We start from the raw sequence: 135,837 nt of genomic DNA, 5'->3' as shown, positions 1-135,837 counted from the left end.
GTGAAACAATGAAAGGGCTTCCTATCAGTTCCAAATAGGACGTGAAAAGCTCTCAGCGTTAAGAGTAGAGGATGCTGGAATAGGGCAATGGGAAACGCCTGAGTCACTGAAATGCCTCTTTGATTCCATGAGGCTGATACGTTCAAAAGGGAAGAAGAAAAAAATAAAAAGAGAGAGAGGAGAGCTAGTTAATGATCTGTGGGACAGAGAACAGGAAGGGGCAGCAATTGCAGCATGGGCTCTGCAGAGGGGAGTCACAGGGGATGTCTGGCAAAGGCTTTGGAAAGTACAGAGTGCAGCAGGGAACTGAGCACACTGAGCTGCCTAGTTTGTTTTCAGAATGCGGGGAGGCATGATGGAGAAATCCTTTCCCAGCCTAACCCTGTAGCCCTTATCCTGCTGCCACTTGGCCAGTGTGTGCCAGCTCAGTGTGGGATCAATGAACTGCAAACAACTTTCAAACCACTGTGATTTAATGGTGCCCAAAGCACTGCAGATCTGGAGTAGGGGAAGGAAAATTCTGCTTTGCAAAGCAACCAAGGCCACAAGCCCACTGCTCAGAGGATCTGACATCCTCCATCATCTCTTGTCCCAGCTGGGGACGTCCACAACCACTTGTGCCAGAGCTGTGCCTGCTACCCTGGGGCAGAAGGAGCAGGATATCCCGAGCCCACAGAAATCCCTGGCCTGGAGTAGGGCAGGCAGCCAGGCCAACACACTTTCTGCTCTTTTCTGGAACTGAAGGTCTCCCTGCCTGTCCCCATGGCCAGGTGTAAGTCTCAAGGCCACCAAACAAACACAGGGGCTGTGATCTGTGCCAGGTCAGAAGCCGTGGGCAGCGTTTTTGTTGTTACAGGAAGAGCTGCAAATATTTCAAACATACTCTGTTTTCTCTGTTTTGCAAACCAACCCCAGTTGCCTGCAGGCAAACAGCCCACTGGGCATAATGGAAACTGCCTCATGTTCTCTGAGGGGAAATTCCTCAGTGAAATGAGTTGGAAACTGTGAAGTAGAGGTCAGACTTGCTTCTTCATAATGGTAAGAAGCCTTGGCCATCAAAGCTCAGTAAAGAGCAAACCACACAGAATCAGGTTTCTCCCCACCCTGAGAAGCACCACGGTGGGCTGTATCCAAGGCTGCTCCCTTTGGGTGGTGGAGCAGTGCAAACCCTAAATCATTGCTCTCCTGGCTGCATGGCCACAGGTGGGATGTGTAGAGGTGTGCAGGGGTCCCTCAGAGCCCACCTTTCAGGGCTGTGTCCCACCCTCATCGTGCCTTGCCCAGGAGATTCCCTGTGTCCCTCCCTCCATGGGGCACCCAGTCCCAGGGAGACCCATCTGTGGGTGAAGTGCAGCACAGAGCACAGCTGCCATTGCACACAGGACAGGGCTGCCCTTTGTGGAGAGCAAGAGGGAGTGATGAAAAGCCAGGGGGATGTGCAGAGGCTGGAGGGAGCCCAGCAGCAGGGCAGGAGCAGCTGAGGAGGGCTCACACACAAAGGGCTGTCCTGTCTTCACACCTGCAGGGCGGCAGGGCGCTGACAGGGACAATGACAGCACTGACAGGGACAATGACACCCCTGACAGGGCTGGCCGCTGGCAGGCAGGGCTGAGTGCCTCAGGTAAAGGCAAGCAGCACGGTGACAGGAGAACAGGAGTGACTGCAGAGGGGAAGGCAGCTGGTGTGGGCATGGTGGGGACAGGGACGGGTGCAGGTTGGGCACTTGTCTCTCCTCCTCTGTGTCTGTCTGTTCAGTAATTTGGTGTGAATCCACAGCCATGCTGTGCCCTTTCTGTGCCGTTTACACCCAGGCGTGCAAGTGGGGCTGGGCTTCTCTCAGAGTGCAGAGTCCAGGTGGGTGCTCAGCAATGTTTTGTCCCCACCACACGTGGGTGAGTTCCAGTATGGAGTTGTGGTGAGCACCCATCACAGCTGGGGACATAAGCCCCAGCTACCAGCCCTTTCCTTGCAGCATGCACCAAACCTCACCACTTCTAACCCCAAAATACCAACGTGGCCCAGCTCTTGCTGCCCAGGAACTGGGGGTCTGGTGCTGTGGGATTGCTTCCTCTCACTGGGGCCAACAGCTCTTGGGTGTTGCTCCCCTCTGCCTGTTGTCGCAGGTGTGGGGACACCTGTGATCACTTCTCACACATTCCCCGTGCGTGGGGTTGAGCAGAGATGAGGGGTGCTGGAGGAGGAGGGTCCTTGCCTTAGAGAGCAGGCTGTAGATGTGAGCATCCTTCCTGTGCCTTTGAACAGCTTGGCTTTGGGGACAGGCGGGCCGATCCTCGGGAGCTCCAGGCAGAGGGCACAGCGGGAGGATGGTGCGAGGGCCAGGCAGGGGAAACAGCGGGAGGATGGTGCGAGCTCCAGCAGCGGGAACAGCGGGAGGATGGTGCCCTCCGGCGGCCCCGGGGCCGCTGCGGCTGCCAGGGACCCCTCAGGCTCCGGGACAGAGAATTGAGATGCCTCTCCTGTTCTTTCAGTCTGTAGGGATGCTTTCCCTCTCCCTGATGCTGAGCTCCATTCCCTGTCCCTGGGCCCGGGGAGATGCTGTATGAGCATCAATCTGCTGCTGAGCTGTGGGGCCAGACCCCTCCCTGGACAGGAGCCTTGGGGTCCCTGCAGCCCCAGGCTCTGAATCGCCCCCAGGATGCTGAGCCTGACAGCTCCCACTCAACAGGTGGTAACAAACCCCAGTTTTAGGCTCAGGAAATTTGGGAATTATCTGCTCCTGGGTGGGCAGTGAAGGGGCTGTAAAGGGATGGGGTGACCCTGAGAACAGCCTGGTGGGATGGACACCCCGAGCATGGGCTCTGTTTGGTGCTTGGGTGTCCCCAGTGTGGCTGCTAGCACAGCCAGCTTGGGCCCTGAGTGGACCCAGAGTGTCTCTTTCCTGTCCCAGCTGGAAAGGGCTGGTCCCTGACAGTTTTCCTGTTTGGGTTACACCCCACAGTTCCCTAGCAGCCTGTCCCTCACAGGCTGGGTGGGGAGGGCAGCTCCCCTCCTGCTGCACCAGTGCCATGAAACAAACCTCCTACAGAAGGAATGGAGGAATATTTGGGCTGGGCAAATTAGCCCCTTTCAAGGTCTGAGCAGCCCAAGAGCCCATTATGAGGCTTTCTGAGAAAATGGACCTTGGGTCCCTGCAGGAGGCAGATGTACCCCCGACCCTAGGCAGAGGAGGAAAAGAAGATGAGGGCTAAGGCTGGATCAATGGAGGAAGGCATGGAGGCAGCCATCTTTTGGCAGTTTTGGGTTTCCCTTGGGATGCCTTTCACAGCTGCAGTGTGCCTGGAGCTCTGGGCTTTGTGGTTGAAAAACTCTAACCCTAGGCTTAACCCTAACCATAGGTGAGGCAGTGCAAGGTGCATGGGGGTGTGGCTGGTGCCCAGGAGAATGGTGTGGAGGAAGCCATCTTTTGGCTCTTCTGTATTCCCCTTGGCATTCCTTTTGTAGCTGCAGTGTGCCTGGAGCTCTGGGCTTTGTGGTTTTCCGTACCCTTACCCTTGGTGTAACCCTAATCCTAGGCCGGGCTTTGGGTGACGTCTCCTTCCAAGCAGAAATATGGGGACAGAGCTGTGGTTTTGCAGTTCTATGTTCCCCTTGGCATTCCTTTTTGCTGCTGCAGTGTGTCTGGAGCTCTGGGCTTTGTGGTTTTCAGAACCCTAACCCTTGGTGTAACCTGGAGTCCAAGTGGTGGCTTAGATTCCAGCTGGGTTTGCTGCAGCAGGGATTGGTGTGGGGGTGATGGGTGCCCAGATCCCCCCCAACAGCCTTTGCTGGCTCGGCTACACGCTCACACCAGGCCAGCGGTGACAGATGTCTGCTGGAGCTGTCACAGGATGACAACAGAGCACAGAGCTCCCTGCCCTGCCCCACAGATGGGCTGAGGCAGAGCTGCCTTCAAAGCAAAGCGTGCACGTTCCCCAGCCTGCTGGGATTACAAAGTTAAGGGCTGGCATTGTTTTCCCAGCTTCAGAGGGGGAGGATACCAGGCAGGATTAGTCTGGCAAAGCTTACCAATGTGCTCAAAGGGGCACAATAGGACCTTGAAGAGAAGAAGCTGCACTGATGACAGACAGAGGAGCATCTCTCAGCAGCCTGTGCCTCCTGACGCAGGCAGGATGTGCTTGGAGCAGGTGCTGCTGCTCTGTGGCTCTGTCTCTGCCAGGACACCCCTCCCGTGTGCCCTAGGACCCCCCAGCACCACTGGGGCTGTGGGCAGGCCAACAGGGCACAGAGGAGAGGAGATGGTGATGGTAATCTGATACCTCTGTGCTGCTGACTATCCGGGTCACCCCTGCAGCCCCTGAGGTCTGTGCTGCCCACCACTCACTGCAGACAGGGGTGAGCCCTTTGCCCTGGCAAAGTCTGTTCACAGAGGATGAAGCTGCCTGTATTGTGGGCCAGATGTTTGCTTTTCTATTTCTTGGTTTTATAAATTAGATTTGGCTCAAGAGGAACAAAATTCCCTGTTGGACCTGGAAACTTTGACAATATCTTGGAGCAGGGGGAGCCCACTGTGGCAACCAGCTTTTTCCCAGAGCATTGGTGTCACACAAGGCCATCACTGCCATCTAGGAGTTCTGGAGACCCCTGGGATGATGGGACACGTGTGGAGACACCAGGAGAACCTGGGGAAAAGGGGGACATGCAGGTAAACAGGTAAACAGCTAATGTGTACCTTGGGGTTCTTTCTATTTTTTTTTTCTTTTTTTTTTTTTTTTTTAATCATTTGCAATCAGGAGCAATTAGAAATAAAACTGGAGGGCCACAAAACCCCTGTATTCCTGAGCTGCTGCTCCCCAGCGCTTTCCTGCCCAGAGAGCCACATCAGCTCTGCCAGCACTGCTCTGTGTTTGGTGTGGAAAGCATGGTCACAAGGGAATTGGCAGCCTGTGCAGGCAGCCAGCACTGAGGTAGCACCTTCTGCCTGAAAATAGGTGTCCTGTGGGCATGGGTAGGGGGCTAGGTCTCCTCAGGGGGCTGGGGACAGGGGTCAGGCAGACTGGATGCAGCTCCAGGAGTGGGGCTGTAGGGAGGGTGTTACATGCAGGGTGTCGTTTCCCTGAGGTGACTGGTGATAGCCTGAGCAGGCACTGAGCAGAGGGGAACCCGTGTCCCCTGCTCTGTGCAGGTTCTTTTATGCTTGCCCCATGATGTTCCTTCTTATGGGATTTTTGCTGACGTCTCAGTAACCAGCAGCCAGATCTAACTGAGTAGAAACATGTACCTGAACAGAGCTGCAGAGGTCAGCAGAGCAGTGCCAGGGACATTTACTGCAGCACGAGGAGCTGCTCTCTCAGTCAGCTGCAGTGATTGCCTGGGCTCCTTGCTGAAACCACAGCCTGGCAGCACCAGCTTTTGTTTGTCTGTGATAACTTATTAGCTCTGATAACTCCTTGAGTGGCAGGGTGTGCCATCACTTGCCTGGCCCAGCTGTGCCAGCATGGGCTTGGCACCAACCTGCTCTGCAGCAGCCTGTGCCAGCTGAAGGCAGGTGCCACAGGTGCACCCAAACTGCACCCACAGAGCCTCCGCCATGCTCAGGGCCTGCCACTTGCTGGGGCACTGCAAACCAGGCTGAGAACCAAAGCAGCTCAGCACAACTCAGGTTTCCTACCTACCCAGCCTCAGGATGACTGTCCCAGAGCAGAGACACCAGACTCAGGCTGGGCTCTCTTTGGGGTGTCTGCAGGGGATTTTGCTGTCAGCATGGTCCCTGGAGCAGCTGGAGCATCCGTTGGGCTGCCATGGCGTGTTTGTGAAACCCGGCACGCCTGCGGTTGACCAGAGCGCTGAAATAAGCCCGTCCGGAATTGGTGCACTGCTCTGTATCCTGATGTGGTGAGCAGCTCCGACTGGGGAGGGTGGGGGCAGCCCCACTGGGGTGCCTGGTGGCAGAGGGACTGCAGGAGCTTGGGGACCACGCGCAGGGCCCCGCCGGCACCCGGAAAGCTGAGCCAGGCACCAACGGAACTGTGATAAAAATGAATGTGACCAGGACAGCAGTGTGGGGGAGATTAATGTCAGATTGTCAGAGGGGAGGAAACTCAGGCAGACAGCACTGAAAACAGATACTGGAGCACGTTTGGGGGGGGCAAAGGGGGTAGATGCTGCTTTTCTCAGCATTGCTGCATCTGCAGATCTGCATCCCCCCCTATAGCCTTTGAGGAGAGAGGAAGGGACAAAAGGTTTACCTGAGGTGTGTCTACCACCCTTGTCAGCCCTGTGCTGCAAATCCTCCCACCTCTGTGGGCAGGGGACCTGCCCCTCTGTACCAGCCTGAACAGGAACATCAGCACTGCTTGCTGCCTGAGACCTTGATGTGCATCTCTTGTGGGTCCTGCCCAGGCCAAGTTTGCTCTGCTGCCTATCAGCAAAGCTTTGACTGTGATGGGAGCACTCCCTGCTGCCAGAAGGTGCTTCTCTGTGCCTGTGTAAGGAGCAAAGCTCCCCTCATCACTGGTATCAGCTGCTCCGGCCTTGCCCAGAGAAAGGCTGGTTGTTCAGTGTCTCCCCCACTGCCTGGTCCCGGTATCACCACAGCTTCTTCAGGACCCCACAGCTTCCACCCATGCAGCTGCAGCAGCCTCCAGAGGCCTCCTTTGCTCCATCACCTTTGGTGCTCTGGTTTTCCCTCTGCCTCCTTGCTGCTCTGTCTGATGGTATGCTCTCTTTCCCACCTGAATGAGGCACTCCATGTCCTTACCCAGCCTCCATTGTCTCACCCTCCTCCCAGTTCCCATCTGTGCCCTGGGTATGTGTCTCCCAAAAAAGTATCCAAGCCCCTTAACACCTTCCCGTGGCATCACACCAAACAAAAGCCTCACTGGGATAAATCAGAGAAGAACAGCCCCAAAGTAAGCCTTAAATAAGTAGTTACAGGAGTTCACTGGGGCTATGCCACCCTGTTCACAGCTCTGCCCTGTCTCCCTCCCTCATCCTTCTCATTTCTGCCCTGCATCCCTCTCTGCATGCCGAGTGAGCCAGCAAAACCCCTGGAAACACCAGCCCAGGGTGGGCCGAGGCAGGAGAGCCAGGTTGTCCCTTTGTCCCCGCGGCGGGCAGGGACAACCTGCGGGCCTGCAGGGACCCCTGGTGGCAGCGGGGAGCCGGGGGACCCGCGGGGTCAGCCCCGCATCCCGCGGGGATGGGGAAGGGGCTCCTACCCTATAGCATCCCCAGAGCAGCCGCAGCTCCTGCTCTTCTGTCGGAGGAAGGAGAAGGGGCTGGATGAAGACTCAGGGAGAGGCATTTCCATCTCAATATCATCCCTCCTCGCAGGTCTGCAGGGCAGTGGGGGAGAGGCTGGCTGCAAGCACATGCTCCTGTGCTGGCCGAGCTGTTGACAAGGTGATGTGTGCTCCCGGCTGTGAGGCTGGAGGTAGGCAGTGCCAGAGTGGCAGCTGACAGTCCTGGGCACAGACAGCAGGGCTGGGTGACAGAATCTTCTTCCGTGACCACTCGAGGGTAAATCATGTAGGAGCAAGGTGTGCAGTGCCTGTCTGGGCTGTCTTGTTCCCTCACTACCTGCATTGGGTAACCACGGATGCTGAATGCAGGTGATAAAATTTGAAATCCACTCGCACGTCATCAGTGAAGTGTAAGGATAACAGATTTTGGCACTGTCCTCCAATAGGATTGTTGCCAGTTCATAAAGCTGCCATGTGAAGGCGCCCCTTGGCACAGTAACTGGTGTCCCAAAGGTGGCGAAAGCTGCTGCCTGTTCACATTCTCTGGCATGGGAATGTCCCACGATGGAGGTTATCCCCAATCCTGTGGGCAGAGCTGACCTAGGAGCTCCAATCTTGTGGGCAGAGCTGTTCTAGGACCCCCAATCCTGTGGGCAGAGCTGACCTAGGACCCCGCATGGGCCATACAAACAAAGGCAGGGGGCACTGCGGGCACGGGAACCAGCAGGGCTGGGGTGAGCAGGGAGGGCAGGCAGGGTGCAAGCCCAGCTCGCTGCCCCAGGGATGGGCATCCTCCCGTGTTCCTGGCTCATGCAGCTGCTGCCCATGCTCTGCACCCATCACTCACAGAGCTGGTGCTGTTCACAGGGTACTCTCGGACCGCTGGATGGGATAAAGCCAGGAGGATTTTGGATCCATCCACCTGCTGGAGAGCTGCAGCCTCATTCAGAAGTGAGTGTCATTCATTTATCTGGATGATGAGGAATCCTTCAACCCCTGTAGTTTGTCTCACAAGCTCCTTTTCAAACAAGCCAGGTGTTATGTATCCCAAACAGCACCCCCTGATAGGAAGGACCAATCTATCAAGGACACTCAGGTAGGATTCTCACTCTGATGCTCTGGTTGTATTGTTTCTTTTTAGCCTTAGCACCTCAGTAATTCACCTGCCCAGAACTGATACTCACTTGATCCTCCATTCCTCAGCTCACACCTTGTCCCACATCATGTGCATGTGCTCTTTTACCACCAGCTTCTCTAAATCCTCATCATCATCCCTCTCTGAACGCCTTGAGCTGGTATAATCTCCCTGCGTGCCAAAGAGGCACACTAGACAGTGCACGAGAAGTGTGTTGGTGTGCACACTGAGCAGCACAGAAGTGTGTTGGTGAGCACACTGAGCAGCACAGAAGTGAAGTGTGGTTTTGGCTGCCTGAGACCCTGAGCAGCTGGATCAGGCTGAGGACACCTGTGGCAGCAGCCCCAGGGGCCGGCCCTGAGCTCCTCACTGTCATTTCCTTCACCAGTCCCTATTTCTCTTTGCACAGCAGGTTTACCAGAGAGGTGCCAAGCATCACCACCACCTTCCCCATGCCTCTGCGGATCCATTGCCACTGTGATGCTGCTCTGCGGGCAGCGAGCATGAACATTTCACCATGGGAGGATATTTGGTAAGTCAGCATCTCCAGACCTTGGTCCAAGCCCAGCAAGCTCTGGACCATTCCAATCAGGACCAGTTCAAGAGTCAGAGGGCAAGTAGTACCCATGATCTTTTTGCTTGTGTAGCTGGCTGAGAGCAAAATGTTGTCCTAATGACAAGCTCAGGCAGAGCCTTGCACAGCCACCCAGTATCCTTGTACAGTCAGGAGCTGTGAAGGACAGGGTTGTGTCTCCAGCAGCGGGATGTGGCAGGGTGTGGTGGTGAGAGGCACAATGACATGGAGAGAATCTCACAGCTTGAGCCAACATCTCCCCTCGCTGGGGAGGGACCAACACAGTGTGCAGGGTGGCTCCTGCTTCAGCTGTGAGCTCACAGCTCCTCTGCCCTCACCTCTCAGCTCCTCTCTTTGGGTGTCCCATGACATGCTGAGTTCGGAGCTGCTGCTCTTTACCGGGCTCGGCTCCCTCCATGCTGCGCTGCCGGGCTGAGGCAGCCGCCTCCCTCCCTGCTGGCCAGGCGCTGCTCTGCACCTCAGGGCTGTGCCTCGAGAGCCACTGCCATGCTCAGCCCTCGTGTCCCCATGGCACAAGGATGCTCCCTCCCCAGCATCTTCGGAGCCCCCGGCACAGCAGAGGCTTCAGGCTGGGCACTACAGAGAGCCACACAAATGGAGGACATCCCCAGACACCAGAGCCATCAAAGCTGGCTCTGCCATGGCAGGCAAGGCCCACACTGACCCTGTGGTGCTCCTCCAGCTTCGGTGTGCATGGCTGCTGTCCTTGGGAGGAGGACAAGACTCAACAGTGCAGGTTGGAGCCCTGCACAAGATGGCAGCGGGGCTGGGCAGGGAGGGAGGGCGTCCCAGCCAGCCTACCATGGCCCCAGTGGGGTGGGCTGCCTTGGCTGTGCCTCAGGAGCCTGGAGCAGCCCCAGAGGAGCTCCGTGTGCCCTGAGGACGTTTCCTGTTTGCTGAAGCATCGGCCCTTCAACCGCCGCCAGTCCTGTGCTTCCGGCAGGGGCTCCCGCCCGGAGCCCCCCTGCATTATCAGCTCACCAGATGCCTTTTTCAGGATACTGTGGTAAAACTGTGCCGGCCAGGCGCTGTCATTTGGGGTTTTCTCTCATGTCAGCTTTGAAGACAAATTGGATGAGGAGGAGCAAGAAGGGGGGAAAGAAAAAATAATAAATTTAGGCCAAAAAAAAAAAAAAAAAAGAAAGAAAGAATGATGCTTGCCACCATCCCAGGCCAGAGCTGGCCTGTGTGCCAGCGTGGCAATGGGTCCCCCAAGCGGTGTGGGCAGCAGTGGCCAGGGACAGGGCAGTGTCCCCATACTGGGGGTGTCCAGTATGGCAGTGCCACTGCCCTGGCACTGTCGGCCTCTAGTGGCAGTGGAGGCAGTGAGGTGTCACTGCAGAGCCCTGGGCCTCATGGGCCCCACCAGCACCACGGGGATCTTCTCCCATCCCTCTGTGCCCTGCTGCCCACTGGGACATGTCCTCATTCCCATGCTGCTGCCTGGTAAGACATGGTCCCCCTCTAGGACACAGGCCACCTTGCAATGGCGAGGGAGCGGGTGCTGTCAAAGAGGGTGTGAGATATCCCTTACCCTTTGGCCAAAAACAGCTCAAACCGGCCAAACCAGTCTCTGGGCCTCTGGTTCAAAGCCACCAGATGGTGCTGAGCAGCTGACAAACTGGGTAGACTGGGAACCAGGCAGCATTACTGGGAATAGAGGGAGGGAAATGGTGGAACAGGAGATGGGAAGTCTGTCTTTCCATTTGTGGAGCCTGGCAGGGAATGCTGACCAGGTCTGCCATGGGGATGGGGTACCCAAGGTTGTGGGCCCCACTGCAGGAATGGTCCAGGACAGATGGAGGGGACAGACCATGGATGCTGCTGACCCTGAGGACTTGCCAAAATTCCCTGTGCTGGTGCAGGGTGTGCCCAGCTGTGATGAGGGTGAGCTCCCTGGGGCTGTAATGCAGCAGGCAGCATTAAAGCATGACTGCTTGCATGGCACTTGCTTGTGCTCCAGCTCTGCTTCCTGCTGAGGTGGCAGGGTCAGCTCAGCTGGAGGAGATAAAACAGGTGTGTGTTTGTATGTGCTCCCCAAGGTGTATGGGGACCTGGCAGCCCCAGAGCCAACCACAGACCTGCAGGATTTGCTCTGAGTTAAGTCCAGTGATTTTCTTTTCCTGGATGAAAAATAAATAAAATGTGGTTGGTCCTTACAGAGCAGAGGGGAGGTGTCATCGTGGGAGGGGAGAAAGGGTCCACGGTATGGAAATGGCACTGGGCTATCCCCACCCACAGAGGATGGATGAGGGGCTGGCTGGGGTCACAAACTGTGGGTGGGAGTTACCAGGCACTTAATATAAAACCTGATTTTTTTTCCAGCCCTTGAGTTTGAGCATTCACTGGAGGATGGGTTGGACCTCCCGGGCTGGTCTTCAGGGCTAGATTTTCCTTTGGAGGTCTCTAAACAAGAAGTCAAAGAGGGAGAAGCTGTTCTCTGGCTGCCTAGGACCACAGGAGAAGCTGTGGGTATCACCCTGGTGAGCAGGGGAGGTGAGGGGAGGTGGTGGGAGCAGTGAGATGTCTGTGCAAGGCAGGTGGCTGTGCTGGGATCTGAAATCATGGCTGCTCGCTTTCACCAGCAAATCTTGCATTTGTGTGGTTTCCTTTTCCTTCTGCTCCGTACACTTTTTTTTCTTCTCTCTTCATTTTTTTTTGCTGCAGAGGCAAATTTCAGCCCTTCCAACCTTTTGGCTCCAATTCTGAACAAGAATAAAACTAAACACGAACTCTCAGAAAGGCTCAGCTTTAATTACATGTGAGATAATGTTAATCTGCTGGAGGGTCTCAAGTGCTCCTATATCTGAGCCTTTCCTTCTGCTGTTCTGCAATCCCCTTGGCAGATGCCTCCCAACTCCTAACAACCTCCCCAGGCTATTTTCTCTGAGCAAGATCACAAGTGAACTTTCTGTCTCAGAAAAGCTTCTGTGAAGAGCAACAGAGACAGTCCTTCAGCAGCTCCCACCTCTCTCTTGAAGGCCTGGCTGGTTTTGAAGGCAGCAGGAAAGTGGAGATGGTTCTCTCCACCAGGCTGGGATTCCCCCTGCCCACAGGTCTCAGGTTAAATGGCACGAGTGTGGCTGAAAGGAAGAGGAGCCCTTGTGCCTGGATTCCCTGGTGGCAGTGCCTGCATCCCTGCCCAGTGTTGGCTGTGATGCTTTGGGAACCTGCTGGCTCCAGTTCTCACACCTGCCAAGCCTGGAAGAAATAAAGGATATCCTTGCAAAGCAGCAGCTGGAGTTCAGGGAGACCCCAAAACCAGCCAAAAGTGGTGCCAGCAAGGCCAGCACTGGCCAGGGACCTGCTGGAGCGGCCCAGGTGGCAGAAGCCAGCATGGTGACAGTGGCTGGAGGACCAAAGCAAGCCCCACCTGAGCCACATGGATGAGAGACTGAGCTCCCTGACAGCTCCATTTGGGCTGCCCTGCAGTGGCTCCTTCCTGTCCTCAGTGTGCACCTTGGATCACACATCTGGCAAGGAGCATTACCTGGGCACATCATAGAGTCTGGGCAGGGAGATAATTTGAAAACTTTCTTGGATGTATTTACAGTTTGTAAACCCCAGCCATGGGAGGGAGATTTTGAAGCAAGATCCCTCAGAGCTGATGAGGAGACAGCAGATAAACAGGTGCTAACCTTCCTGACCCAATAATCCTCATTCTTTGCCCCACCCCGTGGACTGGAATCTTTAAATTTGGCAGAGACAAACAGCCAGAGCCCTAATTGGCCCATTTGCTACATCAGGTGTTGCTGCTCTGCCTCTCCCCTGGCTCCTGCAGATCCTAAGTTCCTGGTAGGTGCTGTGCTTTTTCCTTTTTTTCTCATTTATTCACAGTAGTAAATTTGCAGGAATCTAGCAATGGCTCAGGTTTCTAGGTCACTCTGGTGCTGTGTGTTTGTTTAAAGGTTCCCTGGTGTATGTGCTGCTGCAGGAGGCAGCACTGGGGCAGAAAGGGCTCAAGGGAGCACAGTGTGGGAGGCACATCCCCCCAGGGAGGGCAACAGAAAGGAGCTGTGTGGAGAGCACTGAGGCATCACTGCTGCACAGGCTGCTTTATTCTCAGCCTCAGGAACTGGGGCAGCTCTCTTTGGGGACCTTTCCAGCTCTCCTTTCTAGCTGGGGCTGCCTGCATCCATCCTATTTTTAGCTGCTGCCTTTGCAGATGTGGTTTCCATCAACAAGCAGTATCTGAAGCTGCCCAGTAGCTTTGTGGGCTGAGGTGTATGCTGATTGATCAGATTCCCTTGAGGTAGAAAGGCACAGGCACTGTCAACCCCACAGAGCTTTCTAACAGGCACCACGAGCTCCAGTGAGGGGTCTGAGTGTGGCTCCAGCCAGGCAGAAGTGGTATCTTCTGAAATGTGGCACTGCTTTTCCTCTACTGGGGGAATGGAGAGTTGAGGGTATCTTTGGGATCACCAGTTTGATCCCTCTTCTCATCCTCTAGACCTGCCTGCTTTGGCTGGGTGCAACAGTCTGGCTTTGGATGCCCTTTGTACTCCCTGAGTATGGTGTGTGCTCTGTCTCGATGGATTAATGACAATTTATTTGATTTTAGCTATTTGCAGCTGGTCAGGCAGGAATCACTGTCTCAGGGTGCTCCACAGCACCTGCACAGGGAACAGATAGGCAGGGATTTAGGCTTGCTCACTCTGCTGCCAGGTGAGGTTTATGGGCAAGGGACAGAGCTGGCACCTGGTGACAATGTGGTGGGTGCCTGGGCTCAGGCCTGCTGCAAAACACTCCTGACTAACAAACCACTTTGGAAGCTGTGGGGTCTAGGGTAGAGGTCTGCATCCTCTGCATGAGAAAAGTATCCCAGGAGAGGATAGAGACAACTTTTATCTCAGATAAAAGGGGCCAGTATGGAGCAGAGTCAAGTCTGTCTGTGACAGAGCTGGGCTGTGTAGGTCCAGGACAGAGGGACTGCAGAGCAGGTGGCCTGGCAAAGGGCTGGAAAGTGTCCTGCTGCATGTGCAGATCCAAGCACAGGCTTGCAGGCAGCACTGAGCCATGGGGGCTGTATTTGCCTCAAGCCAGTGTGCCACACAGGGTGCCAGTGCAGTACTGTGGCAAACCTTCACTCACTGGCAGGGTCTCCTCATGAGCCGCTGCTCCGTGGGGCAGCCACGTGCTTTGCCTGGTCTGCAGGCAGCCTCCAGAGTCTGTACAGAGCCTGCAGGTGCCCAGTGGAGAAGGCTGCACACCCCTTACCACCTCTGCCCTGCACAGACACCCACCCAGGGGCAGCTGCCACCACCTGCAGTTCAGGGCAAACAGAGGGACACACAGCCCCTTCTGCCCTTCTGTTTTTTCTGTATAAGGATCTCTAACCACTTTGATGTAAACAACTATGCCAGTAAAAGGCAGTAGGGAGAACGATACTGCTGTCCCTGCAGCCATGTCTGGAGTATTCAACAGTGAACTGGGGCAAAGGTGTACAGGAAAAAATCTTAAGAGACTGATATTAGCAGGGGATTGCATTCACCTCCCAAGGTATCAAAGTGTGAGTAAGGACCTACATGGGCAGCACAGGTGAGGCAGGGACTTGTGTCACGTGCAGCACACAGGAAGATGATGGCAGGACAGGTTCTGTTGTTTTCTCACGGTGAAGGTGCATGCACATCCCTGGGGAACAAGAGCTTGGCCCTCTCCCCTGTCTGGGTCAGGGCTGTGTGAGGTGGCAGAGCTCTGACTTCAAGGTACACAGGAGGCAGGAGTGGTCAGGGCTGAACTCTGTTCCACAGGGAACTGCACTCCTGGCCATGGGCAGGATGGGGCCACCCAGCCCCTCCACCTCCCCCCAGCCCAACACAACACAGACACAAGGCAGTGACTGTTTTATTTCAAAGGAGAACAAAGGTATCTTTTATTATTCTTTCCAGAGCTGAGAGATTCAGCTTTGCCATAAGTGTGTCTGTGCTCAGACTGGCTCCTTGTGTGCATTTACTCAGAGCACATCTATACAGGGCAAACCAAAAGCAGATGTTTCATAACTTGGCTGAGTCTCACCTCTGGTAAAGAAATCCCATTACCCAGCCAAACACGCTGGCTTGGTTCCTTGCACAGCACGTGCTGCCAAGCAGACACCTCTATAGAAAAATCTAAAATCAAAATGCACTTTCAGACATTCCACATCAACTTTCCCCCTCATTTTGCTGGGAGTGAGTTTTGGCTCCAAGTGTATCACCCTCACTTCCCTTCACACCTCTGCAGCTGCTGAAGCAGAGTTAGAGTGCATCGAGGATGTTGTCGATTTTGGAGACCAGGTCCTGGCGCTTGTTGGAGTGCATCTTCTCGTTCTCGATGTACGTGTCCTTCTTCAGCTTGCCTGCCACCAGCCGCTCCGCCTCCACCGACGACTTCAGCACCAGCTCCTTCACCTGCCCATCCAGCTTCTGAATCTCACTCACCTGGCAGGGGGACAAACCCAGGCAGTGTTAGAGGAGACAGAACAGAACAAAAAAATCCCTACAGTGAAGCTGGAATAGAAGAGATGGCAGATGATAGCACTGACTTCATCTTCTGCTAAGTAGAAACATCTCCAATCCCTGAATGCTGCTTCCCTAGCCAGCACATTAAGAGGAATATCCCAGAATGGGTAACTAAGGAGTGCAGATAAAAGGGCCTCCAAGGACCCAGGAGCCATAGTGGCAAGAGACTGTGAGAGTATTTAATGATGGATTTTAAAGGCTTCAAGCTAAATCACAGCTCTGACAGCTGAAAGCTGTGTCCCTACAGTTAATGTTCATGGTGTGTGATGGGAAATCTGCAATGACAGAGCTACTCTTTGAGTTAAATAACAGATTAACCAAGGTGGCTATTAGCTAAATGAATCTTAGAGACCAAAGTGTCCCTCACTTGGGGTTAAGTGGCTGTTTCAGGTAAGTGTTAAAATACATTGAAGGGAAGGACAGTGGGTGTGTGTTCATTGTGCTGTGGCTTTCAACATGGTAGAGCAAAACACCCCCAGAGGAGCCTCACATTACCAAAATTCTGTCAGCATCAAATGTAAATGTGCAAGAAAATAAGAGATGAGAGAGATTTTGGGTTGACTGGTGTGAGTAGTAGAGTCAGAACTGTTAATTTGTTGATAGTTTCCATTTTTTGCTTATGTGTCACTGCCAGGACCTCAATGAGAAGTATCAGGATTGTGTTACAAAAGCATTAACCTGTACAAATGCAGCTGGTTCAAGGACTGCTTAAGAAACAGCACAAGCAGCTGTTTACTAGCAACGCTTACATGGCTGCATAACTGAGATTACTGCAAAAATAACAGTTTTCATACACCCTTGCAGAGATCAAGCCATTTTCAGATGGAAAAACCCAGCCTAGACTGGCTGCAGAAACCCACAATTAAAACTCCTGCAGAATACTTGACAGAGCCAAGCACAGGAGAGCTTATAAAATAAATTTTCATGTCTTACTTTATCACATAAGTCAGAGCCTTCTGTCTTCAGTTTAGACTGCAGAGAGGCTATTTCACTTGTCAGGGCCTTGTGCTCCATCTCCAAAGACTTTTTGCCACTGTTGAGGGTGGAGATGTCCCGTGACTGCTTGTATTTATTCACTGCTTCATCGAAGTGGCGGTACAGCCCCAGCCTCTTGTTCACCAGAGTGAGCACCTGCTCTGTGATGCAGGCAACCTTCATCCTGGCCTCAGCAGCTGGATCCTGCAAGAGGACAGGGGGAAGATCAAAGCAGTCATATCTCTGACCTGCATCAAGCCATGCCGGCAATCTGCCACAGGACTGTTATAAAAACTGTTCCCTCTACAATTAAGTCAACTGACAGTAATTAAGTGAATGGTGCAAGTGCTGATTAGGGGAAGCACCTTTCAGCACTCAGTCCAGCCCAACAAATAGTTTAACTGTGAAAACACTGCAGAGATCCCTTCTTCTCTGGGGGATTCCTTTTTATGCAGCAAGCAAAACTCTAGTTAGCTTTATGACACCAGATCATCCCTACAGGATGCTCAGGTTGAACAAAAACTATCGGTAAAACATTGGAATGGCAGGAACATTCAGTGAGAATTACTGGTATGAAAAATCATCATTCAACAGCTGAGAAATCTGCTTATATTCTCACAGGGCTCTTCATCATACAGACCTTGGTGATGGAGAAATCCAGCCTGACATAGACAATCACAGTGAAGAACAAGATGTAAAAGGCTCCAACTACCAAGAGAGGCTCTTGCAGCATCAGGATTTTGTTGAAGGTGTAATGAACCTACAAGAGAAGTTCCAAACACTGAGCAGTGCCCCATGTTAATGCAGGGTTTACTCCTCTCCTCAGGCAGCAGCAGAACCACCCAAGCAGTCCAGTCAGTGTTTATTTCTTAGGTGTTTTGACCGAGCTGCTGGATTCAGAGGAGGCACAACTGCTCAGGGCCACACTCACCACGATGTCCTGGATGTGCTGCTCCACCAGGTTGCTCTTGTGTGCCACAATAACAGGACGTCCAAAAGTGTCCAGATATGTGTAGTGAAGTTCATCTGAGGCACGATTGATTTCATAGGGGCTATCCACATGGATATTCCTGTGGGTAAAAGCAGACAGTCCCATATGACTCTATGGTGTTTGACAGTATGTAACCCAAGACTCATCTGGGCAGTTGTGGCCTCTAGCACAAGGTAGTTTATGCAGTTTAAACAATGCTCTACGATGAAGCAAAGCTGTGTTCCAAGATCTCCTCCATATGCAAAGTCATGGTTTTGATTCACTGTCCCCAGGCCATTAAAGCAGACTGGAGAAGTGCCACCAACACAGCACTGTCTGCAGTAACAAGCCAGGAGGAATCACACTTACTTGGCTCCTTCTGGCAAGACAATCTTGACAGTCAGAGAGTCTGTAACTTGCTCATCAAACACATGGTCAACAAACCTCATCTTCAGGGCATACTGATCACCTAAAAGTGCAGAGCAGAGAGTGGTTACAGTTCCTCAGAGAACAAGGGACAGCCTTGAAACTCAGCTCCCACCCAGAGCAGGAGCAGAATTTGCATGGATAATTGTGCAGCAGGGGGCACTAGCTCACTAAGATATATTTTAACCAGATGTCTACAAAAACCTGAAGGAATTTGCATATTCTAGAAAAAATAGCTGGCAACTGCTGTTGCTAAGGTCCTGTGTACCACGGCTTTCAATTCTTTTCTGTACAGCAACTACCTTCAAACACACAGGAGGATGATTTTTATTCCCTTCTGAGCCACCCACCAAGATTGTAGAGGTATTCGTAGCTTGGCAGGTTGTAGCCAATGATGTAATGGGTTTTCCAGCCCCCAAAGAGCGGGAATCGGGGACGGATCTCCATCTCCACAGAGTCATCCAGGACAAGAAGGTGGCTGGTGGAGATGTTCCCAATCTCATCTCTGTAATAGACGTCCTGAGCAGCAGCTGGGAGAATGGTCTGTAGGGAGAGAAGCAGCAGTGAGTGCATCAGAGGGGAGTGACTTCCAGTGAAACTAGCAAAACCAATAAAGGCTGGTAAGCATTGAGAAACTGTGCTCCCACATGAGACATGACAAAATGGCCATTCAGCTGAGTGGTAAAATTGTGCCATTATAAGCAATCCCACAGGTGGCTGCCAGCACTAAAATCACTTGGCGTCCAAATGAATGTGCTTTCTCCAGCTGGGTTTCAAACTCCCCAGGCAGCAAGGGATCATCATGCCCACCAAGACAGCAATTCCCTTTTCACTCCAACTTGCTGCCCTAGCTGACTGGGCTTGCTAGCTTTACACTCAACAAAATGAGATTTCTGTTTGGCTGCACCACCCTAGAGAATTACAACAATCAATCCTGAAGGCTACAAGCAGTGAGAAAGGTTTTGGTTCAGATGAGAATACATAACACTTTTTACACCTGGCTAGCAGAACCACAGCTTTAATTCTTGTTGTGTGCTTTGTGAGCAAGGAATGAATGGGTGAGTTTCCAATTAATACTGCTCAACATGAGGAGGATATGAAGAGAGGCAACTCTGAAAGTAAGGGGGTAGGGACAGAATGAATGGTCCTTGCACGGTGGAAAACCCAAAACAGAGATCTCAATATTAGGAGTAAGGGATTTAGAGGGTCCCTGAGATTGGAGGGGTGGGAGTGTGGAAAAAACACCACATGCTCCTGTATGTGCAGTCTATTGGACCAGCAAATGCAATAGAATGTATGACCTCCTAATGCTGCTTCCAAAAGCTATTCCTATCCAGCACAAACTTTCTCTGAAAATAGTCCAGAGTTTTAATATTCCCTTATTACTCAGGTATAGTTACCAAACAAAAGGCAAAGGACAACTGCAATTTTTTTTGTCCCTCTGAGGACCTAAGAAAAGGGGAAGTCACAGTTATAGAAACACATGACATGTGCAAAATGTCAACCTTAAAAGACTTGACAGAAGAGATCCCACTGTCTGGCTGTCTCTGGTAGTCATATCTGGAGAAAGGCCCTTTCAGCACTGCTCCTGTGTGCTTCAAATCAACCGTCTCTTCAACAGCAATGTTACCCCAGTGAGACACCTCAATGACTCGTGTCATGCTGGTGATGGTCAGGAAGGGACTGTTATTTTCATAGTGCACCTTCAGAGTGTCCTAATGAGGGAAAAAAGATAAACTGTCAGATCTAAAGGAAGTAGCAAGCTCCCCTCACAATGATCCATTCCATGTGCCACAGAGAACCCTCCTTGGCAGATGCACGTTCCTGGCACACAGTTTAACTCACAGCTGACCTGTGATTTCTACACGAAAGCCTCTGCTTCCCACTCTCCAGCCTCTGAGACATATCTTCCACATCTATAAAGTGCTCTCTGCAGAGCCACAACCCTTTTGCAAAGGAATTTACCTGGCTGTATGGAGGGATGTCCTTGAAGGGGCCATATTCAATCGTGTCCTCAGTGCGGGAAGGGTTGCCCAGCTTGGTGTAACTCTCCACGTTCCTGGAGGCCAGCTTGACACGGGTTGTTTGAGATTTGGTGACGTACGGTGAGTAAAAATAGTGATTTCCTTCAAAGACCACAAACTGCTTCTCACTTTGAGTGATGTGGGTGGGATAGGGCTGCAAGACGTGCGTGAAAACCATTTCAACAGAGACACGGACCTTGGCTCCTGGGGCCAAAGGAGAGGGCAGCTTCACCGAGAAGAACTTCCCACTGCAAGGGAGAAGAACAGGTAAGCCATGTGGGATCTCCCTGGAGAGGGCATCAGCTCCACCCACTGCAACATCCCCTGGGAACAGGTGACCACGTATCACGTGTGTAATGTGTGATTTGGGCAGGTATTTCACTTGCTCCTCCAAGACATAGAGATGTCCTGTCCCAGCAGGTGTGATTACTCTACTGGGGAAGCAGCACAGGCTGAACTGTGTCCAGGCACAGCTACAGTCTTTGATTCACAAAAAACCACATAGATCCCTTTTGGGAAGAGGAATGGTGACATACCCCTCCCTAATCCTGAATTTATAAAGCTTCAGTATGAGTTTTTTTCTATTCTTCTCCAGATGACAGGAATGATCTGCATCAAAGGAAGCATGGGCACAAGTACAGAAGACAAATCACAAACATCTTAAGCACCTGCTCCCACAAAGTCTATTCATTCTCAGATTTTTGCCCACAGGATCTGAAATTAAGGAATGGCCAAAATGGGAGCAAGGTTTTGGACTAGGGTTCTACAGAATGGATTGAGACTCCACCAAATCCAAATGTAAGGATTTGGACTGGACAGACCAAGGTGATGGCAGAAGAAAACACGCTTCATGTCATGCCTGGTGGCCCAGGGCAGGATCACATGAGACATCCAGCCATGTCAGAAGCCAAGGTCTACCCTGGCATCTTAACTCCACAGGCACTGTATTCTTCAAACCCAGCTGCACTGTGCTTTTGAGTCACTTTACAGGCACCTCTCAGCTCCCATGGCTCAGAAGACACCTGCCTGCAGCATCTACATAATATTCTGAGCTTGGCAGTACAGAGCCTGATGCAGACAGCAGCATCCTCTCTCCTGGCAGCAGGAAGAGCCTGCACTGGGCCATGATACCCAGCACTCTGTGGTGCTCTACACACTGCCTCAGGGCACTAAACTCTCTGTAGTCAGCACTGCCAACTGAGAGCTCAGAATGGAGGAATGGGTAAGAGCATGACGAAATACTTCTCTCACCTGGTGTCCCAGGGGGCCAGGGCATTACTCAAGGCACTGAGTACAAGAGACTGAGTACAAGAGACTTCTTTCTGAGGAAGAAAACAATCCTGATCTCTGGGTGCTGGAACTGGGGGAGTATCTCTGCTTCACTGTGAGGACAGTTATGAACCCCCCATGCACAACTCTAGGTATTCACCTTAGAGGGTGATACTCACCTTTTGCCCTTAACTTTGGTCTCTTTCACTTCCAAGGCATTCTCCTCCTCTTCCTCACCTTTTACCTGTTCCCAAACAACATATGGGATCAGTGTGCTTTGTGTTCCCATGTTCTCAAGCCATAAGTTGCACAGATGAGAATATTGATCAAATACTTTTGTGATTTCCCTTGTGACTGGGGAGTGAGCAGGCCAGGTGGAACATGGCTTCACCCATCAACGTACACTACAGAACTCTGCACACAGACATGCTATAGAGCACTGCATGTACCACTCTCTGCTGTATGTAGAGTTTATCTAAAGTGACAGTACCTCTGGGGCTAGGACAGAAATATTGTCCTACTGCTGCTCCGACCCTCCTGTGGGTAAGGGCCGTGCCCCCCGTCCCCTGAGGCTGCCAGCCCTGCTCCGTCGGTGCTGGCGGCGACCCCAGCCCAGCCTGTCGGTGTGAATCGCTCCCTCATGGCCTCCAGGCCTGCCACCCCCGCCCTCACCCCCCCGGCACACACCCCCATTCCCGGCCGGCGGCGGGATCCGGGAGCGGCGCTGAGGACGCGGCAGTGCCGACGTGTCCCTCCGGGCGCGGGGCCGGGCAGCGCCCGCGGGCCCCCGGGCGCGGCGCTCGGTGCCCGCTGCCTTCGCTCACCTGCACGCCCAGGTGGGCTAGCCGGGGCTCCAGCCCGGGTTCCAGCGCCAGCAAGAAGGTGGAGGCGGCCGCGCCGCCCGGCGCATTGGCGAGGCTGAGCTCGGCCGAGATCTTGGCCAGGTGCGTGCTGAGGTCCAGCGAGCGCCGCACCTCCTCCAGCACCAGATCGGCGCTGGTGGCGGCGGCCGCCAGGCAGAGGAGCAGCAGGCGGCACGGCAGCCCCGCCATGGCCGGCACACCGCGCGGGGAGGGCACAAGATGGCGACGCCCGCTCTGTACGGGCACGGCACAAGATGGCGGCGCCCGGTGGGGGAGGAGGCGCGCGATGGCGGCGCCCACCGGCGCTGGAGGCCCGGCCCCGTCCTCCCCGCCTTCCGCGGCGCTGCGGTGAAAAGCTGGGCGGACTCTGCTGGACTCCTGGGGGTGGGTTCGGCTTCGCGCAGTTCCGGCGCTTCCCGGCGGCCCGGCCCTATCGGCGAGCTCGGCTGTTCCCGCTGGGCGCTGGGTCCCTGCCCGTGCTGAGCTCCCGGGTCTGGGCAGGCTGCGGGACCGGTCAGGCGGTGCTTGTTTGGCCATGCTGAGATTTCCCATTTCTTTTTCTGCCCGAAAAAGAGCGGAAAAACAACTATAACAAATATTATGGGTTGCTCAGGGTTTTCAGGTGCTCCTCAGCCTCGTCTCCTGCCACGGCACAGAGCAGCTCTGTTTCTCCATGTTTTTAGCAGTGGCTGGTTCCTGCCGGGGCTTCCAGGGGCCAGAGATGTCAGTCCTGCTGGAGGGATGGGAAGGCATTGGGAAGTGCTGGGCACAGGAGTGGGAAGGCATTGGAAAGTGTTGGGCACAGAGATGGCTCAGAGGAGCTGTCGGTGTGGATGGCACTGGGATGTAGCACCAGGCACTGCAAAGGGATGGACTTTGGTGCTTTTTATGCTGTTAATTAATGAGCTTCACATTGGCACAGTTCATCTCACTGGTCTGGCACACATTGTTGCTCTGGAAGGTGAGGTTTAACACAAATAGAGTTAAGACGAACCCAAATTTTCTGCTAAAAAAAATACAAATAATTAACAGCTAGGTGATGCCAGAGTAGAAGTGCTGCAGGTAGCCAAGGCATGGTAAGCAGCCCTGCACTGACTTAAGGCAGCTGGGGAAAGGAAAATGTTAGTGGTTTAACACATGACTGGGGAAGAGGTGATTGACACTTTATTCTCAAATATCTAAGGCAGATAAAAGCAAGGAACGGATGTTGTCTGCTGTGATTGCCAGAGCAGGGCTTTTGCCTGTGAGCCCTGTGGGACAGCAGACCTTTCATGTTTGCATAATGTGATCCAGGACTCAATCTTTCTTTGAGATCCTAATAGAGTCACAGACATAATTCTTTGATTTGGCCTGAGATTGCCAAGTATCGGAAGAGGATTTCCTAAATTACGTGTTTGGATATGGAGTCAAACAGCCCCTTGGCAAAGGCTAAATAGAATGGGATGTCTCCTGGTGTGCTCTGTTCAAAACAGCATAATTTCTCAGCTAGCCTTCCTTTTCTTCCCTTACCATGCCCCCACCCCCAAATTCCTGTCATGGAAATTTTCTTGGCAAATGACTTCCATTTCCCTTTGATTTATGTACGTAAATACATAAATGCCTGTGAATTTGGCAACTCGCTCTGTAAGCATATCCTAGCACAAGCAGGTAGTTTTGTCACCGTGTTTCGGTGACAGTGGTGTTCTCTTCCAGCAGCACAGCGGGAGATGCCTGCAGGGGTGGGTTCCACCTCCTCAGCCTCATGTTTCCAGCCAGGGAAACATTCCAAGTCCCTCTGCTCTCCAGGAAAAGCCTGTTTATCTTGGCCTTATCCACAGAGCTGGGCTTTGGGGCCTGCAGCTGGGTAGGCATGTTCAGGGGGAAGCAACTGTGAAACATGAGAGGCTGAGCAGAACAGCCACCTCTAATTAAAGGCTGGCCAGCAGTGCTGCATCTGGGGACTCCCTGGTTCCTCTGCTGGGAATGGCTGTCACTGTCCTTCCAAGTGTCACACAGAATAAATGAACTCCAGTCAGCCTCCTTAATAACACATGCAGCTCTTATTTCCCTCTCTCCCTCAGGGCAATTTCTCCTGGTAAAGGGAGGGAAAGAAACAAATGCATATGTCCCTTATGTCTGGAAATAATTGGGCTTCAAGTTGTTCCAGGCCAAAAATTTCTCTCCAATGGGTTCATCTCAGAGGCTGGGTTTGACCTGGCTGGTGAATGCCAGTTTCAATATGTGACCCGTCCCAGACCCTGGTGAGCTCTGAACCAGAGTGTTGCACACTAACCCCGTGTTTGATTCCATTTCTAATTGTGATAATTGAGTCATGCTGAGCCTGTGCATCATCTGCTTCAAGACTTCAGCCCTACCACATAGACTAAATTTGTCTTTGGGCTGAAAAGGTGCTGCCTTTGGGCTTGTTCAAGGCTGAGTTTGGCTCTGCAGGCCCTTCTTGCCACTGCCCTGTGAGCAGTGCCAGGCTGTCCTTCATGCATGGGGTCAGTCACAGCTGCTGGTGGCCCCTGGCTGGCTGTGGTGGTGGCTGGGACACCTCTGGGGACAGCCTGGGGACAGCTTGCAGGCTGTGCAGTGCCTGTGTGTGTATCTAGGTACCCAGACCTGGTGCCAAATAACAGAGAGAGGCAGGAGTTCAGAACTGCTTTTTTTTGTCTCTTTATATGTTTTTTTGTTCTCTCATTGCAAGGAATGTCCCCCTCCAGCAGAGAGCTGCAGGTCAGGAAGCAGCATGAGAGGTGAGCAGCCCCTGGTGCCATGCAGGCACTGGCACAGTGCCCCAGCTCCCCTGTGCTGAGGAGAGGGTGTGTCAGCCCCTGGGCTGGAGCAGTGGGAGGGAACAGCCCGATGGAGCCATCTGCCAGGGCTCAGGGACCATCGTGGGCCAAGAAATGCCTCTGGCAGGAAAGGCCATGGCCAGAACCGCACCCCAGGAAAGGCCCTGTGCTCCTCTGTTTACACAGGGCTGATGCCAAACTCAGCCCTGTGTCATCTGTCAGAGCAATTTGCTCTCAAGGAGGGAAGGAGAAGTTGTTTTCTGGAAGGAGTGACTGGCTGTGACCACAGAAGCACACTGCAGCCTGTAGCAGCAGGGAACAGGATTTATTCTGCTGTGATCCTCGTGCCAGAGGGGAGCTTGCAGCAGGAATATGCAGGGACCACGGTACAATGTGTTGCTCTCTGAGGAGCCCAGGTCAGGGACAAAAGAGAATAAACAGGGCTGGGTATGTGTAGGTATGTGTAGCAGAAGTCATCCTGGCAATGCCTTGAAGATTTTAACACAAATCTATCAGTGATCCTGAAAAAACTTCCCTGCTTCAGATTTTTTTTTCAGATTTTATTGTGTTTCACTGTTTAACCCTGTGTAGGTAAAATCAGCCTTTTGGCTGCCAGTGGGAGGCAGAGGGCATTTCTCTCTCTCTTTATTCAGTCCTGAGCAAGGTGTTGGTAGTTGCCAGCCATGTGCCATGAGAGCACAGGTATGAGGTGGCTGAGTGATGGCAGAGCTTGCTTAGCCTTGCTAAGGCCCTCAAAAAGCAGCTGGAGAAAAAGAACAACAACATTCTTCCAGTTTCATTATTTTTACAACCTCATTTTTTAACTTGTCAGCACAACTCACACTGAGCCTCTGCCAAGCCAATCACGCCATTATTCTTATTTGGGGTTTGACTGTGATTTCCATGGAATGGTGGACATAGGGGGGCTGGTTGGAGCTTGGTTCCTACTCTTTGTTCAGCTACTCTGGAAACACATTGCGCCTTCACAGAGAAAGTGGTGATGGGGCACTGTCTGTCCAGGGGCTGCTCCTCTGGATTTTTTCAAGTTAATTTAGTTATCTGCAGTAGCCTCTCCCACTCCACTCCTTATAGTGCTCAACTTTCTTTAAAATAATTTTTTCCTGGTTTTAAAAAAAATGTGGTTTATTCTCCTTGTCAGACCACAATACTCAGGAAAAAATAATGAAAGAAACCTGCTTGTGCACAGCAATTGTATGAAGCATTGGGAAACACACAGGGAAAACCTCCTGGAAGAATGTGGGAGAGCATCTGTGAGTCCTGCAAGGGGTGAGACTACTGTGTGATGAGTGTTGTTGAAATAAGGAGAAAAAATTGTGGAAAAGAGGGCATTTCATAATTTAAAAAGTACTTTAAACTCTTCTTGGAGCTTACTAAAAATGTAACTGAAATAGCCATAGGCAGGCACCGGCAGGCTGTAAATGAAAAAAATCTGCTAGACGTGTACAGTTAAAATGGAAAAGCTGAGCAAGGTATGTGGTCCACACAAGGAGAGCTGCCTTGGGCTGGGTGGCTCTGGATTTTGTCACAGGATCAGAGCATGTTTTGGATAGAGGGAACAGTGCTGTTTTAACTATATTTAAAAAATGAGAGTGTGATCAAGGTTGCCACTCAAGTACTTCACAGTTCACACAGGACCTGGCTACACCCACAGCCTGAAAATGCCTTTGGTGGACTGGCATCTGCAAAGCCACAGGAGGAGAGAGGAGGGCAAAAGTGCCTATCTTGGAAAGACAGATGCTGAAAACCAAGGAGGCAGAGAACCTGCTGTCCTTCCAGGCTCCAGAGGAGGAGGCTGAGAGTCCTAGCTATGGGCAGACCTGCTGTCTCCTGGGGCAGCAGCTTCATCTCACCCTTGTGCTGCAGATCAGCAAATCCTTGCATGGCCTGAAAGAGAATTATACTTCCCCATCTGCTTGTTTGCCTCAGGGCTGCAACCTCCCAGGGCCAGTGATGGAGGCAGCAGCAGCCGCGTTTGGCTGAAATCACAGCGATAAATCCACTGAAAGAGCCTGCAACAGAATCAAGGTGGGAGCACCTGAGAGGTTGTGCTGAGATCCCTGACCTGGGCTGGCCGGCAGCTGCAGGCAGCGCAGACACCTGTGCCCCGTCCAGACCGGGCGATGGAGCCGGTTCGCAGCTGTGAGGGATGACAAAAGCCTCACCTGTGCCCTGGCCCTGTCCCTGTCCCCTCGGCCATGTCCCCTCGGCCGCACCCCCGCCATGGCCGCGCGTCGCCGCCAGGGGGCGCCCGTGGCGCGCCGGAGGGGCGGTGCCGGCGGGGGCGAGGTGGGGAGGCCCCGCCCCCAGCCCCGCCCCGATCGCCGCAGCCTCACCTTGGCAACGACAACAAACAATGGCGGGCAGGAGCCAGCTCCCTCCCCAGCATCCCCGCAGCAGCCCCCGGTGAGGCTGTTTGTGATGGGCTGTTTGTGAGAACCGCCCGGACCTGCGGGGCAGCGGGCACCTCGCGCTGCAGCGATCTGCAGGTTTCATTGTGCCCGGGCTGAAGGATCTGCGGGTTTCATTGTGCCTTCCCGCCGCCTGCCAGGCTCTGGGCATGCAGTGCCTCTGCTGGGGTCACTTCAGGAGGTGGTTTGTCCCCGGGGTGAAGGACGGAATGTAAGGGAAAGGCTGTGCTGTGATGCAGTGCCCGGGTGCCACGGGACTGCTGTGGGATTTAGTGCCCATCTCTCTGATAAGTGCTGTTGCATTTTTCCTTCTGTCCCTTTAAGGTCTGCCAAATGTGGTGCCAGGACCCAGCTGAGAACAGTACAGTTCTGTGGTCCATCCATCCTCAGTGGCAATGAAGTCTGGCAAGGAATTGTCACTAGCCACTCTGCACAATAAGGGAGTTGCTGTCTTCACACGGAGCAACTCCTCTTTCTCAGCTTGTTTTTGGAAAGGGAAGCACATGCTGGTGTCTCTACGTAGGAGCCTGTTGTTCACAGAGAGTTTAAACCTGCATTTTAGAGCTTCAGTTTTGCAGGATCTGCCACACACAGCAGGAATTGAGGATCCCACTGACAGCAAACAAGAGGGGTCATTTACAGATTGTCTTGCTCCCTCCAAGAGCCCTGAGTTCAAGCAGTGCGATAATGCAGATTTCTCATCATGTTACTAAATTTTTTAATCCACTGGCAGAGACCTTCCTGGATTCTGTTCTGTGAAGTGTCAGCTGGGATTTCCATTTCTCCAGCAAAGGCACCCCTGAGCCCCTGCCTGGCTGGACCAAAACCTCTGACCCAAGCCCAGCTGTTCATGGGCCCTGGCATGTGTGGATGTGGTGGTCAGCAGTGGCCCCTTCCCAAGAGACAGCCTCATCATGCCCTGCCAGATGGATGGTGGTGATTCCTTCCCATCAGTGGTCTCCAAAGAGAGGGAGCATTAACCCCTTGTGAACAGCATTGGTCTGCAGCACTGTATGCAGTCACTTTCCTGAGAAGAAAAACATTAATGAACAAGGAAAAAAGAAATGTGAGGATCTTTTGATCATTGGTTCTTATTTATTTCTCTGAAGGCCTTGGGCTACCCACACAAAGCTCTCCTGCCTGCCTGCTAAGAAATGTTTGATAAAACATTGTGTTGTTTGTCCCTGAGTCAGTGAACTGATCCACTCCAACAGAAAGGATGGCAGCCAGTGGCTCACTTAACCCCACACAGGCCACCCAGAAAGCAGCTGAAAGACAGCCTTAGCCCCCAGAAGGCCAGCCTCAGCTCTGATGTTGGTGTCTGAAGCAACTGGGCAGAGCAGATGTTCCTCAGGCTGGCATTGTGCTGGGATAGGTGGGATAATGCATCTTCTGTAGCTTCACTGCTCACGGGTTGGTTGAGAAGTTCACTGAAGAAGACAAACCCAGAGAGATCCTAAACAAAGTAAGAGGTGCTGATTTCTATTTGCCAGAAATTTAGGCAGTGACATGGAGCCAGCCCTGAGTGCTGGAACAGAATAACTGGAGAGCTGTAACACCCACTTACAAGCATTTCAGTTCAGGATCATGCTTTGCGAGGCATACCTTCAATTTGGTGGCTCAGAGATTTGCAAACACTGAGTCATAACTCCCTGGGGTCAGAAATGCAGCTGCTGAGATACCAGGCATTGAAAAGTGTTGTCCAAGATAAAAGCAAAGCAAACCTCACTGCCCACACACCCTTATCCTTCAAGGCTGAGTATCTTTGTCACAGTCTCTGAAAACATGTACTCAAAATTATTCCAGCTTCTTGTGGTTACCATTGATACAGGATTTGCTTCTCCTTTTAGAGCAGACAAGAGGGCATTGCAAAAATCTGTCACTTGAAAAGAGCTGAAGCAGATAGATCTGAAGCTAATATGCAGCACCCTTTGTCTTGCCTGGTGTTTGAGGTGGGAATCCTGCTGTGGGACATGTCTGTGTCCTTCCCATGGAGGGTCCCAGAGGAACTTCCCAGGCCTTTGCAGATAGCCCCTGTCTCTGGGGATGCAGGATGGACCTGCAGACCCAGAGAATGCTGCATTGCAGCCACAGAGAGCTTCTTTGGGACATCTTTGGGCACTGACTCACTGCTAAGGAAGAATCAACATGCAAGTCACCTGTCCCACTCACAGAGGTCATGTGGCTCCAGGCTCCTGTCCCATGACACATTCTGAGAGCAACAACTGCATGACATGGTCACCTTTGTCACAAAATGCTGGATGCAGAGCTCACGTGGCTGGTCCACCCCATCGCACAGCACCCGTGCAGTGGCACCTGCAAAGTGTTCCAGGCCCTGCCAGCCACTGGCCTGTCCTGCCTGCCCTCATGGCTTAAAAGCCACTAATGGCACGAGCTGAGAGCTCTCAGGGTCACCAGAACTTCACTGTGAAGGCTTCAGTGCTTGGTAAGTGAAGTTCATGGAACCTGCTGCTTTGGTTACACACTCCTCATTCAAAACCTTGATCCCTGAAGCAAGGCCAGCTCTGCAAAAGCCTGTGCAGTTCTGTGCTGGCTGTTCACCTCTCTCTGTACCTATTTTTATACCATTCCTATGGTTTGAAAAACCTTTCAGAATGTGTTTAGCCTTTCAGAATGTGTTTAGAGGGACAAAATAACTGACTCACTCTGGCCTTAAGGAAGTTACTTCAGTCTCTGGATCATCTTCTCCAATTGAGTATGAGAACAATCATATGAAATTACCTGGCATACCTCCCAATGCAGCTGTAAAAAAATAATTATCTGGTATTTATGACTGACTGTAAAAGTGGGAAGGTGGTGGTGGTGTTGGAGAACCTCTGTAGATGGGGAGGCAGGGCAGCTGGGAGATCTGCAGGAGACTCAGGTGATTGTCACCATTTGTGTGACAGCCTCATGGGTTTATGGTTATAGATATTATGTGGATGCCTCTCTGGCCCCAAGCACAAAGTGTGGGCCATGGAAACATCCCATCCCCTGTGACTTTTCCATGGGCTTTGGTTTCCACCAGTCTAGGCCCAGATAACTCCAGCAAGCACAAAGCCACGTGGTGCCCACCTTACACCATGACCAGCAGCACGGGCTTGTTTCTCCCTGCCTGTCTTGCCAGGGCCAACATGGATGCTTGTGTAAGGACATCCCCTGTGCTCAGCATGTTGTCCACAGCCTCTGCAGGAGGCTGACTCAAGGCAGAGCAGGTGTTTGGACCTTCTCATCTCAGGGAGTGAGCTGGCAGCCAAGGGAAGGTGCCAGCATTGCCACCTCCCAGTATCAGAGATGACAACCCTGCAGTGGTTTTGTGGCTGTTGCTATTGAACAGGGGGTAGCTGTCAAAAGAGTCCAGAGCCATTTCTTTTATGTGTCTCTTGTGTCTGGTGTGAGGGGACTTGGCACAATCAGGCTTTGCATCACTGCGGGTCAGCCCCACCCTCCCTGCAGGGCTCAGGTTTCACTGGCTGCATTTAGACCCTGTACCAGTGCTTTAAGATGTTCATCCTCCTGCAGATGCATTTGCTGGGTGTGCACAGACATAATCCCTGCACTGTGTTCAGTGTCCTCCGCACCACAGACTGGAGATCTGCCATGAGATAAAGTGACTGCAGTTGCTTCCTGTAGTTGGTATCTGGTGATCAAGGCTTGTCCAGAGCTACCTTTTTGTTTTCATATGATGCTGCTCTATGACTTGGCAACTATCAGAGGATTGCAAAGGTGAAAGCATTAGCAGATTACCAGAACAGTGTTTGTACTGCAGACAGGGATTAGGGGACAGGGCAGGCTGTACTCTGGCCTGGGTCTGTGCTCTTGCCAGTGGAAATACATAGATGGTCCTGCAATAGCAGATTTCTAATGAACAAAATGCCAGCAGAAGCAGGGGGAATCTGCTTTAGACAAGATAAATCAAAGCATGACAAAGCTTGAAGTATCAAGACAACATTTTGTGCATTTACTGCATTTTAGTTCCCTTTTTTAATTTCAGTATGTTAGAACATTATGATGATAATTTGAGGAAGCTGGTCTGGAAGGCCAAAAGTGACAAGGGACAGCATTGCACAGCCAGATGAGAGAAGACAGCTATGCACAGGAAACTCTGGGCAGCCAGTTTTCACTGAGGCACAGCCACCAGAGGCTGGTGCTACATCTTTCTGGGCACAGAGGGAAAGAAAGGCTATTCCTAGCCATGAGGAGGAGGGGCTGAAGAGCTGAATTATGCTGAACAAGTATCAGGGGAATAAGGGGACCCTCCCCAAGCTTTTAATGTCACAGATGGCCAGAGGTGGGGCAGCTGTGTGTCCACAGAAGAGGGTGAATACCTTGTGGGGAATCTCAGATGCTCTCAGCTCATGGCAGGGATCTGTAGTGCCACAGCTGAGGTGATGTCCTCCCTGGGCCTCTCTGCAGGTGTTTTTGTGCCACTGTTCACTCCATCATCTCAGAAATGAGAAGGGAAAAGGAGGGGCTCTTTTGGTCCAAGGACAAAAGCACAGAGCTGGTGTAAGACATATAATGTTTGATTGTCTCTAATTGGATCAGGAAGGTTAGCAAATAGAGATTAGGTGACACAAAAGGAAGAAAATCAAAGCAGGAGACATTCTCACTTCCTGGTTTAGAGGAATGAGTGCATGAAATACGTTGAGGTTTCTGCACCAGTAAATACCTAAAGATCTCTTACTGTAACCTCAGAGATCCACTCAGCTGTGTGAATGCCCCTCAAGGATAGAGAATGGATTTCTTCAGAGCAGTGTTAGTGATTGGGAACGATTGGCATTTGGGTTCAAACTGATGTTTTATGGGTTTTCATTGGGGTTTGACATTTTTTAGTTTCCTTCACAGGCTGCTAAACCTCAGTGTGGAGGGCTGCCCACTGCAGCACACTCTGCTGTCCCAGGGCAGGTGTTTATGGGGAGAGGGGGCATGTTGAGAGCCATAGCTCAATACTTCCATTTGCCACTCCATCCTCCTGCTTTCACTCTGCCACTCTGAATGGAGCTCCCATCCTGGATAGCAGGGACCTGTCTGCTGCCCCTGGTCCTCCCCAGGGCCAGGATCTGTATGTCCTTGGAGGCAAGCAGGATCCTGCCTCACCAGCTTAAGAAAATGCTGTGTTCCCACCGAGGATTGGAAAGCATCTGCTGGTCTTGTCAAGAGCAAGTGGCCCTGGAATTTTTTGTGAAGTTCTGCATTACAAAGGTCTGCAATAGATGGTGCCAGCAGGAGGAAATTTAACTCACAGTTTTTGTTTATTTTTCATATTGTGTAAAAAAAATTAAAAAGGAAACTTGTAGGAAGAGAGTTTTGCCATTAATGTCTGCCCATAGGAGCCCAGCACGTGGGTCTCCTGTTAAAGGCAATGCACTGGGACAAGCCAGTGCTCTGCTCCAGCAGCTGCTGATGTGCTGGAGGCTTTCCCTATTTTGTCCTGTCTCCATTTTGACTGATACCAGGTTTTTCTGCAGCTCTTTGCATCTAATGGGGCACCCTAAAAGCACTAATAAACTGTTGCTAAAATTTTCCTTCTCTGGAGTCTGGAGCATCACTCTTATGAGGAGAGACTGGGCTTGTGTAGTCTGGAGAAGACTGAGAGGGGATCTGTAATTCATACAAATATCTCAAAGATAGCTCCAAGAGGATGGTGCCAGACTCTTTTTGGTGGTGCTCAGCAACAGGATGAGGAGCAAAGGCCATAAATGAAAACTCAAGAAATTCCACCTCAACATGAGAAAGAATTTCTTTAGGTTGAGGGTGGCAGAGCCCTGGAACAGCTGCCCAGAGAGGGCGTGGAGTCTCAGTAGATATTCAGGTCCCACCTGGACGTGTTCCTGTGTCACCTGCTCTGGGTGACCCAGCCTTGGCAGGGGCTGGGCTGGGTCATCTCCAGAGGTCTCTTCCAACCCTAACAAGTCTGTCATTGTGTGATTTTCTTTTTAATATTGCTGGAATACTGCCTCTGTCCTTTAATATCTTTCATTAGCTTTAAAAATACTTTTTTTTTTTTTTTCCCCCATGGGGGCTTTCCTGCGTTCATAAGCTAACAAAACCCACAGCAGCAGTCACATGACTTGGATGAGTAATAATGTTCAAGTAATTGCTGAGTAACAAAATGAACCTGCTGCCAACAGAGAGTAGGAAATACAGATTTCACTTGTACCAGCAGGATAGTTGTTATCCCATGGATTTAGGTCCAGACACTTCAGAGGCTCCCATTTCACTCCCTGCACTAATGCTCTTGGTGCTGACAACTGCCTGGTTAATCAATCTGAATGTATGAATTAATTCAACCGGCATCTTTTATCTTCTTTCCTGACAAGTGCTGGTGCCACTATCCCACTTTAGATTACAGCTGCGAGTAAAAATTTATAAATATTAAACATACTTATTCTAAAATGTTGCCTCTTTATTTTTAATAGCAATAACTAAGGTTTTTTTTTTTCACATAGGAATTTAACTGTAGAGCTCCGTGCTATTTCTTCAGTGCTATTTAGAAGACACCAAAGAACAGATTTGTGCCTGTGTGTTCTCATCATTTATGAAGGTTTCTTTGGCCCTTTCCACCTCCCCTCAGCCCAGGGCGCGGTGTTCATTGGAAGCCCGCGGGAGAGGCGGGTTCCTTCCCATTCCTCCCCTGTGTGCGGGCTCTGGTGGTACCACATTTTATTTTCCACAAACATTTATTTATTTTATTTCCCACCCGCACGGGGCCGGGCCCGCTGGGCCTCGGCGCCCTGAGATGGCGGGCGGGTCACGTGTGCGGCGCGCGGTGACGCCGTGCCCCGTGAGCGGAAGGTGTCGGTGAGGCGGAAGCGAGCGCGGGAGGCGGCGGGGCCCATTAAAGCCGACGAGGCGGGCGGGGGGCGCAGCGATCGGGCTCGGGCCGCGGCGGCAGCACCAGGTGAGCCCGGCGGCACCGCGCGCTGCCTGCGGGGACGGGCGGGCGGCCGAGCTGCGGACCGGGGGAGCCGCTCGCGGCCCCTCCCCGGCACCGGGGGGCCCGCGGCGGAGGCGGCGCTGTCTCGGTGCTCCCGGCCGGCTTTGCACCGGGGCCCGGCTCGTTTGCCCGCCCCGAGGCGGGCTCTGGCGGCCGAGCTCCCTGGAGCCGGGTCCGGCGCTGGCTCGGGACAGTGCAGGGGGGTCTCCCCAGGCCCTGCTCCTCCCCGAGGGCCTTTCCCAGGATGCGCGTTGGGCCCGGCCTTTGTGGAGCCCGCTCTGCGGAGCGGCCCGAGCGGTGCCGCCGGGCAGGGAGCGCTTTGTCTGGGGCCTCTGGAGCCGCTGTGGCTCCTCCCGAACCCTGAAAAGGCTTCGGGGTGGCCGGTGCGGGGGCGCTGGGTCGGGACGGTGAAACGCTGCTCGGGGTCGGTGGGAGCGCCTGTAACGTGAAGCGGCAGCCCCGGGAGCGATCGAACTGACCGGAGAGGCTGGCGGTTATTGCGAAAGGGGCTGTCGGTGTGTGTAAGGCCTGAGTCAGTGCTAGGAACTATTAGAGTGGATGTTAGAAGTGCTTTTGTCTGTGAGTGTGTAATAAGGTAAATTAAGTGATAGATCATTATTAGTTTCCATATATGTAGAGACTAATAAATATGGAAATGCCTGGTGGTTGTACTTAAGACAATTGCACTCCCTGTAAATAGAGGGCTTATTTTGGTAGCAAAAATAGCAATCTTCATCTGAAGTTGGGTAGGTAACCTCAGCATCAAAATGTGTGTCTCACCTAGCACTTTAAGCCTTTTGTTCTCAAAGCTGGAAGTTTCAGCATTATCTCCTGGAAAACTCCAAATGTTTGCTGATAAGCAGAGCTGTTGTGGTCTGTATGAGGCTCTTATATGTAAACTGAGAACACATGACAGAATGCAGTCCCCTCCCAGCTGTAAGCAAGCTGTTCTTTGTTTGTCACTTGCCAGCATGGAGCCTTCAAAGCTTCCAGTACTTGTCACTGGCTGGCCAGCTCTGTCCTGTGCCTAACAGTCTGTGTATCCATGTGCGTGTTGGGTTTGGGGAAGTGGAGATTCTCTTTTTTTAGGGGAATGGTATATAAGTAGCTGTGCCAGTGTTTGGCTGGCTGTGACTTGAAGGCTGTGGTGGTACCATGGTGTGTGAGCAGTAGCTGCAGCCTGGCTATGGTTCCAGTAGAACCAGGCTGCTGGAGTCAGTGTACCCTGCTCTCTCAGGAGCTGAATTTGAGGTTAAAGTGGGTGGAGTAATTTGAATATTCCTTGTTAAATAATCAAGGCCTCGTTGCTGTACTTACTCAGGAAGAACAAGTATACTTTTCTTTCCCCCTCTCCCTTGTGACTCCCAACAGCTGACTGAACACATGACTTGCCCTCCATGCACTAATGAGTGGACCCACCATGCCTGCCTGGCCTGAGCCCTCAGAAGTAAAGCAGCTCTAATACTGATAACTTTCAAGCACTGCCTTGTTTGTTTGGGGTGTGTGTTTGTTTGTTTTGGATTTTTTCCTTACTCTTTGTGCTGTTATGTTAATACCCTGTGTCTGGTGTAGAAAAGCTGTTATGGGGCTAATCTGACCCCTCCATAAAGAAGACTTCTGAAATCTCATAGCAGTTTCCTGCTCTCCCAACCTGTAGTGTGAAGTATAACTGATAAGAAGGAAGGGAGTTGCTGTGTTTAATGTTCTTCTTCCCTGTGGTGTCCTGCAGTCGTCCCTGTCCTCAAACTCAAATACCCTGATAAGAGCTCAGCATGGAATCACAGAATATTCCGAGTTGGAAGGGGCACACAAGGATCACAGAAGTTCACACAAGAAGTTCAGTTCCTGGCCCTGTACAGGACACTCCCACATGTGCCTGAGAGTGCTCAAGTGCTCTTGAGCTCTGGCAGTCTTGGGGCCATGGCCACTTCCCTAGGGAGCCTGTTCCAGTGCTCAGCCACCTTTGGGTGAAGAACTTTTTCTTTGTATCCAGCTTAAACCTGCTTTGACAGAGCTTCACGCTGTTTCCTTGGTCCTGTTGCTGGTCACCAGAGTGAGGAGGTGGGGAACAGGACACCCTGAGTTGTACCTTCAGGGTGACAAGTTAAGAATTTAAATAACTGTGTTGCAGAGTCTGCAGTACAGGCATCCTGCCCCCCCTGTCAAAGCCAGGGAATCCAACTCTTTGAGTGGCACTGACATGTTAGAGCATTGATAAATCCTCTGCTGAAAGTGTAAAATGAACAAGCTCTGCTCTGAAGTGACCTGGGAAAAATATGACTTTGCTTAGTTTGCTGATCAAAATGAAAGCTTGTTGGCAGGAGGGTTAGCGGATTTATTTTCTGCAGCACCTTCTTAAAGCTCATGTTTTATGATACTTGTGTTGGAAGGTTGTGCGAATTACCTGTTGGAGCAAATCTCTGGCAAAGCTTGTCCTTGAGGAAACATTACAATTACCATCAAACCATCTGTGCAAAACTATAAATAGCTCTGTCTCTAACATGTATGGGATTTTGGTCTGACTTCTGTGTGAAAATGAGACTACTTTATGCAGAACTTAACATTTGGCTGTAAACAAAATTAGCTGTGCTTGGTTAGGGTGTGTTTTTAAATGCTGCATTGTGAGAGAAAGTTTGCAGGTACCTGGCTCGAGAATAAGGGCTGCAGTAGGGCACTGAAGCTGGTGGATGATGTGGGCTCACAGGAATTTATTGTTGCATGTCCCTGCCTTCAGAATACAGCAGTTTTGTTAGTAACTGAAGTAAATTGAGTCTTTGTGAAATGACTACAGGACCCTCACCTTGCATGGTGCCAGTGTTTCCTTATGTCATCTGGGCTTCTCCTTGGCTGTGACCTGACCTGCTCTGAAGTCCCTGTCACTGGGCCCTGGTGCACCTAAGATTCCCTTGCAGGGCTTTAGAATAATTTAAAGATTGTTGCCTCTACAGAAGAGAGTCCAGCTAAGACCTTACCTAAATGCTGAGCTTGGTTGGGCACTGGCATGTGCTGCTTGTCTGGCAGCAGTCTTGCACCCTTCAGATGCTGAACTACTTCATTCTGCACAGCATTGTCTTGATAATTGCAATTTAATTGCCTCATGAGTTAGGGTTGAGTTGGCTTCCCTCTGCAGCTTCCTAAAATGATCTTATGTAGTTGCTGTGTAACAGTCTGCCTTCAGATATAGCTGTGACCAGAGATGGTGAGGATAAAAGTGTCTGTCTCTGCAGCATCAATCCAAACACGAGCTGTGCATCTCAAAACTGAATTAGATATAGATAATTAATTGCATGACAGTAGTTAATACACCGTGCTTATTTGTGCAGTGAGGGGCTCGATTAAAGGTCCCATTTCTCTTTAAATGCACCTTGAATAAAGCTCACAAATGAGCGTCCAAGGTCAGGAGTGCCCACGTGCTGCCCAGAAATAGCAGGCGCTGAAGGGATCCCCGTGTGTCACTTGTTCCCCTCTGGCTCCCGGTGTGCTTGTTGCTCTTGCTCTGTGCTGCTGGGGATGGGAGGGATGCAGCTCTGAGCCCAGCGTGCTGCTTGCTGCATTTTGTGCTGGCAGATCTGCCCTGGTGATGTCATCGCTGCTGCGAGGCTGCTCCTGCTCCTCCTCCCCGTGCCAGCAACCAGCGCTGGCTGTGGGGGAAGCTTTGTCAACGCTGCTGCTGCTCCCTCATGGCAGTGACCCTGGGAAGGGAAGCAGGCTCGTCAAGGCCACTCCAGTGTGTTGATTTGCAGCTTATCGCCAGTAGCCTTGACTTCTCTTGCCAGGAAACATGTTATTGAGGCCACAGCTGTCTTCACAGGGCGGTGAAGCCTCAGGGCAGGGTGCACTGCCTTTGAGATGGGATTGAAGTGTAAACCTGTGGCACAGATTCCTCTCTGTATGATTTAAAGGCACTTGATACAGTGAGTGATTTGCTCTTTCTTCTGCATAACCACTTAAAATGAAAATGTGAGGTGACTAATTGTGTCTAACTGTACTTGCACGAGTTTTAAGCAGAAATTGTTAAATGAAATTAAATGTAAATTAAAAAGCCCTGTGTTCTTTTGAGTCTGTCCTATATGCTGTCATTTTGGTCATTTGAGAGACAAGGTGGACAAAAGTGGAGGCCAGTAACTGGAGCTGCCTTCAGAGCCAGCCTGCCTGGAGTACCTGGGCCTTGGTTACTGGGCTGCCAGTTTATCTAACATGTCTGTGCTGAGCCCTTGAACTCTTTCCAGCTGGAAGTAGAATCCTCTTCAAAGTAACCTGTCTGGTGCTTGTCTCCCTCAAGTGGGCTGAGTCACTCGGCTCCCAGACATGGATAATGATATCTGGAGTCCAAACTGGCACAGTGGTGGCATTGTCTCGAGCATGAGCAGTGAGAGGGTTTTAGCTGAGACATGCCCGGGCCTGAACCTTTCCCTTGCCTAACAAGATGCCTTTTGCCCACAGAGTTCTCTTAACCTCTCCATGCAAGTGAGGTTTTCATTGGACCTTTGTGGAGCTTCATCAAGAGAATAGCTGAAGTAGTCAAGTATTGAGGCAGGATCTATGCAAGAGGTATGACGGTGTGAAGTATGAGTGTGAAACTGAATATCCACAATACAAATTCCTTGTTAGTCACTGACTCAGCTGTCATGGCAAGCTACCTGTTGCACTCCCATCCTGGTACTGAAATACTCGTCCTTCCTGCTCTGCAAACCACATTAGCATAGTATTGAGTGTGTGGAGGATCAAGAGTTCTGCTCACAGATCAAGGTGTAGTTCTTAGATTACAACCTGTCCCTAGAGAAAGCTTCCTCTCTAGAAGACTCATTACTGACAACAGGACCTCCTGGAAGGAGGAGTAATGCTTTTGCCATTAGTGTTGGTCTGCTGCTTCCCTACATCTGCTCATAGCATCTCCCATCAGTATCTTCTCTATCAAACTTCTTCTCCTGTAGGAAACACAATATTTACTCTCAGATCTGAGTATCAGGTGTAACTTGCAGCCTCTGGCAGACCTCCTAAGGGCTGTCATTTGACTTGGTCAAAGTCTCCCTTCAGTCTCTTGTTTCCTGCCCAGCCTCTAGGAACTCTGGCAGCCAGGAGTGGATAAACAAGGCTTGTTTACCACTGACAAGGTCTAAGATCTATGTTTTGCTTACCACTGCAAAAGTTATCTGTGTTTCTGAAACTGAAAGCAGGAATCTGTGAAAACTTAAACTGTAGTCAAAACTAGAATTAATCTGAGCACTTTAAAAATACTGTTAGATACGGTAAAAATCTAACAACTCAACTGTTTGTCAGTGGCCTGGCTAACTTAGAATATTTGGAATTGGACAGCCTTATCTTCTGGACACACAGATTAAAAAAGCCCAGCTGCCTTTGCCTGTGTTTGTTTTCTAGAAAGCAGTAAGGGAGTTGTCACTCAGGGTAGGGCCTGATGTGAGAACTGTGCCGGGCTCTTGATATTTGTGTCAGGGCTACTGAAACTGTTGGCTGGCTCCACTAGCTGGGTGCTGTGTGCCCAAAGGCCAGCGAACACCACTGCATAAACTGGGCTGGGTGAGCACTGTGGCTGTGTTCCAGTTAGCCCAAGGTTTGTTTTGCTGCTTGGAAAGCTGTCCACCAAGGAGGGCTGGTGGTGGAGGCATCATGGAAGCTGTGCTGGTGTAGCTGCAGCGCTGTGCGTGGGCAAGGCCCTTAGTCAAGACACATGGCTTGTTGCCTGGTGTCTCCCAGCAGCCAGCTATGTGCTCAACTCTCCTCCCACATCCTGAGATTGTCTCCCCCAGGGCAGAATAGGGGAAGTTAAGCTTGCTCTGATAAAGGGGGAGGGGTGTTAAAGCAAGCATGCCTTTTCTTGTAACAGTTTTATCCTTGGGGGAGGTCTGCTGGGAACTACCTGAAATCCTGTAGGATTTAATAGGGGAACTGCCTCGTACTGGAAGGTAGGGGCACAGCAACACTGATTCTTGACGTGGTTTGAGCCTCCAAGAGAAGGTAGAAGATCTTGGGACACTTGCTATTGGTCTGTTAGGGTATGTGTGCCCAATCCTGAGAGGATATTTTGTGGTGTAAGGGCCATTTAGCTGCTGGAGGAATCAGTGGACCAAAACTTCATGACTGGAAACATCCAACTTTCAGTGAAGTTTCTGGGTTTGGCTTTCTTCCTAAGATGTCTTCCTATAAGCAGAAGACTTCTGCTTCAGCAGCCCTGGCTTGCTTTCTGGGAATCCTGGTCTTGTTAGTGTGTAGCATTAGCTTCAAAAGGATCTTTGTGGCCTCTTCTCCTGCCACAGCTGCAGTCTCCCATACTGCTACCCTCTGTGGAAATGATGGGAGTCATCCTCACGTTGTTGAGGAGCAGAGTGTTCCACCTAGGGTGACTGCCCAGCATAGCTGCATCCCTGGGGACATCTTTTTCAGTCTCTTCCTTCCATTGCTTTGGCTCAGTGTCATTGTCACCTGGAAGGTCCTACATGTGCTCCTGTGATCTTAGGCTCAGCAGCAGCCTGGGTGTTGTACTGTTCCCATAGACAGCAAGAAATGTCCTCCAGACCTTTCCCATTGCTCCTAAGCACACTGTTGGTCTGCTTGAACATGGACAAACATATGCTGTGGTACTGTAAGCAAATGTGTTTTCATGCTTGTTCTGCTCCCACTTGCAAACCATGTAGTCAGATCAGCATGATGCCTCCTCACGAGAAGGTGGCTGTTGTGATGTCTAAACCAGCAGAAATCAGAGATCAGTTTTTGGCATTAGGAATGGGACTTTGGACTTCCCTAGGGTAGAGTCACAATTAATTATGGCAGCTTTACAGTCAAGAACTTGTTCAGATCCACAGCTAGTATTTAAACATTGTGCAGTGTAGACCAACTCTCATCTGGAGAAATGCCAGGAGGTGTAACAGGCCTCAATCAGTGAGGCTTGGACTGAAGAGCTTGACTTTGAGAACTTGGGCTTTGAGCCTAACTGATCCTATGCATCAGTGCCTCTCAGGAATGCTGCACTCTCCAAATCTCAGCCCTGAGGGAGCCACAGCTGAGCTGAGACCTCAGGCAGGGCAGGCCCCTTGTCTTGTGCAAGTCCTGCAGTGTCAGTGCAGACATGGCTCCTACCATGGCATTGCTTCTGCCTTCCCTGTGCTGTCTGCACTCTGGCAGGCTGGATGTTGGCATGTCTCCTTCTGGTGAGCTCTGAGTCCTTGCCCACAAAGGGATGTGTGATAGAGCCTTCAGCTGAGGATTGAGGGGATGTCTGAGACAACTAAAACCTTAGTACCACTGACAGGAGTGTCTAACCCAGTCCTGGCTCTGGAGCATCCTTGATCACACCAGGAATCTGTTATGCTCAAAACTGTTCCAAAGTTTGTTTCCCAGCTGGGTTTTCTGCCTGTTTGTCCAGCTGCATGTTGCCCCACCATTCTCTTCCTTTAGCACTGAACTGTCTTCAGAGCATGTTACCCATGAGCAGGACCCAGCAGAGTATTTATGCAGGCCTGGTGTCAGCTCCCTCTGGGAGCTTCTTCAGACCATGTCATTTGGCTTTTAGCACTGTGTCACACTGGTTTGGTGCCTGTGCTGAAGCAGACAGTGAACACAGCTTGAAGCCATGTGGCTGAGCTGCTATTGCTGGTTCCTAAGCTTCACTCAGTTCTAGAGCAGCTGCTCCAGCACTGGAGGTTGCAACTCTGCCCTCAAAAGGAGGTGGAAACTTACTGCAGACAGATGTGGTCTAAAAAGCTAATTCCTCTGGGATACTGAACCGTGTTCTCAGATTCAGTTTTGATCTGAGCCATGTCAGTGTGCTAGCAGGCATCTAAAGCCCCAGGCTGTTCTTCAGGAAGGTGAAGCTTTTGGTATAGGACTCTCGGATGGGGGTGGGATGTACTGGACAGTGTGTTTACACCTGACAGCTTGCAATATAATGTTCTACACAAGGTATCAAAAATTAAGTTGTAGCTGAGGCTTTCAGCTCCACGAACAGAGGTAGTTTCTGCCTCACAGGGCTGTCTGGGAAAGGTACCAACTGGACAGAAGCCTGCTCTTGGTGGAGCAGCTCAGCTGCCTGCTGAGCTGCTCCTCTTGAGGAGGGAATGAGGAGCTGTGCTTGAGCTCTTGGCTGGGTACCAGCAGGAGGGAATATATTGGTTAGAGCAGCAACATAAACGTGTTGGGAAGAAGGAGGTGGAAATCAGTTTTTAGATGCTACTGTGGAACAGCAGCTAGAGTGTACCCTTCAGTGAAGCTGTCACAAGAATTTCTTGCCAGGTGCTTTTGGTGTGGGCTCTGCTTGAACTGACTGCTGCTCCATGGTGCATCTGAGGCCTGAAGGCACCTCTGGTTGTATGGACTGTAGAGCCCATTGCCTCAAAACCAGCCTATTTACAGGGAGCAGTTCTTGCAAGTTGTCAGCCCAAATTACAAGATGTTCCTGGTTTCCTTTTTAGACACAGCACGTGTCCCCATGAAATGTGAGGCTTTTCTCTATGGTATTTTCCAGTGAGCTGGGGAAGCTGAGCTCCTGATTGTCCTGTCATGGGGGTGGGAGAGTGCTGTCCTGCCTGTGCAGCCTTTGTCAGTGCAAGACTCAGCCTGCTGTCATAACTCCCTGTGCCTCTGTAGTAGTGCTCCCTGTGGGGATGCTGGATACATGTTCCACCTGTAGAGCACCTGGGTTTGGTAAGGAAAATATGCAGGCTCTGTAGCAGTCAAAAACATCAAAGGCAGCCATATTTCTAGTTTATTCCTTGGTGGCAGCTTGGCGTCCCTTAAGCCATGTTGATAGGAAGTTAATAGCCCCTGCTGATTGTCTCCTGACTACTGCTGTGCTTCTGCCCAGCTGAAAAGACAGGGCTTGTGTCACTCTTGGGAGAATGCAAGTGATGTGTTTAATGTTGGTATCTGTTGGTCTCCGTTTTGTGTTGAACTGTTCGGGCAGTCACTTGTAGCTTTGTATTGGTTGATGCCTTATTAGCAACATCTGTTTGACCAGCCAGTGGGGACCAAGCTGCTGTTAAATTGTAACTGGTAAAGCTTCTTCTGCCCCATCTGGGACTCTGCTGCAGGTGGGGTTTTAGGCTTCAATACAAAGGGTGTCCGAACTGCTTGGACACTCTGCAACCAGGAACTGTGACTCTGGTCAATGAGTGGCAATAATAGGCTATGGCCTTCCTCAGGATGAAGCCTTGCTCTTTCAGAGTAGCAGAAAATTTGGAGCAAATTCATGTATCTACTGAAAGGTTTAGCTAAAGCATGGCAAGGTGCAGTGTGACCATGGGGCAAGTGGTATGTGCTAGGCTGTTTGGTGTGCTTGGGCCTCTAAAAACAGGATAAACATTCAGTGACCATCTCATTTCAGTGGCTGAACATATAAGCAGACATAAGCCCTTGAGATGCCAAATGTGCTAGGGAACTTGATACTTTGGAGAGGGAACTGGTTCAGTCTGACTGAGCTGGTCCTGAATAATATTTCTAGCTTCAGTTTCCTTGAAGAAATGCTGAACCCAGTGAGGGAGGGAATAAAAATAGCTCTCTGTAGTACAGAGACATCCATGCAAGAGAACAGTGAGTAGAGGTGCTGTTTCTGTGTCAGAAGTGCACTTTGGCTGCATTTTGGGACACTCTTCAGGACAGAAGGTTCTTCCAGAGCACAAGGGTAGCTCTTGTCTGGTCACTGTGGTGAGCATGCTGCTGTGTGTGGTGGCCCCTAATGGACACCTGATCTGTCCACATCAGCTTGTTCATAGTTGGGTGTTTTTGCTAAAGGTCCTGTGGTATAGCAGGAAAGTGGAAGCTCTGCTTATCAGCCATGGCACCCAGAACAGAGCTGCAGTGCTTCATGTTCAAATACACCTTTTTGTGGGATACCTGCTGGGACAGGGAGCAAAACTAGGCATCCATAATTCTGAGTCTAGCTGTGCTCAATGCCTGCTGCCCTACCACTCTGTGCCTGGTTGGTGTGATGTTAAATATCCCTGGCAGAGGACACAAGGCAAGATGTGCTGTCCAGCATCCTCACCTCAGCACTGAGCTGGTTGCTGAGAAGCTGCAGGTGGCAGGCTGATAGCTGCAGTAACAGGGAACTCCTGGTCAAACATTCCAGCCTGTATAGACATGTTAGGATTGTATTCCAACTGTTCAATAGCAAAGCTGAAACAGTAAAGACTGCTCAAAACTGCTATGGGTATGCTGCTGCTTAGGGAGCCTTGTCTTCCAAGGAGGTGAGATTCCCCTAGGGCTGGATGTTCTCACACTGAAACTGTCCATGAGCCATTTAGATTATTCCTTTTGCAAGGCCTGCTTCTGTTAAAGCATAGCTGATCTGAGGTCTGGTGAGCCATCAATGCAAACTGCTTCTGTTCCTGCTTGTACCAACCCAATTAATATTAAAATGCCTACATTGTGACTTGACACGTGAACATCTCTAAGGAATTTGTAACCCTCCATTTCTGCTTTGAGTTAAAGCAGCTGTCTTAATATAGCAAGGGAAAGGACAGTTGTAATGTGCTCTGAAGCAACAAGGGAAACCTAATTAGACTTGGCATAGGCTTTATTTGCTCTTGCATCTGAGCTGTAGAGCTATGAAGCTTCATAGGATGGGTTTTGACTTTTCCTTTCAGATTAGCTGAACCAGTGATGCTTGCAGCAATTTTCCCTTGCTAGTGCTGCAGGTGTTAAAGATATAACAGTATTGTGGGCAGAGTGTGCTATACCAGCTTCATTTCTTGAGGGTCAGCATATCATTAATGGCTTGTTTGCTTAGAGGACAGGCATTAAAAATGGAGTGGAAGGTTTCCTCTCCTGTATTAGAGACAGCTGTGTCATTTCTTTGGCACTGTTAAGCCAGGAGGAGGAATGATTGTGGTGATCAGCCCTTGGCTGATGAGGAGTGTCTGGTGGCTCCTGGGTGTGCTGCTCCAGGCTGTATTCTGAGCAGTCATGCAGATGACCTCGCTCAAAAAGATTTCATGTAGTGTGAAACAGAGCTGAGTCTTGGATCAAATCTTAGCAAACAAGTTTTTCTTTGTGATACCTCTGAAAAAGGAAGTGTTTGTTCAGAAGTGCTGCTGGGACTGGACAGAAGCCCCATGTGAGCTCTCACACTGCCATCTGAAGGGTGTGTGCCTCAGCAGGCTGCTGCTCTGGAGTCATTGTGTCAAATACCATAAGGCAAGACAAGCTGCATTCTATGGTGCAAAATACTCTTAGTGCTGAGTCAGTGGGACCCCAGCCTATCTCAGCTCAATCATTTTCTACAGGACCTGAGGATGTTTCCTTGTTGTACTGGGCAAGGAGTAACTCTAAAGTGTAGGTCTGTTTCTACCTGCATTAGAAGATTGTTAAAGAGGGCTTGGCCCATCAGCTGACAAGGACTACTTCAAGGCAGCATCCCCCAAGGCTGGTAGAACAGGGGTGTGAGACTGGGCAGTGTCCATGCTGCTCCTGGCAGGGCTGCACTTCCTCACTGTCCCATGGCCCACACTAAGTACAAAGCTACAGCGGCTCTTCCTGTGCTGTGGCTCACATCCTTTGCATCACCTGGGATGGGAGCTGAGTGTCTCACCTGCCTGGTGTTGATGGGGCAGGGACAGCCCTTCACCCTGCTGGGTAACTTGTCAGCTCTGACAAGAAGGCAGTGGCAGCTCTGACTCAGCCTGACTTCCTATGTCTGCAGGTGGCTGCTCAGCTGAGTTACTGCTAAGGTAATGAATCCTGACAGAGCAGTTTTCCCTCCCCTCAGAGTGGAACTTCAGGCTATGTTGAACTTGGGAGATAAGCATGCAGTGTGATTTAGTGTTGCAATTTAGGGCTCTGCAAATCCCTCCTAAGCACGAGAACTAATGCCAGCTTGTCCAAAGCTGCTTCAAATACCAGGAGGCAGTGAGCTGCAGCAGCAAGTGATACTGGAAACACTCTGAGGAAAATAGAAGCAGTTCCCAGAAGCATGCAGGGTTCTGGCACAGCCACTTCTGGGTGAGTTATTTTCCTCTGTCCTCAGGAAATCAGGTGACTTGCACTGGGCCTGAACCTATGCAGATGTTTTTCATGACAGTTCAGTATACACAACTGTCTTAAGGCTGTTTTAAAGCTCTCTTCACTTGCTTCTTGCTCCATCTGGGCTGTTTGTGCTGTACAAGTCTCTGGCTTGACTGGCAGACGTGTCACTTGTTATGTGTTTGTGAGCACAGGAGGTGCAGGCTTGAAGGGGCTTCTGTGCTCTGTTCTGCCCATGGCTGTAGGGGAGACAGGCAGTGGTGTGAGCATCTGGGCAGGAGCAGAAGCAGAGCTCAGTGTTGATGCTGGTGACAACTTTCAGCTGGCTCTGTCTGGGTGAGCATAGCTGGGCTGTCAGCTGGATCAGGGGACAATGCAGCCCACTGGAAAAGAGGTGCTGACACTTGGAGAAACTGTCCTCCTCCACTTGCTCTCTGGCATCTGCTAGCACCCATCTAAGGGTGGCATCAGCCCTGTGGGTGACCTGTCACTGCTGCTCACTGCACAGCCCCTGGTGTTATCTCCTCAGCACTGAGTCCTCTTTAGGTGTATCTCAAGGATCTCATGAGGTTATACAGGAAAAAAACCCAGAAGGGCCAAAGCCCAACTAGAACCTAATCTGTCTACTGCTGTAAAAGATAATAAAATGTGTAAAGAGTGGTTTTGTACATCAGTAAAAAATGAGAGCTAAGAGACATCCCCATCCTTTATCAGATGTGGAGGGAAACATAGTGATAAAGGCTGAGGAAGAGGCCTGCTACATGACTTAGACACTCAAGACTCAGTGCCTTTGTGGGTGGGTACTGAGGGAGCTGCTGGAAGTGCTCCCTGAGCCCCTTTCAATCCAGCAGTTGTGGCTCCCTGGGGAGGTCCCAGTGCACTGGAAGTTAGCAAGTGAAATGTCCATCTACAAGAAGGGTCAGAATCAGAAGGAGGATCTGTGGAAGGCCTGTTAGTCTGACCCTGGTGCCAGAGAAGGTTATGGAGCAGATATCTTGAATGCCACCATGCAACATGTACAGGGCATGGGTGATCCTAGAGGCCTTTCCCAACCTGAACAACCCTGTGACTGTGAGGTGGGTGCAGTCCAAAGAGGTGTAGCTGTAGGTGCATCACTGCAGTGGTGCAGGGATGCTCCTTCAGCTTCTGCAGCATCCATTGACAGCAAAGCCTAAAGCTCTTCATGTCTTCTAACCCTCAAAGCTTGAGATTATTAAGATCTTTTGCAACTGGACTGCATCTAGTGAGAGGCTTTTACAGCTTGAAGCCTCCTGTAGTAGTGGGGTGAAATGGGTGTAGTTATCTAGCACCTGAGGCTGTTGTGTATCCCAGGAAGCACATAAGGATCAAGCTGTTTGAACACCTAAATCCCTGTTGTAGAAGCAAAGGCCTCCTGAGCTGTGAAAGTCAGGAATAGCTCCTGAAGAGTAGGAGTTGTGTGCTGTAATGAATGTGGTATAGCAGGATGGGAATTTTAGGGTAGGCAAGTCCATCCATAAGGGCTTAATACCAAGGCCTGTTGTCAAGGATCTTTGGAGTCAGGTAGCACAGCTGCAGCCATCCTGTGGCCCCTCTTGCTGTACTGAACCTGCAGGGCTCCCTCAGGAAAGCCAAGTCCTTGTGTTGTGGAGCAGGTCAGTACCAAACAGGGTCTGTGATCTGATCCAGCACATAAGAGTGGCTGGCCCACCCCCTCCCCAGAGGTGTGGAGCAGGGCCTTAGGGTAGGAAGAGTGTGCTCAGCCACTGGACAGACCCTGTACCTGCTCTCACCATGCTAAAGAATATCCAGAAGTGTATTCTGACCTGCTCAGCTGATGAACTTGTCGCTGCCTCACTGGTCTGAGATCTGGGAGCAGATGAGTGTGGAACTCTGGAGCTCAGCTCTCTCTTTAACTGGATGCACCATTAGTGGCCAGTTTAGAGCCTCCTGCCTATGAAGTTTTGACAAACAAGTCATCATCTGATGGAGTAGATGGCCATCAGTGGGCTGAATGGTGAGGTTTGTCACTGTAACCTTATTACCCCAAAGCTGAGGTGGCAGTAGTCAGCTTCCTGTGCCCTCAGAGAAGCCACAGTCTGGCAGCAGTTTGCAATTCAGCTGCTCTGTGTGGCTGTTGCAGCTGTTTCAACCACAGCATGTCCTTGGGATTTGGTTCTTTCACAAAACACAGCTGCTGGAGAAAGCTTCCACTTCTTCAAGCTCATGATGGAAGAAATGCTTTTCTTTTTTTTTTTTCCCCTCATTTTTTTGCTGGGAAACTATGTGTAAGAATTATTAGCCTCTGTTGGGAGCTGGTATGATTTACTGCACTGCCTCAAGTCCAGGGAGATGGCCTGGGCTAGTATATCTCCCAGATGGCCTGGAAATGGGACCCAGAAGGGCCTTGGTACAGTAAGTGACAAGTGCTCAGCTCATCTCAGATTAAATTGCCACTGCTGAGGTGGCATGGCCCAGCCTGTGCAATGGGCAGACACCTGGGCAGTGCTGAGTGTAGCCTTGAACTGGAGTCTGGTTTCAGGAGTGCTGGGCCCTGCCTGTCCCTGGCTCCTTGCTGGGGGTCAGGTTTCCCAGCCTCCAAACTTGCTGCTTACTTTCCTGAGGAATGACATACTAATGGTTTGTGATGGGATTGTTCTTCCTTTCTAGTGTGAAAGATGACTTCTAGGAAGAAAGTGTTACTGAAAGTCATCATCCTTGGAGACTCTGGGTAAGTGGAAGAGCCTTTAAGATGCTAATCTGTATCTGGCTAGAGCAGTGCTCTTGACTAGTGGGAGCCTGGATGCACTGTAAGAAATGAGCAGTGCTGGGAGGAGAGATTTTACAGCCCATGACAGCTGTGCTACCTCAGGTCTAAGAACTCTTCACTGCCCTCCGTCTTGAATGTGTCCCCGCAGTATCTTGAGGTCCTGCCACAATATTAAATGGGGAAAATGTGGTGGGGCAGGCCACTGGAGTAGCAGAGTGGAATAACCTTCTGCAAGGAGGACATGTGCTGTTGGAATGAGTGTTTCATAAACAAAAATAAAAAAACCCCAAAACCACTAGTAAGCATTCTTAGGTGACTTCCTAAAACTCTGTCAGAGACATAGTCTGTACTGAGCCATCTGCTGTGCTCCTCAGGGCTGGCTGGAGCACTCCCCTTGGAGTGAAAGGCTTTGCTCTGTGCTCTCAGCAAGGAGCTGCTCTGCTGTCACAGGTTGCTGGCTGTGCAGGCTGTAACCTGATTCCCATGACATAAGGTTTATTTATACTGCTGTCCCCTGCAAGCTGTTATTCAGGGAGTGTTTCTCAGCCACACAGAGAGCATGTGAGCCTCTAAGCTTGCTCTCTGGGGAGGATTTCCACCTCTGGGTGCCTAGCAGATGTGTTTGTGAGCTGTTGCCATCTGAGATTGTCAGGTTTTCCACCTCCTCCTTCTGCAGAGGCTGAAGATTACTGTTTGTGATGGGTTTTTCTGAAGCACTTCATCTTCTAAAATTGCCTTCATGGTCATAAATTGATGTCTGTTCCTTACCAAGGGTCAGATTAGTGATGGGGAGGTGAGGTTTCTCAGGATGTAATCCTGTGTATCCTTGGGTAGCTAATGCTCTTACTCAGCTGGTGCCTCAGCATCTCTTGGTGTGCAAGCCCCCACTAGCAGAGGTGGGAGCTTTTTCCCTGGTTGAAAAGCCAGGAGGTTATGGGCAGTGAAGGGCACTGGAATGTTCTCTTCAGGGTGGCCAGCTCAAACACTGTTGTAGAAGCTGCCTACCAAGTCTGTCTTTTTTGTGTTCTGTGCAGGGTGGGAAAGACATCGCTCATGAACCAGTATGTGAACAAGAAATTCAGTAACCAGTACAAGGCTACGATAGGTGCAGACTTCCTGACAAAAGAGGTGATGGTGGATGACAGGCTAGTGACAATGCAGGTAAGGAGGGACTCTGCTGCATGGGCTGCCATCTCCCCACTTGTGTGGAAGCGTCTGCTCTGGGGTAGGGATCAGTGTGAGTCTTGTTTGCACTGAACTTCTGTTAGACATAAGTGCTTCTGGGCTGCTCTACAAATTTTTGCATGGGCTGAACAAGGGAATGCAAAGATTAATCTGGGTTTAGCTAACAGCAGTGTTGCTAGGCCCTGTTTAAAAAATTGGATTTGGTACTGTCAGTAAACTAGGTCTTGTTACAAAGATTCACTTCCCTAGTGTTCAAGAACTGGAAAAGACTCCCTAGGTCTACCATTCGTGTAACCCCAAGTCCTATGGGTGCAGTGTTAACCTGCCAGCCTGCTTATGTCTCTGGTATCTGCAGCTTTCATCTCTCCATGGTGAAACTGACTGCAAAGCAGCAAAAGCTGCAGCCATCAGAGGGGTGTTTGAACTCTGCTGCTATCCAGGTGCATGCAAGCACTGCAGACAGGTCACCTGCTGACCCTAATACCCAAGTCCTGCTTGTCCAGGACAAGGATATGTCCCTGGCTGAGGAACACAAAAAGGGTCAACTATCTTTAGGTGTTTCTGGCTCCTGATGCTTAGTGCCTACAGAAATCCCCAAGCCTGCAGGTGCTGCTATCTGCCCAGCTGGGGACTATATATGCCTGGTGGGGAGTTTTGGAATGAATGCCCTAATTGCAGACTGACTGTGTCAGAGTAGAACTGGCTTATCTGCCCTGTCTTTTGCTCCAGATATGGGATACAGCAGGCCAAGAACGATTTCAGTCTCTGGGAGTTGCCTTCTACAGGGGAGCAGATTGCTGTGTGCTGGTGTTCGATGTCACGGCTCCCAACACGTTCAAAACCCTAGACAGCTGGAGGGATGAATTCCTCATTCAGGCCAGTCCAAGGGATCCTGAGAATTTTCCTTTTGTTGTGCTGGGAAACAAGATTGACCTAGAAAACAGACAAGTGAGTACTGGGACTTACTAACCTCCTCTTAAGACACTGCTGGAATGGGAGACCTTGGGGAAGCTCAGGAGGGTTACCTGAGAAACAGGAGTGGGAGGTGCCTGAGAGTGGCTCAGATGTTGTCTGCCACCAGAGAAGGGTTTCTCCTGCCTGGAGAGGTCAGGCCCCTGTGCACAGCATGCTCCTGCCCACTGGTGGAAGGATTGCAGCAGCTTCCTGGGGAGGGAGGTGCAAGGAGAGGAGCTGCTTCTCCTCCCCCAGATGTGCTGAGCAGCTCCTATAGGAGCAAGCCAGTGCTCTGTGGTCTCATTGCCCTCGGGCAGGGTCCTCCTTGTCCTGGAGCTGGGTCTGTCAGGTGATGGGAATTGGTCTCCTGTGTTGTGTTTCAAGGCTATGGCTTTGATGAGGTCAGAGCTGCTCAGGTTGGATATGAGGGATCTCTGGCCTTGCCCTCCCTGCATAGCAGAAGGTAGTGATGCTGTTCTCTGTCCACCCAGGTCACCACAAAACGGGCACAAGCCTGGTGCTACAGTAAAAACAACATCCCCTACTTTGAAACCAGTGCCAAGGAGGCCATTAACGTGGAACAAGCTTTCCAGACGATTGCACGAAATGCACTTAAACAGGTAGGGAGGGGGCCAGTGTGCAGCCCTGCCCCAGTGCTGGGGCTCACCCCCACCTTGCCCAGCTCCCTGCATGCTGGGAGCTGTGTGCAGAGCATTAACTCCTCCTCCTCCTCTCCCACTAGGAAACCGAAGTGGAACTTTACAATGAATTCCCCGAACCCATCAAACTAGACAAGACTGACCGAGCGAAGGCTTCTGCAGAGAGCTGCAGCTGCTGAGGGGAGTGGGAGGGGGGTTGAGCACAGTCCTTCACAAACAAATATCACACTTAGGCCTTCAAACACACAGCCCCTCTTCTGTGTTTAAAATGAAATTACAAAAAAAAAAATTGCATCTCCAGCTGCCAAAATCCACCCATCTCTCATGAGCATCTGAGTCCTGCACTTCAGAGCTCAGGTCCCCACACCATCCACATCACACTTCATGGTAACAGACCTTTCTCTTAGTTTAAAATGGAAACTGTTATGTATGTTTGGAACTGAATCTAATTCCAGGTGTCCAATGGAGAGAAACTGTTTACAGGTAATCTGTGTAACAAGTTACATACATTTTTAACTGTCTTGTGTTTTCCCCTGTGAAGGCTGCAATTGGAAAGGCTGATTACCCATAGTTCATTGCAAGCTCAGCACTCAGACTAGGTTGAGTTTTGTATGTATCTCTGTTAATGCTTGTTACTTTTAACTAATCAGATCTTTTTACAGTATCCATGTATTATGTAATGCTTCTTTAGGAAAAATCTTATAGTACATGTTAATATATGCAACCAATTAAAAATGTATAAATTAGTGTAAAATTCCTGAATTACATGTTCAAGTACTGAAACACAGGTTGTGTAGAAAGTGAGGAGGACACTTGTGACCTGCGGCGTGCTAGCAACACAGAGTCCAGATAGAGGCAGTATTCTGTACAGTAGAGATGAACTATGTAAGCCTTCTTGTTTTGAGGCCAAAAAGGCTTCATCTTCTGGAAAAATCTGTCTGGCTTCCTTGTATCTAAATTCTCAGATTTGCATAACAGCATTGATATGCACACTGGATTATTGGATTTAAAATTAAATACAGCTATGAAATGACCTCATTTGTTCACCTCCCCTACTGCTTAACTCCTGACATCCTGGAGCGAGCATGAGGAGCCAGAGCTGAGGTGTGCCTGTGGCTCTTTGTGCTGTGGAAGGAGCTCCCACCTGGGCTGTGGTAGCTGTTTCCTGATGAATGACCTGGACTATGAATCTTCCCTTTCTTCTTACTGACTGCTAATCTGGATTTTTAGTATGGAAAAACTTGGCAATCTAGTCCCTTTCCTCTCTTCCTTTCTTCCTGGTATTTGTTCTTGCATTTGTAGCTTGCTTAAATGGAGCCCTTCTACCTGTTTTCCAGAGGTCTACATTCTAGTACGTAGGCTGAGCTCTTATGTAAAGAAACAAACATGATGCCAATAAACTTAACAAGAACAAACCTTCTTGTTTACTCCTGTTTCTGGCTCTTTTTTTCCTCCACTAACATGCTCTCTTTCCTCTGTCTAGTCACCATTCCAGCAAACCAATGCCTGCTAACTGAAGGACATTTGTGCTCCTTCCTTACTATAAAGTTTGTGCCTTCCAGTTTGGTTTTTGAGAGAGGGGTGAGCCAGCCCTGCTTGCTTGGCTGGGGCACTGCTAGAGAGCTACCCCTCTGCTTCTCTGCAATCTGCTTGCAGGGCAGGAATGATGCTGGATCAGATCCCTCAGGGAGCACAGCCCTGTTCTGGGTGTGTGTCCTGGACAGCCTCTGTGTTTTGGGACAGGCTGTTAAAGCTCTTGCTGCCCTCCCCTTGCAGGGGTTGTGTGAGCAGAGCAGGCTCAGCCCTTCCTGCTCCCCAGCAGGGCTGGCCTGGCCTTCCTTGGGGTGAGTTGAGGGCCTTTCTGTGCTCCAGCTTTGTTGAATGAAGCCTTTAATTTCTAAATGCTGGCTGTGACCCTCTGCTTGCACTCACCAAGGCTGAGCTGACAACTGTACCCAGAGGAAGATGGAAAACAGAGTTTAGTGAAATGAGGGCAGTTATTTCAAGAGCTTTCTAACAGTTTTTGTGCTCCATATCCTATTTTATAGTGCTGTCCTATCATACTTCTCTCACTTGACTGGGCTTTTGCTGTCCATATCAATCTCAAATAACTGCACTAGCAATGTGTCCTGCTGGGACCACTTTTCTGCCTGTGTGCTTTTTGAAAGACTTGGACCTTCTGCTCATCTTCATTTAAAGTGTTGCTCTGCACTTGTTTTCTGTGGACACAGGTGGAATGTGGAGACAGCCAAGTTGGGGGAGGGAGGAACAATAACCCTGAAGTTCTTGGGGAAAGGAGATGCTTTGAACTTTGCAGCCCTCTGCCTTGTTTGGGTGGTGGGGCTGAGGCAGCCAGGGCTGTGGCTGAGCCCTCAAGTGACCTTGTGTTTAATGTCGTTCCAGTCAGATAAACTGGCAATAACCCAAGGCAGAGTGTTCCAGATGGGGTGGGACAGCTGTGGGGCTTCTTGCCACAGGATGTTATGGATGCTTAAGGGGAGGGGAGGATTCCATTTGCCACCCACATATCAATGTTTTTACAGGTGGGAATACACACAAGTGTACAAAAACCAGTACAGAAGGCAAGCAGCATGGGAACTGCTGTCCTGCTGTTACACTCAGGGCTGGTGGTGTCACAGATGGGGACTGATGTTCTGCATGAATCGCTGTCATCACTGTGATCTGGAGAAGCCAGCTGGACTGACTTGCTGCAGGCAACACACACTTTAAGCCACTCCCTGCACCATTGGAGTGTCATGGCTTTTACTTTTGTGATGGCCTCTGTTGCTGCTGCAGTGACAGTGTAAAAATGCAGGTAAAAACCCACCCTGACGGTGCAAGGGAGACTCGGTGCTGGGTGCATCCCAGAGGAAACCCTGCCCTGGTGCGTGGAGGCAGCTGAGCTCAGGCATGGTTTTCCTCTTTGCCCAAGTCCTGACAGGGCAGGAGGCAGAGACCCAAAGGAGGAGCCTGGCTGGACGAGAGGAGGGAAAAGCCTCAGCCAGCTCAGGACAGAAGTGGGTGAAGCTGAGGAGGCGGCGGCAGGGCGGGTGGGCAGAGCAGGCAGGTGCGGCTGCTGCTCCCGCAGGGCTGGAACGGCTCATGTGTGATGTGCACACATGAAAGCTGGGGAATCACACAAACACATCTGTGCTGAGGGGCTGCGGGGGGGAGCCGTGCCAAAGGGATTCCAGGCCGGCCGCCGGCGCTGGAGCTGCGGAGCCCTGGCCGGGCACGGGGCTGGAGCTGCCCTGAGCCCCAGCGAGAGCCCCAGCAGGAGCCTCCTGCCAGCCCAGGGCCTGCAGCTCATCCACCACAGCGGGCTCGGTGCCAGCCCCGGCCCTGCACAGCTGCAGCCCCAAACGGCGGCACCGCCCCAGCCCCAGGGGTGCACAGGGACCCGGGGCCCGCAGGGAAATGTGTGACACAAACACACGGGCTCGGGGTTCTGCAGGGACACCAAAGGAAATGTGTGACACAAACACACACACGGGCTCGGGGTTCTACAGGGACACCAAAGGGCTTTAGCTGTTTGCACATCCAAACAGTTACACCGGCAGGAATGTGTGTGTGAAAAACTCCAATCGCTTGTTTTTAAAATTTTATAAGTTTATTAGTAATAAAATGGTTATAAAATAGTAATACAATTAGAGTAATAATAATTTGGGCAAATTGAATTAGGACAATACAAGACAATAGAGACAAAGAGTTACAGACGTCCAGGTACCTTTTCTGGGCAGCACGAGCCCAAAAAAGGACACATGTTAACAGAGGATTAACCCTTAAAAACAATAACCTGTTGCATATTCATACACCTCATCCATGATGCATAAATTCCATTCAAACACAGGATTCTTTCTGGTCACTGTCAACTTCTTCCTTTGAATCCTAACAGTGCCTTCGAGGTGGGAAGAAGTTCATTTCTTCTGATAGGAGGGCAATAAATTCTTGTTCTCTGAAAGATTCAGGTGTCCTATGGCTGCTATCTCGCTGCAAGTCCTTTCTTTTAAAAAAAGTATCCTACATAGCATAGTTTCAATTTGAACATTTTTTATAACCTAAAACTTTATCTAACAAACTACTTAATAAAATTTATACAGCATTACTTTCTAACACAACACATAAAATACTCATTTTAATATTTGTGAAAAGCCAATCATAAAATACTCATTTTTCACAGTGTGTATGTACTTATTTACCAGGACACATCTTCTGGAGAGCAAAACCACAGGGGAAGCAGGAGAGCACATAGAAGCACAGGCACAGAGTTGTGTGAGTGTGAATTACACAAGCAAATCTCCCAAGGCTCAGAGACAGAATGAGTCATTACAGGTTTCTATTTGAGACACGTGTGGTTGCAGCCTTACCCATGTAAACACATGTAAAATAAAACATCTTTTCCTTCATATACATATATATACTCAGAAAAGAACAAAAAATTGTCTCACACATAGATATGGCTACACCCACATATACTTTATTTATATATTTATATAAGAAAATTTCAATATTAATTACATGGATATGCACATATACAAAGTTATGTATGTCTTTGTGTTAGTTACTGCCCCCACACATGGAGAGACAGAGATGATCACACACATTCAGACACATTTTAAATTATTTTATGCTTGTATTTTTATGGGTGTGGGTTTTTTCTCTTTGTCTACACACAGAGATTTTTCTTACTATTTATACACTTCTCTGTGTCTATTTTGTATATATATATAAATATTTTTATATACTTGCATATTATTTCTTGATTACTGTCTGGTCTTTATATAAAAGGGTCATTTACATGCAGCTCTGTATGTGTAGTTTAGCTATTTTTATATTTCTTTGAGAAAGAGAGGAGGGGGAGGGAGACAGAGAAAGAAAATGAAAGGAAATACAGACATGTAAATAAACATCTAATTAAATCGGATGTAGAGATGGATATGGGAACATTTGTGTGTGAGTTGGGAGGGGGAATGACTGGCTCCCTTGTGCTTGCTCCATATATACACATGCATGCAGGCAGAGAATATATACCCAGATCAATACATGCACACACACACTGCTTATGCATCCCAGATATTACATATGGGGGCAGAAGGGAGGTGGGAGACACCACAGCTTCACACACACACAGATACCCCACATGCATTTTTACAGGGGGAGGGATGTGATGGGGGTATTTTTTACCATGCTCTGTATAGGTCTTTCTCTCGTTCTTGGGGGAAAAAAATAGGAAGAACATTAGAAAACAGACACACACACAATCAGTTACATAGATAAGAATGAGTTACATATAGAAGTAAATGTTTAAATAAAGTGTGTGTGGCTGGAGACATGGAGGATGCTCTGTGTGTGTGGGTAGTGCATGTGTGCTTCATATTTGTACACATACACATAGGTGTGTGTGTGCAGCAAGAGAAAGACTGAGCAGCTCACAATTTCATTGTATGTATATTAACAATTTCACATATATGTGTATGTGCATGCAGGGAGAGAAAAGGGCATTGTGTATTTTTAGGGATACAGTGTGTGGGTGTGAATATCTCTAATTATATATATATATAATTTTTTTTATATATATATATATATATATAATATATATGTAATAATATACAGAATTATGTATTGATATATATGTGGATATATAGCAAAACAGATTGTGTCTTAGTGTGAACAATCTTGGTGAATATCCATATCCATATCCATGTCCATGTCCATATCCATGCAGAGACAGGTGAATGAACAGATCACTCTCTCTGCCCTCCATATATAGGATATATGCAAATATATGTGTGTGTATATTTATAGAAAGGGAAAAGTGTTTATGTGAGAACAACTCTCTCCCTGTAAATGCATATATACCTATGTGTGTGTGTATAAACAAATAAATACATTTCAGGTGAACTTGCATGCAAAAAGTTCTCATCCCTTTCTAAGCACAGATCTATGTAGGCACATGGAGTGAGAGAATTATGCACATTTGTGAACAGCTCACAGGTTCTTGCTCTATAAATATACATGAGTGTGCACAGTGCTTTCTCTAGTTATATATATATATATATGCATTATAAAGAGAATTATCTGTGTGAATTAATATATATACACAAATATATGTATGTATATAGGTCTGTTACAAAAAAAAAGATAACTTCATGGGTGAGAATATATGCATACAGAGAGAATATACATCAGAAAGTGCTGTGTGTGAAAACAGTTCTCTGAACAGCTCAGTGCATGTATATATGCACATCTATAAATATATAGCCTATATAATATAGAAATATACTTTATAAATACCATACTGCTAGATCATCCCCCTAATATCTAAGTATATATGTATATATATATATATGTATATATATGGAGTGTGTGCATGTGTGTGAAGCAAGAAAGTTGTGTAATTGTATGGAAGAACAGCTGTCTCTCTATAGATACAGGTATATAAATATGTATATCTGTGTGCAGGAAGAGAGGAAGAGAACTGTGAGTGTTAACAGCCCTTTAAGTACAGTACAGAGTGGGAACTGTGGATGAAATCTGTATAATATGTATTTATGCATCTATATACTCATATATAAGGCAAGAGAGAACTGTTTGTGAGAATGGCTCTCACTAGCTCTGCTCATGCGTGTACATATGGAGAGAGAATATATCAACGTATGTACATAGATATGCATATATTGATGTATCCCAGAGAGTTTATATGGAGGGGGGGCAGAGAGAGAGAGAGTCATGGAAACTGTGTTTGTGTGTACAGATTGCTCACTCATTTTGTTATTTAAATATGTCTAAATCTATAGATATGGCAAGAGAGAGGATATGTGTGAACAGAGACTATTGTAAGTGTGAACTCTTCACATGGACTATTGCTGAGTGAAGATCTTTGTCTGTGTGTGCATTTATTTATATATAACAAGAGAGGGTTGTGTGTGTGCTGGCACCCAAAGTCTACATGTATAATGTAAAATGTATAATGTATGTACAAATATGTAGAGAATTCTGTGAGAAAACAGGCTCTCTCTCCATATAGAAGGACATATATATATACACATATATACATATGTACATATACATATATATAAAACATATATAACATATATGTAACATATATATATGTTACAGCTTTCTTACAGCTTTATGTACATATATATATGTTACAGCTTTCTCCCTAAATAGTATATGTATACCCATGTAGTGAGCAAATTATGTGTGTGAACAGCTCTCCCCTAACTCTCTATGTTCTCTTAGAATTATGTGTTAACAGCTGTGTCTATAAGGGGGTGTGTGTATATATATATGCATTATACATATCTATACAGGAACAGAAAGGACTGTCATATGTGAAAACAGCTCAGTATAGAGGTATATATGCATATATATGAACAGAGAACAATATGTATAAGCAATGCTCTCTCTAATTATATAGTATAAATTCATATGTAGATAATTATTAGAGAACACTCTCTGTACACATGTACACTATACAGAGCCAGTACTGAGTGAGAAGAGCTTGCTCTCTCTCTTTATAATGTATCATATACTGAGAAAGAAGTATACAGAGATTATACAATTATATAGGGCAGGGAGAGAGAGAGTGATAGAAAATGTGTGTGTGTGAGACAATAGGTCTTGCTCTTTTCCTCAGGTATATATGCACGTGTATTTATAGACAGCAATAGAGAATAATGTGTGTGATCAGCTCTCTCTTTGTGTCTCTATGCATACCTATATGGATGTATATAGTGAGAGAAATACTGTGCATGTATTTGTGTGCACACAGAGGGGGAGGAGAAAGGAGTGTGGGAGCTTGTCCCCAGATCAGTCCATATTGCACACATTTTGTATGTATGTCTGTGTGTGCACAGTGAGAATGTTTGAACAGCACGCTCGCTCTCATCCCCTGTTTCTATAAATGCCAATGTGTGGGTATATATAGCCAGAGAGAGCTGCCTGTGAGCCTCTCACACTGCCTCTGTAGATATCTGTGTGTGTATGCATGTATGTGAGAGCTGTGTGTGTGAGCAAGTCTGGCTGTGTCCATGTAAGTGTGTGTGTTCATGTGGGGACAGAATATCTGTGTGTGTCTCTGTGTGTGTCTCTGTGTCTGTGTGTTGTGTGTGTGTGTGTGTGCGTGCGCGTGTGTGTGTGTCTCTGTGTGTGTCACTGTGTGTGTCACTGTGTCTGTGTGTTGTGTGTGTTGTGTGTGTGTGTGTCTCTGTGTCTGTGTGTTTTGTGTGTGTGTGCGCACGTGTGTGTGTATCTCTGTGTGTGTCTGTGTGTCTCTGTGTGTGTGTGTGTCTGTGTGTGTGTGTGTGTCTCTGTGTGTGTGTGTGTCTCTGTGTGTGTGTGTGTGTCTGTGTGTGTGTCTCTGTGTGTGTCACTGTGTCTGTGTGTTGTGTGTGTGTGCGCATGTGTGTGTCTCTGTGTGTGTGTCTCTGTGTGTGTGTGTGTCTCTGTGTGTGTGTGTGTGTGTCTGTGTGTGTGTCTCTGTGTGCGTTGTGTGTGTGTGCGCATGTGTGTGTGTGTGTCTGTGTGTGTGTGTGTGTTGAGGCTGTTTTCTCCCATCCTCTGGGTTTTTCTCTCACACACACAAGCAGCCTCCCCCACCCGTTCTATTCACACACACATATTTCCACGTGTGTGTTCCATTCCCTGCCCTGTCCTTGGAGGGGAGGGAGAGCAGCCCTGACTGACAGCGTTGGCTCTCTGTGCTGGGGGTTGGCGCTGGGTCTCTGTGCTGCTCCCAGGGCTGAGATAGTGCACTCACTGCCCAGCCCTGCTCGCACACCCACCCACCTACACACGTGTATTGTTCTTAAATTTTCATACGTTTATGTCAATTTTTAAAAACATATAGCTATGTCTTTATGTGTATGCATGCACTACATTTATTTTAAATTTACTCTAGCTATTACATTAAACAACAGCTATTAGATATCACACATCTCTAACAGACACAACAGACACACCAACCACACTCTACAGCCGGCTTAGCTGTAAGCTTCCACCCGGCCACAGGGTTACATTTACACGAGTGCAGGTGTGTGTTTGCATGTTGCACACACGCACACATCATTCACCCCCCGGTGACAGCCGTGCAGGCGGAGGCAGCGGTGTGCTGGGGTGCTGCTCGATGCTCCCGCTGCTCCGGGGGTTTCCCGGTGGGGGATGCCGGGGCTGTCTGTGCCCTCTCCGCGCCCCGGGGGCGGGCAGAACTCATCGCAGGGTGCCTGGCACGGCTGCTGGGGGGCACGGCCCCGCTGTTCGGGGGCTCTCTGCTCGGGGTGGGGACACGACACCCGCTGCGCTTCGGGATGGGCTCACAGACCCGGCTGGGCAGATCCTGCTGCTCCCGGAGCCCCGGGACCGCGGGGACTCGTCCCGCCGGCGGCGGGGGCTGCGGGCGAGGGAAATGGCGGAGAGAGCCGGGGATGGGGAGAGGGGAGGAGGAGGAAGGGAGGGCGGCGGGGCTGTGCGGGCTCGGCGTGCGTGGGCAGGGGGCGGGTGCGACAGCGTGTGCGAGTGTGCCCGTGTGTGTGTGTGTGTGTGTGTGTGTGTGTGTGTGTGTATGCATTTGTGTGTGTGTGTGTGCGTGTGCAGGGGTGTGTGCACAGCCGGGCACGCCCCCGTGCCTGTGCCCTGTGTCCCGGCCCACCCGCGGCGGGGACACACGGATCCCACTCCCCGGAGCGGAGGGAGCGCCGGGGCTCGGCCAGGGAGGCGTCGTACACTCCCTTCCCCCTCAGCCGCGTTTCCCCGGTGGGGTTTGGGGAGATGGGGTGAATTATGGAGAATGATGGGGGGGCGGTGTTCCGAGCATCGCTGCTGCCCCCTTCCACCCCGCCCATGGAAGCTGAGCCTGCAGCGGGGCTGGAGCCCCCCGCCCGCCCCGGTACCACGGCAGGCAGAGGCTTCAGCGGCGGACACGATTCACACACTCCCCCCGCACACACGGCCCCGAGCCCGGCCGGGAGCCTTCCCGGCCCATCCCCAGCCCTACCCCGGCCCCGCCGCGCTTTTTGCGTCCTCCTCCGGGAGTGGGGGGGTCACACCGGGCACGCAGGGCTCCCCCGGGGGCCTCCCCGCGTTGATCAGGGGGTGAGGGTCGGTGGGGGGATGGCCCCAGTCGCAGGGGCGGGGACCCCGGCCACGGCGGGGCATCTCGGCGCTGCTGCCGGCGGCCGCGGGAGGGCGTCGCCTGTGTTAGTTCCCTCCGGAGAACCCAGGGCCAGCGCCGCCGCCACCGCCCCCCGGGCCCCGCCGCCACCCCCCACCCGCGGAGGCCCCTCTTGAGCGGCGGGTGACGGCGCCGGCGGTGGGCGGGGGAGCCGAGGTGAGGTCCCAGTCGTCGCCGTACTGGGCGCCCCCCTCCTCACTGCCGCCGCCGCGCCGGCCGCGCCCCCAGAATCTGGGCGGGGGTGCTCGGGCGGCGCTCGGCGGGGGCGGCGGGGGCGGCGGCGGGCGCGGGGCGCGGCGGCGCGGGGGGGCCGGGCGGCGGCGCGGGGGCCCCGCGAGCGAGCCCCAAGAAGCACAAACGGGGCTGGCGGCGGACCAGGCTGTTGTTGTTCTCAACGTGGTCCGCCCCGCGCCCATATAAGAGGTAGCGGCGGCGCCCGCCCCGGCAGAACGCGCACCGAGTGGAGCCGAGACAGCGCGCTGCGCTCGCCGGGCCCCGCCACGCCGCCGCTGCCCCCGCCCGCCCCCGCGCCGGCCCGCGGCCCGCCACTCCCCGCACCATGTCGGTAGACCTAGAAGAAACCGATCTGCCTATGGCTGAGGCAGAGGAAGCGCCGCTCTCCCCGGAGAAGAAAGCGGCTGCTAAGAAGGCGAAAGGAGGCGGCGGCGCCTCGTTGTCGCCATCGAAGAAAAGGAAGAACAACAAGAAGAAGAACCAGCCGGGCAAATACAGCCAGCTAGTGGTGGAGACGATCCGCAAGCTGGGCGAGCGCAATGGCTCCTCGCTGGCCAAGATCTATAACGAGGCCAAGAAAGTGGCTTGGTTCGACCAGCAGAACGGTAGGACTTACCTGAAGTACTCAATCAAGGCACTGGTACAGAACGACACGCTGCTCCAGGTCAAGGGCACCGGCGCCAACGGCTCCTTCAAGCTCAACAGGAAGAAGCTGGAAGGCGGCGGGGAGGGGGGCGCGGGCAACAGCGCCCACAAGTCCCTCAAGAAGGCGACGGTCTCCTCGACCCGGAGGGCGGAGAAGCCGGCGGCCAAGAGCAAGAAGCCCGAGAAGAAATCGCACAAGAAGGGAGCCAGCAGCGCGGCGGCGAAGAAAGACAAGGGCAAAGCCAAGAAGGCCACCAAGAAGGGAGCGGCGTCCCCCGGGGGCAAGAAGGTGAAGAAGTCGGCAAAGCCCAAGGCGCTCAAGAGCCGGAAGGCATGAGACCGAGGCGCAGGGAGCCTCCCGCCGCCCTCCGGGCTGAGAGCCCCGCGGCACAGACTGCTCTGAGGACAGACCCCAGGGGACCCGCTTTGTCTTTGTGTTGCTGACTCGCCTTCGCAGCCACCGCCGTGCGCGGTGAGCGGGGCTGCGGCCGCCCCAGCGCCCCCCCCCTTCCCCTTCTCTGCCGCCTTATTTTGTCCATCCCTTTTCCCCCGATCCCATTCCGCGGCTTTTCCCCGATCGCGCCCTTTTGTTTTCGGCCGTGCCCCTTCGCGCCTGTAGACGGTTCCCGGCCCCCACCCCCTCCCCGTCCCCCCGGTTCTCGGGGATTTTTCCCGCCCGGTTTCCATAGCAGCCATTTTGCACGGGGCCCCCCCGCGCCACGTGGGCCGGTCCCGCTCCCGCCGCCCGCGCGCGCCCCGCCTGGCCCCGCCCCCCCCCCCCCCCGCCACCCGCTCGCGGCCGCACCAAAGGGCCGGGGCGCCCCCTGGCGGCCCGCAAGCGGCCCCGCCGTCATGGCAACGGCCCGGCGCGCGGGAGCGGCGCCCCCTGGCGGCCGCTGGCCGCACCTGCAATGGCCTTTAATGTTTTTGTATGGGTTTGGGGTGGGAGGGTGGGGAGGGTTTGGGTTAGTGGGGTCGTTTTTTGGTTTCTTTTTTTTTTTTTTCTTTTCATTTATCGTCGTTTCAAATAAATTGGTACAAAACGACTCTACCGTGTGCTCCCTGCCTGCAGGCGTCAGGGACCGGGCAGGAAGGGGGCTGGTCCCAGGGGGGCTTTCCTGCTGTTCGGGGTCCGTGCGGGTGCCGATGCGCAGAGCCCGCACCCCGCTCCGAGTGGGGGACAGTAGCAGAGGAAGGAGGGTCCCCGCCATGGAGGCAGGGCAGGAGCGCGATGGTTGCGCAGCTGCGCTCCCGGAGCAGCGGGGCGGGGGCAGCCCCGGCGGACACGGGCAGGACACACACCCCCACAGCCGGTACCGATTTCCCGCAGCACCCGGTTGGACAGGGCAGCTCCTGGGGCACGGCCCTCGCCCCTCTCCGGGCGGGAGCGTCCCCGGTCCCGCAGCAGGAGCGGCAGCCGGGCACAGCCGGAGCCCCCCCGGCGCTGTCTATTTATAGCGGCCCGGCGCGGTTGCGTAAATCCCGGCGGGATCTGGGCCATCTTGTTCTGCCGGCTGCGGGAGGCACCGAGGGACGAGCGGGCTCATCGCCCTCCGTGCCCCGGGGCTGCCGCAGAGAGGGGACACGCAGGGGCAGCCCAGCCCCGAGCACGGGGTGGGGAGCGGGGCACGGAGGGGTGCAGGGACCGCCAGGCCGGCTGGGTGAGCCCGGGCAGCGCTGGGTGCAGGAGCCCCCCAGGCCGGCTGGGTGAGCCCTGGCACTGCTGCCATCGCCGCAGCTCCCACCCCACAGCACAGCCCTGCCCCGCTGCTGACACAGCCAGGGAGAGTTTCAGCAGCAGCACTGCCCGAGGGATGCTCCAGCCCTGTGCTAGGGAACACAGCATGGATCAGGCCCATTCAGCATCCCCCGGGAGCAGGTGACAGGGACAGCAGCCAGTGGGACCTAGGGACTGTCACACCAGTCCTTTCAGCACCCCTGGGGAAGGCACAGCCCCTTCCTCAGGGCCCCAGTCAGGCCTGCGTTATCCCTTTGTTCCCTGCAGAACAAGCAGGGAGAAGGGAAGCAAGTTTTACTCCCTGAAGAACTGTCTTTTTGCTAATCCAGAAGAGAAGGCAGCCATGCTCCTGGAAGAGACCAGCCCTGGTGTGCCAGAGGCTGCAGCCTCCCTCCAGGCCTGTATTCAGGAGCAGCAGGCCCCATCCTGCTGGCCCACCCCAAGCCTGGGACAGATCTGCTGCATTCTGGCACTGCCCTGCTCTGTGTCCTGAGCCAGTAGCTGCAGCTTTGGCAGGATCAGAGGGGATGCCCTCACCAGGGGCTGGGACACAGGGGCCACCCTGCTCCCCAGGAAGAGAGGCTAAACCCAAGCCCATCTCAGGGCTCAGCTCTCCTTGGCTCTCAGCAGCAGAACAGCAGGCACGTTCCTGTGGGCAGATAAAGGCAGAAACAAGTCAGTGACCCTCCATCTGCCCAGCACAGGGAAGGCAGCAGGGTGACACTGTGCCAGTCCAGCTGGAGCTGCCTTACCTCACAGGCTGGCCCTGCCAGAGCCATGATGCTGGGGCATCCCTGAGTGAGCTCCCCTGGGTGCTGCCAGCTGTGAGGAGCAGGCTCTGGAGAGAAACCCAAGCCCTGGGGACTTTGAAGAGGCAGTGACTCATCTCATCCAATGCCAGAGCTGAGGGACACAGCTGGCAGAGACTGTGCTGCACGTGGTGATGCACAGCAGCCTCCCACAGCCGGCAGCTTTCAGCTCCCAGTCTGTGCTCATCCCAGCTTCAGGTACCCAAGGGAACAATTCTGCAGCCTCCCAGCCCTCTCCTTAAGGGAAGCACAGACCAAGAAGACCCTTCCAGGCTCACCTGACCTCTGGGGAAGGCTCTGCTCCTTCACATGAGCTCTGGTGCTATGAAGCATTTAGAAGAGGCAGGACCAGTGTCAGCCCTCCAGAAAGGATAGGACCTGTCCCTGAAGCTGCAGGCTTGACAGTGACCACATTTATTCCAGCTTTATAGTAAAGACCAAGACTTCCAAATCTGGTCACAACAGTGTTCAGCTGTGAAGTTTACGAGGTGATAAAGGCCAAGCACTTCAGCAATGCTTGCTGTGACAGACAGGATTTCCTTCGGTCTGCCTTGCACCATCCCAGCTTTCCCAGCTGGGCTGTCACATGCCAGCAGAGGCAGCTGAGAACCCGGCCGGAGCTCAGTGTGGAGGGCACTGTGTGCCACCAGCACCCAGCCACAGCAGGGCCACACAGCACCCAGGGAGGCTGCAAGCGCTGGGCAGCAGCGCCTGTGCTGGCAGGGCACAGTGACACTGCCCTGCAGGGACCTGCCCAGCACCCACACCTCCTACAGCCCTGCACAGACCAACCTAACACCACTGGGAGCCATCCAAGCTTCCCACGACCCTTATTCCTCCCCAGAACCCAAACAGGGCGCAGCACTGGTGCAGAGCATCTCCAGAACAGCCACCTGGGAATGTCCAACAAAGGGGAGGGTGTGAGGGTAACAAACAGCCTTGCAGCTCCAGGCTCCTTCCTTCCCTCCAGGATCTCTGAAGGGAATTTTCTCTCTCTGCAAGGTCACCCAAAGGCTCCTGGAGCACCTCAGCTCTGGGGAGGGTCCTGGGTCCAGCCTCACTCCTCCTCCTCCCCTGCACCCAGGCAGGAGCAGCTGAAGCTTCCTGGCACTTGTGACAGAGCAAGCTGGCAGTGTGGCATCCCCACAGCAGGGAAAGGAACCATACAGCAGCATTATCTTCTCTCAGGGCAGGAAAAGGCTCCCTGTCTGTGTGAAGGGCAAACCCACAGTCTGGCAGTGGTCCTGTCTGGTGTTTTACCAGTCCTTCCCCTTGGAGAGCACAGAGCCCAGACACCACAGCCTGCCAGATCCCATGGGTTTGGTGAGGTGACAAGACACAGCACATGTAAAAGCATTCAACAGGGAACCAGTTTAATCAGACATCAGGTTTGCGCCATTCTTTTCAGAATCACAAGTTCTGCATTTTTCTAAGAAATACAAAGCACTCTCAGGTTGACAGAATGCTGGTCCTGGAGAAAACAAGAGGGAGAGAACAAGACACTAGGATACAGACACTAGGATACTGGGCAGCAGGAAGGAACCTGCTCATCCCCACCTGGCTGATGGCAACAGCCTGCAGGAGGCAGAGAGCTCCCAGGGGGTCTGTGCCCTGCTGTCCCCACCCCAGTGGGACATAGGACACCTCCAGATCCCCACCAGCACCACACCAATGCACACACCGCTCCCACACACCCCAATGGAAAACCCCTGCATTAACCAGCTGACAAGCACCCAGGTTCTACTCTAGGTAACATTAAACTCAGATCCAGGGTAAGATACTTCATCCACAAGACTAACAGATGATTCAATAGGTTGAACACATGCTACTTACAGCACATAAATAGAAGATACTCTTTTTTTTTTTTTTTTTTTTACTTAAAAACCGTGTGATGAAGGTCTAGGTGGGACTGCCTCGACACTGCTGCATGCACACGAGTATCAGCCTCACAGAAGCAGGAAAGCTGTCTCTGCATCACCTATTCACGGGGTCACGGGACAGCTATCCTGCCCCCATGCTCAACATTAGCCACACAGCCAGGAAATAAACACGGCACTAGCCAGGAGTGGGCTTTAATACAAACTCTAGTGCTTTTCAGAAGAAATATTAATCCATAAAGGGTTACAGTTAACAGATATCATCATCACTTTTATTTCTCAGAGCCAGAAATAGTGCTGAACAAACAAACAACAACAAAAAAAGAGACAGAGTATGTAATTTCCAGAAGTGCAATCAGGGTACAGGGCAGCTCTCAGCGAGACGAAGGGCTTGTGCAGCTGGGAGAGGAGGGGAGCCATGGCAGAAGATGGCAGCTCCCGCTCCCGGCGGGCGCCTGACCTTGCGACGCTCTCCGAGGGGATTTGTCACCGCAGCCTCCACCCCACCCTGCACCGGGACCCACGGCTGTGGGAACACCGAGCACCCACCGAGCCACGGAGCTGCGGGGAGGTGGCTTTACAGGGATGTACCCAAAAATAGAGACCTTAAAATAAATAGGACTAAAGCTTCTTTACAGTAGGCAATGCACTAGTTCTACCATGAACAAAACTGAGACTAACAGCCACTCCTTGTCAATGGAGAAACTTTTTCTCCTCTTCACGTTTTCCAGCCCCCTGCCCTCGCAGCTGCAGTGCGGCCAGGATGGCATTGCTGAGGATGGAGGCGGGGGCACGGCAGCAGCAAGCGCACACCGGGGCGAGCAGGGGGGGCCCTGCACGGTCCCGGGGCTGGCGGAGGGGAGAGGCAGCCGGGGGTGCCCGCGTCCATCCCTGGGCCAGCTACACCAATGCTCAGCAGCTACCGGCAGCTCTGCACCGTGACCCAACCGCACGGCTCCAGATGTCACCGCTGCCAGCAACTGCGACCCAGCTGCCTCCTCCAACACCACTTCTTCCAGGGGGAAGAGAGGCAGAGTGGGGGCACAAGCAGGGCCTGACCTCACCCATGCTCACCCGGCACCGTGCCACGGCCCAGGCCAGAGGGGCAGTGAAGGGCTGGTGGGTGCTGCCAGGGCTCACCACCCGGCCAGCGCTGAGGGGCAGGACGGAGAACCGCAGCCCCGGCGGGAGGAGAGGTGAGGCAGTGGTGACAAGGGAGCTGGGGGCGGGGGGTCGGGGGGCAGCGCTCACTTCTTGGAGCTCTGCGTCTTCTTGGGCAGCAGCACGGCCTGGATGTTGGGCAGGACGCCGCCCTGGGCGATGGTCACGCCGCCCAGCAGCTTGTTGAGCTCCTCGTCGTTGCGGATGGCGAGCTGCAGGTGCCGCGGGATGATGCGCGTCTTCTTGTTGTCGCGGGCCGCGTTGCCCGCCAGCTCCAGGATCTCAGCCGACAGGTACTCCAGCACGGCCGCCAGGTACACCGGCGCCCCGGCGCCCACCCTCTCCGCGTAGTTACCCTTGCGCAGCAGCCGGTGCACCCGCCCCACGGGGAACTGCAGCCCGGCCCGCGACGAGCGCGACTTGGCCTTGGCCCGCGCCTTTCCGCCGGACTTCCCCCGGCCCGACATGGCCGGCAGGCAGCGGCCCCTCGCCCCCGCCTCTCGAGCAGCGCCCGCACAGAGAGTCCCGGCGCCTGCGGGGAGACAAACGCCGTTACACCGCGCGGGGCCCGCGCCGTCCCCGCCCGCGCCGCGCCGTCCCCGCCCGCGCCGCGCCGCCCTTACCGCAAGCGCTCCCGCCGCTCCGCGCTACGCGCCGCCCGCCGCCGCACTGCCCGGCCCGCCGCCGCCGCGCCGCGGATATCGCTGCCCGCCCGCCGCACGCCGCCTCCCATTGGCCAGCGCCGCTGCCGCCACGGCGCTGATTGGTTATCGTGCCGATCCCTGATTTGCATAGGGCTCCCAGCGCCCCGGCTCCGCCGCGGGCCGGCGCCCAGGGCGGGCGGCGAGGCGGCTCTGCCTGCGCTCGGTCAGCCCCGAGGCCCGCCGGGGCTCCTGCACCCTCCAGCTGCTTCTGGCGGCCTCGGGGCCCAGGATGGAGGGACGGGTGTTGGCCCGAGCGCCCGTGGGTGTCTCGGCAGCCGTGCCCGTTTGCCTTGGCCAAACCCCCAGGCCCTTCTTTGGTCAGCGGGATGTCTCTCCTGGGAGGGTACCAAAGTCTGCGGGCGAGGGCGATGCTATGGGGAAAGAACCCCCGATAGCGAGAGCAACCCCCAGCGAGTACCACCCGCCCTTGTCTCCTCAGGTATCAAAGGGGAAAGTTTCTCCCTAACCAGTTTCTGTGGACAGGCCGGGTTGATTGTGGTCATTGCTGCACCAGGTTAGCAGAACTGCCTCAAACAGCCTTGGGCGAGCAGCCAGACTCCAGTTTAAGGCTGATGTAGCTCAGCAATAACACATCTTCATTAAACACTCAGTGTAGGGGTTTTTTTGGCCATGCTGGTGGTGCTCACAGTCTGGAGGGAGATAACCTGTACCCCGTGCCTTTGCATCGCCCCTGCATCCCCAGGGGAAGGATTATGTTCTCCAGAGCTGGGAAAGTTGAGCATCCCTCCACTCGTGCTCAGCATCTTCACTCCCTCCACAGCAACTGGAGACCTGAAATGAATTCCAGATGAGCTGGTGACCTTTAGAAAAGCTTCATCTGCAGTTAGCACTGACTAGGCTGGGGCAGCTGAGCAGCTCATGCTGGAACAGCAAGGGGCAGGCAGGGAGAGGAACCTCCCGTTGTGTCTCTTGCAAGGACAGGCATCAAGGTGACAGTGCCAGCAGCTGAAGGTCTGTTCTGCCAGGAGCTGCTAATACAGTGATTCTCTTGCCTCAAGTCACGGTGACAGCGATGAGGAGCCAGCTAGCAACAGGCTCTCTGGATAGAAATCCTAATCCCAGCTTCCCCTAAGTCATGAAACCAGCGCTCAGCTGCCTCCGGAGCACATGAGGGATTCAGAGGGATTCAGGGGCAGATTTCATTCCAAGAGCACTTGGGTCTCCCCAGGTGTCCACCCTGTGGCTCCTGCCCTGGCTCTGCTGTCCCTCCCCAGGGACAGACTCAGCTACAGCCACCCTTGCAGTTCCCCAGGGACAGATGACTCTAGAGGAGCCCCAGAGTCACTCCACAGGGAATATTTACCACTGGCAAATGGACAAGATCCACCAACATGGCCTTGCAGAGCTCAGACCCTGAGAGCTCAGCAGTGGGAAGGTGCTTGGCTCCTCAGCAGATGGAGAGGAGCTGGGGCTGCAGTGGGCAAGAGGGCACAGACACACACAGACAAGGGCACGGCACAGCCAGCCAGTGAAGCCCATTTTATTGTTTCCAACACAAAGGAAGCACTGATTTCTAGCAAGGATTTCAGTGTGTGTAAGGCTTTTGGTCTGTAACATCTGGCTCTGTTTACAAAATCCCTGACCTCAAAAACAACGGCCCTATGCTGTTCTGTAATGGCACTTAGGTTATCTGGGCTTTAATGACTGGCTGCCTTTTCAAATAAGGCAGAGTGCACCCCTCCCCAGATCAAGGAAATCCTCTCTAAGTCTTCAAATCCCATTAACAAAATGATTGCACAAACAACGTGACAGACACACTGGTTCCACAGCAGGGAAACCTAAACCAGGTCCAGTTCCTCCCTGTGCCACTTGAACATCTCCCTGTTCAGGAGCCATGAATGCACATAGCAATGCTGGTGCAGATCTTCCCAGCCTGGGGCTTCCTCATAATATTCACTGCTTGTTCCTCAGCACTGCAGCCATCTTTTGAGGGCAAGAGCATTGGAAAGGAATTGGTACAGAATCAGTGTGGAATTAAGTGGAAAAGAGGTAAAAGTTTAACACCAAAAAAGAGAAGAGAAAACCAAACAGAAAGAGACATGAACTATGAACATTGTCAGGAGCCAGAATACCTCCCCAGCAGGCTGAGATGCTTCTCAGGGCTCTCAGAGCTTGTCTCCCTGCATGACTGGCAGGGAGGGAGGTCACAACAGGTTATATTCACTCCCATCAGCACAAGACAAAGCTAAAATCTTTACAGACATCAACCTTTAACAAAACACAAAGAACACAGATAACAACCTAGAGCAGCAGAACAACACCTGAGAGGTTTGGACAATTTCAACACCAGTCTGCAAAGCCTTCCAGAAATACCATTTCTCACTCTGCTTAGGAAATCAGGGGTAAAAGAGATGGCCAGCCATCTCAGCTGGTGCCTAAGCCTTGTGCTTCTTCGCAGGTGGCTGTCCCTGCTTCCCCAGCCACTGCTGCAGGACATCTGCGCTGGTTTTCTTGGGCGAAGGGCTCTGGATGAACTGACTTGTCCACTTGGGCAAATCGTTTTCTTTCTTCTGGGGAGAGCTCTCTTGGGATTTTTTTAACCAGCCCAGCATCCCTTTGTTGCTTGGGGTGGCTTTCACCTCCTGCATAGACAAAAGACAGTGAGAAGCACAGAGGGAGCAGGGCAGGCAGCCAGCTGCAAGAGCTGGTCCAGAGCAGGATGTGGAGGCTGGAGCAATAGCCCTGCCTGCAACCAAGCACATCTGTGGGAGGTTCCCCAGACTGCTGTAAACAGGCTTGTTCCAAGACCCATTTCACATGGAATTTGCCTCATTTGGCAGCAAAATCCTGGCATGGGCTGCCAGTTTTATTTTTGGAAGCAGAGGGAAGGGAATCTGTCCAGGGCTCCGCACTCCAGCATCAAGCACGGGCATGCTCTGCAGACACTGCCTACTGCCACTCCTCCTGCAGCCTGGCAGCTCTGACCCAGCTCAGAGACATGCTCGTGGCTGAGCTCCCCTCTGCCAAGCCCCCAGCAGCACCCACCTTCTTGGCTCCCAGCTCGATGGCTGCAACACACTCGGGCGTGTTGTTGCGGATGTTGTTGACAAAGGTGGACACTGGGTGGAAAACAATGTTCTCTGTGGGCTGGATGAGTTTAATAGCTTCTTGGGTCGGCACTTCAGCAAAGTCCAGCCATTTCCTGATGGCTTCATCCCCATCCAGGATGGCTGGCATCCTAAGGGATAAGACAGTTGGAGCCAAAGCTCAGCAGCAATATGTCAGTGTGGTGGTAAAAGCCAGACTTTTGAGCCAGCAAGGAGCTGGCATCTAGGGGGAAACAGGAAAAACTGAAGCAGCAGAATGCTCTTCTGCAAGGCAGAGTGTGCATTCACTTCATCCAGGTAGCTGATTTGCTGGAAGAGGCAGAGGGGTTGACTGCCAGGCCCTAATCAGGCAGGGAGACCAGTTCCAGAAAGTGATCCAATTCCAACTGCCATCCACAGAGCACAGAGATGGTGATTTATGGAAAGGGTATGAGCTGGTGGCCCAAAATGAGTCAGTAATGTAGCACTTCTTCCCTAGAGCAAGAGGAGGCTGCTGCACTCTGTGCCTGCGTGCTGCCACACTGGAGTCTAGAGGTGCAGGTCTCCTACTTTATCCCCCTCCACCCTGCAACCCCCTTGCCTGCTCTCACTTGCCTGTGATGGATGAAGCTCACATCCTTGGAAGCATCCACAGTGATGATGGTGTAAGTGTACAGCATTTCTCCTCCTCCTGGTGGCTCCCAGCAGTCGAAAATCCCAGCCATAGTAAGCAACCTCCATCCTTTCCATTCTTCATCTCCCTCTGTCTCCTTGTCTGTCTCCTGCAGGAGAGAGGCCCCATTGTCCTGGTCACCAGGGTCAGCCAAAGCAGCACAGACCTGCCAGTGCTGAGGCAGGTCAGTGACTCGGATCTGAGTCACGATCACAACTAATCTGAGGCTCTCCAGGAGTCTTTCTACTGATCTGAGGTGACTCCAGGAGAGGCACCAGGACCCTCATCTTCCCACAGGCAAGCCAGTGCTCTCCTCCCCGTCTGAATATCCCAGCCACCGGTTCAGCCCAATGAAAGAGGTAGTGAAACTCCCAGCCCAGTCCCCTGTGAGCCACACTGGCCGCCCATGCAAATATCCGCACGTGGGGAGCAGTGACCGTGACGGCAGGGACGCTGTGTCACCTTTCACAGCCCGGAGACCGCTGCGATGGGGACCGCCAGCCACAGGGGGTGACAGAGTGCCGAGCCAGCACAGAGCACGGCCCTGCTGGATGGGCAGAGCAGGAGGGAAGAGGGCTTCTCCCCAGGCGGCTGCAGGGAGCAGGGGCCAGAGCTGGGTGCAAGTGCTCAGGCACAGCAAGGGACTCCATACCGTGGCATCCTTGCTCTGGGGGAAGTAAATGAAATAGGGCTGCTTCCCCCCACTCTGCTGCTGCCACTCATAGAAGCCATCGGCCAGGACCACGCAGCGCTTGCCCTTGAGGAGAGCACCCTGGGGAGAGACAGCACAAGTGAGCAGTGAGCAGCAGCCCCAGGCGGCCTGCAATGGCAGAAGGGCTCCTGCAACCACCCAGCCCTCTCACTCCCTCCGAGGACTTTCCTAAATTCCTGGGATGCACAAATGTCACCAGCAGTGCTATCCTGAGCTTTTCCAGTAAGTGCCTTTTCAGTTCTTTGTTTTAGTGAAACCCCCAGCTTTGCAGTACAGGGACTTGCTCCCTGTGCAATGGCAAGTGGTGACCAGGACTAGCCCAGCAGATGTTTCTGCCCTGGTTTTGCTGACTACAGGATTTTTGAGGCAGGACACAAAGGTGGCAGCAGCTCACCTTGTAGGAGGACTTGCTCAGCATGGTATCGCTGCGGCAGTTGGAGGTGTTGAACTGCAGTTTGGAGGGGTTGTCCTGCTTGAACCAGGAGGGCACCAGGCCCCAGCGCATGTCCATGAGCACCCGCTCCGAGGAGTCAGCATCCTTTGAACAGAGAAACACCTCAGGTCAGAGCAATGTCACAGAGACCACGAGCATCCCCACAGCTTCAGAGAGGTGTTTTGGCAAGTCCTGTGGAAGTGGCTTTGCCCCCTAAAAGTGGGGATCTGGCCAGCATCTCTGCCAAGAGATAAGCTGGGGCTCACTGCCCCTCCAAGCCATGCAGAAATAGCCACTAATTATAACCCTTTGCATATCCTTAACAGCCTTCATGTAAGAATTAATCTTCAGCAGAAAGCACATGAATATTTTGTAGGAATAAAGAACTGTCTCTGTGAGAGTTACCCAACCCTCTGGAAGAATTAACACAGCTTCTTTTTAGTGGAAATGGCTGGAGACATGAACTCCAGAGCTCTTGAGTAAACAGCCATGTCAGGCTGGTGTCAAAGTCCTCAAAGCCTCCCCTGGTGACACCAAAAATCCCAAAGGGGCAAAAGCCTCATTTTCATTTTAATAATGTGATTTCTGCTGACCTGGTGCACTTTCACTGCTTGTGCTTTGCATATTACCTGCCTTTGGACAATGGAAACAGTTTGTGGCTTTCGATTCTCCCCCAGGCTGCTCTCACTTTCTGCCCACATCTGCCAGTGCTGGGCTGCTCCCAAAGGACTGCAGCAGACACACACAAACACACCTACTATAGCTGTGTGTATGCAGGGACGTGTATGTGTGCAGTTCTGTGAAGTCCTTCAGAGGTCCCTCGGGGTAGGAGTGGCAAAAAGGGACACCCTGCACAGCACCAGCATCCCAACAATGTGAACAGCAATGGACAACTAAGCAAGTGTCTGCCTGTGACCTGTACCACACTCCCTGCCCCATATGCTTCTGCTCCATCAGCTCCACTGCCTGCTCTCAGGGGCATGTGGGACCCCTAAAGCAGGAAAGGAGGGCATGAGGCTGATGGCATTGCCCAGGGCACTCCTGAGAGGTCCCACCGAGGCTCCCAGACTAACCCGATCACCGGTGCCAGTAACGGCTGCAAAGTGCAGCTGCCCCAGCAGCTGGGGAGGGAGAGCAGAGCGGGTCCAGATCGGGGTGTTCCGACTGAGCACACCCCGTTTCACCCCGCTGAACGCCAAAGAGCAGCAGTTGGCCGGGCACCCCTTGTGTGTGAAACCAAACGAGCAGCATCAACAGCCGTAAAGGCTACCCAGGTTGTCCGGGGGGGGGGGTCAGATAAGGCTTAAATTATGCGGGACAACAGTCACCACAGGTGTACAGCTACTGTCCTGCTCGGGAGTTGAGATTTTCTTTTTCTCTCTACTCTCTCCTACTAACAATGTGACCTGGACACATCCGCAGAGTTATGAAATCAAAAAAAAAAAAAAAAAAGGTGCCTCAGGAAAGCCAATTCAAACCAGCAGAGCAATTACAGACGCTTGCAAAAAAACTCTACTAAGGTTAAGCACTTATACAAATTTTTGCAGAACACATAAACACTGTGGTGGAAACACGATTCCCCTCCTCCTTCTGAACATGTAAATATTAACAAGAAGCGACATTTCAGCAATTAGAAAATTCAATACCTGCCACGTACAGCAAAGCGAAACGAAACAAACCACGGCCGTTCAGAGCGAGTCCCTCACCCCCGGGAGGCACGGCCTCCTTCCCTCCGCTCCGGTGTGAGCTGCAGGATGCCCAGCCCCCGCCCCCGCCGGGATGCGGCCCCAGGGAGGGGATACCTGCTGGAGGTGGCGGCGGGAGAGCAGCACGGGGCCGCTGGACTGCGGGCCCTTGTTGTAGGAGGGCTGGTAGCGCTCCTGCCGCACCCACTCGGGCTGCCGCTGCCGGCCCCGGCGGTCGCGGTAGGCGCAGGCCCGGCGCAGGTTGTCGGCGGCCAGCGAGCAGGCGGTGCGGCCGCACATCGCTCCCGCCCGCTCTGCGGGGCACCGCGCTCCGCTCCGCTCCCGCCCGCCCCGGGGAGGGGCTGCGGCCGCGGACAGGGCCGGCCCCCGCCGCCGAAACGCCGGTCCCGCCCCCGACACAGCCAGGAAGAGCCACAACACTGCTTTATTGGAACCACAGCGGGAGGAGCACAGGGAGCGGCGGCTGCGACGCGGGGACAGAGCGCGGCGTAGCCGGAGATTAAAAACATGGTGATTTTATAGACAAAGCCCCAAGTACAGCTGTACTGCAGAGAACACGAAAGCTGCTGTAGTGACCGTGATCCTTATAGTGCTGTTGGTGGGGGCTCAGAGTTAGGACAGTCCTGGAAAGGGGTTTATCCGACGGAGGCCATGATCACATCCACAGGGAGCTCCTCCGCACTGCGGGCCGTGACCTGCATGGTCACCGTGTCCGTGAGAACAAGGCGAGACCGCACCAGGAGGTCATGGCCACCCCGGAACACACCTGCAGAGGACAGGGGAGGAAGCAGTGAGCACGCTGCAGGCTGCTCTCCCCTGCAAGTCTGAAGATGAACACTACTGCAACATCTGGCAAGTCCTTGTACTGGGCCAGGAGAGACCCTAAAGCAGCTCAGTTCCCATTCATTGTAACATACATGGGACTCCTGCTACTGTAAAACCCATGAAACCAAAGTGTAAAATAAACTCCAGGCGAGAAGAGATCCAGGATTGTTTAAGAGCTCCAGTATCATCTGTTCTGCTGGGTAAGGCTGCTGTCTTTCCCACACCAGGCTCACTCCAAAGCAGGATGCCACAGATCACAAAGACAGCAAATTCCACCCAGCTGAGCCCGGGGCTGATCCCAACATCCCCTCCACCACAGCACCCTCCCTGATCCCAAGACCAGTTGCTCTGCACTGCAGAGAGAGAAATCATGGCAGGAACAAACCTCAAAATCCAACCCAGAGCACAGTGAACTCCGTCAGGAACTCCTGATTATCAACAGGCAGCTCTGTGCAACCTCCCAGAGCTGCCCCTCAAGCAGAACCTCAGCCCACAGCTCACCTGCCAGGTACAGTGTGTGAGAGTTCTTGTTATCTGGCACTTTGTCTGACCGCTCACAGGGCTGCATCCCCAGGAACTTCACAATATTGCTCACTGCCTCTGTTAGAAAAAAGCAATAAAATGGGTCACAGGTACCTTAACAGGGGCACATAAAGGGCACCTAAAAGTGACTCAAGCTCTCCCTACATGTTAGAGTTCACGTTCCCTGTCCTGAGGGACACACACCACTGGTCAGAATCATGATTTTGGAGGCCACAAGGACTACAAAGACAACACACAAAAACCCCCACCACCATGGGAGAGTTTTGTCATCTGATGTAGCAAATGTGCAACAGAAAGAAGAAGGGGAGTGAGTCAGACAAGGGCAGGAGAATGCAGCTGGCTGCACTTACTGCACAGCCCTGTCAGCCTGCTCACTTCTCTGAAGACTTGAAAAGGGAGGAGATGTCTTGCAGGAGACACAGGTCTTCAGGAGAAATATGAAAAGGCTCAGGTAGAGTATTTCAAACCCCAAAGGGCTGTTCAAGGGAGCACAGAAATGGCTACAGGACAAGGACACTCTGTAAGGCATCAAAAGAACTGAGTCTTCACAGGTTTGTGAGTGAAATAGGACTCTGACACATGATGAAAGAGAAGAGGGTTTACCCCACCAGCCTCCTCACCAGCCTCATGTCTTCTGATGTTTTCATTTTTTATTACTGGTCTCAGGAAGAATGGTGGGACTTCATAACTGAACTATGGTCTGTCTGCTTGGACGGGTTAAGTGCAAGAGCAAAGCAAGCTATTCTCTTGCCTCCACAATCCAGCCTGGTCTCTACTGGTCACAAAACACTCACTAGTTTTTTGGAAACCTGAAGTAACTAATTATGACAGTAACTGCAGCTCCCTATTAAACAGCTGTGGTGCAAAGCTTGTGAAGGGTTTTGCCCCATTAGCCTTTCTGTGACAGATCTGAAGTGAGCCAGGCTGAGCCTCTGGACTCTGCCTGCAAGAGGGAAAATAAGAGCTCTGCTGTGCTCACACACCCTTCCTTACCTTCAAGGGTTTTAATAGCAGATAAAGTAAAGGTTTCTTCCTTTTCAAACTCATCACCCACTTCATCCCAGGCTGCTCCAAAGTTTGGCTTCAGAACTCGCTGGATGTGATCAGCCACTGTGACCTCCAGGTCTTCAAGCTGGTGGTAGAAAAGGTTCAAGTGAAACATGCTTGTTCTTAACCCTGAAATCCTCAGACTTTAGACTGGATCTCCTAAACTCAGGTGAATGCAGGAGACTGCCTCCACTTCCATTTCTGGTTTGCTACTGAGCAGCTGCTAGGCCTGAGAAAGACACAGTGATGCCATTTCCAGGGCTTACAAACCAGGTTCCTGCCCTGAGCACAGCCCTCGGTCTGACAGAGATCAAAGCACTGGACAAATGGCCAAAACAGAGGGAAAAACAAAAGCTTATAAATAGCTGCTTGAGCATTTGCTTCCCTGAAATGCATGTAAGCTTGTGTTTTTCCTTTCTGGCTTATCAATTTGTAGGCTGGTAAAATGAGACACTGTCAGATGTGTGCCATCACCTAACACTGGCACCAGGGTAGCTGAGCAGCTGCTGTGACTGCACCTGTGCAAGGCAGAACCAGGCTTGGCCCTCCAGAGTGTGTAATGAAGGACAGGCAATGCCCTGAAGGACACCAGCCTGCATTAATTCCAACAATTCCTGCAGAAAAGAATTTCTTCCTGATTCTAGTTGAAACACATGGAAGAGTTTAAGTATCACTCAATTGCCTTGGTGACTGGTAGGAAGCTGAAAGAAGTGTTAACCTTGTATGTTCCATTGTGAAAAACTCTCCCCACTCTTTCTGGGAAGACAGTGACTCACTGCACAGCAGCGCCTCTAATCAGATTCACAGCAGTGACAGGCAATGCACAGAAAACTGTCTCTGGAGCTAACAGGCCAGGCTGAGGCTGTGAACAACATCTCCTCCTCTCCAAGGAAGAGAGGTGCTTTGCAGCAGCACTGCTTGCAGCAGTGTCAGTGCTAGGGAGGGAAGAACAAGGATGGCAGCTTCTCTGTGCCAGGCAAGCCTCCAGACAATTAACTGTGCCACCAAAGGAGCAACTTGTGGAGAAAACAAGATGCCTGACAGCCCTCTGTCTCCATAACCCTCAGTGTGCCATTGCTGGAGCCCATAGGGCACAGTCAGCCAAACCCGGAGGATGCACCATGGCCTCCCAAAACACACATATCCTGCACAGTCAGGTGTCCATCTACAACAGGAGAACACTCCAAATGAGACAAAGCAAGCTCTGCAAACTCCCCTGTGCATCAGAAACAGCAAGAGCTCCCTCTACATGATGCTGCCCACTTTGGTGATGGTGATCACATCATTGCTTGCAGGGACCCAAGTTGAGATTGCAAAACCCCACAAACTGACAGCAGTTTCCAGGATCAGGTACATGCCCAGCTTCTTACCACATACTCATCCTCATAACCCTCATCGTCCGTCTCGCCCGTGTTGGGATCACAGTCCTTGACAGTGAATTTCATCATGCAGCTGAACGTGCAGGCCACTGGAGACAGGAAAGCAAAGGCAGAGCTCACATCACCACCACAGCCACACTGCCCTGAGGCAGAATGGGGCTGGGAGCTTTGGGGCAGCCAGGCTCTCCCTGTCACTGTCAGTAGCACAGGCTTAGCCACTGACCTAGAGAGAGCTCTCCAACAGTTTCTGTCTCTCAAGGACAAGCTATTTATTTATAACATTAAGCAAACAGTGATAAAGACAGGCTCATGATGGTTGTACAAGACTATAATCCTCAGATCAAGTGCTATTACTAATGAACCTGACATTGTGTTGGCAATACTAACTAAACATGTCCCATCAGCACCTTGTGAAGAGGCAAGATCCACACACAGGGATCAGTTCCTGTGCCTCTGAAGTGAAAGCCCCTTGCACTGCAATGCTGCAGCTCATTAATACCACTCAGCTGGGAGAAGAAGTGATGACTCATCCCTAGAAGATGGTACTGCTGAGTGAACAGCAGCAACATGGCAGCAGAGCAGTTCCAGAGCACAAACCAGGGAGCCCAAAGCACAGGTAAAGCCTGATTCATGTTCTGGACAGTGGCAAACAGGGGAGGGGGGTGTTCAATTCAAACAGACATGCCATAAATTCTAGCAGTTTGTCTGAAATACCCCTTTGCTACCCAGAGCATCTGGGCACTCTCAGCATTTTACAAGCATCAGCCTCCCCATGTCTAACACAAAGGATGAAGGCCAGCCCAGGGTGCACAAAAGACAACTCATCTGCCAGCTCTCACAGCCCAACTTGGCAGTGCTACAGCACAAGGGAACCAGCAGAGGAGAAGGAAGGCTTGACAGCCCCCAAAACAGCAAAGAAAGTCATGTTCAGCATCACTCAGGGCTGCACCCATACACAGGCTATAAATATCTGGCTGGGATGGAAGGTAGAATGTGTGAGGATAAACAATAGAGGAGAAAAGAGTGCAGACTGTTTACCTGCTGTTGGATCCTCTTCAGACAGTGCCACCAGTGTGTAGCAGGTACCTGGCTGGTTGTACACCAGGGTTTTGGCAGGTACATAGCCAATGACCTCATAGCCCTCTGTTGGCTCCATCTGCACTGTGACATTCTCCAGGATCTGATCATTCAGGGTGTTCGTGCAGTCAAACTAAACAGGAAAGGGGAAAGCAGCAACAGCTTGAAGCTGCTCACTACTCCTTGCAGAGCAGCCCCAGCTGAGGCACAGGGGGAGCCTGGTGTAAGCCTGTGAACCCCCAGCTCTCTGTGCTTCCATGGTGCACCTCACCATCAGCTGGCTCATGACAGAGCAACTTGACTAAAAAGTGCTCATTTAAATGCTTTAGGGGAGAAACTGAAACCTTGCTGGGGAGTCCAGTGCTCCAGCAAGCTTTTTTTTTTAACGAAACAAGACTTAAAAACAAACCAGCACACACCAATCCAAGGCCTGCCCTCTGCAACTCAGGCAGGATCACACATTCAGTGAGGGCAGGGATGTGTCAGATTTTGCCTGTTTCAGTTCCACCAGTTAGTATGGAACCTTTTCCTTCAATTTCCAGTAATTCCTAGGTTAATTCTTTGCTCTACAGAAATGCCAGTACTGTGTTGTCTGCATCATCCCACTTGAAGCTACAGGGACTCAGTGCCTTCACAGCAGATGGAAAGATGATTGTTTGCATGGCTTGAACAAGGTACAGCTTGAGCAAGTTTCAGCAAGCCTGAAGTTTTCAGCAAGTCTAAACTTGCTGATCAGACTTTGTTCCAGCTGCAATGCCAAATCTCTTAAGCTCACACAATTACATCTGGTGGATGGACAATAGAAACAAAGGTCAAGCCCTGTGAGGGCAGTGTAAGCAGTTCTGAGCTTTGAGGAAGGAGCTGGCTAAGGACAAAACGCTGCAGCTCACAAGCTAGCAAAGGACTCACTGTGCCTCAGACTCCCTGAAACCCAGGCAAAGGGACTGGCACATCAATCCTAACATCCCACATTTAGCAGCAGTGTGGTACAGCCCAAGCCAGAATGTACAGAAGAAACCACCTGTGCTACAGGCTAAAACAAAACACAGCAGATGAAGAGCTCTCCCCACTGGATCTCTTTCTTGGGTACCATTTTCAGCTTCTCAGATGTAGTAAGCTTCACTCTTTCATGCCCAAACCATAGAAGAAAGAACAGATTCCCCTGCCAACTCCTGAGTGAGAATAGCCCCACCTAGTGCTTGTTGGATTTGTCTGTACCTGTAAGCATTGTTCAGACACACCACCCACCCTTATTCATTTTCTTTGGGGTTCTGTTACCATGGATAAGAAATTAAGGACTACTCATTGCAGTGTTGTGCTTTGAACACAGACTGTGGGTGCTGCATCTCTGCAAGTGTTTAAGGCCAGGCTGGATGGAGTTCTGAGAAACCTGGTCCAGTGAAAGGTGTCCCTGTCCATGGCAGAGGGGCTGACATTAGATTATCTTTAAAGTCACTTCCAACTTAGGCCAATCTATGATATCCCTGAGAGATATCTTCACAACGAAGCTTTTAGCCAGTCAAGAGCTTATTTTCTGACAGCCCTCAGCAGCACCCCCCATAGCTACCCACCTGGAACACCATGTGGCTGACAAAGGTGTGCTTTGTGCAACGAACCACATACTCTGTCTCCAGCTCTGTCAGGGCCACAGGCTCTGGGGAGGACTTGAACAGTGGGCCCAGCCCCCGGAACTCTGGGATGGCCCCCAGTTGCTCTGAAACAGAGGACACAAATTACTGCCTTCTCAAGACACAAGGAGGTGTTAGCAGTGTCAAACCCCTTGTTTCAGCTGCCAGAAGCTGCTACAGCAAGGAACTATCCATCAAATACTCCTAAACATTCCCTAGAGATTTTTAAAATGAAAAAGAGACATCCTTTGCTCATGTCTACTGCTAGACAGAAAAAAGAGGACTGCAGGCACCCCCACCCTCCAGGAGTGACCAGCTGACCTTAAGCTGGGAGCTCACGTCACTTCCTGTAAGAAGGTAAGAAGAAGCCAGAGGGGCTAAGGCAGGCTCAGCAAGAGGTGGCTACAGAGCTCTCCCACAGGGACAGAGCAGAGGCCTTGCATCAATTTACCTTGGAATATTTCCTGCCGTGTTGCTGCCACTTTCTCTGGCTGTTTCACTACAGCAACGGGGACATTTTCTGCAAATGAGAAAGAAAGCACTCAAACAAAAACAAACCCAAAAGAGTTGAAGGGGAAGAATAAGGAATTACTAAAACAGAATGATCAATGTCTAAAGAGGAATTTGACTATGGAAAGCAAGGGAGCTCATTCTCATTTGATGTAGACTAGACACCCCTACTTGGCTTCCTAAGCAGCTTTAAAACTGCAGCAGCTCCACTGAGGATTGCCAGCTACTACTATTATTAGCAGTTGGGACTAAACTGAAACATTAATGTGAGAGCAACCAGATTTGCAGGCCTTAGTCTTTCCAGGAGATGCAATCCCACAAAATTCAAATGGGATGGAGCCCAGCAGTTCTCAGCAAGCCTAGTGCAGGGAATCACCAGCATTCAGGGGACCTGATTCCTCACCTGCTCTTTGCTCAATGATAGGAGCTGTTGCCAAAGGAACAGATTTCAAGTCAAAGGGTTTCTCAGAGGGCTCCAGGGTGTACTGATGCAGAGCCCTCTCCAGGCCAGGGATGGACACCGTCAACCCTGGGGACAGAAGGGACAGGTCACTGAAACCACAACAATGCCAGGTCTTTAGTTTAACTCTTGTTAGACCAGGAAAGAGGTGCAGACTTGTTTTAAGGCCTTCCTGCAGTACCATTCAGGATGTAGCCAGCATTGAGGGCCTTCTGCTTCTGCTCCAGAACATTCAGGTAGAAGGTAGCTCTGTCTCTCACTTCATTGTCATCATCCATCACACACCTGAGGGGAAAGTGGAAAACTTTCTTCAGAATCCACATCACTAAGAAACATCACAGGGTCAGTAAAAACATGCCATAGGGGAGATCCAGCAATGTCCTAGTAATTATATGAGAAAAGCAGTAATCTGCCACACATGGCTTCTGTCCACTTTGTGGTGCTGAATGCACTGGTGATCCTGTCACAGGATCACAGGTACCCCCTGCACCTTCTCAGACCCACAGGTAGGAGAGACTAGACAAGCTCTCAAGCAAACAGGGTATTTCAACAAGGATGTTGAAAAACTCTAAGTCCCAACTGACCTTCTCAGTAACACCAAGATACTAGGTAACATCTCCTCATTCTGAGCTCCAAACTTTGCAAGGGCACTTACAGCACCTGTAGCAAAAGTAATGAAAACTGAATTAGAAAGCAAAGGAATCAGCTGAAGTTTCCTCCATTTCTCAGCCTTGATCAAACATCATGTCAGAGATGCTACACTAGTAAACTGTGTACATTAGTAAAACTGTGACTAGAAAGAAGCAGAGGTGAAGTGTTAGCGTGCTACCCTTTGTCTGGTTTCAGAACCAGTGCATATCCCTTCCCACTTCTCAGCCACAGGCCGCCTCTTCCATCAATACTACTGCAGGATCTTTGCTGTATAAAACAATCTGCTCAGGCCTAGAGGAAATCACAACCCTCAAAAGCAGAGGCATTCATACACTATGGCTGTGTAAGGGCAGAGAACTTTCCAGGTCTGTCACTTACCTGCCCGGACTTCTTCGTGCTCCAGAACAACCCTGTTGTAGATGAAGCGAATATATTTGGAGGGGTTGTTGGTTTTGGGCCCTTCCTGCCCCAGGAGGTGGAGGATACGAGTGGCCAGCACAGTGAACTCACAGTCCTCAATGAATTCACAGAGGTGAGACAGGCCTGTCTCTTTGCTCTCTGAGTTCTCCTCGATAATGCTGATGATGCAGTCCACGATGGCTCTCTTGTATTCAAAGCCACCCTGAGGAGCAAAAGGGAACTGCTCAGCTGGAAACATCAAAGTATTTTAGAGACTCTGAGCTAGCCAGACAGGAGAAGCATTCCTTTGAAAGGTCACTCACATTCAGTGTTTTTTAATGTGTGCTTGAAAGGAGGAGGGCAGTAATTCTGCCCTCACTTTTGACCCTCTTTACACCCAGAGGGCCAGCTAATATTCAAGCTCTCTTGCCAGCTCCCTTCAGAATGGCTGTACTGGAGAAAAAAAAAAAACAGAGTCCTAACCCAAGAGTAAAAGGATTCATCTGGCTGAAGGGTTTTTATCTCCATCAAAATCCTCCACTGCTAGAATTAGTGCTTAAAACCAGCCATATGGAAGGAGAAAAAACCCAACCCTCTCCCCTTTAGCACTAGATATCTGAGGATGAATCACAAGAGAAACGTATGAAGGATTGTATCTGCCACAGCAGGACACAGCAAATAGCTCTATTAGTGTGGGATGATAGGCAATCAATACCTCCCCAGGTACAGCCACAACCTGACATGCCAGTAATGCTTGGCAATCTCAGACATTATTTACTGATGTCCTCTGTACACACCAGGGATTAAACTGCACACTACCCTCTGCCAATTACATGCACAGTGCTGGGCATTTGGATCTTTCTGAGCTACTTCAGATTAAAAAAGCTTTAAAACAGAATGCTTTGAAGTACAAAACCACATTCAAAATGATACCATCCACCCACAGAAAATATGGGAAAGGAGAATGGTCCATTTTTCACAGGAGCAAAATGAGATGCTCCAGTTTGCTCCCAACGGAGAGGCTGTAATTGGCAGGAAGTGATGTCACAGCAAGCAGTGGTGCCAGCTGTGCTGCAGACATGTTGGATCATTTAGAAACAGCCTCAGCAAACCTCTGTAAAGCTGTCTTTCTGTGATTTTTGTCTGACTGAATGCAGAGAATGGTTATAGGTACTCGTGATCCCTTCACTGCCAGAACACAGACACCAGAACAAAAGTGGTCCCGTGTCATCAATAAATAGGTTGTTATTGAATCTTTGTGTACAAGACAAAACTTCTTGGAATTTGCTGTCAAAGTATAAAAGAAACTGGTTCAAATGTGAAACACACATGGACTGCCAACAGATCGGCTGTTGCTAGCATTTGCTTTGAGAGTTAATAAACCCCCATGTAAAAAAAATCACATAATGAAAATCACACTAAAAATATGCCTGGCAGTATGCTTATAACTATTGTGCACAGCTGGGCATTTCTGCAGTTAGACTGCAAGCCTTTTAGAGAGAGGCTTTCACTGCACAGCCTTAACAGTAAAAGCTTGACACTCATAGGGAGCACTGTTATGCCCACAAGCAAGGCAGACACAGCTGTCCTGCACACTCACCTCCTCCCGGAGCATAGTGAAGAGGAAGTTCATGAGGACAGCGTGCTTGCGAGGGTACTTCTGGCACAGAGCATTGATGGCCTGCACCACTACCACCTGCAGGAAAAGGGGGCAAGTAAAAAACAATTCTGTTTCACCCTGCAGGAAAAAATAGCTGAGTTGTATCAATTTTCTGCTGGCCTCCCTAGGCTGGAAATTACATTTTTGTGTTTGTTTATTCAACAAATGAAGTTCCAGGAGGTACAATATTAAGAATTGGAGGAGATAGATCTTTATGCACTGGCCAGCCCATAAAGAAAGCCCACACCCACTGGAAAGAAGAAAGATTTAATTCTCAGAAGGCATCTCCCCAGAAGACAGCACATGACTTTGGAGATGTAGGACTGAGGCATGGCTTAGACAGACAGCCTCAAATACATTTTCCTCCCTGCAAATATTCTGCTGCTTCTGGAAGCAGCTCCATGCAGGTTTAGAGCATACACACAAACATGGACAAAGACCATGAGGTTTCTTCAGGAATGTGGGTGTCCCTCCTCCTCCCACTTCCTTACTTTGAACTCATCAGAGATTTCTGACATGAAAGAGGAGATCTGCTTCATGAGCCGGTCGATGCTGCTCTCACTGCCGGTTTTCAGCAGCGTGGTGATGGCCAGGGTGGCGATGCTGCGGTTGGAGTCTGTCACAAGGTTCTCCAGGTCCAGGTTACAGGCAGTCACAGCAGATGGGTGCTTCATGGCCACCTGCAGCAGCCAAGGAAGAATAAAAATCCCTCAAGAGATGCAAAAAGCCCAGCTGGCAAAACCCAGCAAAACTCACTCCTTCCCATAGAAATGAGTGGTATAGACTACACATGAGGGACATCTCAGCTAATCTGGAGTTAAGGTAACCAGCTCTTGTTTCCTGCAGAATTGCACCCCTTGCTGGAAGAAAAGCAGTAGCAGTAAACAGTCTTTTATTATTTTTAACTCTCTGATTTTGCTCTATATAGTAAGAAAAGAAAGCTGTGAATTCCCAACAAAAATGTAGCCAGACTAGCTGTGCAAAACAGCTCTGTAGGCAGAAGCACAGCAGTTACCAGACACTACTATTCTCTTTTTCTTTTATAGTGTTTATAAGGAGAAGGGAAAAGCTGGAGTAAAGACTGCCACAGAGCAGGCAAGAAGCATCACCAAGGTTTGATCCCCGTTTTACAAGGAGCTTCCACACCATGGGAAGCTCAGAAGGAAAAGCAGTAACACTAAGACTAGTGACATTCTAAGAGACCAGTGAAAACTACCAGGGTTTTTTTTCTTCTGTAGAGTGCTCTTTGAGGTTTTATTCCAGACAGAAAGCAATGAAATGTAAGGCTGTAGCACAAGACAGAGGTTATTCACACAAAATCTTCACATAACCTGACTGCCTTCTGCAGTCTGCACCTCCTGCACATGAGACACTACTGGAGCTCCCAAGGGACTGATTCCTACCTTGTTGAGGGTACGGACGGCTGCGTATCTTAGTGCTGCTTTCGGGGAGCTGCAGAACAGCTGCAGAACTGCAAGGTGGTAAAACCAACACAGGCAGATGTTTAGGCACTCTGTTATTGAGAGCATTTCATACCTAAAGCAAGAGCTTCAGCAAAGAGACAGTTGCAAGCATAAGGTAACTAGAAAAATGCTTAAGAAGCAATTGTACTTATAACAGATTCTTCCCTGTTTCTTTTCCCCTTTGCCTTTGTCACACTCCTGCTGACAACTAACTCTTACTTACCTCCACCTTCTTCCACAGTGCTGTTATCCTCTGCTGCTTGTGAAAGCCAAATTCATCACCTTGTCATCTTTCCTATTAAGTTAATTTGAACTGCTGTTCTCTATTTCATGCAAACCCTGCTCCTATCCCAGAACTGACCCATGAAGTAACAACACTTGAGCCCCAGGAAATACCTTTACAAGAACAAAGCATTTCCCACACACCACAGGCTCTCAGCAGCAGCATAAAGCAACAAAGGACAGAGCAGCATAAAAAGCCTGACACTACACAAGGCCCTTGTTTCTTGGGGCAATCAGCAGGGTCACCACTGAAAGCTCACAATTCCCTTTCCATGACCATGAGCACCACACTTACCTGAGACTGCTGGAGCCAACTCCTTGGCAGTGCAGTTGGGCAGGTTAACAATGGCAGATGCAGCTTCATACACCACCATCTCATGCTTGTTTCTCAGGCAGCTCTCAATGAAATCAAACAGAGGGCTGTCGCGGCTAAGGGACAAAAAAACCCCACAAGACTGTATTAAAACAAAGGTCCCAAGAGAAATCAAGAATTCAGCAGCAGAAATGGGCAGGTCCCACAGCCCTTGGAAGAGTAAAAGCAGCCATAAACCAACTTTGTCCCCAGATTTTGCAGTTGTCATTATACTGTACTTCCAGCATGCTTGACAGTCAGGCTGCCTTCTGAGAAGACACCCTCTGCCTTACAGCCTAAAGGGAATCCCCCTCAACTCTCACACAGTAGGAAATGAGTGTACACACCACAACTCTTATCCACAAGGAAGCCACACTGCATACATGCTAGATAAACAATTACAGAAGAATAAACAATTATAGAACGCAGAGAAAATGAAGTAAAACAGAACAGCTATGCAAAACAGTCCAGAGAAACAAAATAGAATTTGATGTGCAAGCAAGACTCCCAGAAACCACCTCAAAACAACCATGAAGACACCCTGTATTTTCTCTGCTTTTATGCACCAATAAGAGGGTAGAAGTTGCATGCTGCTCTTCAAAGACAGAAATAATAAGATGGCAAGTGAGTCTGCAAGAGGAGATGGAAGCAGGACCAGGAAGTTCCTTCAGCAGGGCAAAGGAGCCCGTTCACCTGCCAGCCTCCTCCTCCAGCAGCTTGCTGGCTATTCGGATCATCAGGCAGTAGGCAAACGGGGACTTGAGGCCATGGCGTGTGAACTTGCTGAGCATCTTGTTGACTGCCAGGCGGTCGTTCTTCCGCACGTGGTACAGCAGGCCCAGGGCGTGGTACTGTGCAGGGAAAGAGAATGTCACAAACCCACGGTGGGTTCTTCCCCCTTTGTCCCCTCTGTCACCCAGAGGTGCCTGGCTGAGCTCCAGCAGTTTGCTCCATGCCCAGCTGCTGGAGGCTATTCCCCTGCTGGAGGTGGGTGTCCTACCTGCACCATGATATTGTCACTGGAAGCTGCCTCCTGAGCCTCATTCACCCAGCGCTTCACCACATCATAACTGGTCTTCAGCAAGTGCTGGAAGGAGATGGAGCCACAACAACCCATGAGATAAGAATGAAGGAAGCTTTGGGAATTTCAGCTTATCTTAAGAAGAAATGAGCCTTCCCCATGAGTGTGCTGGTAGTAGCAATTTATAGAAGAATAAGGGATCAGCCTGCAGAGATCTGGCCATGACAGCTGCAGCCTCAGGAGGTTGATGATCTCTAACAAAGTCAGCGCCAGTCCCTCAGTTCACAAAGACAGGAATAACAACAAAATCCTGGAACTCCCAAGATGTCCAGTCCCACCACAGATGACTGCTTCCCTGGCTGATTGTCCCTCAGGCCTGTGCTGCAGGGAGTACATACCAAGGAAGACACGAGAGCAGAGCTGGACACACTTGGCACTTTGTCAACGATCGCCTGCTTCATGTAGCGCTCAATGGCCTGCAGCATGGTACTCTGCAGGGAGAGGGAAACAACACTGACATGGGAAAGCCTTTCTGACTGTGAAAGGCATGGGGTAAAGTAGGAAAAAGTGAAGCACACAGAGCTGCCCCATGGGAAAAGCAGCACTTACATCAGTGATCTGACAGAGTGCTCTCACAGCAGGGCCTCGGTAATTGTCATCCTTCCCAGTCATGTCTTTGGTTAAGCTGGGGAAACAGGAAGCTCTCAATATGGCACTCCTGAGCCAGCAGCTCTCAGGTGCACACCCAGAGCACACAGAGCAGCAGGCAGCCAGCATCATGGCTGAATGCCAAGCAGGCAGCTGCAGGTCTCAGGCAAATCTCACTGGGGTGGGAAGGCAGGAGGAAAAGATCAGTACTCAGGTCAGTGGAAGACCAACTGTGAAGGGCCAGGAATTCATCATATTGCAGCACTAGAGACTGGCTTCTGCCTCAGCCCTCTACAGACCCTATACTGACCTGCTCCTGACTCCCCAACAGGACATCTGACTGGCATGATGTCCTAGGTTACAATACAAAGATGTATTCTATTTCCATCCTCAAGAGCTGCTGAAAACAGGAGGGGTATTATTTTTTCCTTATCTCCTGTTAATGGGCCCATCAATGCCTTGCCAATGACTCAGAGATATCAAGGACGCACCACATGACTCAGATATCAGCCCATTGTGAGATGCTGTGCCCAGGGGAGAGGAGCTAAGCATCCCTACCTGGATATAATCTGGGCCTTGGCACAGAACAGGCAGCCCTTACCCCCTGGTTTCCAGAGGACAAGAGATACCAAATCTTTTCTATGAGATCACCACTTCAACAAGACCATTTAATCTGGACTGCTACTACCACTCTAACTAGCAGGGTGTCATGTTCAGGTTGTATTCTCACTCTGTCAGTGTTTTTTATTTTTTCCCTTTTACTAATAAATTGTATTTCTGACTTAAGAGTCTCTCACTGGTTTTGTTTTCAAACCAGAACACATGATCAGCAATTCAGGAATGACTCACAGAGGGAATTTTGTTCCCTGGTGAAGTCACATTCAGTGCTGCTACAGAAGTAAATCCTTTACCTGTTGAAAGCCTTGGGATTTAGGCCAGAATTCTTCAAAACATTTCAAGGCAGTCAGATAGGAGTTAATGAAAAAGCCTTTGCAAAAGGGGCAAAGCCAGCAGTGCTACCATATCATGTAACCAAGAGACACTCCAGACATCCATGGACATGGGATATGGGGACACAGCATATTCTGCACACATCACTACGAGTTTAATGTCTGTATTTTATTGGTCTTTTATAAAGGAAAGCTTTTTCCTCACCAAGGGCATTCCCTATCATCATCCTGCTCAGGGACTACTCGAAGAAGCTGGACAGACATTACTGAAGAGCATGTCAACATTACAGCAGGAAAAGTGAAGTGACTGACCTGCTAGTAACAATGATCACATCTTCTGCAATAGAAGACATCTCCTTGATAGTGAGGTAACACATCCTGCGAAGAGTTGGCTGGCAAGGAAAAAAGCAAGAAGAACATCAGCTGAGATGGTCCCAGATAGGAAGGGATCTCAGTTTTCCCTGCTTACATAATTTTATCATGACAATGCTGATACCTTCAGAGTGCATCACTCCCTGAGTGTAAAAGATTAACAAAATCCAGGCTGATTAACAAAACACCTCTTCTTCTTTTAATCCCTCAGTCTTAGGGTGAGGCCACAGAGATACCAGATCTAGCTGGATCTACAGTTTCATCTTCCATTTGTCATACATATGAACAAGGAGAAAGCCTTGAAACTATTTGATGGTTTGGTGGTTGAAAGCCTTGTGTTGCTCCAAAAGCAAGAAACCAAACAATGTCTATTCCTGAGTCTGGGGATTTCTGCAGTGGTCTCATGATTTTAAAGCCTTGCAGTTTGGGGGACAACTAATGACAGTGCTACTGCTGTGAGTAGGCACTAACTCCTTGACTCCTCCAAACACACAATTGTTGACTCTCAGCAGGACATTTTAATGCTGGGCACAAAGCATATTAAAATCCACCTGCCTACCACAATTTCAGAGTTAAAAGGCAATTTAGAGAGAGGAATCTCTGCCTCAAGAGCAGTGCATACTTCAGTTAAGCTGCTACAAGATCTGGGAAGGGCTAGGAAGCTGATTACCATTTCTAAACTGTCACCCTACTCTTCCCACTCAGATCAGGTAGCTTCAGACAGGACAGAAAAGCTGATTTTATAAAACTGTGTATCTCAAGGGACAACTTGTCCCACCAGGTAAATAGAGAAAACCAAAGGCAGACTTACATCATTGGACTGAAACAGCTTGGTCATAGCAAAGAAGGATTCGGTGGCTTCCATGACACCAAGGTGCTCCCCCTAGTTGTGTGGAAAGAAGAAAGGAAATCCCAAATATCACAACCAGCTTTGGGCCTGATGCACATGTCTGTACAGATGTATATTTTCTCTCTCTTACCTGGTTTATGAGATACAAGATCTTGGTGAGGATATGAGCACATTTTCGTGGGTTTATGGGAGTCTCATTAAACACTCGAGCCTGGAAACAGAGCACAGATAAGGACTGACACTGACTCACTCACTGTGAGTGAGGCATGGCAAGACATATAATGACTTTGGATCAGATTTCCCTTTAATTTCTGTTAAACATGGACCCCCTTTAAACAGCTGGTTTTGCAGTCTGGGATTACAAATCCAAGAGCAATGGAGGTTTAAAGGCTAAATTGTCATCACACTTTCACCCACACTGGTCTGCACTGTGTACTAGCTAAAACACCACCCTTCTGACAGACAAACTTGAGCTTGCTGAGGCTACAGGAGCCAACACCATTCCCAACCTCAGAGCAAACAGAGAATGCTGAAACAACAGGGGCTGGGGATTGAGAATGGCATTTTTCAGAGAAAATTCATAAAACTCTTTAATAACCACTCACACCCCTCTCACTAATATTGTCGTCCACAAGACATTTGGGGTGTCCAAGGCACTTTCCCAATCTCCCTGCTTTGGGGTGAGCTTTCCCAGATAATTTCATTCCTTTTATTACTATTTATAGTTCACAGTCTTTTATTTGTTACAGAGACCACTTCAACCTTGTTCCTTTATCTGTCCAGTAATAAAATAAGAACTGTTGCTCATCTCTTTCAGAGCAAGCAGGACTGCAACAAACCCTCATTTTCTTGCTGAAGTTCTCCAGTGACCTACTCAAGAGAGGGAGAGACTCAATAAAGGACATGGTCTGAACATTTACCTCTTGCAAGACTGCACTCTTCTCCAGGTGCTGGAATGGGTTGGAATTCCCACCTGCAAAACAAAGAGAGTAAAAGTCTCTCCAAGGATAGACTTCCATGGGAAAGCAATTTTTTAACCATGCCCATACTTTGAAAGCAGTCTGAGCATTTTGGGGTGATTTTTTCACAAACACCAAGCAATGAGAGCACCCTCTTTGAAGTAATATTAACTGGATGTCTTCATGGCAGGCAGGGAAGGCAGAGCAGACTGACATTATTCAATTTGCCCATTCTTCAATTTGCCATCCCCTCCAGAAGTAACTGATGTGAGCTGAGGCAGACTGATCAGCTGTAAAATAACTGTGCTGCACTGTATCCCCAAAGACTATTTCCACCCTGGGCTGGGAGCTTGCTGGCAGTTAGAGCATCAAAGGACAGGCCTAGGAACAAAAGCTTAGACAGAAAGAGGTATTGCTTGCCAGACTGGTGAGTCAGGAGTGCTTTATCCCTCCCATATAAACCAAACAAAATTCCACCAGTAAAGTATTTTTGGCTTTATCACTAATTAAGAGAACAAGACAGCAGACTAGATAGGCTGGACACAAAGTAACTTTCATTGTTCCACTTAACAGAGTAAATTATACTAAATAATTAGAATCCCCCAGCAATTAAGGATGAAATAATCAGAGGGAAAAGCACTATCATTCTGCATGGCCTCCATTAGATTGCCTCCCAAGCATTTGTGAGCTGCAGCTTTTCAAAGGCTGCTAGTTATTGATAAGCAGGTTTTAATTAGAACCTATGTTCAGCCTGGCCCTGGGACAGAATGCAGCCTTTTTCAGGGTTGTTCTAGTGCTTGTTCCAAAGCCTGGTCCACCAGAGAGAACCTCTCCTGGGCCAAAATCTGACCTGACCCAAGCTCGAAGCACCCCAGGCTGGTGCCAGGAGCCCTCTCTAGAGTAAGCCTTACATACAAAAGCAAACACATCTGCACTCTGGCTCCTTCCTGGTTCATAACATGCCCTCCTCTAGCTCAGGAGGAGTCTGCAAAGGCAGCAGCTGGCTGAACAAAACACAGACACTTATGTGAGGTTGAAGAGGTAGAACAAAGCGAGGGGAAAGTGCAAAAATGTCTCTAGTAGGAGTATGAACCAGTTCTAGGATAAATATGTTAATGTGTTCCAAAAATCTGCCTAGCAGCCCAGTATTTCCATGGTCCAGGATGTCTATAATCCTTAAATCAGCCCTGAATAACACTGCATCACCTCTTTATCCTTCATTGTGCTAAGGATCCTGAAATACATTGTACATGGGGTCTCAGTCCTCACAGCACCCCGCCTTAGTTTTCTTCCATGGAGAGGGAGGGCAGAGCAAATGTTGTGTGTTCATAAAGTTCCTAATATTGGATAACTAACAACAATTTATTCTGATTTGTAGAGAAACATAATTTTGTGGCCAAAATGACATGTCAAAGGGAGTGGGAGCAGGTCATCCAAGGCTAGCAAAACTATGGAAAGCAAAGGCACAGAAGCCAATTAACTGGATCTGTGCATCTCCTGCCAGCCCTAGCCATAGTAATGTAAATAATTTGATGGGTGTGGCAAGGTGCAAATGAAGAACAGCCCCCAAAATTAAAGCCAAGAGCAATTCCCCTCCAAGAGCTGCCTCACTAAATTCTCTGCTTATCAAGATGTCACTGGAGGCCTTGGAAAAGGGAAACAACAGCAAAACATTGAATGCCCATTACGATAAAAAGAAAGCACAGCCACACAGAACAATCACCAAGATGTAAGCTGAATCAATTTGCTCCAGGACACACTGATTTGTTATGCAGAGCAAGATGTGTAGAAGGCTTCATAGGAAGATGAAAAAGATAACACAAAGCTAAGCCATGAAAGAAAACACTGTCTTAAGATGCATCGCTTCCACCCGAATTACACACCACATAAAATACCAACTTCTTCCTTACTAATCGGCCTAAAGTTTTGAAAAGTCAGGCACGAAACTTTGTGTTTTCTTGATGCTCTCAGATTTTCTGATCCATTGAAAGCAGCAGTGATTGTGGGGCCAGAAACGATGAACTGGATTCTACCCGGCCATAGCACCTGGTTCCAGAGCTGGGCAGCTGTGAACAGCGCTAATGTGCTCAACATTTAGTCCCAGGCTCTGCACCTGCTGATGTGGCAGTAACCTCGGGGTGCTGTGCCCATACAACCAGTTTATCCTCCGGCTGCGGCTGCGAGGAGGAGGCAGCAGACTGCTCTAGTGCTCCCATAGTGCTCCCCACCGGTTCCATGCACACCAGCAAGCCCCCGCCGCCAAGCTGGCACCGAGCCTCCCCTCCCAGCTCCCCCTGTCCCTCACAGACCCCCCGATTTCCACAGGAGGGGTCTCTTCCCTCCCAGCTTTCCCCGCAGGCACGACGGGCTCCCCCTCACCGATCCCCTCCGTGCCCTCAGAGGGGTCGCTCCCCTCACAGCGCCCCCGGCCTCCCCTCACCCGACTCCTCGTCCTTCTTGTCGAACTTCTTCAGCATGGTGCTACCGAGGGGCCTGTGGCTGCAGCCCTCCCGTCCCGTGGCAGTCCCAGCCTAGATCCTGGTCCCGATCCCGGTCCCGGTCCCGGCACGGCCCCCGCCCCTTCCTGCCCCCGCCCTTTCCTGCCAGCCTGTCACTGTCACCGCGGCCGCCGCACTGCGCAGGCGCGACACCGCCCCCGGTGACGTATGCAGGGCGTGGCACGGAGCAGTGACTGACATGAAGGGGGCGGGGCCAATCGACAATAGCGCGATCTGATTGGTGGAGGGCAGGGCGAGGGCGGGGCTGGCGGGGGTCCGGGTAAGGGTCCGCGCTGGAGGGACCCCGGGAATGCAGGGGCAGCCCTGGGGACACCGGGACACTGCTCGGCACACTGGGGCTGAGAGAGCGCAGGGCAGGAGGCACCGGTACCAGTGGAAACACTGATGATGAGGGTGGCACTGGGATTCCTGAGCTGGGCAGGGGAAGGGCGCTGGGGAGGTGAGGGGGCACTAGGGGCAGACGGGGCTGAACCGTGGGGGCACGCTGGGTCTCGGGGAGGACAGATGAGACGCGGGAGCAGAACATGGAAATGAGGAGATCCTCGCGGGCTCAGCGTCCCAGGAACAATTGGGAGGGGCAGGGGACAACAGTTGTCACTCAGGCTTCCTGCCCTGGAGTGTCCCACTCGGATGCACCAGCTCTGGCAGGTCTTCCTATGACCGCTGTCCCCCACTGCTGATGGTGCCTTGTCTCTACCTCGGACCCCAAACTCCAGGTTCAGCCCCACAGCACACTCCCAGTGGGTGCAGGGGGTGTCTCAAGGGGCCAGGCACTGCCTGGGCATCATCTGAGCCTCAGGTCAAGCAGGGATGGCAAAAAACCTTTTACCCACCTTGCCACCTCACCCCAAGCCACCATCTGCTGGCACATCCCTTCCTTAAATCCGTCCCTTCCATGGAATGTGGGGTCACCCCAGTCACTTCTGCACCTTTCCCAGAGGCAGTGCCCGCCCCACAGTGCGAGGGCTCGCTCACCCTGCAGCACGTAGTCCTCAAAGAGCATGGCCGTGTCTCCCAGCAGCTCCAGTGGCCCCCCTGGAGGTGTCTCCTGCCTCAGCCTGGCTTGCACCACCCTGTACTTTGCACGGGGCAGCCGCACTCTGCTCTGCTCTGCTCTTATCTCCCAGCTGGGCTGGAAGCAGCAGCTCCAGGGGCACAACACGATTTCCAGAGCTGCTGTGGGCTCCCTGGGCCAGGGGCTGCCTCTGCTGTTGGTGCCATGTGGAATTTAATGATCTCCCGTGCTGGCCCTGGCCGAGCACATGCCCTCACAGCATCTCTGGAGAAGAGGAACACAAAATGGGAGCCTAAAGGGGTGTGTGACCGTGTTACCAGGGGTCCAAGGATGAGAGAAGAGGCAAGGATATGACTCTATGCTTCAGAAGGCTTGATTTATTATTTTATGATATATATTATATCAAAACTATACTACAAGAATAGAAGAAAGAATATCATCAGAAGGCTAGCTAAGAACAGAAAAAAAAGGAATGAAAACCAAGGGCTTGTATCTCGGACAGAGAGTCTGAGCCAGCTGACTGTGATTGGTCACTAATTAGAAACAACCACACGAGACCAATCACACATGCACATGTTGTATTCCACAGCAGCAGATAACCGTGGTTTACATTTTGTTCCTGAGGCCTCTTAGCTTCTCAGGAGAAAAAATCCTAAAGAAAGGATTTTTCATAAAAGATGTCTGTGACAGGGGTGCAGAGCAGGTACAAAGCACAAGCTGTGTTTGATGCCTCATTTTATTGTGCACACTCAAAACTCCAGCTTTGAGGCTTGGCCAGGCTTTGTGGAGGATTTTGTGTGCTTCAGTCACCCGGAGAGAAGAAGCACCCAGGAAAAGCTGCCTGGCTGGATGCAGCCCCTTTGGAGACATCTGGGTGGTGGATGGGCAGGGAGCAAAGCCCAGCACAGAAATCCCTGTAGTGCCTGGAGCTGGGACCAGCTGTGCTCAAGCACTGGCCAAGGTAAACCTAGCTGTGTCTTCTCAGTGGTGCTGAGGTGAGAGTTGTTAAACCACGTCCTGCCATGGCTGCTGCCCGTGCCATGAGCACTGGGGCCAGGGGCATGAGGTCCTGTGTCAGTTCCCTGCAGACACACTGATGCTGCTCCACTCCTCCCCGTGCCCTGCTGTCCTCTCCAGCCCTGCTGGGTCCCAGCACAGTTCATCTCCTGCGCCCCAGCTGGGCCATCAGCTCAGCATTGGCAGCTGCCTTGGCCTGCAGCTCCTTCTCTCGGGCCAGGTCGAGCAGGATTTTCAGTAAGTGAGTGTGGACATCGAATGACAGGGCCACCTTCCTCCTCTTTTTGCTTGGAGCTGCTCTCTCAGTGGCTGGACTCATCAGCCAGGGCAGGGCTTGTCTTTCTGATCCTTCCAGCAGTGGCAGGCTGGCTTCATCTGGATGAGACCCTGCCCCAGAGCCATCATCACCCCTCCTCACTTTGGAGACACCTGGCAGCATCTTGTTGTGGCTGGTGCTGTCCTGCCTCAGCAGCTTCCCTCCATCCACAGCCTGGGGAGCTGGTGAGAGCCACTCATGGCTGGGTCCCTCCCGGGCTCCTGCTGGTGGCCCGAGGAGCAGCAGGAGGGAGAGCAGCATTCTGCCTCGCAGCGTGCCCGGGGGTGCCTGCAGGGAGCAGTGGATTGGCTCTGAGCATCACCCCCATCACCCTGACACTGCCCCCTGACACAGCCAGGACACATCCCCACCAGGGTGTTCGCACAGAACCTCTCCACTCCCTGCACCTGCACCTCGTGGGGCTTCACCCTCCTTTCAAGAATCCTTAATGATTCCACCCTGATTTTAACCCTCCTGAACAGGGTGGGGAATTTCGGGGAGGCTGAAGGGGGCATGGGAAGCAAATCCCCCGGGTGTCCTTGTCCTTTCACACAGCCCCTGGCCAGATGCTGTGCCCTCAGTTTCACACCCTTCAGCCCTTTGTCACCCAGGGAAGGAGACAGCCCTGTCCTGCCAGGGTGCTGCGGCTGCTCCCCAGCCCATCCCTGCCCTTTGGCCAGGGAAATGCCTGCCTGGGGTTTCAGGGCGGGCACTGGAGCTTTCTTCCTGCCACTCCTTCCCTGGCAGTGGCATTCCCCACTGTGTTGCTGGGCTCTTTGGGGCAAAAGCCACCCACCAAGGGGGGACACAAGCCACTTGGACTGGCATACACAGGATATTGGGGCAGGAGACTGGCCACAGGTCCTGAGCTGTGTCAAGCCTCAGCAACTTTCTCCAGCCCATTTCTCACGCTGGTCACAGGGAGGGCCCCAGGGATTGCAGGATGCTGAGCTATGGGGTGGGGATCGGGGTGCTGGGGTGTGGGTCAGAGCAGGTGTAGGGACACAAATCCTGCTATATAGCTGCCTCTCCCCAAAATCAGTCACCCAGCAGAGCATCTCTGGGGTGAAACCCTTTGGAAAGCACCAGAGTCAGCAGCCAGAGGTGGTTAACTCACTGCAAAGTGAGGAATGAAAAGCACCTAACCCCCTGCAACCTATTTCCCAGCTAAAAGCCCCTGAGAAGCACCCCTGAGGGCACAGCCTCACCATTTGCAGCAGGTCCTCGTGTCCTCGATGTTCAGCAGAGCTCCCAAGCTGCAGGGACCACAAGTTGGAGGTTTGCTGTGCTCCCTGCCAAGCCCTGGCTCTTATCCTGTCCCAGCTCCACCTCTGACCCGCAGAGGGGGTGACAGTGACAGGGGGAAGGTGGGGGGGGGCCGTGTGGAAATGTTTTTAATACACTTTGCCTAATGGCAGATGAAATCATCCCAGGATGTGGGTGGGTGTTGCCCCCTTGCAGCTCCCCCAGCTGTTTGGAGGGGATTCCAGGAACCTGGGACAGCTCAGTTCTAATTGTTCCATGTTTGACTTGCAAGATTTTTTTCTCCATCTAATTAGGCCTCCCTGCTCCTGTCAGGCTTGGTGATCACTTCAGGGAGAGAGAGAACGTGCAAATTGCTGGGACCATGGGCATTGTGCCTCACAAGGACAGCTCCTGGTGCCAGCTTGGCACTGTGTCCTGACAGGCTCCCTGGCCACATGGAGGGCATGTCCAGAGACATGTCACCTCCCTGCTGTGCCAAACCCAGGCACTGCTTTGGCCACTGGATTGCAGCTCACTTTAATGCACTCCAGCTGGGACACCACTGGTTTGCAGGCACCTGCACCATTCCAGCCTGGCCCAGCTGCCCAAGTGGGGTGAGCCCCTTATACAAGGGTTTTGTTCCAAAATTCCCCCCTTAGGGAGTGTGGGAGCATCCCAAGGCTCTGAGGCTGTGTGGGCACCACATGAGGAGAGTTGTGGGTGCTCAGCCCCACAGCCAAGGGCAGGAGTCAGGGTGCTCAGGGTTCAGACCACCCAGGGCTCTGCCCACCCCTGTGGTCTGAACCCATGGGTGACCCAGCCTATGCCGCTCTCCCCAGGACTGCAGGGAACAGAAATAATGCCAGCTTTGTTCCTCCTCCCAGGGACAGCCAGGAACTCACACCCAGTAGCCAAAATTAGCTGGCAGCACTGATTCACACAGCACATCATGCAGCAGCACAGAGCCACGTGCTGACACGTCAGGGCCTGCACAGGGGGTCATGGCCTGGCTTGCATCAGCTGGGCACGTGCTGGGCACAGGGATGGGGCACTGGGCTCCCTGGAAGGGTGAGGGACTCCAGCCAGCTCTGCCAGCAGTGGCCAGCTGCAAAGGGCAGCCCAGCTGGCAGGGGCAGGGGGCATGGTGAGTCAAGAGCTGTCCCCAAACTCCACAGGCATCTCCAGAACGAGCCAAGAATGTGACATGTCCCTGTGAGCACAGCTTTAATACACATCCTCCTGCATTGTACACATAGACATTTGCTGTATATAACATACACAGAGAACAGCAGGACGTGTGGGGCCACACAGCCCAGCCAGCAGCCCTGGGGCAGTGAAGGGCACATCCCTACCCAGCCCTGGGGATGGGGGGATGCAGGGGCTGCAACATCACATTCACAAAGCCTTGAGAGTAAGTGTGGGAGAGCAGGAGCCGCTTCTAACATAGCACCATCCTCAGGGTGTCCCTGACAGGCCTGGGGGGCAAGTGAGATCCCCCAGGTTAAAGCCAGATGTGCTGCTGGCAGATGTGTGAGCTGGAGGGCAGCACATGGCAAGAGCCTCCATCTCCCCACAGGTCATTGCCAAACCATCACAGCCACAAAAGGGGAACTGGGCCCTAGTTGAGGTTAAGGTGAAATTTATTCAGATGGAGCTCATTGCAGGGTGAGGGATGCTGTGCAGGGAGGCACTGCCTGGCACAGGGATGTGGGCAGTTCTCCCAGCAGAGACAGGGAGCAGAGAGGGAGTTTGGGGGTCTGTGGGGGGCAGGAAAAGTACAAGGGTATTATGGGAGGGGAGGGAGCCCAACTATGCCAAGTGCTACCTCTGCTTCCAGAGAGAGGGAACAGGGCTAAGAACCCTTCTGTTGGCAAAAAATAATTTAAAAATCAAACTGAGAACAGCCCAGTGGGAAAGGGGGTTCAGAGCCTTGGTGGGAGGCAATTTCCCATTTGACATAAATTTCACCTTAATGACAATACACTGATATGAAATGAAAAACCCACGAGCAGCATAAAGACAGGTTAGAAATAGCACCAGGTTCCTGCTGGGGCTGGTGGGCACATGGCTGCTGCCCCCACGGGCAGCCCAGCCCTGGCCAGGGCAGCAGATGGGCCAGCTCCAGGCAGCCCAGCCTGCCCAGACACTGCCTGCACCTACAGCTTTGGCTGCCCTCCTTCCTTGCTGCCAGCACTGCTGCGGGAAGCTGTGGAGAGAAGCGAGGCGCTGTCAGAGCTCGGGGAGCAGCGCTGTCCCCAGCTCTGCATGGCTGAGCCCGGGGCACAGCATGGAGGTGCTGCAGTGCCCAGCCCTGCCCACCTGTCCTGCAGTGCAGCTCACACTCCTCCTTGCTCTGGAAGCGGTTGGGGTTGCCCTGGCAGCCGCTGTAGACGAAGGGCCGGCACTCGGTGGCTCTTTGGTTGTAGTACCAGCGCAGGGTGTAGCGCTGGCAGTGCCCCTCGTCCAGGGGCAGCCTGCAGGGCTCAGCTGTGGGCAAACCCTGCTGTCAGGGCAGGCAGGGATGCCAGACCCACCAGGCACAGGAGGGGAAGCCCAGAAGGACAAGGCTGAGCATGGGAAGGGTTTGGCTGGAGGAGACTCTCTGTGCTCTGCCCAAGTGCTGGAATTGAGGGCAGGAGACTCCACTCTGTCCGCAGGGACAGCCTCCAGCAAAGAGATGGGGACATGATGGCCACAACACCCCTTGAAAGGATTATAGAGGGACTCTCCAAAGGCTGCTGCCCTAGGGCTTCCCTGATCTCCTGGGGCCTTTGGGATCTGTCCTGTGGCTCATGACCAGAGCACAGGAAACCTGCCAAGGCAGCAGGTCCCACCAGCCCAGCACAGCACCCATCACAGCTGGTGACAGCTTTGGTGAGGGGGATAGAGCACAAGGTCTGCATGGTGTGGGCAGCACAGTGATAGAGAAGGTGCAACCCCCCCAGGTACCAGCAAGAGGGCAGGAAACCCCAAATCCACCAGACAGATGGCACAGGGACCCACTGCCCAGCAAAACCCAGGGCAGCTCCATGGTTTCCCCCAACAGCTTAGCTCTGAGTGCCAGGTGAGTGCAGGAAAGCTCACCATCCCCTGTGGGCTGCTCCAAGCTGTCCATCTCCGGGACCTCATCGTAGTCATCCTCCTCTCCCTCCATGTCATAGGCGAGGTCATCGTCGTCGAGCGTGACCTGCCTGTCCTGCCCTGGGAGACAGCACCACATGTGAGCAGTCCTCACCACACACATGGAGCGCAGAAAAAGGGGGACAAGGACTGAAAGACAGGGATGACACACCCTCATCCTCCTCAGCGTGTGACAGCTTGAGCACAGGGACTACATGAGCGCTGCCAGCAAGGAATGGCTGAGTGGAGAGCGATCCTGTCAAGGGGACACAGGAATCAGGGAAGAGGCAAAGGAGTCTGAGCTGCTTTCCCCTTATTTCCCAAGGGAAAGCAACCCCTCTCAGGTGTGGAGCAGTGCAGCACTGCCCTACCCTGATGCAGCCTGACAGGATACATGCACAGGGATGGTGGGTGGGGAGATTCCCCCTCCCCTGTCTGCACCACAGCCCAGGGCTGCCACGGGGGCTTCTGGAGGAGGCACGGGAAGGGGAGGCCCAGAGAGACAGCACCCACTGAGAGCCCAGCAGGAAGGGACAGGGGAGGGCACAGGGAGGCACACATGCCCGTGTCACCAGATCTCACAGACCCTCCAGGCTCTCCATCACCTCTTTGGTCCTGCTCGCTCTCCTGGCGGACGATTCTTCCTGCTCCCTGGGCAGAGTGGAAGCTGCTCCTGGCCTGAGCCCCCCAGCCTCCTTGGAGAGAAAGCACCCACCTCATCCCAGCCCACCCTTTGCCTCCATCCCTCCAATCCCACTCCTCCAGCCTACCCTTCCCTCCAGCACTGCTGACCCCTGCAAGACCCCTGCCCCAGTTCTGACACCCAAGAATAGATGGGGTACAGATCCTGTGACCCCCTCAGTTGGGCAGACGCTGGCAGCACTCAGACCCCACTGGCACCATCCTGAGCCAGCTGTCCCTGGGATGCCGGCACCATCGTTTCTGCCACACACCATCCCTTCTCCCTGTGCAGGGCCCTGCACTGATGTTGACCCTGACTGAGGAGTCATGGAGGGTGCCAGCCACCTCCAGCTCCCCAAAACCAGTGGCACACCTGGGTGCCAGGGCTCCTTTTGTGCCACACGTTTGGAGCAGGGGGATAGGAAGGAAGAGCTGCAACCTGAGTGCTCACGTGAGTCCTGGTGCCGTGGGAAGTGGCCACCACAGGCTGTGGGAGAGACAGGGTGGGGTCAGGGGCAGAGTCCAGAGAGGGGAGCAGGTAAGGGTGTGCCCCCAGCCCCAGGGCAGCAGGGGGGATGCTCACCACAGTGCTGGCTCATCTCCTGCCTGACGAAGGCACGGATCTCCTCCTCCTGCCGGGCACACGAGGGGCAAGGGTAGCAATGGGGGGTGGTGCAATTCAAGAAGAGGAAAAGCCCTTTCCTGAGAGTCTAGCAGAGCCCAGAGGTGAGGGCAGCCCCTCCCTCAGTGGCAGTGGGATGGATCCAGCACCCCTTCCCACCCCAGTGACCTGAGTGCCACCAGCCTGTGCTGGCTCCTTACCGTCATGCCCGGCTCCCCCTTCTCCCCACGGGGCCCGTGTGTGCCAGGACTGCCCTGGGGACAGCAGAAAGGAGGTGGGAAGCTGGTCCAGGCTGGAGCCCATCCAGGCAGGGCCAGGCACCCACACACTTACCTGCTCTCCTCTCTCACCAGGGATGCCAGGCATGCCCCGTGCGCCGGGCACTGACTGTCCTGGGGGGCCTCTCTCCCCCTGCAAAGGACACATGCTCAGGATCTGGCTGCTGGAGCCTCTCTGCTCCCCCCAGCACCATGGAGATGCTGCTTTCCCCAGGCCTCCACCCCAGGGATGCCAGTGCAGGTGGGGATGGGGACAGCTCCAGCCCAACTCAAGGACAAGCAGGGTTCCAGACTCCCCCCCCTCAGACTCCATCCCCTGGGCAGGGGGACACAAGGGAGGACACAAACCAGTGAGCTGGGAGGGCAGGACAGAGCTGGGATGTGACTCCAGATGCCACCCACCCCTCACCCACAAGGTGAATTGGGCCCTCCCATCGCCAGAGCCCCAAAGGGGAGCAGTCACCTGTGGTGAGCACTTACCTTCTGGCCCTGCATGCCCTCAGGACCTCGTGGGCCAACGCTCCCTGAGGGCCCAGGGGGGCCAGGAGCACCGTCACTGCCCCGGGGACCAGGGCCACCCATAACACCCGGGGCACCCTGGAGGAGAGCAGAGGGTCAGGCCAGGGACATCAGAGCCCCCAGCTTCAGAGCAGATGCCATGGACATCCTCTGAGCCCCCAAAAAACCAGCACTGGTGCCTCCTTATAAAGAGCAGGGAACTGTTCTCAGTCCTTGCTTAGTGACGTATTTAGAGCAGCACTGAATGACTCTTCTGGGAGCACCAGGCTCTGATGTGCTTCCAGCCAAGGCCGAATCCTGGTACAAGCAATGTGGTGCAATGCCTCCCATCCCTTTGCAGCCTGCTCACCCGGTCTCCTTTCTCCCCCTGGTCTCCTTTGGCTCCCTGCTGCCCATCAAAGCCCCGGTCACCCTGCAAAGAGGAAGGGACAGGCAGCAGGGGACACACAGCAGGGGGATGAAGTGCCAGCACAGCTTTTCCCAGCACTGCTCTAACCTACCTTGGGTCCCATGAGCCCTTCCTTTCCAGGAATGCCTGGTGGTCCTGACAGGCCCAGCTCTCCCTGGGGGACAAAGCAGTGTCCATCAGCCCCCAGCCATGCTTTCCTGTCCCACCCTGGTGTCACTGAGGTGCTTACCGGCTCTCCTTTCCTCCCTGACAGCCCTGGGCGCCCTGGGATCCCTGGCTCTCCCTACAGCAGGCAGGAGAGAGGCAGGGCAGTCAGTCCTTCAGCCCTCAGTGCTCACCCCAGAGCCACAGGCAGAGGAGGGGACCCCTGAGCCTGTCACAGGGCAAGGTGTGGCCTCAGCCATCTCCCACTCCCCTGGCTGAGGGAGGGGATCCAAAGGGCCACAGCTCCCAGGCACCATCCAGGCTCCTGCAGCACCCTGCAGGCACCCACTCACCTTGTCACCCTTGTCCCCATTGAGGCCACAGGCACCTTTCATGCCCCGCTCACCCTGCAAGGATGGGAAGTCAGAGCCCTGCCAAGCCAGCACCGGAGAATGCTGGCAGCCAGAGAAGCCAACCCACCTTGAGGCCACGCATGCCCAGGGGTCCCATGTCCCCCTTGTCTCCCCGGGCCCCGGGGATGCCATCACGGCCAGGCTGGCCCTGTGGAGAGCACACAGTGTGACAGGGTCTGCTCCTGCCCTGCACAGAGGGGGCAGAGGCACAGATACAGCTCCTCACCGGCTCTCCAGGCTCTCCTGGTGCTCCAACCTCTCCCTGGGGAAGGCAAAGGCACCAGTCAGGGCAGCTGAGGGGATGGTGCCACCACCAAACCCAGCAGAGAGGCTGCCCAGCTTCATACCTTCTGCCCACTGGGGCCACGTGCCCCAGGGAAGCCCATGGAGCCCTTCTCTCCTTGTTCACCCCTCGTGCCCTGCAAGGAGAAACCCAGATCAGCACAGGCCAGGAGGGAGAGCTCCAGCCACAGCCTCTGCATGGCCACAGCACAGCCATGGTCACCTCCAGGCCATGGTCCCCTTGCACCATGTCCCTGCACCAGCAGCACATAGGGCACAGGGATGCTGTCATGCCCTGCTTCCTCTGTCCCCTGCCCTGTCCCTTGCCCTCAATGATCCCCAAGCCAGCAGCTCCCAGCCCTGCACAAGCTCCCCCCAGCCCTGTACCTTCTCTCCAAGCACGCCTTGCTCCCCCTTGTCCCCCTTGTCCCCTTCTGTGCCCTTCAGGCCACGCTCTCCCTGCAAAGGAGGAAGCACAGGGAGGGGTCAGGGGATGAGGAGAAGCTCAGACACACATCAGGGTTGGAGCAGGAACATGGGGTCTGTGGGGTGGCTGGAGGAGAGGGGACAATACACTCTGCAAGGGAGGGTCCCCCAGCAGGGAAAAGCTCCTCCAGCTCTTCCCAGAGGGACAGGAAGGACGGGGAGAGGGAGGACAGGGACAGCTCTTACCGGCTCCCCCTTGCTGCCCCGTGCTCCTGGCGGCCCCTCCAGCACCACAGTATCACCCTGTACACCCAAAGCAGACAGAGGAGGGGTGAGAAGGGGGCCAGGGCTGCTGCCTGCCTCCCACTGCCCTCTCCCCAAGGACTCACCTTGTCTCCTTTGGCTCCTGGGGCCCCGAGGTCTCCCTGTGAGGATGAGGGGATATGCTTCAAAGATGCACAGCAGGGAGCAGCAGCACCTCCCTGGGCACCCCAGTACCTGGAGGTGCATCACTGCCCCAAGCACACAGGGTCCCTTACCTTGTCCCCACGCTCCCCACGGTTCCCAGGCACGCCCTGTGGGGGACAAGAGAGGGGTGCTCAGGGAGGGATCACCCGAGCAGGGTGCAGCTGAGGGAGGGGGGTACCTACAGCTGGCCCACGATCCCCTTCTGGCCCTGGGCGTCCATCCTCACCCTGCAAGGGGGAAAGGATATGAGAAGGGGGTTGGGGGCACCCCAGCATCACCCCAGGCCAGGGACAGCTGCAGCTCTGGCTTAGTGACCTGTCTTCTGTCCCTGGCTGTGGGGACATGGGGACTGTGGCAGTACCTACCCGTGGTCCTGGGTCACCACGTTCACCTCTGGCTCCTGGCAGCCCAGCCCCTGGAGCTCCCTGCCAGAGGGAGGCAGGAACTCATCCCCATCCTCACTGCCCACAGCTCCTCCCAGCCCTGCAGGCACCCCCCCTGCCAGGGACACCCCACAGTCCCCACCAGCTCTCTGGGTGCCATGTGCCACCATCCAGAGCAGGCACAGCACCCTCAGGGGTGGGCTGGCTGCAGGGACACTCCACAAGGGAACCAACCTCCCACCCCTCATGCTATAGGGCTGCCCCTGGTCCTACCTTGTCACCCTTCAGGCCAGGGGTCCCTTGCATGCCCTAAAAGAAAGGAGAAGGGTGAGCAAGCCACAGGAGAAAAACAATGCCAGACACCCTGTAAAACATCCCTGAGAGTGTCACCACAGCACTGCACACTCCAGCCTGCCCCAGGGCCCAGGGAGGTGCCAGCTGTCCCTGCCAGCCTGTCTGAGCCAGCAGGACAGAGCCCTCAGCCCCAGGAATGCTGTGTCACCATACTCACAGCCGGCCCTGGGGGCCCCACAGGTCCTGGTGGTCCAGCAGCGCCATCCCTGCCTGGAAAGCCGATCAGGCCCTGCAGGGAGGAAGCAGGAATGGGCAGAGCCTGGGGCTGGGAAGGAGTGGGGCTTGCAGGGACCTCAGTGCCACTGCACAAGGGCCCAGGGTCGCCAGGACCAGTGGTGCCGTGTTCTGGTTGAAGCCTTTACCCTCTCTCCTGGGGGACCTGGAGGGCCAGGCTGTCCATCCCCTCTCAGGCCTGGCTGTCCTGGCATCCCAGCAGGGCCTGCCAAGCCTGGGGGTCCTGGCAATCCTGGCAGGCCGGTGTCACCCTGAGGTAGGGAAGTAAAAGATGGAGCTCCTCAGGAGCTGCTTTTCCTTCAGCCAGCCAAGCTAGAGCATCACTGGGGCATCAGGGACATGATCAGAGCCAGGGTGACATGGGGACAGGGGTTACCTTCAGACCTGGAGGCCCATCCTGCCCTGGTGGTCCCCGTGCACCGACACCCACTGATCCCTGCAAGGTGGCACAGAGCATGTGGCACATCACCAGGCTGGGGGCACAGGAGTGCCAGGGCCATCGTGCCACCCAGAGCATCCCCCAGGGTGGGGCAGGGGGGACATACCTTCTCCCCTTTGGCTCCAGAGGACCCCTTGGCTCCCTGTGAAGACACCAAGCCCCAGGAGGACCTGGGCAGTAGGTGGCAGGGACACAGATGCCAACCCCCACCAGCATCCACTGTCCCCAGTATCCACCCACCACCCCAATATGCCTCCTACTCACATCTTCCCCAGGATCTCCTGGCTCTCCAAACTTTCCTGGCTCCCCCTGGCAGGGAAAAAGAAGGAAAAAGCAGATGTGTGGGGTTATGGACTGGGGGAGCAGCTGTGGTGGTGTTCACAGGGGTCCCAGGACAAGGGAAGAGATGAGGATCTGATGTTTCAGAAGGCTTGATTTATTATTTTATGATATATATATTATTTTAAAACTACACTATATTAAAAGAATAGAAGAAAGGATTTCATCAGATGGCTAGATAAGAATAGAAAAGGAGTGATAACAAAAGCTTCTGACTCTCAGAGAGTCTGAGCCAGCTGACTGTGATTGGCCATTAATTAGAAACAACCACCATGGACCAATCACAGATCCACCTGTTGCATTCCACAGCAGCAGATAACCATTGTTTACATTTTGTTCCTGAGGCCTCTTAGCTTCTCAGGAGAAAAAATCCTAAGGAAAGGATTTTTCATAAAGCATATCTGTGACAAACAGCTGCAGCTGGATCCCCACACGGTGTCCAAGCAGCCAGGGAGCTGAGGACCACACGACCCCTCCCCAGTGACCCCCAGGGCAGCACTCACCTTGTCACCCTTGGGGCCTGGCAAGCCTCGGTCACCCTTGGAGCCCTGTCAGGGACAGCAGTGTCAGGGGACAGGGCACACACAGGGCTGGCTGGCCCCTCACAAGGCCAGGGTGGTGGATAAGGTTATGGCAGGGAAGGGTCAATGAGGGAGATGAGGGCAGTGTCAGGGTGTGTGGGTGACTCACGGGCTCTCCCAGCAGCACACCCTCCAGCAGCGCCGGCTCTCCCTGCAGGGCACACATGGGTGCTCAGCTGTGCCCACTGCGGGTGCCAGGGCCCAGCACACCCCTCCCAGCCCAGCCCTCCCAGCTTGGTCCTTACCTTCTCTCCCTTGGCTCCAGGGGGGCCAGTGATGGCCTGGGGCAGAGGATAGTGGGCAGGTGAGCAGGGCTGCCTGGGGATGCTCCCCTCATCCTGGCCAAGGCAGCTCTGCACTCACCTGCCCCGGGGCTCCAGCATCCCCTGGCTCTCCCTTGGGACCAGCAGGCCCTGAAGGTCCTGGTAAGCCCTGGCACAAGTGGCACAGCCCTCAGCCTTGGCTGCAGAAAGCCAGGCTGAGCTGAGTGGGGATGGGGCAGGGTGGGCACGTCCGTACCATCTTCCCAGGCATTCCTGCCTCGCCGTCCTTCCCTGGCACACCGTCCCTGCCCGGCACTCCTGGCTTCCCACTCTCCCCCTGCAGGCAGTGACAGTGAGGCTGGGCTGTGCAGGCAGCCCCAGGCACCCTCACTGATGGCAGCCAGGTGTGGGGGTCACACACTCACCACTTGTCCCGGCAGCCCAGGGACACCCGGTGGGCCCTGCAAGGAGACATGAGCAGAGATCAGGCAGCATCCCAGCACCAGGAGCAGCCAAGGGGTGGTTTTGGGGTGCTGCAAATACCTACCCCTGGGCCAGGGGGGCCAAGGGGTCCTGGCAGGCCCATGTTGCCCTGGGGGCCAGGCAAGCCCTGCAATGGAAACAGCCACATCAGAGAGGGGATGGAACAGCCAGGACCTCGGCTGCCCCCATGGGAAGATGTGTTGGGGTGGGACTGGCTGATTTGGGAAGGCTGGATGGATTTGGGCAGCCAGGTGGGTACAGGCAGGGAGGGTATGAGTACTCACACGGATGCTGGAGCCAGGTTCCCCTGGGTCACCCTGGGAAGAACACATTGCATCAGCCTGACCACCCCAAGCACCCAGTTACTTGGTCACAGGCACATCTTCATAGCTGGATCCAGCAGGGGTCCAGCCAAATGTCCCACCCCCAGCACAAAACTTCCTGAAATGTGGTCCTCCCTCCAGCCCCCAATCTGGCAAGGCACCCTTTCCCTCTGCCAGGCTGGAGTGGCAGTGCTGCTGCCTTACCTTGGCACCAGCTGGGCCCGGGGTCCCTGGGGGGCCAATGCTGCCCTGCAGGGGACAAGGGGACATTATTGGGGTGGCGCTTGCTGGTGGCACAGAGCAGGGAGGGGGCAGCAGGACCACTCAGCCCCAGCAGTGCCACCCCACCTCTGCTCCCTGGGGAATGCCCACCCTGGCTGACACCACCCTTGCACGACAGTGACATGACACATGGTGCAAGGTGGCTCCTTACCGGAGGTCCTGGGGGTCCTGGCTCTCCCTGATTGCCCTGGAGGGAGGAAGAAATGGGATCACTGCAGACGTGGGTTTTCCCCAGTGGGAGCAGGGGGTGTCCCCAGGGAGAGGAGACCCAGGCAGTGCCAGCAGCTCTTGTAAGCACCAAGTAACACAAGCCTGGACAGGTCCTGCTAACATGCAGGGGGCCAAGGACCCAGCCCAGCAGCAGGGTGACCCCCACGGTTTCACCAAGCATTCACAGCTAGGAGCCCCCAGCTGTGCGCTGAGATGGTGGGACACAGGGACCTGGGAGACACACAGACACCTACCGGGCGTCCCAGCACGCCAGGGAAGCCTGGCACGCCCTGCAAAGAACCACATGACAGTCAGTGGGCAAGGGGAAACCCACACCTCCACACAGCCTTGCCTGCCCCAGAGGTGAATGAGGCAGAAACACTCCTGCTGGTGCTGGTGCTGGCTGGTGTGACACCACAGGAGCTCCCCCAGTCCCAGCCTGCATCTCTCCACCATATCTCCACTCACCGGCTTCCCCTCAGGGCCTGCCAGCCCTCGTTCACCCGGGAGGCCCTGGAGCAAAGGATGGAGACAGGGATGGGGTCAGTGCCAGGCAGGTCTGGGGGCAGTGCCAGGCAGGGGAGCTGTGTGGCACTCACCGGGCTGCCGTCCCTGCCCTTCTCGCCAGGCTCCCCTCGGTCACCCCTCAAGCCACCTTCACCCTGCAGTGGGGACAGGCACGGCGTCACAGGACAGGCAGGGACCTTCCCATGGCCTCCCAGGGCCTGCTGAGGGCTGTGCCCAGCAGTGCCCTCATCCAGGGCCTTGCTCCCTTTTGACAGGGGAGACTTATAACCTCAGACCTTGTCTCCTTTGGGTCCCCGCTCGCCCTCAGCTCCAGGCTCACCCTGTGAGGGGAAGAATACAGATGCCATCAGCCCTTGCTGACCACCATCCTCAGCCCCAGCCCATGATGCTGCCCCAGCTTGGTTATCTCAGCTGCCTTCTCCTTTCAGAACAGTCACACACCTTGGCTCCTTTGGGTCCGATGGGGCCACGCTCCCCCGGGAGGCCCATCAGGCTGCCCTCCACCACGTCCACCTGTGGGCAGGGCACAGTCAGGGCCAGCACCCAGGGCACCTCAGGAAGGATCCCTCAGGGGCAAAGCCCTCCCCAGGCCCCTGAGCCAAGGGACTGGATGCGGCCATCCATCCCCAGAGGGGCAGGCTGGCACCTTGACAATGGTCTCCAGCAGCAGCCATCACCTACCTTGGGCCCTGGGGGCCCCGGGGGTCCGGGCAAGCCATCCCTTCCCTGAGAAGGGCAGAGAAGCAGGGTGAGTGTCAAAGGGAATGGGAGAGCAGAGCAGTCCTGGCATGGCCAGGAAGGTATGGAAATGGGCACAGGGAGCCCTGCATCCCCTCAAGAGGAGCACAGCACCAGAGGGGATGGAGGGCACCATGTCCCAGCTCACCTGCTCCCCTCGGTCGCCCTTCTCGCCGCGGTCACCCTGTGCAAACACCGTGGTGGCTGTCACGGGGCTGTCCCCAGGCCCCCAGAGCAGGTCCCCCAGACTCACCCCGCACCTCCACACACACTCACCTTCTCGCCGGACCTCCCGGATTCCCCCAGCTCCCCAGCCCGGCCCGGCACCCCAGGAATGCCTGGCTTGCCAGGCTCCCCTGGCTGCCCAGGCGGGCCCTCGGGCCCCCGCTCACCCACGGCCCGGCCCATGGGGCCCTGGGGGCCGGGGGTACCTGGGTCTCCCTTGTCACCTTTGGGTCCTCGCTCGCCAGGAAAGCCTAAGGAGCCCTGCAAGACAAAAGCTGCGCTGCCAGAGCCAGCCCTGAGGCAGGGCTGTGAGCCCTCCCCATGAACCCCCAGCCAGCCCAGAAAGCAGGAGTGAGGCAGAGTGCTGGGCCTGGCATCCAGCCTGGCTCCACTCACCTCTCGGCCCGGGGGCCCCCTCTCTCCTGGATCCCCCCGAGAGCCCTTCTGGCCCCGCAGCCGCTCGATCGCCGGCGGAAACGAGTCTGAGCTGCCATCATAGGCACCTGTGAGCTCCTTCAGGGATGAAACCTGGGAGGGAAGAAGACAGGTGCCATCAGCCCTTGCTGACCACCATCCTCAGCCCCAGCCCATGATGCTGCCCCATCAACATGGGGAAGGAGGAGAGAGCATAAGTGGAACCAGCTGCAGCAGCACCCCACAGTCCTGCCAACCCGTCCTAAATTGCTCAGATCCCCCAGCACCTCCCATGGCCTCCTCCTGCTGCCATGTGGCAGGAAAAAGCCCCAGCCTGACAGTGAGGAAATACATACCTTGATGCCAAGTGCTTCCAGGCTACGTTCAATGTTCTGCAATAAAAAGACATTTAAAACAAAGTAGGTTCCCACCACAGAGGTTGTGGATGGTTCTCTGTCCCCCAGGGCTGAGGCTGCTGCCCCAGCACAGCAGGTCTGGGTAGGGACTCACCACTGTAGTGCCAGGGTCTCCACGAGCTCCAGGGTTGCCAGGTCGCCCCTAGGTTTGGTGGAAAAGACGGAATGAGGGAATTTACAGAGGTGCAGCAGGCGGAGTGAGCAGTGCTCTCCCTTGGAAGGTTTCAGAGTTAACACTTTGCTGCCTGCCAGGGGCTGTGGCTGTGACTGGGGTGCTTGTAGCCTGTCAGGCTCAGTGCTGGGTACTCACCGGCTCCCCTTGCAGTCCAGGCTCCCCTGGGTCCCCCTGAAACACAGCAAAGGGATCAAGGGGAGCAGTCAGGCTGCCCAGCACCAGCTGCAGCACCAGGGTCCACCCCTGTTATCTTGGGGATGGGGACTCTTGCCAGGGACTTATACCCTTTGGGATGTGGTTCCCCCCCAGACCTTTGCCTTGGGGGCAGGAGCACACTTACCTTTGGTCCAGGAACCCCACGGAGGCCTGGGGAGCCCTAGAAGACATGGAGGGGACACAATAGCAGCCAGCTCCCATGGACACAGGGCAGTGCCCTGAGGCAGCCATGGATGGGGGTCCAGAGCAGTCTGGACTCCAGGGTCTGGTGCTGAGGGGCACCATGGGGTGGAGAGAGAGCTACACACCTGGCCTGGGGGGCCAACCTGCCCTGGGACACCGGGGAGGCCTGGGGGGCCGAGGGGGCCTGGCACACCTCTGTCCCCCTGCTCGCCCTTGGCACCGCTGCGGCCCTGCCGAGAGAGCAGCGTCACCCCAGGGTCTGTGCCTGAGGGGCCAGGCACCCAGCACCCCATCACACACTCCTCCCTGGGGAGTACTCACCTCTCTCCCAGGCAGTCCTGCATCACCTTTGTCTCCCTAAGCAGGAGAGAAAGCAGCTGGAGGGATGGAGCCCATGCACTGCCCCAGGATGGTGCTCCTGGTCTGGGTGGGGTGGAGCCACCAGGCTTGTGGGGATCACATGGGGACCATACAGGAGCCACCCATGGATCACCTCCTTACCTTCCTCCCATCCTCTCCTGGTGTCCCATCTTCTCCCTGGGAACAAAGGCTGCCTGTCAGTGCCCCACTGAACTCTCTCAACATGGGTACAAACCCGAGGATGGCTCAGAGCATGGGTGTTCTTTGCCACATGCTCCCCTTGCCTTATGCTGTACTGGGATCACTATCCCTCAGCATCCTGGGAGAGCCCCAGAGTCAAGCCCTGCTTCCCCTACTCACATTCTTGCCATTCAGGCCAGGCTTGCCATCCTCACCGGGTTTGCCCTGGCAGGAAAAGAAAGGCAGTGAGGGAGCCCCCCAGGCTCTCCCACCCCAGCCAGGGGTGCCTGGGCCCCACTGGAGCCTCAAGGTGCAGGGAAGGGGGAGCTGGGAACAGGGGGAGCCCTGCCAGATGGATCCAGCTGTGACCCACAGAGGGCATGGGGCAGGATGTGTCCCTAGGGTGCAGCTGGTGGTACTCACAGGCACGCCAGGTGGCCCCAGGTGACCCACGGGGCCAGGGGGTCCCTGCTCCCCACGCAGCCCAGGCAGCCCCTGTGGGGAAAGGAGATGGTGGGAGCACAGGGCAGCCCTGGGAGCAGGGAGTGTCACTGGCAGTGGCACTCTGCTGGGACAGGGGAGAAGCATGGGGCAGGACACTGGTCCCTTGCAAGCCTGATGGCCCCAGCAGGAACACAGCCCAAACCCTCCCTCTCCAGAGGTACTTACATCCCGGCCAGGATCTCCCTGCTTACCCGGGTCCCCCTGCAGACAAGGAGGAGGTGAGGACAGGGACATTGCTACCCTGCCACAGGCTCCCCCTGCAGAGCATCCCCAGCCTGGAGCAGGGGGTGTCCATGGGGACAGCTCCTCCCAGCCCATCACCCCTCTGTCCCCCAGCTCCCACCCAGGCACAGAGCTTCCCAGCCCATCATCCCTCTGTCCCCCAGCTCCCACCCAGGCACAGAGCTCCCCCCAGGCTGGCCCACACTCACCCTCAGCCCAGCAGGCCCTGGGGGCCCAGGTTTGCCTTCCAGCCCATTGCGGCCATCCAGCCCTGGCGGGCCACGGTCCCCCTGTGGGAGAGCAGGGAAGGGTGGTTGGAGCTCTGGGGTAGGATGGGAGTGCTGTAGGACAACCCTCAGCCCCTAGCCCTCTCACCTTCTCTCCTGGCAGGCCTCGGTCCCCAGGGTCACCCTACAGGCCAAAGAGAAGTGAGCATCATCCCCCATTACCAGGAGCTGCACAGGGCAGGGTCCCCATTCAGACGCCATGGGAAAGGGCACACTCACCCGTGTGCCAGGGGGACCACGGGGACCCTCCACACCCTGCAAGAAAGAGACACCCTCAGCAGTGGGGCATGGAGGGATCCTGGCTGCTCAGCAGGCAGTGCCTGCACACCAGGACACCCAGCTCTGCAGAACATCACCCCTGATGCTGCCCAGTGCCCCCCACAGCAGCCCCAGCACCCAGCACCTACCCTCTCTCCAGGCACACCAGGGGAGCCAGCATCACCCCGGGCACCCTTGGCACCGTCCTCGCCTGGGTCCCCAGGGTCCCCCTGCCAGGGAAGGGCACAGTGGTCAGAGGCACTGTGCTGTACCAAGCCTGTACCAGAGTGCACAGGGCTGGTGCTGTGTGGTTAAGGACTGGGGTGAGAGGAATGCTCTCAAAATAAGAGGCACAGGTGGAAAAAGAGGTGGATGTGCTCAATGCAGCACCTGCTGGGCAGTGGGGGTCAGGGAGTGGCTGCAGAAAAAGGCACCGAGCAGCACTGCTGAGCCACAGAGCCACAGCTGGGGACACAGTGCCACCCTGCACAGGGCACAACCTGTGGCCAAAATTGTCCTGAGCCTCAGCTGGGTTGTAAATTGTAAAAGCAGAATTCCCACAGAGTTGGGTGCTGCCATGGGACCCCTATGGGGATGGGGAGCCAGGAGCACACCAGCTCCTTTGGAAACCTCAGCCCTACAGGGCCTCCTCCATCACAGGCATGAGTGTCAGCCCCTGTGCCCTGATGTGCTTCTCAGTCGTGGGGCACATCAGCTGCTTGTGGCTGTTTTGGCCAGGGAGGGCTTGATGGGTCCCAGTGGGCAGGCAGAGCCCAGAGGACAGCAGGGGTATCCCACCCCAGCATCCCAAGCACTCAGTCATTACCTTCTCACCCTTTATCCCCACTCCTCCGGGCCCAACATCGACCTGTGGGGCAGAGAGGAGCTGTGGATGGGGCTGGACACCAGCCCAGGGGCAGGGAGAACAGGGAGGCAGAACTTACAGCTCGTCCTGGGGGTCCCGGAGGTCCCTGAAAGAAGGGCAAAGGAAGCAGGTTAAGGGGAGTTGGCACAGCCCTGGGGAGGGCACAGCTGGCTCTGGGGTGGGGGGCCACGTGTGGCCCTGCCATCACTCACTGGGTCCCCACGGTCACCCTTGCTCCCTGGTGCTCCAGGGCTGCCCTGCAGGAAAGAGGGATGGAGTCAGAGGGGGAGGGAAGGGGGGAACCCGTGGGGTGTGGGTCCTGTGGTGCAGTGATCTGTGAGGGGTGGTGGGTGTCCATGGAGCACTGGGCACACACAAGGGGCTACTCACATTCCTGCCTTCAGGTCCTGGGTCCCCCAGGTCACCCTTCTCCCCAGGGGGGCCACGGTAGCCAGGGAGGCCCTGGGTGGGGGCAAAGGGAGGATGTGCATTAGCAGGAGAGGCCGTGAGGCTCTGTCCTGCCCAGGGTGCCCAGCAGCCCTGCACTCACCCGGGGACCCCTGTCTCCAGGCTTGCCAGGCAGGCCTGCTTCTCCCTGTGGGGAAAAAGGGGGTCAGTGGGGGGCAGTGGTAACAGGGGCAGAGGGAAGAGGGGCAGAGGGAAGAGGGGCAGAGGGAAGAGGGGCAGGGGGAACAGGGGCAGAGAGAACAGGGGCAGAGGGAACCAGGTCAGTGGGAACAGGGGGGGCAGAGGGAACAGGGGGAACAGGGGCAGTAGGAACAGGGGCAGTGGTAACAGGGGCAGGGGGAACAGGGGCAGTGGGAACAGGGACAGGGGGAACAGGGGCAGGGGGAACAGGGGCAGGGGGAACAGGGGCAGTAGGAACAGGGACAGGGGGAACAGGGGCAGAGGGAACAGGGGCAGTGGTAACAGGGGCAGTAGGAACAGGGGCAGTGGGAACACGGGCAGGGGGAACAGGGGCAGGGGGAACAGGGGCAGGGGGAACAGGGGCAGTGGGAACAGGGGCAGGGGGAACAGGGGCAGGGGGAACAGGGGCAGTGGTCCTGGGGACCCTCACTCACCGGGGTGCCTTCATCACCTTTCTCTCCTCGCTCTCCCTGAGGCACAAATCAGTGGGCACCGGCCAGGAGAGAAGAGCACAAGTCAGCAGCATCCCCCTGCTCCCTGGCAGCCCCGCTGTGCTCAGGGCCACAGTGCCCAGAGCCCCGTGTCCCACACTACCTCCTTGCCGCGCAGCCCCGGCTGCCCCGGGGCGCCCGCTCGGCCCGGCTCCCCCTTCTCCCCCGGCTCTCCTGGGTCACCCTAGGCAGGGGAAGGGACAACAGTCAGGCCAGAGGCTGGGCAGCTGGAGAGAGAAGTGGCACAGCCCGCAGGGACAGCCCCTCTAGAGCCAGACAGACAGATGGACGGACAGACGAATGGAAGGGCAGCGACATCACCTTTGGGCCACTCCTGCCTGTGAGGCCAACGATGCCCTGGTGGTTGGAGAGGAAGAGCAGGTGTCACTTGGGGAGGGGCAGCTCCGTGGTCCCTGGCCAGGGGACGGGTCCCCAGGGTGCCCCCAGACTCACCCGATCGCCCTGCTCGCCTTTGGGGCCAGCTGGCCCAGGGATGCTCAGGCCAGGGGGACCCTAAACATGGAAGGACACAGCATGGAGAAACAGCACAGGCACCATGAGGCTGGGCAGGGCTGTGCCATGTGGTTCCTATCCTCAAGGCAGTACTCACACGGGCACCTTTATCTCCTGTGTCACCCTTGGGGCCAGGAGGTCCTTCTGGTCCTGGGAAACCTCTGTCACCCTGGAGCAGACAAAATCAGCACCCCAAACCACCCATTTCCCCTCCCAAGGCAGCTATGCACCAGGCTTAGGACCAGGATGAGCCCAGCTGTGCAATCCCTGTCCCCAGCCATGCCCACAGCCATGCCCACAGCCATGTCCAGAGGGTGGAGGGCACAGCTGGGCCAGGGTTACCTTCTCTCCAACACCAGCCACGCTGGGAGCCTGCAGGGGAAGCAGAGGAGACCATGCTGGGCACTGCCCATGGCTCCCTGTGCTGGGCCTGGGGCAGGCAGAGCAGGAGCTGCTGGGCAGCATCACTTACTGGCCTGCCAGGTGGTCCTGGGTCACCCTGCAGAGAGACAGGTGTCACTGCCAGCCCCTTTCCCACAGACCCCTGCCACCCCATCGGGACCCCCCCCCGCCCTTACCTTCTCCCCCCGGGGGCCACTCGGTCCTGGAGCTCCCTGTGGTGAGATCAGAGACCTCAGGGGGCTGGCAGTGCCTGGGAATGTGCACCCAGGGCATGGCAGCCCCTGGCTCCACAGCAGCACAGCCACCACCCTGACTCACCTCTCTGCCTGATGGCCCCGGGTGCCCGGGGGCTCCCATCTCACCCTGCACGAGAGGAGGAAGAGGAAGGTGTGGGGCATCCTGCCACCCCCTGCCAGTGTGGCTGCTCCAGGGCAGAGTGGGCATCACTCCACCATGCCCCAGGTGCACCTACCTTCTCACCCTGTGGGCCTGGCACACCACGGTCTCCCTGCAGAGCAAAGAGAGGAGGGTTCAGGGAGCCTTCCTCCCTCTGCATCACACTGCCCCAGAGCTCTTCACGAGTCAGCCCTGTGACAGCCATGCCCAGGCACTGCCACCAGCAGGTCCCAGGGACACCAGGACCCTGCCTGGGCACCTCTCACCTTCTCACCCGTCTCTCCCAGCTCGCCTGGCGCACCACGGTCTCCCTGGTACAGGAGGAACAAAGGGTCAGGGCAGGAGGAGCTGTGGGGACATCCTGGCACAGAACCAGAACCCCCTTCTCCCTGCCAAGGCATGGCAGGAGCATCCCTGGGTCCCTGCACTGCTCACCTTCCTGCCCTGCTCCCCCGGCGGCCCCCGAGGACCCTGCAGAGGAGAATGGAGACATTGTCACCTCTGGTGTGACAAGGCAATGCCCTGGCTGCCCAACGCAGGAGGGCTCAGTGTGCCCTCGGGCCTGGCTCCTGGCATGGGCAGCTCCTGCCTGCCTTTCCTTCTCCCAGGACACTCACCCTGTCTCCTGGGTCCCCGGGGCGGCCGGGTGATCCTGGGAAACCTTCTGTGCCATCACCCTGGCGGTGTGGAAAGGTGAGAGCCATGCTCATGACACAGGGATGCCCATTAGATGGGAATCCTCACTCAGAGTGGTGAGAGGTCCAGCCCCAGTGGGGAGCATCCCTGCCACCTTCTCACCTTCTCTCCCTTCAGCCCAGGGGGCCCAGCAGGTCCCCGAGGCCCAGGGTCCCCAGGGAGCCCCTGCAAGAGAGACAATCTCAGCCACTGGGATGAGACTCAGCCCTGGGCACACACAGCCAGTGCAGCCCTGATCCCCTCTGCCAGCCCCGTGGGCCTGGGGGCTCAACTCACTGGGGCTCCAGGGTCCCCTCGAGGTACTGCCCCATCCACGAATCCAGGGGGGCCCTGCAGACAGAAGGGTCAGCTCCTGTGTGCTTGCCCTGAGGGCTCAGTCCTCCCCAGCACCCCGAGGGGCTGCAGTGCCCTTGGACACCCAAGGGCCTCCATCCAGTAGGGTAGAGGAGTCAGGGAAATGCACGGCCACTCACCCTTTCCCCTCGGTCACCCTTCTCTCCCTGCAAGGGTGAAAAAAGCAAATTAGGGCAGTTCTGGGCTGTTCCCATGCCCTCCTTGAATAGGAGAGGAACATGCTGGGTAGAGCCATCATCAGTGGCATTAGGATATGTGCATGCCATGTGCCTCTCCCCACGCTGCCCTGTGCCAGCATCAGCTCAGGCACGAGCATCTTGTGCAGGCACAGCCCACAGGCAGGGCCAGCAGGAGCCCACAGGGAGCAGCTCCAAGCAGCTGCCTGCTCCCCATCCCTCTGCCCACACATCCCCAGACTCCCCCATGCAGCACTGGGGGATTTACCTTCACAAACTCCCCAGGAGGTCCTGGTAGCCCCATGGGTCCGAGGGGACCAGGGGGGCCTGGGTCACCAAGAGGCCCCCGTGGGCCAGGGATCCCAGGTGGGCCAGGGCTGCCCTGCAGGACAGAGGGGCTCCATCAGCTCAGGTGTGGGCTGGGGTGCTGGCAGAGACCCCTTCACACCCGTATCCCCACACCTACCGGCACACCTGGCTCCCCTCTCTGGCCTGGCAGCCCCTGCCCTCCATCCGTGAGCACCCTGGGCTCTCCCTGCACCAGGACAGGGAGGAAAAATCAGTGACCACGTGTGCCACATGTGCCCTGCTGTGGCCACAGTGCCAGGGGTCTGGCAGGGAGAAGGGGAGGCCCTGGGGCCAGGAGATGCCAGGCATCAAGCTGTGCCCACCAGGGTCTCCAGAGCTCCCCAGGGACCCCCGTGGGGCAGCCTCTGCCCTTCACCTACCGGGTCACCTTTCTCCCCCTTTGGGCCAGGCAGTCCCGTGGGCCCACGTGTCCCCTGGGAAGGAAAGATGGGAATGAGGGGGGACGTTGGGTGTGAGGAGGGGTGGGGAGGGTTGGGGCCATACTCACAGGATCCCCTCGAGGACCAGGGATGCCCTGGATGCCCTAGAAAACAACAGCTCAGGAGGTGAACACATCCCTGCTAGCCAGGGAGTGAGGATGGGATGAGATGGAATGGGGTGGCACGGCATGGCATGGCATGGCATGGCCAGCTAAAGCAAGGCTGGACAGCACACTTTGCCAGGGATACACCCACAGGAGCCAGCAGTGCCCCTGCCAGCTGCTGAGCCTCCCCCAGCACAGGGAGCAGGGAAGCAGGGGCTGGCTCAGGGAGCAGGCAGGGCAATGGAGAGCCCATTGTGCAGCAGCAAAGCCAGGGGACACCCTTACTCACTGGCTGCCCAGGTGATCCAGGATTCCCAGGGCGTCCAGGGCTTCCTGGTGCCCCATCAGCTCCAGGAAATCCCTGCAGGACAGAGGAGCATCATGCCAGCATCTGGTGTACCCCAGCACTGCCAGACTCCTTCAGTGCCCCAGGCAGTGCTGGCCCCAGCCCTGGGAGCTCAGGGCAGCCCCAAGGCAGGGCTGGATTCCAGGGTGCCTTTCCCCATGTGCTCAGCTGGGATGTGAGGGTGCAGTGTGGGGCTGGGCTGGGGTGTGAGGGTGCAGTGTGGGGCTGGGGTTCTTCACCAGGGGTTCTCCTCCAGCGTAGGTGTGGAGACCAAAGGGACAAGGGGCAGTGAGAGGCCCCATGGAGCCAGGTCACTGTCCAAAGATCCTGGGATGCCTAGGTGAGGGCCAGAGGTACTCACCCTGTCCCCCTTCCTGCCCGGACCCTCAGCACTCTCTCCTGGTGGACCTGGTGGCCCTGGTGGTCCTGGAGAGCCGGGAAGCCCATGGCGACCCTGAAGACACGGGAGAGGACAGGCTGGGTGGGAGGTGGTGGTCAAGAGGTGTTGCCAGTCCACCCCTGTAGCAAGGGCTAGACAGGTCCTAGACCCACACCCACCCACTGACAGGACAAAGGAACATTAGGACATGGGGACCATGGCACTGCCCTCTCCAGGGAGCTGCCCCTCTTGTGCCCCCCTCCATCAGGTTATTACCGGCTGCCCAGGGAGACCTGGTGGTCCCATACGTCCTTGCAGTCCCTGCAGAGACAAGGGCAGTAGTGAGCATCCCCTGTGAGCTGATGTTAGCCTGGTTTGGGACATGCAAACCTCCCAAAGCCACCAGCTGGTGGCAGGGTGTCCCCAAAGCACTCACAGCCTCACCGCGCTCTCCCTTCTCGCCCTGCAAGGGACAGAGGGAAGGGGTTAGGGGCTGGCACTCCTGTGCTTAACTCCCCAGTGGGCTTCTGCTGTCAGCAGCTAGGGGTCGGTGACGCATGCTGAGCACCTGTGGCACAGCATGGCACAGCCCTGAGAAGCTCACCTTGGGGCACTTCATAGTGCAGGGCTTTGGCTTTGGCTCTGGCTGGAAAGAAAAGACAAGCCTGTGTGAACCCAGGGATCAGAGCTTACATGGGCTGCTCCCCCTTCACACCCCCAGGCTACTCTGGCCCTTACCCTGGTGGAGATGATGGTGCAGAGGTCATCGGCGAGCTCTCCCTCCAGCTCTGCCAGGTCTCTGCCATGGTAGAGGTACCGCGGGTCCTCACTGGTGACCATGCGCCGGAGCTGCTCCCGGTCTGCCCCCTCCATGCCCACTGCCAGCACCTGCACCCCTGAGCAGAGAGCACCCTCAGCACCCTCAGAAATCCCTGCACACTCTGATGAGACCCTATTAATCCTCACCCCCAGCCTTGACATCCCTGGCCACAGTGATGGCATCATCCCCCGAAGGGCTGTCAGCCACAACCACCAGCACTGCTGGAACCCCGGCACGGCGCCCTGCGCCAGGACTCAGCAGGTACGTCCTGGCAAAGGTCATGGCTGCCCCTAGACAGGGAGAAGGAAGAAGGGACAGTCAGCAGGATCCCAGAAACACTGCCCCAGCTCCTAGAGCCGCCCCTCACCAATGTTGTTGCCACTGGGCTCCTCGTAGCGCATGGTGCGGATCTGCTCCAGCACGGTGGGCAGGTCACTGGAGCGGTTGAGGAGCAGCCAGGGCAGGCTGCGGTAGCTGTACGTGGCCAGGGCCACCTGCAAGGGTGCAGGGGAGCAGTGGGCACCAGGGGCCACCCACAGCCCCCCGCCATGCCCCCAGTGCTATGGCAGCAGCCTACCTGTGTGCCCTCGGGGCCCAGGCGCCCCAGGGCTGACACGGTGTTGGAGAGGAGGGTGCGCACAGCGCTGGCTCCAGAGGAGCTGTTGCGGGTGCCGTGTACCAGAAAGACAACGTCACCGAGGGCATCCCTGCAGACTGCGGGATGGGAAGGGATGAAGCCACCACCAGGGTGCAGACAAGCCCAGCCCACCCTGCAGGTTCCCCCAGTACCTGTGCGCTCGCTGACGGACGCCTCGGCTCCCGGAGCGCTCCCCAGGAGCGGCCGCAGGGTGAAGGTGTAGCGCTGGCCCAGGCGCAGCCCGGGGACCTGCTGGGAGCTGGCAGTGCTGGGCAGCGTCCGCGCCCTCTCCCCACCAGCTGCCGCCCAGGGCACAGTCAGAGGGATCAGCAGGCCCCTGCGGGGATGCCGCCCACCATCCTGGGGCCACCCACTCGTCTCACCTGCGGGAGGGCTCCAGGAGAGGATATAGCCAGAGGCACCGGGCACCGGGGTCCAGGTGAGAGTCACCGAATCCCTCTGCACCTCCGTCACCCGCAGGCTGGTGATGCGGCTCGGGGCAGCTACCAAGGGAAAGCAAAGGGTGTCCCAGCTTCATGGGGCAGTCCCCAATGTGCTCCCTCCCCAGCCCAATGCTGGGACAGTCCGTCCCTGGGTGCCCCTCTGGGCTCAAGCCGTGTGTCAGGGGGCTCATGCTGCCTTTGCCCCAGCCAGACAGTCAGTCCCTTACTGGTGATGGCAGTGATGGTGGCTGGCTCGCTCTCCCGGCCGCCAGCCAGGCTGGTGATGCTGATGTGGTAGTGCCGGCCCACTTCCAGTCCCGACAGGGTATAAGAGCTGGAGGTGGCTGGGAGCTGCTGGCTCTGCTGGGGCCCCCCTGGCAGGGGCAGAGAGGGGTGAGTGGGTGCGGGTGGGGGCTGGCAGAGATGCAAGGGCTCCAGCCAGCTGTGCTTACCTTCAGCCAGGCGCCAGAACAGGCGGTACCCGGTGCTGCCAGGCACTGGCAGCCAGGCCAGGCGCAGGCGGTGCTCTGAGGCCTCGGTCACCTGGAAGCCGCTGACGGGGCGTGGGGGCACTGCCTCGGCTGCGGGGCAGAGGGGCAGGCATCAGGGACAGGTGTGCCCAGTGCCACCCTGGGGTGATGCCCCTGCCCCAGCACTCACGGGTGGTGACCACAATGGAGACGGGGTTGCCTTCCCGGTTGCCAATGAGTGCCGTCACCTTCACGGTGTAGGAGACGCCTCCCTCCAGGTTGGGGATGTCAAAGGAGTTGGTGTGGCCAGGAACTCGCCGGCTGTTCTCCGAACCCCCTGCCAAGGACTGTGGCATCAGGCCCCCACCCTGCTGCCCTCACAGCCCACCCCCATCCCTGTCCCACAGTACCGTCCCTGCGGCTCCACACCACACGGTAGGCAGTGGCTCCCGGCACACCGACCCAAGTGACACGGGCAACATTGCTCCTGGATGCCTGCACCTCCAGCTGCGTCACCTTCCCCACCTGCTCTGGCACTGTGACACCAAGAGGACCACTGTCACCCCGGGTCACAGCCGATGGCACCAGACAGCACTGTCAGGCAGGGGTTACCTCACCTATCCGTCCCGTGGCAGTGACAGGGCTGCCCTCACGGCCATCCACAATGGCTGAGACACTGATGGTATAGACAACGCTGGTGTGCAGCCCATCGATGGTGAAGATGGTGGGGTCAGCAGGGAGGAAGCGGGATTTCTTCACACCTGAAAGATGGCTGGGATAGGAAGGGCTCCAGCAGTACTGCCCCAGCACCCCATGGTCCATACACTCACCGTCACTGCCTTGCCACGTCAGCAGGTAGCCCCCAGCACCCGGCAGCCCTCGCCAGGTGACCCGCAGCTGGCTGGGACCGGCCTCCATCACTCGCAGATCCGAGATGCTGCCCACCTCTGGGTACTCTGCACCACCCCATAACACCACAGCATCACCCTGGGGAGTCCAAAGGAACCCCACAGCCAAGCTGCCATCCCAAGGGGTTGCAGGGAGATAGAGACAGCTGCATGCCAGAGTGGTAACATGCAGTACCAGAACTCCTGGCACCAAATCCTGCCGTGGACTTACTGAGGCGGACGGTGAGCGTGGCAGCACTGCCCTCCCGGCCGCCTGCCAGTGCCGAGACACGCACCAGGTACGGGACACCCTCCTGCAGGTCACCGAGCTCCAGCCCCGTCTGGCTGCCTGGGACGCGCCTTGTCCTCTCCGTGCCATCTGCCAGGGGGAGGGCAGTGCAGTGGCTCGGTGCCAGCTGTCAGGATACCCCTGGTGCCACCCTGGCCCTGCCCATAGACTCACCCTGGGTGTTGCGCAGCACCACTTTGTACTCGGTGGCACCGGGGACAGCGGTCCAGCTCAGCCGTGCCCTCCTGCCCGACTCCTCCACGAGCCGCAGGTCTGACACAGCACCCACGGGTGCCTCCACGCCTGTGAGGGGGCACAGCTGGAGGGGCACAGCCTGGACAGCACAACCCCCATACTCAGCACAGCCCCCACACTCAGCACAGCCCCCATACTCAGCACAACCCCCATACTCATCCTGGGCTGTGACCACACAGCTGGGGTTCTCATGGCCAAGGCAGTCCTCAGCCTGAGCAATGCTCATTGGCACATCCCTCCATGCCAAAGGCTTGGAATGCTGGGGGACAGCTCAGGGGACCCACAGCAGCACTGACCTGTCTGAAAGGTGGTGACAGGGGTGGCCACCTCCCCACCATCATAGAGCGTGTAGAGGGTGATGCGGTACTCAGTGCCCGGCTTCAGCCCCGTCAGCTGGTAAGTATTGGTGCTGCTGGGGAGAGACACTGTTCTGGGGGGCTCTGGTCCTGCAGGAAGGGAAGGATCACAGCCAGCTGCTGGCATGGAGGGCCCACAGGGGCAACAGGCATGCTGAGACTACCTGTGGCTCTCTTCCACTCCAGACGGTAGCCACGAGCATCACGGGTACTGGTCCAGAGCACTTGGATGGATGTGGGGCCCAGGATGTTGGTCTGCAGCGTCTGGTCTGTACCTGCCTCTGCAAGAGGGACCCCGTGGGTCAGGCTACCTTGTGCCACCCTGCTGCCAGCCACCCAGCCCATGTCCCTGGTCCCCACACATGGCAAGGATAGGGGCTATGAGGGCTGCTCCCTGCCCCCTCCCATGCACAGCAGCAGGATGGCATCACCTGTACCCAACACCTACCTGTCCTCTGCCGCACAGTGGCTGCGGGCCCCTCCAGCTGCCGGAAGAGTGGGGCCACCGTCACCACATAGTCAGTGTTGGGCTGCAGCCCCACCAATGCGTGTGACATCTGCCCAGCATCCAGATCCACCCTGTGCCTGTCCTGCCCTGTGGGAGCCAGTGCAGCAGTGCCTTGGGGATGTCAGGCAGCAGGTGCCACCAGCTCCCTCCTGTCCTTCCTCAGGGACCAGCAGAAGGGGCACAAGCTGTGGGAGAGGCACGTACCTGTGCGGGTTGCCCAGGAGAGGCGGTAGCCGGTGGCGCCGCTGACAGGCTGCCAGGCCAGCAGCATGCTCTGTGCTGACACGTTGTGCACTGTCAAGTGCTGCACGCCCACCAGGTGCCCTGTGGGAGTGAGGTAATTGTCCATCTCCCCCAAGGGAATGGGGCAGCAGGAAGCACCTTCACCTGCAGACCACTGTCTCCAGGAAGCCCCCTTGCCCTGCTCACCAATGCCAACCACACTGAGGTCACTTCGTGCAGCCCGTGCTCAGGCAGCTCCTTCAAAGCATCAAACTGTGCAAAATGGAGCTTAAATGTCTTCCTCTTAATGCCTTAAATACTTTCTGTGGGTTAAGACTGTCTGGGGCAGCTGAAGGAAATGGTTTGCCAAAATCGGATGCTTGCAAAGGTGCTGCCCTGGGGCCTCAGCCCCACTCCTACCCGGAGATGCTTTCCAACAGCCTCTGCCCTGGTGGAAACCACACTTTCCTCCCACAGAGCACTGTACTCAAACCCTGCATTTTTTCACTCAACATTTTTTACATCATGGGAAGAAAGCTCTGGTGGAAACACTCCCAGAAGGCTGCAAAGGAAATTGGGAGCACACAGTGCTGCATCCTGCCCTGGGAGCAACTTCTGGGGCCCAGAGCATCGCCTTGTAGCCATGCTCACCTGTGTCCCCATCCCACCCCCACAGGCAGCAACAGGCCAGGCAGCCCCATCCCAATGAGGCACAGTGATGGGACGGGGGCATCCCTGTGCTGGAAACCCATTCCTAGCCCTGGCTGGGCCCAGGGGTTGGCACAGCACTTACGTGTCCGGGCGGTGAGGGTGGCAGGGGCAGCAGGCTGCTGTGCATAGTGGGGCTGGAGCATCACCACGTACTCAGTGTTGGGCTGAAGGTTGCTGAGTGTGGCTGACTGTGCACTGGCCGTCAGGCTCTTCTCCTCTCTTTGAGGTGCTCCTGGAGGGGTGTGGGGGGCACAGGGAAATAGCACACACCAGGCCCAGCAGGGAAGGGGTGTCTGTGGGCCTGCACCCTGCCCTGAGGATGCCAGTCAGTGCCAGGGGTGGGGAGCACTGGGAAGAGGCTGGGACGTGGGCCAGGGCAGGGGCACCCCCTGGAGCGCCCAAGGCCAGGGTGAGGCTGCCAGGTGTGTGGCTCCAGCCCCGTCCCTGGCTGGAACGGGGGTCTGCTGCCTGCTCCCCATGTGCAGCAGCCATGAGGGCACACACCAGGCCCCCAGCCATTGTGCACGCCCAAGCACACACCCTGAACCTTGCACATGAAGCCTCGGGGTGCAGGAATATACAGGCTGCCTGCACAGCTCTGCACAGCACGCGCCCCACGCCCAGCACACGCGTGCCGGCTGCCGTGTGAGGGTGGGTGGATACACACCCACAGCACTCTGGGCAGGCATCCCTGCATTCACACTCATCCCTGCATCCCTCTGCCCAGGGGCTGCACAAAGGCAGGGAGCCCAGGCAGCACTGCCCTCACAGGGCCCATGCCCTCACCTTGCACAGCGTAGCTGAGGCTGTAGCCCCGGGGGGACTCGGGGCCAGGCTGCCAGGCCAGCCGCAGAAAGGTGGGTCCAGCCTCCACCACGCGAAAATCCAGCACGGAGCCAGCACGGCTTTCTGGAGCACACAGAAGCAGGGATAAGTGATAAGTCCCCAGCCCCATGCCTGCACTCACCCATCCCTGCAGCCATGGACACTCACGGGTCCGTGCTCGGCCGGACACGGACTCGCCGATGCTGTTGGCGTACTGGGCGGTGACAGTGACCAGGTACTCTGTCCCAACACGCAGTCCCCGCAGCACAGCGTTTGTCTCCCGTGGCCCCACGCTCACCTGGGCAGGAACAACGTCACCCCCCCATCTGCCCCAGGCCACACGTGGAGCCACCAGGAACCCCCAGGAGCTCTGAGCAGTCAGCTGGGGACACTCACCTCCTGCCTCTCTGCCAGGACAGGCTGCCCTAGCCCCGTCAGTGGCACGTACTGCACCCGGTAGCCGGTGATGGGGCCACTGGCTGCTCTCCAGCGGACCCGCAGATGGTCCAGGCCCCGCTCTGGGATCTCCAGGTTGGAGGGGCCAGTGTGGCTTGGCCCATCTGTGGGGTAGCACAGGGGCTGTTGGCTCCACAGTGCATGAAGCAATGAGGAGATCTTGCTGTGGCAGCACAGATGTGTGCCCAATGGGATGGGATGGTCAGGAGGTCATTTTGGGGGTGGGATGGATGCTAAAGGTGCACAGTCTGGCACCCAGCACTGTCAGCCCCTGTGCCCCTCAGGGAGAAGGATGGGGGCCCATACCCAGCAGGCGCAGGGTGCCCCCAGCAGTGGTGCACACCCTCCGTGTTATCAGTGGCACCAGCGTGTCCAGCAGCTTGAAATCACCGACGTAGAAGAAGAAGGCATCAGTAGGCATCGAGGCCACACGGACCAGCTCCTTGCGGTCAGCGTTCTTAATACCTGGGACACAGGGAGATGATGAGTGAGGGGGGAACCTGAACCAAGCAGAAGACTCTTTCATGTGCTGCAGAATCCTCACTCACCCACAGCGAAGACCTTGATGCCCTGGCTCTTCAGCTTTGCTGCTGGCCCCTCAGCATCATCTTGGGACTTGCCATCCGTGATGAGAATGCAGATCTGCAGGGCCAGGAAAGGGCTGTGGGATCCAGCATGGGGTCCATGGGCCTGACACTTCTCCCCATGTTGCCAGGGTCACTGCTCTGCACGTACCTGGGGGACCCCAGGCCGGCGCTGCGTGGGGCCAAAGAAGTTGTCAGCAATGTAGCGGAAGCCAGCGCCTGTGCGAGTGTTGCCACCCTTGTAGCTCAGCTGCTGGATGGCCCTCCGGACACTTGTGCCATCAGTGTGCTGGGAGAATGAGAACTCCACCCTGGGGAGTGCAGGGGGACACTGTCACTGTCACCCAGCCCTGCCACCCTGCACCCCACCCATGCCCCCTGCCTTGGGCTCACCGTGGGTCATCACTGTACTGTGCCGTGGCAAAGCGCACTGCCTTCTCACCCACCACCTGCACAAAGGGCCCCACCAGCTCCTCCATGAAGGTGCGGACAGCTCGGAAGTTGTTCCTTCCGATGCTGGATGAGCCATCCACCAGGAAGGCGATGTCAGCCTCCAGCACATCCTCACACACTGCTGCAGAGCAGTGACAGCACTCAGGGCACAGACTGGCACTGTGGCACATTGGTGCTGAAGCCCTCTTACTGTCCCACCCACCGTGCAGACCCAGTGCTCAGCCCTACCTTGGCTCCTCTTCTGTGCCATGGCAGCTGGAGGACGCAGGAGCGCCGGGAGCACAGCCAGGAGCAGGAGTTGGCTGCTCATCGTGGGAGCCTGCAGGACAGGATGCTGCCACCACGGTCCCACAACAGCCCCAAGCCTTGGGGACAGCAGTTCGGGAGGTTCCCAGTAGCGCCCGTGCCAGAACGCCTGGCAGCGCTGGGCGGGCAGGGTGCCAGTGCCACCCCGGGCACCTCAGGGCGCGGAGAGAGCCCCGCTCCGGGCCGGGACAAGCGGCGGGAGCCGGCCCGTGAACAGCTGGTGGGGGGAATACAGAGAGCCCCGGCCCGGCTACAGCCCGGGATCTGCCTCTGCCACCCCTTCCCCTGCCCCACGGCACGGCATGGGCATCAGCGCCCTTGGCCCCCGCCCGCAGGGGCTCCTCCGCCCCGGGAAGGTGCTCCAGGGCAGGGGGAGCCAGCGCGGGCAGCCCGGCCTGCCAGCCCCTGTCCCGCCGCACGGAGGGCACCTGGCCCGGTACCCCCGCGATGTCCCAGCCCCAGCTCAGTCCGGCCCGGGCGGTGCCTGCCCCGCCGCACGGAGGGCACCTGGCCTGGCGCCCCCGCGGTGCCTCCGCCGGGTCCCAGCCCGAGCTCAGTCCGGCCCGGGCAGTGCCAGCCCCGCCGCACGGAGGGCACCTGGCCTGGCACCCCCGCGGTGCCTCCGCCGGGTTCCAGCCCCAGCCCAGCCCGGCCCGGGCGGTGCCAGCCCCGCCGCGGAGCGCGGCCGAGTGCCCGCGGTGCCTCTGAGGAGGTTCCGACCTCCCCGCAGTGCCCCCCCCCCCCCAGCTCCAGGCTCACCCGCCGCCCCCGCGGGGCCGCTCCGTCCCGCACCGCTCCGAGCCGTTCCGTGCCGAGCCGTGCCGGGCGCAGGCGGTGCCGGCGCGCACCGGCCCCCGCCGCTCCCGCCCCTTTATGGAGGGCGGCCCGGAGCACGGGCCGGGGGGAGCGGAGTGGCGCGGCCCCCGCCCAGCCCGGCCTCCCAAAGGGCTTTTCCCACCGCTCCCGAGAGGGAGGAAAGGAAGGAAGGAAGGAAGGAAAGCAGCTCCTGAGGCTCTCCCCGCTCCAGGGCCACCCGGGCTGCCCCGCGGCTGCACGGTGTGCAGCGGCTCCGGGATGGGGATGGAGCAGGACAGGGCTGGACACCCGGGAACGGCTGCGGCTAGGTTTGCCGCCGAGACCTCCGTGAGGGGCTGAGTGGGCTCCAGTAAGGCTCAAGGCAGTTTTCCATCCAGCATCTGCATCTTTCAGGAAGGTGAGCACCTCTGGCACCTGCCAGCCAGGAGCTGGCCACCCACTTCCATCCATCCATCCATCCATCCATCCATCCATCCATCCATCCATCCCAGGGAAATGTGTCCCGGAGACTTGGGGCCTGGATCCAGGCAGACCTGGTTGGAGCTGCCACAGGGACTTGAGCCCCTGGCACCATCTGGGTTAAAGCCTGGCTCTGAGCACCAGCCCTGGGAAGGGCACTGGGCGTGAAGGGCTGCTCCCCATGCCAGCACAGCTCCCACCAGGCTGCAGGACAGCCAGGCCTCGTCCAGGATCCTTCCTGCACATAGGGCTAGGGGTACCCCAGCACATGGGGCCCTGGCACCCATGGCTCTAGTACGGGGACTGTGCTGGAGTCAGCTGTGGGAACATCATCCTGCCCTGCTCAAAACACCATCTCACTGCAGGCTTGTGGCTGAGACCTACCCCGGAGCTGGAGACACTTGCTGGAAAGCCACTGGTGATGTGGTTGCAGCTGCTGGGAGGAGGAGAAAGGGAGAAGATGCCCAGCAAGGCAGGCAGGGACCTCGTGTTGCCCTGGTCTCACTTCTGCCCATCCTGTGACTGGTGGAAGGGACTGGAACAGTCCCCTGAGGCTCCTCCTCAGCCCAGGGTGCACCTTTAGGGTACTCCTTACCTCCAGGGCACCTGTGGGACCCCAGTGTTCCTTGGGGCACATCACACAGCACCTCATCCTCCCCACTGGTGCCTGAGCTCACCTGGGGTTGACCCTGCCTCAAGGAACCTGCCATGCACCCCCTGCCACCTGTCTTCTGTCCCCTTGGTCAGCCCTCATTCCCTGTCCCCAGCACCACACGTACCTGTGCCCTCCTGGGCACTGCCCCAGGGGCTCCCCTCCGGCTCCTGGCAGGGCAATGCACAGACGGGTCCAGAGGCATCTTCCTGCGGGCAGCAAGGGGAGCAACAGTGGGGATCTCTGGGGCCCGGGGCCACCTCACAGCTGGGGGCCGGGGGCAGGGCCACCGGCCACCGAGCAAAGATGCTCCAGGGTCGGCTGCAGGCAACTTTCCCAGGCACAAGCTGTTCCCAGGCAGGGGAGGAGCGGCGATGCCCTCGCTCTTCTTAAAGGTACAGCAAGCAGTGCATCCCCTCCTCTTCATTAGCCTTCCTCTCCTCCGAGCTCAGCCCCGGCCCCCATGGCTGGCGGGCGGGTTCCGGACCTCGCCGTGCCCGCAGCTGTGCCCCCGCCTGCCCCAGCGCTGCGGGTCCGGCTGGCAGCCCAGCATCCTCAGGTCAGCACCGTCCCTAGAGCCTCCTCCCGCCAGAGCCCGTTTAATGAAGACAGGGCGGCTGTCCCAATTAGACCGGGGGCTTGGTGAGACAGGGAGCGGAGGGGCCTGCCAAGGGCTCTGCGGCTGGCCCCGGGCCCGGAGCTGCGGAGCCGCCCCACGGCGCGGTGCCGGCGGCGGGGCACGGGCGGCCGGGGGTCACCGCGGCCAGGGGGCAGCGCCGGGGCGGGCGGCGCCCAGCGGCACCCGGACACCGGGACAGAGACATTTCACAGCAGTGCCAGGGGCTCTGCCCACCGCCTGGGCCCCAGGACTGCAGGCACTGCCTTGGGGTGCTTCCCAGCCACCCACGGCAGCATCTTGACCGCCTTACCAGCAGCACTGCCCTTACATGTGCGCCGGAGCGGGGCACAAGGGCTGCTGGGTCCCCAGAACCGGAGTGTCTCCGCCTCCGCGGTGTTTCCCAGCTTCCCTCCGCATACCAGGAGCAGGGAAGGAATCTGCGGCCGGCGGCGCGGGACGGCCCTGCCCGTGCAGATGGAGAGCGCCAGGTGTGAGTGACTCACGGGCACCCCCGCGCCGCTGCACGCCAGCCCCTCCGGGAACAGCCTGAGAGGCTGGAAAGCCTGCTCAAAGCCTGGCCGGCTGGCAGCCCAGGCACCACTCATTGCCACAGCCCAGACCTAGGGTTCCCCGTCTCCCAGCTGGCTCGGCCCCAGAGCGAGCTGATTCCTCTGCACAGACACTGAACAACATTTGTAGGGCTGGCCCTGACCCCAGCTCCTCACCTGTGCATGCCAACCTGGCTCCCAAATGACACTCAACACCTGGCCACATCGTGAGACATTCCAGGACACCTCCACAACCCTGGTCTTTGCAGGGCACTGCCCAGGAAAGCACTAACCCTGAGCCTCACAGGAGTCATGCTACCCCTGGGAAGGGAAGCCCCTGGTTTGAGAGTGTGCACAAGGGAAGCACAGGAGCTGAGCCTTTCCCTGCCCCTGCTTGCCAGGCATGAGGCCTCACTGCTGTCTTAATGGGAAAAAAAAATCTTCAGCCCCAGGTGAGGTTTCAGCTCTCTGGGACGGGATGAGTCACACACCGTGGGGAGGTACAGAGCCTGCTGCACAGTCACACACCATGGTGGGGTACAGAGCCTGCTGCACAGTCAGTCACACACCATGGTGGGGTACAGAGCCTGCTGCACAGTCAGTCACACACCATGGTGAGGTACAGAGCCTGCTGCACAGTCAGTCACACACCATGGTGAGGTACAGAGCCTGCTGCACAGTCAGTCACACACCATGGTGGGGTACAGAGCCTGCTGCACAGTCAGTCACACACCATGGTGAGGTACAGAGCCTGCTGCACAGTCACACACCATGGTGGGGTACAGAACCTGCTGCACAGTCACACACCATGGTGGGGTACAGAGCCTGCTGCACAGTCAGTCACACACCATGGTGAGGTACAGAGCCTGCTGCACAGTCACACACCATGGGGAGGTACAGAACCTGCTGCACAGTCACACACCATGGTGGGGTACAGAGCCTGCTGCACAGTCACACACCATGGGGAGGTACAGAACCTGCTGCACAGTCACACACCATGGTGGGGTACAGAGCCTGCTGCACAGTCACACACCATGGGGAGGTACAGAGCCTCCTGCACTTGTGCTGCTGTGGGGATTGCTGCTCCCATCCCCTGCCCACCCTCTCCACTGCCTCTGGTGCTGATCTGCCCTGGGCTGGGATTCAGCACAACCCTTACAGGATTTCAGTTTTCTGGCCCTGCTGCGTTCCTGCAGTGCTCCCCACCCCAGCAGACATCGGCATTCCCAGCCAGTGGGGAATGCATGGGGCAGCTCTGGGGCTGCTGGAAGGGAGAAGCCACCTCTCCCAGCCCTTCACACTGGGGAGGGGAGCAGCAGGGGGCTAGTGCTGAGGCAGGGGAGGGGTGGAGGAGCTGGCCAGAGCCTGGAGGGGGAACCTTGTCTGCCACAGAGGCCAGTTGAGACATGCTCCAGGAATGTCTTCCAGCACCAGGCACCGCCAGCTCCATAGTGTGGCACCCAGCCACCCAGCCCAGCATCCCAGGAAAGGGGCCCATAACCCCTGGCTATACCAGTCAGCTTGGGGAGAGCCCAGAGGGACAGGGTGACACTCACAGTGCAGCCCTGGGGAACGCTTGTGTCAGCCCATAGGACAACCCAGCAACCCAAGAGACCACAAAATAGACCAGGATGGGAAATGGCCAGCCCCTACTGCCTGCAGACCTACCCTGGTGGGTCTGGGGTGGGAAAATGCCATGCCAGCCCTCCAGACTGCACTTCACAAGGGAAACAGACAGAAACAAACAGCTCCTCTGTGCCAGAGCACCCTCCATCCTGCTGCTGCCCACGGCCACATCCCTGTGGCAAAAGGAGTCAAAGTATGACATCAGGATGAAGTTATGACCAACAAGCTTCCCTCTCTGCCCAGCAGCTCTTGGAATGTCCAAAGTTAAGGGGATGTTCCCATTTTGGGGGACCTTAGCTGCTGTGGAGACAGCAGCAGTCTGGTGACAGAATTAAGATGGAGCCAAGTGGTCACTGTAGCCAAGCTTGGGGTCAGGCTGAGCCTGCTGTGCCCCCCCACAAGGCTCCCCATGGGGTGGGTGCATGTCCTGGCTCTCCACAACTGCTGTGGAGGGATGGAAAGCTTTTCCTGTCTGTAAACTGTTGTGTCTGGAGGCAGCTGCCAGCACAGCTGCACACCAGCATCGCACGAACCTGTGCTGGGCTGGGGCCAGGCCCCACTGGCCGTGCAAAACGGGCTCAGGAGGGAATGCTGACACCACGGGGACGTGACCTTCCCCTTGGCCAAGCAGTGCAGGAGAAGGCAGCCCTGGTCAGCCTGACCACAAAGGCCAGGCTGCTTCTCAGGCACAGCAAGTGAGGGGAGAGCCAGGCACCACCAGCGCTCTGCCAAGGGCTGGCAGTGCTTTGCAATGGCATGGGGCCAGCATGCCAGAAAGGGAAGGTGACAATGGGGATGATGGAAGCAGGATAAGGAGCCAGCAGCAGTGAATGGGGCTCTAGAGTCCCTAGTTAAAAAGGCTGCTCTCAGCTGCATCCTGTGGCTGGGCTCTGGGTGATGCTGGGGATACCCAGAGAGGTTGGGGCTGGGTGTCAGGGACCCAGGGGGAGGCAAGGGGAAGGTGTAAGCAGAATGCAGGCAGGGGCTGAAACCCCCATGCCTGGCTGTTCTGCAGGAATCCAGCTCCTGGACTGACTGAGGCAGGAGCTGCTGCCCTTCACTCCTGGCCCTGCAGCCCCCACTTGCAGCTGGGTCCAGGCTCTGTAAAATCAACCTACCTTGCCCTTGAGAAAGGGCATGAAGGAGATGCAGAAATGCAAGGCCCAGGTGCAGCAAAGCTCCCCCAGCCTCTCTGCATGGGGGCAGTGCTGCCTTTTCCTCAAGCTGACAATCCCATGGGGTTTATGCCCCAGAGACGCCCCACTAGCCCAGCACACACAGCTATGAAAAGGAAACTCCTGCTTCTTTGTAGGGGCAGATAAAGATTCCCTGCCCTGGGGTTATGAGGATTGAGGTGCTGCCAGGCCAGTCCTGGCTGCAGGGTGTGCAGGGAACAGCAGGCAGTGGCTGGCAGCCCCTGGTGCACAGCCAGGCTTGGGGTGCACAGAGACACCCATGGACCCATTGCAGGGCAGGAGCCGGCACCGGCAGAGCACAGGGAGCGGCTCCCCTTCCTCCCGGTGCCTGCAGGAAGGAGGAGATGAGGGGAAGCCGAAGGAGCGCTGCCAGCCCACGTCGCACACCCCGGGGCATGTGCGGGCTGGGCCGGGGTGCGCAGGGCGGGACTGGACACGCCGGGCCGGGCGGCTGAGCCCGAGCAGCGCTGCCCTGCGCTCTGTGCGCTCCCAGCGCTGTCCGGCCCTGCCGCGGGCCAGGGGAGGGATGCAGAGGTGAAAGGTGGCATTCCTGCACTGGGAGAGCAGCTCGGGGCGAGGCCGGGTCACCGGTGCTTCCCTAGAGCGCCGGGAAAGCCAGGAAATATCTTACCTGCAAACAGCGCGGTGCCACCCGCGCCTCTGGCCGCCTCCGGGCCTCAGCAGCATCCCGCCGAGAAGGTGTGTGACAGATGGGACAGCTCAGGCCCTGCTGGCTGCTGGGGGGTGTCACAGCAGGGCTGCTCCTGCCTTGCAAGGTGCTCTGCCCCACATTTGGCTTCCAGGGGCACCACGGCTTCAGGGGATTGGAGGGGCACACAGCAGCAGCCAAGGCCAGGAC

The 135,837-nt window shown here is 54.6% G+C and overlaps 8 protein-coding genes across 8 annotated transcripts; 2 read left to right on the top strand and 6 right to left on the bottom strand.

Moving 5' to 3' along the window:
- Positions 1 to 14,772: 14,772 nt before the first annotated feature.
- RPN1 (ribophorin I) lies at positions 14,773 to 22,201 on the bottom strand. The gene is made up of 10 exons (XM_058812852.1): positions 21,918 to 22,201; positions 21,273 to 21,337; positions 19,766 to 20,072; positions 19,306 to 19,515; positions 18,151 to 18,343; positions 17,744 to 17,843; positions 17,336 to 17,474; positions 17,045 to 17,164; positions 16,363 to 16,608; positions 14,773 to 15,348 (listed from the first exon to the last, which is right to left on the bottom strand). The coding sequence occupies exons 1-10, from the start codon at positions 22,143 to 22,145 to the stop codon at positions 15,166 to 15,168; spliced, it is 1,791 nt and encodes a 596-aa protein (XP_058668835.1). The 5' UTR covers positions 22,146 to 22,201; the 3' UTR covers positions 14,773 to 15,165.
- An 11,739-nt stretch (positions 22,202 to 33,940) lies between these two features.
- On the top strand, positions 33,941 to 53,037 carry RAB7A (RAB7A, member RAS oncogene family). The gene is made up of 6 exons (XM_058812696.1): positions 33,941 to 34,066; positions 48,725 to 48,785; positions 49,859 to 49,985; positions 50,739 to 50,957; positions 51,455 to 51,583; positions 51,706 to 53,037. Exons 2-6 carry the CDS (start codon positions 48,733 to 48,735, stop codon positions 51,799 to 51,801), a joined length of 624 nt encoding a protein of 207 aa, XP_058668679.1. The 5' UTR covers positions 33,941 to 34,066; positions 48,725 to 48,732; the 3' UTR covers positions 51,802 to 53,037.
- Positions 53,038 to 62,249: 9,212 nt separating this feature from the next.
- On the top strand, positions 62,250 to 63,448 carry LOC131563121 (histone H1.10). Its single transcript, XM_058813014.1, has one exon. The coding sequence runs from the start codon at positions 62,356 to 62,358 to the stop codon at positions 63,010 to 63,012; it is 657 nt and encodes a 218-aa protein (XP_058668997.1). The 5' UTR covers positions 62,250 to 62,355; the 3' UTR covers positions 63,013 to 63,448.
- A 3,901-nt stretch (positions 63,449 to 67,349) lies between these two features.
- On the bottom strand, positions 67,350 to 68,916 carry LOC131562930 (histone H2A type 2-B). Its single transcript, XM_058812732.1, has 2 exons — positions 68,884 to 68,916; positions 67,350 to 68,792 (listed from the first exon to the last, which is right to left on the bottom strand). The coding sequence occupies exon 2, from the start codon at positions 68,725 to 68,727 to the stop codon at positions 68,347 to 68,349; it is 381 nt and encodes a 126-aa protein (XP_058668715.1). The 5' UTR covers positions 68,728 to 68,792; positions 68,884 to 68,916; the 3' UTR covers positions 67,350 to 68,346.
- A 1,539-nt stretch (positions 68,917 to 70,455) lies between these two features.
- Positions 70,456 to 75,821, bottom strand: HMCES (5-hydroxymethylcytosine binding, ES cell specific). The gene is made up of 6 exons (XM_058812730.1): positions 75,632 to 75,821; positions 73,791 to 73,934; positions 73,337 to 73,456; positions 72,627 to 72,793; positions 71,971 to 72,163; positions 70,456 to 71,567 (listed from the first exon to the last, which is right to left on the bottom strand). Exons 1-6 carry the CDS (start codon positions 75,812 to 75,814, stop codon positions 71,361 to 71,363), a joined length of 1,014 nt encoding a protein of 337 aa, XP_058668713.1. The 5' UTR covers positions 75,815 to 75,821; the 3' UTR covers positions 70,456 to 71,360.
- A 124-nt stretch (positions 75,822 to 75,945) lies between these two features.
- On the bottom strand, positions 75,946 to 95,195 carry COPG1 (COPI coat complex subunit gamma 1). The gene is made up of 24 exons (XM_058812759.1): positions 95,052 to 95,195; positions 92,573 to 92,625; positions 91,783 to 91,863; positions 91,614 to 91,685; positions 90,743 to 90,822; positions 89,442 to 89,517; positions 89,231 to 89,323; positions 88,812 to 88,898; positions 88,505 to 88,662; positions 87,755 to 87,888; positions 87,118 to 87,185; positions 86,206 to 86,394; positions 85,655 to 85,750; positions 84,034 to 84,277; positions 83,589 to 83,664; positions 83,186 to 83,289; positions 82,948 to 83,073; positions 82,486 to 82,554; positions 81,978 to 82,120; positions 80,368 to 80,539; positions 79,321 to 79,418; positions 77,897 to 78,035; positions 76,862 to 76,960; positions 75,946 to 76,301 (listed from the first exon to the last, which is right to left on the bottom strand). The coding sequence occupies exons 1-24, from the start codon at positions 95,086 to 95,088 to the stop codon at positions 76,171 to 76,173; spliced, it is 2,625 nt and encodes an 874-aa protein (XP_058668742.1). The 5' UTR covers positions 95,089 to 95,195; the 3' UTR covers positions 75,946 to 76,170.
- A 2,109-nt stretch (positions 95,196 to 97,304) lies between these two features.
- LOC131562936 (urocortin-3-like) lies at positions 97,305 to 99,726 on the bottom strand. The gene is made up of 4 exons (XM_058812738.1): positions 99,626 to 99,726; positions 98,687 to 98,734; positions 97,850 to 97,952; positions 97,305 to 97,766 (listed from the first exon to the last, which is right to left on the bottom strand). Exons 1-4 carry the CDS (start codon positions 99,724 to 99,726, stop codon positions 97,305 to 97,307), a joined length of 714 nt encoding a protein of 237 aa, XP_058668721.1.
- Positions 99,727 to 100,014: 288 nt separating this feature from the next.
- On the bottom strand, positions 100,015 to 129,066 carry COL7A1 (collagen type VII alpha 1 chain). The gene is made up of 119 exons (XM_058812737.1): positions 128,985 to 129,066; positions 128,697 to 128,877; positions 128,455 to 128,614; positions 128,268 to 128,361; positions 128,026 to 128,184; positions 127,660 to 127,823; positions 127,432 to 127,561; positions 127,225 to 127,347; positions 126,521 to 126,670; positions 125,710 to 125,829; positions 125,446 to 125,592; positions 125,162 to 125,278; positions 124,938 to 125,087; positions 124,561 to 124,689; positions 124,330 to 124,476; positions 124,041 to 124,166; positions 123,828 to 123,971; positions 123,621 to 123,746; positions 123,401 to 123,547; positions 123,193 to 123,321; positions 122,968 to 123,114; positions 122,681 to 122,800; positions 122,450 to 122,596; positions 122,238 to 122,374; positions 122,028 to 122,154; positions 121,807 to 121,950; positions 121,579 to 121,736; positions 121,445 to 121,480; positions 121,277 to 121,303; positions 121,117 to 121,161; positions 120,823 to 120,915; positions 120,405 to 120,476; positions 120,080 to 120,115; positions 119,952 to 120,005; positions 119,690 to 119,758; positions 119,492 to 119,605; positions 119,167 to 119,193; positions 118,970 to 119,023; positions 118,796 to 118,858; positions 118,615 to 118,674; positions 118,433 to 118,468; positions 118,264 to 118,308; positions 118,074 to 118,109; positions 117,920 to 117,964; positions 117,778 to 117,813; positions 117,672 to 117,698; positions 117,542 to 117,571; positions 117,297 to 117,368; positions 117,140 to 117,199; positions 117,008 to 117,043; positions 116,790 to 116,870; positions 116,630 to 116,665; positions 116,098 to 116,142; positions 115,938 to 116,009; positions 115,760 to 115,804; positions 115,627 to 115,653; positions 115,509 to 115,550; positions 114,832 to 114,912; positions 114,644 to 114,679; positions 114,513 to 114,548; positions 114,347 to 114,427; positions 114,081 to 114,116; positions 113,835 to 113,906; positions 113,592 to 113,636; positions 113,373 to 113,408; positions 113,193 to 113,228; positions 112,997 to 113,101; positions 112,813 to 112,848; positions 112,608 to 112,643; positions 112,392 to 112,439; positions 112,238 to 112,273; positions 111,864 to 111,995; positions 111,519 to 111,728; positions 111,391 to 111,426; positions 111,186 to 111,230; positions 110,946 to 111,017; positions 110,780 to 110,824; positions 110,576 to 110,638; positions 110,445 to 110,489; positions 110,231 to 110,266; positions 109,918 to 109,953; positions 109,689 to 109,733; positions 109,446 to 109,478; positions 109,226 to 109,288; positions 109,104 to 109,139; positions 108,935 to 109,015; positions 108,779 to 108,847; positions 108,661 to 108,696; positions 108,525 to 108,566; positions 108,338 to 108,382; positions 107,760 to 107,804; positions 107,602 to 107,637; positions 107,433 to 107,492; positions 107,185 to 107,307; positions 106,980 to 107,051; positions 106,742 to 106,777; positions 106,451 to 106,510; positions 106,268 to 106,312; positions 106,157 to 106,192; positions 106,007 to 106,042; positions 105,864 to 105,920; positions 105,579 to 105,650; positions 105,257 to 105,328; positions 105,136 to 105,171; positions 104,977 to 105,057; positions 104,850 to 104,903; positions 104,582 to 104,635; positions 104,444 to 104,506; positions 104,293 to 104,355; positions 103,905 to 104,021; positions 103,480 to 103,557; positions 103,347 to 103,400; positions 103,108 to 103,156; positions 102,898 to 103,011; positions 102,449 to 102,538; positions 102,016 to 102,099; positions 101,808 to 101,924; positions 101,043 to 101,210; positions 100,015 to 100,929 (listed from the first exon to the last, which is right to left on the bottom strand). Exons 1-119 carry the CDS (start codon positions 129,064 to 129,066, stop codon positions 100,880 to 100,882), a joined length of 9,138 nt encoding a protein of 3,045 aa, XP_058668720.1. The 3' UTR covers positions 100,015 to 100,879.
- Between the last annotated feature and the right edge of the window lie 6,771 nt (positions 129,067 to 135,837).

Source organism: Ammospiza caudacuta, chromosome 12 (genome assembly GCF_027887145.1).
Source record: "Ammospiza caudacuta isolate bAmmCau1 chromosome 12, bAmmCau1.pri, whole genome shotgun sequence".
Classification (NCBI taxonomy): Eukaryota; Metazoa; Chordata; class Aves; order Passeriformes; family Passerellidae; genus Ammospiza; species Ammospiza caudacuta.
Note: the sequence above shows the minus strand (reverse complement) of the source record. Positions and strands in the feature narration are given on the sequence as shown.

Coding starts and splice junctions, on each gene's coding strand:
- RPN1 (XM_058812852.1), bottom strand. CDS start 22,145: ATGGCGGGGCTGCCGTGCCGCCTGCTGCTCCTCTGCCTGGCGGCCGCC. Junction 19,516..19,765: donor ACATCCCTCCATACAGCCAG/GTAAATTCCTTT, acceptor TTCCCTCATTAG/GACACTCTGAAGGTGCACTA. Junction 17,844..18,150: donor CGAATACCTCTACAATCTTG/GTGGGTGGCTCA, acceptor CTGCACTTTTAG/GTGATCAGTATGCCCTGAAG.
- RAB7A (XM_058812696.1), top strand. CDS start 48,733: ATGACTTCTAGGAAGAAAGTGTTACTGAAAGTCATCATCCTTGGAGAC. Junction 49,986..50,738: donor ACAGGCTAGTGACAATGCAG/GTAAGGAGGGAC, acceptor CTTTTGCTCCAG/ATATGGGATACAGCAGGCCA. Junction 51,584..51,705: donor CACGAAATGCACTTAAACAG/GTAGGGAGGGGG, acceptor CTCTCCCACTAG/GAAACCGAAGTGGAACTTTA.
- LOC131563121 (XM_058813014.1), top strand. CDS start 62,356: ATGTCGGTAGACCTAGAAGAAACCGATCTGCCTATGGCTGAGGCAGAG.
- LOC131562930 (XM_058812732.1), bottom strand. CDS start 68,727: ATGTCGGGCCGGGGGAAGTCCGGCGGAAAGGCGCGGGCCAAGGCCAAG.
- HMCES (XM_058812730.1), bottom strand. CDS start 75,814: ATGTGCGGCCGCACCGCCTGCTCGCTGGCCGCCGACAACCTGCGCCGG. Junction 73,935..75,631: donor CCCGCCGCCACCTCCAGCAG/GTATCCCCTCCC, acceptor CTCTGTTCAAAG/GATGCTGACTCCTCGGAGCG. Junction 73,457..73,790: donor TGAGCAAGTCCTCCTACAAG/GTGAGCTGCTGC, acceptor GTCTCTCCCCAG/GGTGCTCTCCTCAAGGGCAA.
- COPG1 (XM_058812759.1), bottom strand. CDS start 95,088: ATGCTGAAGAAGTTCGACAAGAAGGACGAGGAGTCGG. Junction 83,665..84,033: donor GCACGAAGAAGTCCGGGCAG/GTAAGTGACAGA, acceptor CTTTTGCTACAG/GTGCTGTAAGTGCCCTTGCA. Junction 79,419..80,367: donor TGAAGAGGATCCAACAGCAG/GTAAACAGTCTG, acceptor TCCTGTCTCCAG/TGGCCTGCACGTTCAGCTGC.
- LOC131562936 (XM_058812738.1), bottom strand. CDS start 99,726: ATGACCCCCTGTGCAGGCCCTGACGTGTCAGCACGTGGCTCTGTGCTG. Junction 98,735..99,625: donor GCTAATTTTGGCTACTGGGT/GTGAGTTCCTGG, acceptor TGGTCCCTGCAG/CTTGGGAGCTCTGCTGAACA. Junction 97,953..98,686: donor ACGAGGACCTGCTGCAAATG/GTGAGGCTGTGC, acceptor CACCCTGTTCAG/GAGGGTTAAAATCAGGGTGG.
- COL7A1 (XM_058812737.1), bottom strand. CDS start 129,066: ATGAGCAGCCAACTCCTGCTCCTGGCTGTGCTCCCGGCGCTCCTGCGT. Junction 113,907..114,080: donor AGGGAGATCCTGGCCGGGAT/GTAAGTACCTCT, acceptor CTTTCCCCACAG/GGGCTGCCTGGGCTGCGTGG. Junction 110,825..110,945: donor TCGGACCCAAAGGAGCCAAG/GTGTGTGACTGT, acceptor TTCCCCTCACAG/GGTGAGCCTGGAGCTGAGGG.